The 144,179-nt window shown below is 40.3% G+C and overlaps 7 protein-coding genes and 2 long non-coding RNA genes across 9 annotated transcripts; 3 read left to right on the top strand and 6 right to left on the bottom strand.

The window, feature by feature from the left end:
• Positions 1-3,890: 3,890 nt before the first annotated feature.
• LOC136351888 (uncharacterized) lies at positions 3,891-5,018 on the bottom strand. The gene is made up of 2 exons (XR_010735165.1): positions 4,663-5,018; positions 3,891-4,589 (listed from the first exon to the last, which is right to left on the bottom strand). It is a non-coding gene; the product is annotated as an uncharacterized lncRNA (long non-coding RNA).
• A 17,956-nt stretch (positions 5,019-22,974) lies between these two features.
• LOC136351906 (uncharacterized) lies at positions 22,975-23,598 on the bottom strand. The gene is made up of 2 exons (XR_010735186.1): positions 23,220-23,598; positions 22,975-23,108 (listed from the first exon to the last, which is right to left on the bottom strand). It is a non-coding gene; the product is annotated as an uncharacterized lncRNA (long non-coding RNA).
• A 25,820-nt stretch (positions 23,599-49,418) lies between these two features.
• LOC4346918 (potassium transporter 23-like) lies at positions 49,419-54,201 on the top strand. Its single transcript, NM_001422746.1, has 9 exons — positions 49,419-49,896; positions 50,181-50,409; positions 50,528-50,776; positions 50,886-50,936; positions 51,074-51,334; positions 51,760-51,812; positions 51,935-52,049; positions 52,148-52,402; positions 52,726-54,201. Exons 1-9 carry the CDS (start codon positions 49,522-49,524, stop codon positions 53,769-53,771), a joined length of 2,634 nt encoding a protein of 877 aa, NP_001409675.1. The 5' UTR covers positions 49,419-49,521; the 3' UTR covers positions 53,772-54,201.
• A 12,656-nt stretch (positions 54,202-66,857) lies between these two features.
• On the top strand, positions 66,858-72,715 carry LOC4346917 (probable alpha,alpha-trehalose-phosphate synthase [UDP-forming] 10). The gene is made up of 4 exons (XM_015756411.3): positions 66,858-67,137; positions 69,377-71,372; positions 71,483-71,756; positions 71,873-72,715. Exons 2-4 carry the CDS (start codon positions 69,388-69,390, stop codon positions 72,203-72,205), a joined length of 2,592 nt encoding a protein of 863 aa, XP_015611897.1. The 5' UTR covers positions 66,858-67,137; positions 69,377-69,387; the 3' UTR covers positions 72,206-72,715.
• Positions 72,716-77,507: 4,792 nt separating this feature from the next.
• Positions 77,508-79,313, bottom strand: LOC4346916 (RING-H2 finger protein ATL46). Its single transcript, XM_015755783.3, has one exon. It carries the CDS (start codon positions 79,044-79,046, stop codon positions 77,868-77,870), a length of 1,179 nt encoding a protein of 392 aa, XP_015611269.1. The 5' UTR covers positions 79,047-79,313; the 3' UTR covers positions 77,508-77,867.
• A 7,744-nt stretch (positions 79,314-87,057) lies between these two features.
• On the bottom strand, positions 87,058-89,961 carry LOC112936394 (probable inactive receptor kinase At2g26730). Its single transcript, XM_026020244.2, has 2 exons — positions 88,336-89,961; positions 87,058-87,924 (listed from the first exon to the last, which is right to left on the bottom strand). The coding sequence occupies exons 1-2, from the start codon at positions 89,762-89,764 to the stop codon at positions 87,290-87,292; spliced, it is 2,064 nt and encodes a 687-aa protein (XP_025876029.1). The 5' UTR covers positions 89,765-89,961; the 3' UTR covers positions 87,058-87,289.
• Positions 89,962-113,338: 23,377 nt separating this feature from the next.
• LOC4346914 (uncharacterized) lies at positions 113,339-116,319 on the bottom strand. Its single transcript, XM_015756943.3, has 2 exons — positions 115,000-116,319; positions 113,339-113,927 (listed from the first exon to the last, which is right to left on the bottom strand). The coding sequence occupies exons 1-2, from the start codon at positions 115,496-115,498 to the stop codon at positions 113,908-113,910; spliced, it is 519 nt and encodes a 172-aa protein (XP_015612429.1). The 5' UTR covers positions 115,499-116,319; the 3' UTR covers positions 113,339-113,907.
• Positions 116,320-126,056: 9,737 nt separating this feature from the next.
• On the top strand, positions 126,057-134,885 carry LOC4346913 (CST complex subunit CTC1). Its single transcript, XM_026020487.2, has 17 exons — positions 126,057-127,151; positions 127,247-127,365; positions 127,470-127,544; positions 127,651-127,729; positions 127,854-127,916; positions 128,491-128,568; positions 128,651-128,851; positions 129,222-129,326; positions 130,037-130,294; positions 130,404-130,739; positions 130,856-131,446; positions 131,525-131,616; positions 132,293-132,494; positions 132,653-132,752; positions 132,913-133,235; positions 133,534-133,947; positions 134,088-134,885. The coding sequence occupies exons 1-16, from the start codon at positions 126,087-126,089 to the stop codon at positions 133,699-133,701; spliced, it is 3,855 nt and encodes a 1,284-aa protein (XP_025876272.1). The 5' UTR covers positions 126,057-126,086; the 3' UTR covers positions 133,702-133,947; positions 134,088-134,885.
• LOC4346912 (RING-H2 finger protein ATL48) lies at positions 134,523-136,680 on the bottom strand. Its single transcript, XM_015755163.3, has 2 exons — positions 136,505-136,680; positions 134,523-134,988 (listed from the first exon to the last, which is right to left on the bottom strand). The coding sequence occupies exons 1-2, from the start codon at positions 136,620-136,622 to the stop codon at positions 134,801-134,803; spliced, it is 306 nt and encodes a 101-aa protein (XP_015610649.1). The 5' UTR covers positions 136,623-136,680; the 3' UTR covers positions 134,523-134,800.
• Between the last annotated feature and the right edge of the window lie 7,499 nt (positions 136,681-144,179).

Below are 144,179 nucleotides of genomic sequence, written 5' to 3'. Positions count from 1 at the left end.
GCACGAACTTGTTAAATGCTCATTTTGGTGCATGAACTTGTATGGTGCATGTGGAGAAAGGCGAAAAGAACACTATATGGCTAATCTTATTGATTTAGGGGCTAATTAGAATACTATGTAAACATATATCCGAGAAGGTTTCTATTAGACATACACCTCTTCACTAAAAATAGAATGGATATATAGTGACCGTAGAAAAAGATAAAAAAAACCGAGCAATGATATTAAGGTTTGAAATATATGAAATTTATCATTTCCATGATGAAGGATAGAATAGAGACCAAATTTATAAATATTGCATGTCTTATACATACTCACGTACTATACATCTGCATGTCACATCCTAATCAACATCAACTTCATAAAGTTAGCATTGCCAAGCTATTTTGGTCTCATTCGCACAAACTAGAAAATGCAAGTTCATGTACTAAAACAAGCATTTTATAAATTTATGTACTAAATTACACCCACCTAACAAGTTTGTGTACTCACCAATACAATTTAATTTTTATACCAACATAGGTGCCATATGTGCATGCACCTGTTTGCTGGATTTCTTCAGTTAGATGAAATGCATATCCTATCTTACTATAAAGTTATCCCCCACTATCTCCTTAAACTTAACATGTAAAGATGCCACATCATCATCTACTAACAAGATGCCACATCATCATCCACTAACAATCATCACATTTAAACATCATGCAAATATGCTATATCTTTATAGTTTTTATAATTTAAGAGCTTTTCCATGTTAAATTATCATCCAACATAATTCACATAATGTTTCAATGTATATCTTTATTATGTTTTATGATATCCTATATATTTATATAGTTCATCCTCACTTAGTTAGTGCTTAAAAGATTAATCTATGGTACAAATTATCTTTCTCATTTTTTCCTCTAATTAAGTCATATTGCATCAATTGTTTTTAGCCTTCAGATGATTAATTTACGGTCCAAACTATCTCCCTACTTTTCTTCTTCCATAAAGTCATACCACCTTCCTTTTTGCGTTTGAATCACCATTCTACATACTCTTTAAATTTAAATTATCATAAACCATATTAACTTATTTAATCTAATGTTATCTAGCTATCTTACACGTTATTTTTTTTATTGTTATCATACTAAATTCCCGTAGCAATGCGCGGGGTTTCACCTAGTATTGATATATCTTGCTTTGCTTATGTCGAAGGCACACTGTAATACCACTGTTCCTTTTTCATATGAATGTTTATTAACATCTATATATATATGTGGGCAATGCTAGAAAGTCTTACATTGTGAAATGTAGGGAGCAGCTAGGTTGAGTTTGAAGGTTTTTTTTACTCTCTCCGTTTCATACTATAAGTTAATGTGACTTTTTTCTAGTTAAACTTTTTTAAATTTAATTAAATTTATAAAAATATTATAACAACATTTTCAACATGAAAAAAAAAATCAAAGTATGTTTAATCCTACTTTTAATGAACCTAATTTGATGTTATAAATATTGCTAAATATTTCTATAAATTTGGTTAAACATAAAAATAATTTGACTAAAAAAAAGTCAAAACCACTTATATAAAACGGAGGGAGTAGAGTACGAAAGAGGCTAGCTCTTGGCATGGTTGTGTTGATGGTTGTCATAAATTTATTTATTTTGGTGACAAAAAGTGAAATTGCTTGATCGTACAATGGCAAGAACAAAATTAAGTTTCCTAATCTTGGTGATGATGAGTCACATAGGTTATTTTAGAAAAATAAACAAAAATCTCCCCGTTGAAAAAAAAATGAGGATGAAGAGTGGTCAAGTAATGCACTACAAGATATTTGTAAAACGAAAATTTGAAGCATATAGCAAATAATTTGTTTAATTAATAATCCAGTTAATAATATTCAAAGAATAGTTGAAGGTTTTTTTGGGGGGTTGAGAATTTTCAGGTGGTTGAGGCGTACATCAGACAACTTCTCTTTGAAGAAAAATATCTCCATTGCTTATTAATTTAAACTGATGATGTCTTTTTTTCAAGCACCGCAAATTAAACCTCTCTCAACTATGAAATTCAACTCTGTTTTGAGCAACATAGCCACACAGAGCATGTTTTATTGACTGTTGTGCACATCAATATCAACGGCACAGATATGTTGGCGAGGTTGATGTGATGATGCATGCATATCTACAAGTATCTTGTTCATGCGACCGTGTTTAGGAGGTTTTATATAAAGGTTTACATAAAACATCAAGTACATAAAGATTTATATGTGCGGGTTCACTTAACTGACACTAACAGAGGTTTTATGTTCCCTGTGTGCCATACACGGGTAAAAACTACTACCTCCATCTCAAAATATAAACATTTTATGTCTAGATTTATAGCTAAAAATATTTATATTTTGGGACGGAGGAAGTAGTTTCGCAATTTTAAAATATGTATAGTCTACTATACATAAACTTGATTCTCTCTTTCTCTCCTATCTTTTGTCAGTTAAGTGGACCGGCACATATAAATCTTTTATGTATTTGGTGTTATATGTTCCCAGATCTGTGTGCCATACATATAAATCTTTATGTATTTGGTGTTTTATGGAACAATATGCATTTTCTACCAGTGATGATGCCTAGGTGAGTTGGTAAAGGAAAGCATGCGTGAAGGATAGGTCTTGAGTTTGAATCCTAGCCAATACAAGGTATCAAAAAATAAATAGTTAGCATGATAGATTAATATTTAAACTTTTAATTTGGTACGTAGAACTAATGCCACATATGGAGTGGTGGCAATAATTATTTATTGCAACGATGTAAAGTGTTACAATATGAATTTTTGTCACATCCATTCCGTGGCAGCAACGAAATTCATTACTACTAAATAAAAATCGTTGCAATAACCTATTACTACCCTAATTATTACCACGGCTAGTAACGATTTTTAAAATTGTGGCAACATGTATCTATTATCACAGTTTTAGTATTAATGGCACAATTTTTTCGTGGCGACAAATGATTTTTCTAGTAGTGATCTTTCCCCACCTTTCCCAACTCATCTTTCTCGTGTTCCGCACGTACGCTTTTCAAACTGCTAAACGGTGCTTATTTTACAAAAAATTTCAATATGAAAATTGCTTTTAAAAAATCATATTAATCTATTTTTAAAAAAATTAGTAAATATTTAATTAATCATAAGAAAATACGTGGCTCCGTTTTACATGTGCGGAAGGTGAGTTCCCAATCTCTCCTCCGGAACACAGCCTTAATTAGGGAAAGAGCCATTCTGTTGGCCGTAAAAGGTCAAAAACGTTGTTCTTTTGTGTCGACTAATTAAATTATACCAATATGGAGCTCATCATGCTTATCAACACATCTCCCCAGCGATCACCTCCGTCTATAAATTAGCGGAGGCGTTCTTTCCCATTTCGCATCCCTAGCTCGATCGAGTCTATATCTGGTTATAATAGCTCTAAATTGACAAAAGTTCTGTACCTGATATACATATACTACACCAAATCCAGGTATTGTTGCCAGCCATATGGCTACCAGCTCTGCTACTGCTGCTCGTAAGATGGCCGTCGTGATCTGCATGCTGGCCCTGATCATGGGGCAGCAGCTGACGACGACGGCGGCGGCGGGGCAGCGCGGGCGGCAGCTGCTGGTGGCCGAGGCCAACAATGAGAAGCTGCCGGTGGGCACGACGGCCGCCGGAGCCGGCGGCGGCCGCGGCAACCACTATCACGTGCAGTGCCAGGTCGGCTGCCCAAATGATGAGTGCACTTGCAGATAGGCTAGCTAGCTCGCTTGCTGTTGCTGGCCTCGATGACGATGATGATGGATCAGCCAAATTAAGCATGGAATAATAAGCAAGCGATCAAGTACTGATCGCGATCTCCTCGTGTGTGAGTACTACGTAGTAAGTAACAATAAATTCGTGCTTCTCTTTTGAATCTTGTTGTGGTTCTGATTCACTCGTTGTAGACTTGTACTAGTTCTCAAAAATAAAGAAAAATTCACTTGTTGTGTTCTCTAGTTTATATATAGCTGGTCTGAGGTACTATTTGGGGAGCTTCTGGGAGCTGTTGATTCCTCTATAACCTGCACTTGTCACAAATTCCCCAAACATACACTACTAGAAAAAGTATTTTTGCAGATGGCCAAAAGCAATTTTTGCAGGCGGAGGGGAGAACCGCCTGCAGACCAACGACGGTGAAAATCATCCAATGGCCCGTCGCCTGCGAAAATCTAATAAAAAAAATCGCCTCGCCGCTGCCCTTCCCCGGCCTCCCTCCAGCCGGATCTGGGAGGGGAGCCGCCCACGTCGCCGCCGCCCTCCCACGGTCTCCCTCCGGCCGGATCTAGGGGAGGCCAGGGAGCCGCTGCTGTCGCACCCGGAGGGGAGCCGCCCACGTCGCCGCCGCCGCCGCCGCCCTCCCCCAGCCTCCCTCCGGCCGGATCTGGGAGGGGAGGCCGGGGAGCCACGTCGCCGCCACCGCTGCCGCCCTCCCCCGGCCTCCCTCCAGCCGGATCTGGGAGGGAAGGCCGGGGAGCTGCTGCCGTTGCACTGGGAGAGGGCTGCCGCCGGAGGGGAGCCGCCCACATCGCCGCCGCCGTCGCTGCCCTTCCCCGGCCTCCCTCCGGCCGGATCTGGGAGGGGAGGCCGGGGAACCCCGTCGCCGCCGCCGCCACCGCCCTCTCCCGGCCTCCCTCCGGACGGATCTGGGAGGGGAGGCCGGGGAGCCGACACTGCCGCACCGGGTTGTCGCCGCGTCCGTGCGTGCCGCCGCCGCCGGTGGAGGGGAGGGGAGGGGGAGCTGAGAAGCCGGTGGAGGAGAAATTCGGTAGAGGGGAAGATAAGTTTGGGGAAATGAGTGGTGGGGAGGGATTGGAGGAGTAGATAAGTATTAAAGTTTTTTTTGGTAGGTACGATTTTTGCAGACGGACCACATAAAGTGCGCCTGCGAAAATAGATTTTTGCAGGCGCTGCTTAGGTGGTCCGCCTACGATCATTTTCGCAGGCGCCACTTAATTTTCGCAGACGGACAACGAACTTCATCCTGAGTTATATTTTTGTAGGTGGTCATTTGACTACAAGTGTCATGTCCGCCTGAAAAAAAAAGACTCCCACCTTGGGAAAAATGCTTTTTCTAGTAGTGAGTCTAGTTTTTTTTATTTAGATTTTAAGAAGTTGTAGTTGTAGATAGGTTTAAAAAATGAACTAAAAGTCAAAAGCTGAGCTTCCCAACTTCTCCAAATTCTCACGTTCTAATTTCACACCAGCTGCTTATCTTAAGTTTTTCAAATAGGACCTGAGTATGAAGACCAAGCTAGGATACGATGGACGTACTACTATATATGTAATTGTGTGCGTGTTGGTGTGTGTGGGAGATAATTGTACCAAATTAAAGTTCGTTCTTAGAAGCAGCATTCGTAATAAGTTTATCTGTTTAAGAACAGAACCGGCCGGAGAAGAAAAGGAGAGCGTCAATAAAAGAACAAAATTAAACCCCATAAGGAAAATAGGTTTGTGGAGTGATATTATAGTATCAGCCATGGTTTGTCATGAAGAAATTAAATTTTTCTGGTGAATGTCGGGAAAATACAGTGAGCAAATTATGATTGGAATGGTCTCACTCAAAATTCCAAAAAAAAAAAAGAAAAGGGAAAAGGTTGCGAAGAATGTGAATTGGAGTTTTCATGCATGAAAATCACTTCGGCCCAGGATGGTCCAACTGTCGATCACCTCGGCTCGTTACAAATTAAACCAGCCCACTTACATGCAGTTTTGATAGCCATCTTTGCATCGAGGTTCTACTTGTCTCAAAGGGATTATTTTTTAATTTTACATTCTTTTATTAAAATATTTACAAAAATAGTTTTTCGTTTCGAAAATTTATAAATCTATACGCCTCACGCCCTTAGGTAGACGTTTTTTTTTTTTAAAAAAAATCACCATTCCAAAGTATGTTAAGGGTTCTAAATGTAAAATTTTTATTTGTATACAAACCCTTCCGTCGATTTTAATTGCTTAAGAAAACTAGTAATGCTTATTCAACACTTCAAATGATTTTAACTGAAAAGGTAATAAACTATAAATTTATATCGAGATCTACAACTTTTTTTATAAAGTTTATGTCCATCCAATATCGTTTCAAATGTATATCTGGCATTTTTTTTTGTTAAAACAGATTTAAGATTAATTACTGATGAATATTTGGACATCTAAACAATCTTAAATAAAAAAATTGTTATCTACAAAGTTGTAGATCTTCTCGAGCTCTAGAATTTTGATATAAAGTTTGATTTCATCCGACTTTATATGATATATTTTTAAATTGTAAAATCATAGAGTTAACTAGCTATATATACTAAAAAATTTGCCTTTAGATTGTAAGCCGGATAAGTAATTTGAAAGAAAAAATATTTAAAACTTAACATTAGAAATATTTTCCTTACTAATCCATGCTATGCATAGTGCCACGTGGAAAAGAGATGGCATGTGCTATTTTTTTTAATCTTTTTTAAACTAGTACTCCCTCCGTTTCTAAATATTTGACCCCGTTAACTATTTTAAACATGTTTGACCGTTCGTCTTATTTAAAATTTTTAAGTAATTATTAATTCTTTTCCTATCATTTGATTCATTGTTAAATATATTTTTATGTATACATATAGTTTTACATATTTCACAAAAGTTTTTAATAAGACGAACGGTCAAACATGTGCTAAAAAGTCAACGGTGTTAAATATTTAGAAACGGAGGGAGTAGCTGATTAAGATTAATTAGTGTACAAGCAAGCACTATCTAGTCATGTTCATATATAAGTAGTTATGACGCCTTCAAGCAATTTCCACGGTTTTCTATATGTCAAATTTTGCAAATGTTTTTCTTGACCCTCCACAAACGTCTTAATAAACTGCACCTATAGACGGAAGAGGACGCATCGATGTGTTGTCATTGGTGATAGATTCCATATAATCTATATATGCGTGATGCGCGTCGTATAGTTTCATCTGTCCTGTTCACTCATATCCAAAACAACTCACACACTTAATTGGAGTAATTAACAATTAATGTCTTAAGTCTTAGTTTATAGTAGTATATGCATTATAAGATATAACAATGTGGAACCAGCATCATGTGCGTCTTCTCAATCATCCGCTGTCTTCAAACAGTGGATCGAGATCGCATCGATCACATTAGTTCTTTACATCTCGCATATATGGATCTGATCTCAGTTCCCCACTTGATCTGAGGCTCAGATTTTCTTTTCTCATTTTAGGACCGAAGATGCATGGGTGCACAAGGTTGTTGAAAGCTTTATGGCAATATATTCTCAGGGATAGAATTGAGGAACAGAATTTTCCTTGAGGTTTAGCACAACACAAGTAGCTAAGTACGGACTCACTAATTAAAAGTGTGGGATCATAAAGTTACTTTTTTAAGGGAAAAAAAAAAGGAAAAACAAGGAAAGAATTCCACCGGAAAAAAAAGAGTGAAGGGTGGTTAGGTGAGATGTGTTGAAGGATTTTTTTTTAACAAATAACATCAGTACTGCAAACTTTTAATTGATATAGCATGAAAAAAAAATACAAAAATATAATCTAGAAAGCTATAATCAAGAGAGAAAAAAAGAAACTAAGCCGGCTAGGCAACTACACCACAAGCTGATAATCCACCACACATCCTCAGCAATGAACCCAGCACCGGGCCAGCCATCGCTATACAAGACCGATCACCGCTAGGCCTACAACAGAGACACGATCACCCATCATCGATAATGCTAACGATAGTAGACAACTACACATAATGTATGGGCTCCCAACTGTCATTATAGTTGGGGATTGTAGAAGAGAACAATAGAGAAGAAAGATCTGCTCGTCTTGTACAAGTACAATCCATTACCAACATGACAGCTAGGAGGGATCACAAACGCCCCAAACAATGTTAAATTCAGCAGCCAACTGTTCACCAAAAGTGTGGACTCCCAGACTCCACCACAAATTAACCACAGAGGGAAAGAATGAGAGAGAAGAAATATCCACTCGTTCCTCGCACAAACTCACTGAATATCATGACAAACCAAAGACTCGGTGCCATCACTAACCAGGACAAGCTATTGGAAGGCACAAAGGCAAATACATGCCCCTCCAAAGACGATACCTCCAACAAGGTTGTGTCAAAAATACGCCGCCAGTACCTGCCCAAGAAAACTTGGACAAGGCTATCGATCCCCTTGAGAGTCCCACCAGAGAGAGGGAGGGAGACACCTCGACAAAGCCCCAAGGGGATCACAATACCCGAAGCATCGCTGTTGTCAGCCCGATAAGACATCGGGCTAGGCTTTCACTTGGAACCTACCTACCCACCCATATCGCCGTAACCACCTCGCTTACAAAAGCCATCACCAACTCGCCACCGCCACGCCATCTCTTTGTAAAGATATAGCTGTTCTACCCTTCACTTCTCTTCTATTTTAGCAAAATAACTAGAATATATATTATTATATATTGTTGAAAAACATCTTATCAGTTAATTGTTGTTGCACTAGCACATCATCCTAAGACAAATTAATGAGAATGAAATAATTTTATCAGAAGTTGCAGAAGAATTGTTTTGTAGACATCGAAAATTAACTCAGCTGAATATTGATATCCTCTTGAGACCAGAGGACGGATAGCATGTGTATACATCACCGTCCATAAATAGCGGAGGCTTCTTGCCCATTTCAGAACAAACTCTACCATCTGACAGTCTAGTTCAAAGAAAAGAACCGTCTGATACTACACCAAATCCTTATCGTTGCCATGGCTAACAACGACTCTGCTACTTCTGCTCCAAAGATGGCTGCCGTGATCTGCATGCTGGCCCTAATCATGATGGGGCAGCAGCTGATGACGACGGCCGACGCCGCATCGCCGGCGGAGCAGCACGGCCGGCGGCTGCTCATGGAGCGCGAGCTCGCCGAGGTCACCAAGAAGCTGGCTGTCTCGCCGGCCGTCGGAGATGCCGCCGTCGACAACTCCTATCACCCGATGGACTGCTCCCCTGGCTGCTTTATTGATCCATTGATCGGTGTATGCTTCTGCACGCGCTAGGCTAGCTGATACTTCCTCCATTTCAAAATAAACAAGCAAGATATAAATATTACATGTGACATATTCTGTATTTTTAACTGCTATAAATCTAGACAAATTTTATCAATATCTATTATATACTAAAAGTCCATTAAACTTCCTACAAACGCTCCCAAGCTGCCACATGGCGCTCTAATAAATTAGAGAAATCCTAGAAATTTTGAGAAAAAAACAAAACATCTAACCGTTGATTTTCATTTAAATCAGTGGGCCCACTGTTTCCAACCATTAAAAAAAAAATCCCTAACAGTTGCTCCTCTCTCCCATACGTATGTACCCCTCCCTCCGTCAGGTACGTAAATCCTTCCTTGATCCACCTCTGTCCCTACATATATACCCACCTTTATCACATATATAAATGGCTCTACATCTATTGGTTCTATCATTTTCCTCCTCTTCCTCTTATATTCAATAAAAACATAACCAATAATTATATATATATAGTGCTATTTATTGGAACAAGCAATATTTTCACTTTTAAATTAATTTATTGGAATAATCATTTAATTTATAACTAAACCAATAATATAAGATTAATTTATAATTAAAAATTAGATCATGTGATCTCTATCTAATTAATTTTTATACGATTTTGTCAGTTAAAAAAACAGAGGAGGTGAGGAGCGAGAAGGACAAATAAATACATACTTACATGCACGTCTGACGTACATGTCTCACGTACGTCTCACGCCTTTTTATTTTTTAAGATAATTCTAACTATATAAAATAATGGGTCTCTCATCTTTAAGTTAAAATCGATAGTTAGACTTTTTTTTTAGATTTTTTATAATTTTATCTGATTTATTATACTGTCACGTGATGGTTTAGTAGCGTTTGTAGAATCACACGTGGAATGTATATGCTTGGCGCTCTAATAAATTAGAAAAATCCTAGAAAATCAGAGAAAAAAAACATTCAACCTTCAATTTTTACTAAAATTGGTGGACCGTTATTTTAAACCGTTGGATTACATCTATTAAAACTCCCACATTGCTAATCTCCATCCCCAAAAAGAATAACGTACGTACGTATATAGTTCGTACGATCATCTCACTTTGTGGAAAAAAACTTAATTACCTACGTCATATACTATGGAGAAAAACGATAAATCAAAAAATATATCAATAGTAAAATCAAAGAAATACTAATCAAGAAAAAAACATCATACGGGCCGTCCGGCACTTATGTGTTGTCAATAGCCTTTAAACTACGATTTTGTTAAAAATAATACTACACAGAAATAAGTAGGGGGCAAAAATTATCTATTTTCATCACCTCGTACTCCTTTCTGTCCCTCTCCGTCCTTCAATACAGGGTATAGTATTTACTATGCTATCGTAAATATTGCAAGGGTATACATATGGTTGAGTTAAGGTGGCATCAGTGAAAGGCTACTGTAGGCAATGTATATAAAGGGACATATAACTAATAGAATCATTTGTGGGTGTGCCAATAGTGAATTAAGTGTTAAATGATGCTATAGCCTGGTCTTTGGGGGCACGGCTACGTCGATGTTGGACTGATGTTTCATGGCATTACATAAGAAAGCCTTGGCAGTTATAGTCGACTTTATCTGTTAGAGAGACATTCATGTCTATTTTTAACGGTGCTATTGTATTATTCGATTGAAGTGGTATGTTTAGACTATTTATACATAGATGTGGAAATAAGTGATGAACACCAAGTTAAGCAGTGTAGATGATTTTTAGTGTATTAATAATGTATAATTTATTTTAGTGGCATATGGCGCTCCTACAATTGCTCCTAGACCGCCATGTGGCACAATCTAATCTCACCGTCGATTTTCATTTAAATTGGTGGACCCGTTATTTTATATCATTAAATTAGATCTATGCTGTTGATTTTCATTTAAATTGGTAGACCCGTTATTTTTGTACTAATAAACCAGATCTATATATAATACCTTTCTGCTATATGTAATGTTTGCCGGAAGGAAGAAAACATCCGTACGATAAAGATGAAAACTTCCTCATGTTTAATATACAGGCGCTACTACTGTACGTATGAGTCCATACGTACTATACAAATACTTCCATACGTGCCAACGTACATGATTTTTCCTAATCTTGCTGGAAAAAAAATACTCATGAACTTAAAAAGGATAGAAGAAAGACACATCCATAAAAATTAACGGTCTTTAAAATATAATTTTCGATAAAATATATTAATTCACAAATATAAATATATTTAGTTAAATAAAGATCTATCTATTATATAATAAATATCCAATCAATGTTTTTTAAACCATCTTCTAAATATATCTATTATATATTAAAAGTACATTAAACTTTCTATAAATGCTTTTACACTGCTACGTGACTCTAAAATAAATTAGAGAAATCCTAGAAATCTATTATATACTTAAGAATCTATGAAACTTACTGCAAACGCTCCTACATATTTTCACGTGGCGCTCTAATTTAGAGTAATCCTAGAAATTTAGAGTAAAAAAAGAAAAGCATCCAACCTTCAATTTTCACTTAAATTAGTGGACCCATTATTTTAAACATTGGATTAGAGCTCTTAAAATTCCCATTGCTAATCTCTATCCAAAAAAAAAACAAAATTTAAATACCTACACCATATATGATCGAAAAAAAGATAAAGCCAAAAAAATAAAAAGAAAACATAAACATGTACATTGTAGAATCGGAAAGAAATACTAATAAGGAAAAATCATCGATGCCGGCACAGATTTATTGTCAACAGCCTTTAATTTACGATTTTAAGATTTTCGTCCCCAATCTAATATTATAGTCCCGGTGTAGATAGAAATTCCTTTATGGTCTAATTCTGAGCGGTAGTAAATACCAGGACTTAGTAATATTTGATTGATCACAATTTGGTATATTCCATTTATTATAAAGGTTGCTAAGGAATTCATTATAGGAATGCTTCCATTGGAAATGGTTTTCTTTTGCATATCGAAACAAAAAATTAATCGTGTGGATACGTATAATTCAGAAGAATAGGTGAGTGATTCATACTCAGCATCCCTTTCTTTTATCGAAGGTTCTAGCAATTGATATCGGGATTTTAATAGTTGAGTGATTCATACTCAGCATCCCTTTCCTTTATCGAAGATTCTAGCAATTGATATCGGGATTTTTATTTAAATCTAAGAGACATTCTTATCACAGAAGTAGTATATTAAAATCTACCATCTATTTTACATAAATATATTTCTTTTTTATTGTAGGATAATCTAAATTCCCTTACAGTATATATATACAGTGATGTATGATTCCTTTTAGTATTTTTTTAATAACAAATAAGATGTCCGTGTATCTGTGCGGAATTACTTTCCGATTTATATTTCGGAAATGTTCTCCAATTTATATTCTGTCATTATAGTGTTTGAAAAACAAACTACAATACATACCCACGCATCGCGTGGGCTACCTTCCTAGTTTATAACAAAAGAATATATCATATCTCATATAATATTTGTTTATATTAGGACGGAAGGAAGGAGGAAGCGCTACTATAAAAGCTCTCCTTCCTCCTTTCTCCAGCCGGCCGTCGCTGCCTCGATCAGCGAAGAAAGCAGCCTAATAAATGCTACTCGAATGATTAGCGTTACTCGAGTAATTTCGTCCTGTTGCAGGTCTCTCCGTTCCGACTTGTGATTTCAGTATCGTCGTACCAGTGTACGTACGCGTGTGTACGTGGATGTGATCTGAGTGTGAATTCCTTGCTACGATATGATGGATTGTGTTGTCTACGTTTGCGAAAACTTAATTCCAAGGGTGTTCTATATATTTCTTCTTGTGATTTCAGTGTTTCCCTCTGTACATATCCAAATGCCTTCACTGTACTTCCTTTCCTCTCGAATCCTATCTATTATTGCCTTCGGTATATATATCATCCGGTTGCATTCGTGTGTGTGGCTCGTGGCCTGGTGCTCATCGAGTATTTCGGCAATTGAGATCCTCTGCAGTACTGCATGTGCAGTACTGAGCAGTACTGCACTGCAGAGGACCTGCATCCGTATTTCGGCACTCTCGAAGGGCCCTGGATTAATGACTGCCGGACGGAGAAATTAGTTGTCGACTGATGTGTCTTTCTGCGCGCTCTACTGACTGAATTGAAGCAGCTTCTTCTGCTCGGCAATATGATACTCCCTCAATTCCAAAATACAATGCACAACCACCCTTAGCCCAAAGACCAAGAAATAATTATTATCACCTCATAGTTTAGATTAATCTAATAAATGTAATGCATACACCCAATAAAATTAGAGATCTTGATAGTGGAGAATTTAAATAATAATATTTTAGGGGAGAAAATGTGTTAGTTAATGGCATGCATGCATGTATGTATGACTTATATTGTGGAACAACTTTAAAAAATAGTTGTGCCTTATATTATTGAATAGAGGGAGTACGTCTTTTGCTAAATTGATTGGTTCCATGTGGTTCTTAATTCTAAGTGAGTAGTAATCAGGGTTTACAAAACCGCACGGTTACCATGCATGGTAACTTTTCAGTTTTGAAACCACAGTATGTCTCGCGGTTTACCACGTGGTTTTTGCGGTAACCACGCTAAAAACGGTCAGGGTTCCTTTACATATTGTAAATTCATTGTGTTCAGTGTAAGGTACATTATTGAGATATATATATATATATATATATATATATATATATATGGTTTTCCCTTCTCTTAGAATGTCCGGTTGACTTTTATTTTTAATTGGTAGAACCATGTGTCTTTTTCCTCATGCATATTCAGGTATACGCCACAACTCTGATTCATCGATCTGCAGGCAGCTGATCTCCAAGTCTCCAGCGCTCTGGGTGCTGAGGATCGGAGCTCCCGCTGGCTGCACAGCGTACAATTAATGGCGAGCGTCCGTCCACGTGTTGCCGCGGTTCTTGACCTCCGTCGTCAGCGCCTTCCTCTTTAATTTCTTGAACCTCCTTTCTGGAACAGCTTCCATGATAGACCACCAGGCAGCTTCCCGCTGCTGCCGTTCTATGCCATATATAGCGCCGATGTACGGCGTGGTGAGACGGGGATGACGACTGCGGTTGGGCAGGAGGCGTAGGAAGCGCGACTGGCCGGCGGCCGCCTTCTCATCTCATCTTCCTCTCTGGTTGTGGTCGTCGTCGTCGGTGCTCATGAGCTACCCCACCCGCTTCCTCTCCGCACCGACGGCGGCGAGGGCCTCAAGCTGTCGCTCATCCTCGGTCTCGGACTCCTCGTGATCTAGTCGTCCCAAGGCCATCTCCTCCGCATCCAGGCTCAACGGCTCCGCGCTTACGCGTTGCCGACGCAGACCAGACGCCGCAAGGTCTACGCACGCGCTAATGTTAGTTTCTTTTTATTTTTTCGCTTCTTATTTTTCGAAAGTCGCTCCCTTATTTTCTTCACGCACTCGCGCACTATTTTATAAATTGAATCTTTCACCTCCAATTTGAGTTAAAAGTTTTTAACTTCGAGTTAAAAGTTTCAAATCTTGATTTGAAAATTTTCAAATCCTAGCCGAAAGCTTTCAAATCCAAGTATAAAGTTTCAAATATGAACTTGAAAGTTCTTAAATCTGAATTGAAAAGTTTTTAAATCTTAGTTGAAAGTTTTCAATCTCGAATTAAAAATTTTCAAAATATAAGTTGAAAGATTTTAATCTTGACTTGAAAATTTTCAAATATAAGTTGAAAGTTTTCAAATATAAATTTAAACTATTAAATCCAGACATGAAATTTTTTGAAACTAAGTTGAAAAGAGTTCAAATCTTAAATTAAAAATTTTCAAATCTTGATTAAAAGTAAATTTGTCTAAGTCAACACAAGAAAAAAGGAAAAAAAATACATGTGGTATTTTTCCAGAAAAGAAAAGAAAAGAAAACGAGAAAAAAAAGAAACACGCGATATTTTTTTTCCGTGATACGGTAGAAGAGGTAGAAGAGATGCGTAACATAAAATAGAACCCACCGCGATCTCTGCATCTCGCGCGTGCCATTTCTAGAAACGGCGTGCACATGCCCATATTAGTCACGCCCCAAGGGCTCGATGTAGAGAAAAATCCACCTAGCTCCTCGAGGGCTCGACGTGGATCCACCCCGCTTGTCCTCTTGCACAGCACAACAAAAAAAAAAGTAGGAAAACTACCAATTGTCCGTGATCAGGAGTTAGGCTCTCCAAACCACAGGAAAAAAAGAAAGAAAAACCAGCCATGAAGCCATTTTTGGGGTCAAGATTTTCTGCAATTCACCCGAAAAGTAACTACACCTCTCATGTTCTGGCGGGGGAGAAGCTATAAGACAAAAGGTCAACTAAAAGCCTAAACCAATAAATCTAACCTTAAATAGAGGGTCTTAACAAAAAAAAAGTGACTGAAATAAGTAAAAAAAACTTCAAACTATAAGACATAAAAAATATACTTACTTGAAAAATATGACTGAAATCAGTAAAAAAAAAGAGATAATCCAAGAAATGCTATTGACAAGCGTCCAAATCCCAGAAATGCTATTGACAAGTATGAGTTCTAAGAAATGCTATCGTACAAACGACTTTATCCCAAAAATACCATCGCCGTTAGGGTTCCGTCCATTCCACACCGTTAAGTTCTATAGGATGAACAATATATTTAACGGCGCAAAATGGATGGAACCCTAACGACGATGGCATTTTTGGGACAAAATCGTTTGTACGATGGTATTTCTTGAAACTCACATGTCGATGGCATTTCTAGAACTTGGACGCTTGTCAATGGCATTTCTTGGATTATCTAAAAAAAATATGTGCCGTATTTTTAGCAAAATCTTTTTTTTACGTATGTGGTGAATTTAAAGTTTCAAGCAGGTAATATATGCTCACATCTATTTATGAGATGGATTCAGTAAATAGAAGTTTAAACAAGAGGTGGACGACGGAGAGCTTGAAGTTCGTGGTTCAGATCGACTCGTGGTCTTAATGAATCAGGTCAAGCTAGACTTTCAGCTTTCAGCTCGTAAGCTTAACGAGCTAGATAGCTTGCAAGCTGCTTGTTTAGCTTGTTAATTAGCACAAAAGATTACCATTCATGTACTTAGTACTATTTAACTAATGCTTAGTCACTTAATTACATTCAAACCATTTAATTTAGTGAATTATTTATTAATTAGTTAGTATTTATTATTATGTTTATATATGATACAATAGTAAATTTGAAATCATAAAGCTAGAATTAATACGTTAGTAATCCAGCTCGTGAGCCAAGCCGAGCTGGCTCGTTAAGACACTAAGCTCAAACGAATCAAGCTGGCTTGTTATACATCCCTATTTAAACCCAATGCCGGTGTAACTAATTTTCCTTCAATTAAAATGTACTGTTGATGAATAAAGAAAACACAGGTGTGCAGTGTCCTTCTATATAGTAGGACATGATACCACATGCATATATAAGTCGTTGACTCAGATTTTTTTTCTAAAAAAAAGGAACCCGACGCTGTCATGCCATATTGCCATGTGCACGTGCATGCACATGTTTGCTGGATTCCTTCAGATGCATATATGTATATATATATCTTGCTTATGTGAAAGGCACTGCAATACCATGGTTTCTGAAAGAACACATGTAAAGGCCACGGTTTTCTAACGCCATGGTTTTTTGTTAGATTAGTACCAGAGCATTAATTTAGTCCTCAAGCAAATGCAACAGTTTTTACTACCCTATAGCAGATTTTGTATTTTTGTCTTTAGCCTCCGTGGCTTCATGTGTACTATATATTTATATATTACCATTTACAGTTAGAAGAGGACACATCATTGTATTGTACAGCTCATCTGTCCTCTCCTCTTCACTCATGCAAAAAACTCAACGGGACTTACTTTGGTTCAGAACTTCAATCTTAGTTTCTATATGTTACTATATATAATCATACAGAACCATCGTATGGATAATCTTAATTATCCTGATAGCTAGGGCTTGTCTTAATTAGCTATAGATCGACATCTCGCATATTCTCACTTGTCTTAATTAGGTGCATCGTCCCGGTCCACCACCACTCCACTAGGTTGAAGTTCAGGGTATATTTTTGGACGAATCACTACTAAGAAATCACAAATCACTTAAGTCAAAATGAATTTCATCAAAAGTCTATGAAAATCGTCAATCTTTACAGGTGGGGCTTCAACTGTCTATGAAAATCGATTTTCGTAAATGGCTAGTTGAGACGACCATATGAAAAAATGATTTTCAAGGAAAGAAACATACCCCAAATCCTTGTTTACTCTTGCAATTTCCTAAATCACAAATTCCATAAGAACATGCTGCAGCGGTTGTCACCATCGCCGAGTCAGCACCCTCACCGTAGTCGTTGTCACTATCCTCGAATTGCGGTCATCCTCGCATCCCTGGGACCAATGGCTGCCATCAACCCGCTAGATCTGCCCCAAAGCTCAAGTCATCGACTCCAAGTCAACCAAGAACTGTCACCACCACCAACACTCACCACCGAGGACCTCTATCATCAGATCTGGTGGTCTCGAGGCCCGATGCCACCAAATCTGGTAATGTTCCGCCACACTTTTACTTCTCCTTATCATCAACCCGCCTGCACCTAGCTCTGACTTGTCATCGTCCGACTTCAGCCAACCAGATCCACTAGCCGGGTGGTTCACCAGATTTGACAGTCTCAGCCTCCTCGTTGCCCGATGTGGCAATGGTGGTAGCAACTGCACAGAACGCACGAGGGGAAAGAGGCGATGATAGGGGTGTGCATAAACAATGGTGCCTAGGAGGCTGCACAGAACGCACGAGGGGAAAGAGGCGATGATAGGGGTGTGCATAAACAACGGTGCCTAGGAGGAGAAAAGAGAAGAGGACTTTGGCTTGGGGAGAGAGAAAGAGTGAGGAGGGGATGCAAAGAGCTTGTGGCTAGGAGTGACCAGTCCGGCCTCCAATTTTAAGGATTTTTTTAAGATCTCCTGTAAAAATATACTCATTCCGTCCCAAAATATAAGCATTTTTAGAATAGTGCTAAGTCAAACATTTTCGATTTTGATCATAAATAGAAAAAAATAAAAAATATCAATCATGTAAAATTAATGTTGCTAGATTTATCATTAAACAAACTATCATAATATACAACTCTTTTTATTTAGATCATCTTACTTGTATAGATATTGTTAGTCAAAGTAGCATCTCGTAGAGTGTGTTGAGCTCCTAAAATGCTTATATTTTGGAACGGAGGGAGTACCATATATGAAAACTGATTTTCGCAGATGGGTCTTATCGGGGACCTCTCCCTATAACTTTTCACAAGCGAGACTTCAATTTAGACCACAGTTAATAAATAAGGGTGCTTGAAAAGATGGTTCTATAGTTTTATATATTTTGGTGACTAAGCTAAAACGTCTTGATTGTATAATGGCAAGATTTGAAATTTTGTTGATGAGCTGCTTAGATTTTTTAAGAAAAATCTCCCGTGAAAATTGAGAATAATTAACTTTTTGCCACTTTGGAGAGGTGAGAGATACAAAGATACCTCTTTGTGAGAGGAATTGAATGAAACCGATAATGAATGGCAATCCCCTGAAAGAATGATGATGATGAGTGGCAACACGTGGATGTTTATCAATTTATTCACTAGATTATTAAAATGGATTATTTACTTCATGATCCGAAAAATATATTTTCTAAGAAATACTTTCTTCTACTACATTGGTTTAGACCTAAGTTTTTTATTTATTTCTTTAAATATTTAAGGCCCAATCCTAACTATGAATATAGGTAGGATTTGGTATTTTTATGGGATGTAGGGTGTATTAGAGATGTCTTCTGTTTGTACAAATCTATATTGCCTATCAGTTTAAACCGAAGTTGCCTTTTTTGTAAGCACCTTATAAATAAAACATCTCTCGACTATGAAGTGGTAATAAAAAAAAAGCTATATGAAATTGAGCACTAGTATAAATTTAACTCTGTTTTGAGCAATATATATAAAACATCTTTTTATTAACTGTTGTGCACATGAATATTAACGGGCCGGACAGATTTGTAGGCAACGTACAAGATTGTTCATGCAACTTAACCATGCGTAGGAGGGAGAGGACCGGGGTAGAATAGCGAATGGATAACCACCAAATTTGTAGACGAATTGAAGTGGACTCGGATGATTGATAGATGAGGATGCATGTGTACAGCTCGCACTAACTAGAAGTAATAATATTTTGTGCTATCTCCATATACTATTAATTGAGCTAGCTAGTTTGTCTCTACTGTTTTATAGACGGCGGGGTGTTCTGTGTTGTCTATAAAATAGTGGAGTGCGTTGTTTCACATTTCTCATCCTCTTCTATACTACCTGGTAACACACTTGTAAAAAGAAAGCTCTAGCTAGCTACACCTGCAGATAGTTAGATTGATTTGCCATAGTTGTCAAAAAAAAAAAAGATTGATTTGCCATGGCTACAAACTCTGCTACTGCCGCTCGCAAGATGGCCGTCGTGATCTGCACGCTGGCCCTAATCCTGGCCCAGCAGCAGCTGATGGCCGTCGACGCCTCGCCGGCGGAGCAGCACGGCCGGCGGCTGCTCGGGGACTGCTGGGTCTGGGACTGCCCCTCCGCTGAAGCCGACGGCTGCTGCACAATGTCGGGTTGCACATCTACGTGCGTTGATGGCGTAACTGCGTGCGTTTGCGGCTAGGCTGCGCTTTGCCGCTAGGTCGCTTGCTGTTGCTGGCCCTGCTGCAGCCTGGTCGATCTATCTCGAATATTCATTCTCGATATCTATATATATTCGCTAGCCAAAGCCGGCCGCATGAAAGCAAATCATATTAATTTATTATTAGTACACGCAGTAATAAATATTTCGTGCTGCTCTTTTGATTCCGGTTGTGATTTTGATTCTTCACTCGTTGTGTATCTGTACGTATACGTGGATGTGCGTCTATTCTCTCTAGCTAGCTAGCTTGGTCTCAGTATGAAGGCCTAATCTCTAAAACCGATTGCAGGGCCTAGGATCCGGCTTCCCATTGAGCCACATGGCAACATGTAAATTTGGTTAGACCCCCTCTGAAAATCTGCCATGTGTCCCTCCAAATTTAGGGTATGTTCCTGGTCTCCCACACACAGCCATTATAATTTGATTTAAAATCAACAGTAGAGATGGTGCAAAGGTAAAATTTGCTATTCAGAGAGAGTTTGATGCAAAAGATAGGATCTCTATATTCTAGATAAATCTTCCTCCATCCTGAAACGGATATAGCAGATTGATGTGGGCTGGATATAGCAGAACTACAGATTGGTGTGATTTATTTCTAACTAGATCTTTCTCCCAAGATTTTCAACAAATATTGGTAACCCCAATGTTACATGGGCTGAAAGAAAAGATCCTAAAACAAAATATAATTTTTAAGTAATTGTTAAAAATAATGGGTCTTCGAACACCTAGCTAAATGTTTGTGTTTTGCTATAGATAAAAAAATGTATTAATATGTTAACCATCTTTTTGCTATAGGGAATATTCATCTTAGGCCATGTTCATTTCTTATGCAATCTGAGGATAAAATTTTAAATACTCGTGGCACACTTTTCAAACAGCTAAACAGTGTGTTTCGTGCGAAAACTGTCTATATGAAAGTTGCTCTAAAATATCAGATTAATTCATTTTTCAAATTTGTAATAATTAAAATTTAATTAATCACATGTTATTATCACCTCGTTTTACGTGAAACACTTAATCTTCATCTTCGGGAGATTCAAACACTACCTAATCATTTTTTTATTTGACTATCAATTTAGATTTGATCTTTTAAATATTAAGAAATTTAAGGGGCAACTTACAAAATTTACAATGAGAGTAGGTGTGATGACATATTCACTATATGACATATCTCCGTATTTTTTTTTTTGAAGAAGTATAGATAGACCAATTGACTAGCCGACTAGGTAGATCGGTCGTACTCCCCAAAATGGCACCAACCTAACCTAATGCTATATTAGATTCTGCTATAACTTATAATCAACTAAGGAGTATATTACATCAATAAAAGAAATATCTACCGATAACATTAAGTTAATTGTGACTATCACTGATCGATTAATTAGATGTATTTATGACAACCGCATGCATACGTGTCGAGCAGCAAAGAACTATGTGTTTTAAAAGTGTGTTCACTTTTATGCTACAGTAAAAAAAAATCAGAAAGTCACGAAGTCAAGCAATATATGTTGCCATATTTGATGTTTAACACAAGATTAAATACACAAACATAAAGATAAATGGGACTTAAACAATATGCATAGGAAACAAAACAATATTAGCATTTCATGTTTCTTTTTTCTAAAATACAACGGAAATTCACTGACTCCATATGTTCATATTGTAATTTAAGTTTATCTTTCAGTTAAACTTCTCTAACACCGGTTGGCTTTATAAAAAAAACAAAATCTGTAACACCAAATTAGTTTAATTAGATTCATCATGAAATATGTCTTTATTGCATTTATTTATTATTTTATATATTGGTGCATTTTATTCAAACTCAGACAATTAACTTAGAAAAAAATATTTATAGACCTAGAATTTTTCCCAAATAGAATTCCAGATTTATTTTCCAAATAGAAATATCATAAATATATATATATATATATATATATATATATATATATATATATATATATATATATATATATATATATATATATATATATATATATATATATATATATATATATATATATATATATATATATATCTAATAAATCAAACTAAGTCTAAATAACTCTAAAACATTTATACATCCTAACAAAGGTATAAATATTTACTGGGTACTTTTAGGCTGTATTCTTCCCCCCATTTTCCCAACCCAACTATCTCGTTTTCCACGCGCACGCTTTTCAAACTGCTAAACAGTGTGATTTATATAAAAACTTCCTATATGAAAGTTGTTTAAAAAAATCATATTAATCCATTTTTCAAAATAAAATTAGATAATACTTAATTAATCATGCAATAAAATGAACTTCGTTTTGCATGCCAGGGAGGAGGGGTTCCCAACCCCCTCCTCCGAACATAGCCTTAGTTGGTGCGCCAAAGGCGCACCCATTTTCTAGTTAGCTAGGAAGGATATGATATCGATGGACTATTTTATTTGTCTGCGTGCAGGTGTGGAACATAATTATATTGTAACGTTTGCTTTACTAATTTTTGGGATTTGTTTGTATGTTTCTGCTTCCACCTTTATAATTTTTGTAACGTCGATCTTGTGTTTGCATTATGTTATTCATCATACTTGATTACGTGTCCTTGTGAAGTGAAACAGTGAATGAAAAACTGGTTTTCTGGGATTATTATCAGTCAGTGTTAACGTTGTGATTTGCCCTCCATACATGATTACGATTTTGTATTCTCTATTTTTTCCTTTTTTTTGTTTGGCCGCTGTACACGATTGCGCTCATGCGAGAGGGAGGGGAGGGCGCCGCGCAGTTGGACATTTTTGCGACGATCGGAAAGTTATTTTTTTTAAAAGTAGTTAAGATATATATATTTCACTAGAAAAACTGCCCATACGTTGTAATGGGAAAAAGTGCGGCACGACAAACCATAGCTAGATAGAAAGCCAATTAACTTTTCTCTTAATCTATCAATCACTTTTTAACCAATACTCAATATATAGCTCATTTTTATCCTTTTTTCTTATAACAAAAACTTGCTAAAAGTGTAAATGGTTATTTTTCCTCACGGACAAGGAAGAAAAACATGATATAAATACATCCAAATTCGTTGATGAAGAGCTACACTTTACATTACAAAATTTGCATCTAATATTTGCATGTATCTTTGCAACAATGATCTAAAAATACAACTCCTATTTCCAATTTTAGCATTTTCTCATTGCAGTGTGCACCAGAAAGACCGAGCAAAATTCATAAGTGTTTTGGTCATCAATGGGTAATCGAGCTGCATTGCATAATACATGCGACTAATAACAAACTTAGTTAAATTTGAAGCAGTTTGACTTTCACCAAAGTCAAAACGACTTATAACCTAAAACGGAGGGAGTACAAAATTATTTATTTATTATATATATTATAATAGAAAAATATAGTAAAAAATATATTTTGGAGACCATCAAAATTATGGAATGGAAGGACATACCTGGGTAAGGTGAGAGCGGGCAAAGCGGTGGTAGACATAGAGCTCGACATGTTTCTTGACACCCAACCGACTGTGCCGACGTGCCGTCAACGATGACGACGTCGATGTCCGGCTTGACCACCGGCGACGGAGGCAGCGCACCCATGGTGGCAGTAGGAGGAGGGAGCGCCTTGCTGGCGTCACGTCGTCGTCGTCGTCAATGGATCACCTGACCAGCTGACGCCGCGCGCCGGAGCGCACCTGTATCAGGACCATCTGATCGGAGACGACGACACCGAAGATCAGCTTCATCGTCAGCCTCATTCCGCCGCAGCCGCCGCCGCCATTGCGTTGGGTCCGCGGCCGGGAAGAGTCGTGCTCCGGGATGGTTGATTAATGTTTTGATGGGTGATGTGTTGAATACAATTGATCCGACTCATATCAGATCTGGTCGGCAGCAGCGACGGCTTTGGCTCCATCAAGAGGAGCTCACGATCAGATCAAACCACACCACACGTGGATTCGGCCAGGCTGGTCCATCGATGACAACGATAAGGGCTACGACGAGCCGATCCGATCTGGAGCCGCGGCTCAGCAACGAGGGCTGTGACGAGGAAGGATGTGGCTCTTCGACCCATCGATGAGCACCCTGCATGAGTATTAAATGTAGAAAAAACCAATTATACATATCACGCGTAAATTGCGAGGTGAATATTTTAAGCCTAATTGCGTCATGATTTGACAATGTGGTGCTACAGTAAACATTTGCTAATGGCGGATTAATTAGGCTTAATAAATTCGTCTCGCAGTTTACTGACGGAATCTGTAATTTGTTTTATTATTAGACTACGTTTAATTTTGTGATTTTTTTTCGGAATTTTTTTTTCTTGCATGTGGCTCCCGCATGCGAAAATGCAAATTTAGCCATATGGAAAAATCACTATTTTCGTAGACCTGTCAAGGCATATGGGCGCCCTAACCGCATAGAAAAAATAGATTTTGGCCACATGGAAAAAAATACATTTTCTTGTAGTAGTGCGCAAAACAGGAGGATTAGGAGATCTCTCCCAAACCGGGTAAATCTAGAAGCTTGTGCACTCCCGCCTTTGCCCACATCACATCCTCTTCATTGATTTTTGCGATTATGGTTGCTGGAGTTACAACTATGCTTTGAAAAACTTGTGTATTGCGCTCTCACAAGAGTATGCAGACTACCAGAATCAAGAGGGATTTCAGCGGCTTTGTCAGGTTGTGAGGAGTGGAAAGGATATGCATCCACCATTTCTCAAGAGAGGCGCATGTGTCTCAATGTTGCATTTGCAAGTCAAGCCAGGTCCTTGTTTTTTTTAGATCAAAGGGAGTACACTCGCCCTCCATTTATATTACCAAAAAAATGTAGGAAAACTATCAATTGTCCGTGATCAGGAGTTAGGCTCTCCAAACCACAGCAGCACTAAAAAAAAAAGGAAGACCAGCCATGAAGCCATTTTTTGGTCAAGATCTTCTGCAATTTACCCAAAAAGTAACTACACTACTCATGTTCTGGCAAGGGGAGAAGCTGTAAGGGCACCCGCAATGGTTATCTATAGGCTCTCTACAAGAGATCCATGTCAGCATATTTACCTACTTGGAAGAGATTAAATGAAGAGAGAGAGAGAGCAAAACTATCTACTAACTTGGAGATAGTCTATAGAGAAAAACGAGACAATGGATTAGAGAGCTATAGATACCCATGTAGACATACTATTGAGGCGGTTTACTATTAATCTAGTCTATTGCTGAGATGTACATGTTTTTATGGAGCGCACCTTACTTTACCATTGCGGGTGCTCTAAGACAAAAGGTCGACTAACAGCCTAAACCAATAAATCTAACCTTAAATAAAGTGGGTCCTAAAATAAAAAAGTGACTGAAATAAGGAAAAAATAACCTTTAAACTAGAAGAGATAAAAAGTATACTTACTAAAAAATATGACTGAAATAAGTAAAAGAAATATGCGCCGTATTTTTAGCAAAACCTTTTTTTTTCTTTCGTATGTGGTGAATTTAAAGTTTCATGCAGGTAATATGCTCACGTCTATTTATGAGATGGAAGCGCTTCATGAGATGGATTCAGTAAATAGAAGTTTAAACAAGGGGTGGACGGAGAGCTTAAAGTTCATGGTTCAGATCAGCTCGTAGTCTTAATGAATCAAATCAAGTTAGACTTTCAGCTTGTAAGCATAACGAGCTAGATAGCTTGCGAGCTGCTTGTTTAGCTTGTTAATTAGCACAAAAGATTACCATATGTTCATGTACTTAGTACTATTTAACTAATGCTTAGTCACTTAATTACATTCAAACCATTTATTAATTAGTTAGTGTTTATTATTACGTTTTTCTGTGATACACTAGTAAATTTGAAATCATAAATGTAGAATTAATATGTTAATAAGCCAGCTCGATCGTGAGCCGAGCTGAGCTGGCTCGTTAAGACAGTGAGCTCAAACAAACCGAGCTGGTTTGTTATACATCCCTATTATATTTAAACCCAATGTCGGTGTAACTAATTTTCCTACAATGAAAATGTATTGTTGATGAATAAAGAAAACACAGGTGCAGGTGTACTTCAATATAGTAGGACATGACACCACATGCATATATAAGACGTCGCACTTGTTGTTGTCACTATCATCGAATTGTGGTCATCCTCGCATCCCTGAGACCAATGTCCGCCATCGACCCGCTGGATCTGCAGCTTGTGCTGCAATTAGATCCTCAGGCCGTGCTTGTCGATGAGCTCGCTTCGTTGCCGGTGAAGTTGCTGTTCTTCACCACCCCCCCCCCCCCAAAGCTCATGTCATTGACTCCAAGTCAACCAAGAACTGTCACCACCACCAACACTCACCACCGAGGACCTCTGTCGTCAGATCTGGTGGTCTCGAGGCCCGATGCCACAAGATCTGGTAGTCCCATGTTCTGCCACACTCTTGCTCCTCCTTATCATCGACCCACCCGCACCCATCTCTGACTTGTCATCGTCCGACTTCGGCCAACTAGATCCACTAGTCGGGTGGCTTGCCAGATCTGACAGCCTTCAGCCTCCTCGTTACCCAACATGGCAGTGGTGGCAGCAACTGCACGAAACGCACGTGGGAAAAGAGGCGACGATAGGGGTGCGCATAAACAACGGTGCCTAGGAGGAGAAAAGAGAAGAGGACTTTGGCTCGGGGATAGAGAAAAGAGTGACGAGGGTGGAGAGAGGGGATGCAAAGAGCTTGTGCCTGGGAGTGACCGGTCCAGCCTCCGATTTTAAGGATTTTTTTAAGATCGCCTGTAAAAATATACCACATATGAAAATTGATTTTCATAGATGGGTCTTATCGGGGACCTCCCTATAACTTTTGACAAGCGGGACTTCAATTTAGACTACATGTTAAAATAAATAAGGGTGCTTGGAAAGATGGTTTTATAGTTTTATATATTTTGGTGACTAAGCTAAAACGTCTTGATTGTATAATGGCAAGATTTGAAATCTTGTTGATGAGTTGCTTAGATTATTTAAGAAAAATCTCCCCTGAAAATTGAGAATAATTAACTTTTTGCCACTTTGAAGAGGTGAGTGATAAAAAGATACCACTTTGTGAGAGGAATTGAACGAAACCGATAATGAATGGCAATCCCCCGAAAGAATGAGGATGATAAGTGGCTACACGAGGATATTTATCAGTTTATTCACTAGATTGTTAAAATGGATTATTTACTTCATGATCCGAAAAATATATTTTCTAAGAAATACTTTCTTCTACTACATTAGTTAGACCTAAGTTTTTTGTTTAGGGTGTATTAGAGATGACTTCTGTTTGTAGAAATCTATATTGCTTATCAGTTTAAACCGAAGTTGCCTTTTTCTCAAGCACCTTATAAATAAAACATCTCTCAACTATGAAATGGTAATCGAAAAAAAAAGCTATGATATTGAGCACTAGTATAAGTTTAACTCTGTTTTGAGCAACATACATAGAACATATTTTTATTAACTGTTGTGCACATGAATATTAACGGGCCAGACAGATTTGTAGGCGACGTACAAGATCGATTGTTCATGCAACCATGCGTAGGAGGGATCGCAGAGGGCCAGGGTAGAATAGCGAATGGATATAACCACCAAAATTGTAGACGAAAATTGAAGTGGACTCGGATGATTGATAGATGAGGATGCATGTGTACAGCTCGCACAGTAACTAGAAGTAATAATATTTTGTGCAAGCTCCATATATACATTAATTGTTCAGTCCCTAGCTAGCCAGTTTGTCTCTACTATTTTATAGACGGCCGAGTGTTGTGTGTTGTCTATAAAATAGCGGAGGCGTGTTCTTTCACATTTCTCATCCTTCTATACCTGGTAACACACTTGTAAAAAGAAAGCTCTAGCTAGCTACACCTGCATATAGTTAGATTTGCCGCAATGGCTACAAACTCTGCTACTGCCACTCGCAAGATGGCCGTCGTGATATGCATGCTGGCCCTAATCCTGGGGCACCAGCAGCTGATGGCCGTCGACGCCTCGCCGGCGCCGGAGCAGCACGGCCTGCGGCTGCTCGGGGACTGCTCGTTCTGTCTGTGCACCCAATCTGATGCCGGGGTCTGCTGCGCTGCTGCGGGTTGCGGATGGACGTGCGATGGTGGCGTAGCTGCGTGCGTTTGCGGCTAGGCTGCGCTCTCCCGCTAGCTCTTTTGATTCCGGCTGTGAATTCTGATTCTTCACTCGTTGTGTATCTGTACGTACCTATACGTGGATGTGGGTCTATTCTCTCGAGCTATCTTGGTCTGAGTATGACTATGAAGGCCTTAGCTAGGAAGGATACGATGGACTATTTTATTTGTCTGCGTGGTGTGGAACCTAATTATATTGCAATGTGTGCTTTACTAATTTTTCGGATTTGTTTGTGTGTTTGTGCTTCCACCTTTATTATTTTTGTAGCGTCGATCTTGTGTTTGCATTATATTATTCATCATATTTGATTACGTGTCCTTGAGAAGCGAAACAGTGAATAAAAAACTGATTTTCTGGGATTATCGGTCATTTTGATGTTGTCATTTATCCTCTGTAAACGATTAGGATTTTGTATCCTCTCTGATTTTTCATTTTTTATTTTTTGCTTTGGCTACAGTGCGTGCATTATTATGGGTAATCCTCTCTGATTTTTGCTGTATGACTTTGGCCTTTGCTTAATTAATTTGATTAGACTTTGCTTTGCACTCTTATGGGTAATCATCCATGTAGACCAACTAGAAAATATCATAAAAAATTCTAGAAAAATATTGACATATGCACTCTTAATAGTATTACACATATCACTTTGGCCTTTGCTTTGATTACACATATCACTCTTAATAGCATTATTATGGGTAATCCTCTCTGATTTTTGTTTAGTATGAAGGCCTTAGAGCAAGTTCAATAGTATAGCCAACTACTAGCTCCAATTCATATATAGTCAATCTAATAGCTTATTTATACAATAGTTATATACTACACTATTAATACCTAGTCCCACCTGTCATAGACACACTGCGTCTTGGAGTCCGTGCTACAGCTGGCTACAAATCTGTAGCCCGCTGCTTTTCTCTCTCCTGATTTATCTTCTTAAAATATGTTTGCAGCTAGCTTATAGCCTGCTATTGTACCTGCTCTTATTAGTTGAGTCTAGGAGTGCGTGCATTATTATGGGAGTTGAGTCTAGTGGTAGAACTACCACTTTGTAGATATATGTGAAATACTACTAAGAGTGCATATGTCAATATTTTTTTAGAATTTTTCGTGATATTTGCTAGTTGGTGTATACGGAGTGTGCACAGAAAACTTGTGTGTATAGAATATGTTCCCTTTTAGACAACACTAATAATGATGCCTACGCATATATGCAGACTAACAATCTACTACCTTCATCTCAAAATATAACAACTATGACTAAATTTGACACACCCTAATACTACAAATCTTAAACTCTATTCAGATTCAAAGTACTACTAGGATATATCTCATCCGATTTAAGGTTATTACTACGACCTTCATTTTTTTAATATATGGTATCGTTGACTTTTTTCATAACGGTTAATTATTCGTTGTATTTAATAATTTAGTATAAATATATGAACTATAAGTTAAGATTATAGTTTATTTGATGATAAAACAAATCACAACAAAATAAATAATATTTTTTTAAAAGACGAATGATAAAACATCAACGTAGAAATCAACAGCATCATGTATTTAAGAAGGGGTTGTCACATGAAATTTAGAAAAATTTCAGCCATTTTTTTTGCCGTACGATTAATCGTGGTTCTCATCCGCCCCCTGGCTGCGTACAGCGCTAAACTCCCTCGCGAGCAGCGCGCGTGGCGTACTTTGTTAAGTGGGCCTTGTAAATTTTGTTAGAGATATAAAAGCCTAGAGCCCGCGGGAGAGAAAAAAAAAGCCCACGATGCTTTCTCCCCTCGTGGAAAGTAAATAGTACACAGAAGGTCCCTGAACTTGTCATCAGGATAAAAACATCCTCGAACCATAAAACCAGATATGCGGGGTCCCTTAACTATATAAAACCTACACCGAGATTCTTCGGTGGTTTTGACCACGGTTTTGGTCTACATGGCGGCTCAATCAACGTGGGACCCACGTAGGCCCCACGTATCCGCGTCAACTTCCCCTTTCCCCTCTTCTCTTTCTCTGCTTCCTCCCTCCCTCTCGCTGGGTATGGGGATGCCAGCGCTAGGGCGCCCACGGCGGCGTGCGCGGCCGGGGTCGGCGGCGGCGTTAGCAGCAGCGGGGAACGGGTTGTCATCGTCGTCGTTGTCGTCGAGGAGGCTGAGGAGGTCGTCGGCCGTGGAGATGAGGAGGGAGCGGGAGCGGCGGCGGCGGGCGCGGGAGCAGCAGCCGTGGTGCGGGGAGGTGGCGGGCGGGACGGCGGGACAGCGGCGGAGCCGCATCCGCCGCCGGCGACCCCTCCTTTGTTCTCGACACATCCACCGCCCCCGACAACCCCTCCTCCCAAATCGCCTATGGCCTCACGGTACGCAACACCATGGCGAAGTCGGAGAAGGCGATGGGTTCCCCAGCCGTGTTGGAGCCGATGAAGACGCCGCCTCCTCCTGCAACTGATGGCCCCATCAGTGACCTTATGCAGCGGCAGTATAAGGAGGACGCCGACGCCACCCATGGCACACTTGTCGGCGACGACGCGGACGAGGCGCGCCGCCTCTTCCTCGCGGACGTGGTGGAGCGACTAGACGCGGTGTGCGCTGAAGAGCTCGAGCACGCAGATCCTTCGGAGCAGAGATTGGGAAGACTGGACTCTGCTCGCGGTTGCCAATGGCATCACCGCCCGCCGACGCCACCACCCCAGTGACGAGCAGCTCAGTGAACGAAGGGGTCTGAGCGGAGGAGGACCCGAGCACTAGTTGACCCTGGCTGACAGTATTGTCATGGGTAGATTAAAGAGGCCCAGCTGCATTTGCACGCGATGATTAGTCTCGGTTCTTCAAGTATCGGTTAATTTGTTCTTGTTATCTGGCTCTGGCATGCTATTATCCTGCAAATGGAATGTTTGACACAGGTAGCTGGGAGCTAGAAATGCATGCAGTCACAAGGTCAGATTGATCGATGCAGAGAACATGGGAAGTGTAGGCGACATCAATTGCGAGTAACCAGCCGTGGGCGGCGCAGTTCATTGGCACCATGGGGGAGCTTGCCTGCGGCATCGGCACCATCAAGGTGGAGTCGGTGTGGCATCGCGTCCCTACCAATATGGCGTCCTCGCGGATCCCGCCGTCCCCGCTAGTTCTGGCTGATGGTGGTGCTGCTGCTCCAATGCTCCATACCGTTTGCCTGCAGGTCAAGAGGCTCGAAGCGAGGATCCACGAGGTGTGCGCGGCCGCCGCCGTCGCGGCGGCGCCGTTCAGCCCCGCTCACTGCCTGGCCGTCTACTCCCTACCCGTCGGCTCGGCAAACGACCTCGGATGACCGATTTTGTATAGTTAAGAAACCCCCGCATATCTGGTTTTGCAGTTTAAGGACGTTTTTTATCCCGATGACAAGTTCAGGGACCTTTGGTGTACTTTTTCCTCGTGGAAACAAAGCCCAATGCATTCTCTCACAAAACTGGGAAAGCCGAGAGCGTTTTAATTTGGAAAAAGTATACCGGAGGTCCCTCATCTTGTCACCGAGTTATAAAATCATCCCTGAACTAAAAAACAAGATATGTGACATCTGTCAACTTAGAAAACCGGATCACTCTAAGTCGTTAGGCAGTATTATTCCCGATTTTATCCGACGTGGCAGCTAAGTCAGCGTAGTACCCACGTAAAACCCATGTGGACCTCACATGCCAGCCATTTACTTCCCCTCCTCTCTCTCTCTCCACCTATCTAACTCTCTCCTCCAATCCTCCCATCTTCTTGGCGATGGCGACGAGAAGAAGGGCCGGCGATGGGCGATGGGGGAGAGACATGGCCGGCTACCGACGGCGGGGGAGGGGCGCGGCCGGCGACGAGCGGGGAGAACCAGAGGCGAGCGACGGCTGGCGGTGGCCCTCATTGGTGGCAGCAGCGCTCGCTGGCGATGGGTAGGGAGTAGACCGGCGGAGAGGAGCTGGGCGTTGACGGCGAGGAGACAGGAAGGGGGTGGTGGCCGGCGGCGATGGTGCTCCCTAGGCAGCGGCAAGGTCCCCACAGCGAAGATGGCAGTCGGTCGTCGGGGCGGAGAATAGCGAAGAGCTCGGAGGATGGAGACGGAGCGGAGAAAGGCGGGGAGCTTGGCGGGAAGGCTGCAGTGGTGGCTGGCGGTGGAAAGGCGGTAGCGGCGCTTGCCGACGGCTTCCGCGGCCCGACCTTCTCCTTCCCACTAAGGAACCTCCACGAGCTCGCCTCCATCAACCCCAAGGTATCGACCACCGGCACCGCGAGTTCCTTAAGGCCGCCACCGCTTGCGCGCCTCGACAAGCTCTGGGGCAAGCCCGACGTCTTCCGCTACCGCCGCCTTCTCCGCCCCACCGTCACCACTGCGCCGCTGCTCGGGGTGTGTCGTTGAACGAGGAGGCCGCGACCGCTCCCTCGATGGACACCTCTCCTCGCCAGCCACCACCCCATTGGGAGGGATTCTGTTTCCACCTCCGCCTCTGCCATCGCCAGGGTTCGTCGGGGTCACTTCCCCAACCCTCCGAGGTGATGGGCCTACTGACGCGGATGGCGATACGGCCGTCGTCTCTGCCTGGAGCGTCGCCGCTAGCGACCAAGCACCCCCCCCCCCCCCCCCCCGGTGCACACCGGTGCCGTCGTGCCCCTCCTCTGCCATCTGCTACGCATTGGACTCCGACAGGGCCAATGGTGGGTAGAGAGAGAGAGAGACTTTTTTTTCAATGTGTTATGACACGTGGGTTCTATGCTGACTCAACATGGTTGACCGAAGTCAGCTCGCCACGTCAGCTAAACTGGTGGCAATACTGCCTTAATTAGGACCCAATGTAACACGGTTTTATAAGTTGGGGATGTCATATATCTGCTTTTCGGGTTAAGGGACGATTTTGTAATTCGGTGACAAGATGATGGACCTCTGATGTAATTTTTTCTTTTAATTTAGACAAAATTGGTTATATAACATAAAAAGTTCACATTTTTTATAGCATCAAAAGATAATGGTTCACTTTAATAGCCCCCAAAGTTCACCCGTTACTATTTTTAACTCTTCCGTTAATTCTCGATCGATTTTTGTTAGCCTTGATCGCTATTGACCCAGCCACACACGTGATATAACGTTTGTACCCTTCACAAGTACAAGTAGAATGCATGACAATTAGAGGTAGAAACGTCATATCGTGTGCGTGGCTAAATCAATAGCGATAAAGGCAGACGGAAAACGATCGAGAATTGACGTAAGTGTTAAAAATGGGAACAGGGTAAACTTTGGGTGCTATTAAACTGAATTGGTATCTTTCGGTGTTATAAAAAAACGTGAACTTTCAATGCTATAATACCAATTTTACCTTTAATTTATGACTGAAAACAAAGCCTAGGAAAGAAAAAGAGGTATCCATGAAGACCATGCTCTCCAGCGCACACAAACACCACCGATTGGTCCATCTTTCAACAAAGATTATTGCAAAACTACATATTTAAATCAATATATCATAAAGCTACAAATTTAACAGTGAATTTATAACAAAACTGTAGATTTTAGAATTTAAATCCTTAGTAGTAATATTATGTTAGAGCCTAAAACATTACTTCCTCCGTGCTAAAATGTAAGCATTTTTTAGGTTGTCATGAGTATTAAAAAAGTATGTGGTAATGATTAGAAGTGTGTGATTACTGATTGGTTGAGAAAAAAAAGTAGATGAAAGAGAATAGTTGTGGTTGGTTGAGAGAAGGAGGTAAGTGGAGAAATAGCTTTATTTTGAAACAAAGTACAACGCTAAAAATAGCTATATTTTAGAACGGATGTAGTATAGTTATAGGATAAATCGACACTACATCTATAGTTTTGTGATAAATAAATAAATAAATAAATATATATATATATATAAATATATATATATATATATAAATATATATATATATATATATATATATATATATATATATATATATATATATATATATATATATATATATATATATAGAGAGAGAGAGAGAGAGATACATATATGTAGATTTAAGGACCTGTAGTTTAAACATGTATGTTTTGGTATAGTGTCGTTCTGTGAAGGGAACGTGTCGAGACCGAGCACCTTTTGGTCACCCCTAAGGTGTGCGGTTAGCTCGATCGGAACGCGACCCGGTTGCCAAACGCCAAGTGTCTCGATCGATCGGCCCAAACTCCAAACTGAGACAACACAAAAGCGACGAACTGACGATGACGATGACGATGACAGATATAACAGGCCGTCGACACCCGATCATTTCTTGCACGCGTCATCGTTTTTTTTTTCCTTTTCTCCCGCTCACGGGTATTACTAGTAGTATACGGGGTGAGAATTGTTTCTGTAAGTTACATGGTTTAGAACAAAATTAAGAAAAGATTATTGTTTCACCTTGCCTTTTGAAACACTACGTATGCACGATCTTTCCCACGCCCTTCTTCTCATGCTCGATTTCTTCGGGGTATCTGTTCCCCCTTCCTCCAGTCTCTCCCTAATTAAACACATTAATCATCAGCTTACCCCGAACAGCTCTTTCACTCCCACCAATTCCTCTTTTAATAAGAGACATTAAATTCTTTTTAGCATTCCCTACTAATTTACATTATGAATTTTAGAATTGCATTCTGTATTGGATAAGATGGAGAGAGTACTTTAGGCATTAGCAATGGAGGCCACTTCCAGAAGTGATCACATCCTCTGGAATCCAGATAAGCAAAATATAGATGAAGCTATTATTGCATCCAATGCATGGGGTACGACTAACTGTTGAGATTATAGGCATATAATGATTTAATCTATTCCATAAATAGATCATGACGTTACAGATGAAAACTAGTATGAACGCATCATTAGATCTACACATGTAAACTACACAGTATAACATGAACAGATCAAATATGCGCAACATATTGAACACGTACCGAGGTGGCGGAAAGACCGGCTGCTCGGTCGAAACTTTTCGCAGGCATCTACAAAGGCACGAAGCACGCGAGTAAAGAGGAAGACGAGCCGTCGCAGACGAACAGGGAGCAGTCGCGCAAAGCGCTTCCCAAAAACCTTATTGCCGCCTTCTCCCGGTGCAGGACGTCGAAGGCAGAGGTTCCGGAGACCTGCTCTCCCGATCGCAGGTGCACGCCGGCGAGCGGGATGGTGTAATCTACGAGCGACGGCGCAGCACAGAGTAGGAGGCAAACTCTAGATTGATTTCGCGTGTGTTGTGTGAAGGCGGCGGCTCGGTTTATATAGAGATAGATCGCCTGATCAGGGCGCCCGCGTAAACCGAACCGGATAAGTCGCGCGTAACCTATCCGGACTCCATGCCGTTTTCACGCACCGGATTTTTCGGAATGTTCCCAAAACAAAACAAATTCGAATCCAATCCCGCAGCAAAACAAAACTGCAAAAGGAGGCTGCATCTGCGCAAGGGTGAGGAGCCAATTTTGCGGACCATTCAACGCGTACGTCGTGCACGCGCGCCACCTGCCCTGCCCTGCCCTGCCAGGCCAGGCGAGACGAGCGCGCGCATGTGTTTCCCCTCTTCTCTCCACCACACATGCTTCAAGTGGCTAGGAGGGCATCCTTCCTTTTAAGGAGGTCCCCCTCTCCTAGAATAAGCAAGGTGGTACTAAACTCCACATGCATGCCATCCCATGAGGTGGGCTTTTGTGATTTTCCAAAGAATTAATCTTCGAATGGGCCTTAGCCCATCTATTAATTCCAACAAGCCCCCACCAAATCTCAAAATCCCACTGAGATTTGCCTTTTCCAATGTACTGTTTATATACTAGCGGTTCGATGGAGACTGATTAAGGTTGAACATCCACCTAGAACTCCAAGCTACACTTACTCACAATTTGAACAATGGACTACGCCTTGAATTGCAAGTCTTGTGCAAGCAAGTTTCACTCAGAGTCTTATCTGGTACTAGACCGTCTGTAGACTACCCCTCGGGTGGAGCGTATAACTCATACTCCTAGGTCTTTAGTAAGCTTCCTAGAAGATTCACCCAAAATCTCCATAGACTGCGACCAATAGTCAAGCTTACAAAGGTGAGTTCTTTCAAGACTGCTCTGCAGGACAGCATCTTCGCTAATGAAAGCCAATATAACTCATTAAGGCATAGACAACCTGCCTTGCAGCTCACGAGAGTACATGCATCTTCACTTAGAGAGGGTATAGATTGGTACTCTCCTCTAGTTTACTAATGGTTTGTTCTTCCCAGGTTCTAATTCATGGGATCTCCGATCACATAGACTGGGTTACCACCATAGTATAACTCACATGGGTCTCAAACCCATCTCCTTCGATGCATTGTCTATCACATTTCGTGATAGTCCCTTCGTGAAGGGATCTGCCAGGTTTCTAGCTGTTTGGATGTAATCCAACGTTATAACTCCGGAGTTTCTCAATTTCCTGACAGACTTCAATCGTCTTTTCACATGTCTAGACGATTTCATATTATCCTTAGAACTATTCACTTTGACAATTACCGTTTGATTGTCACAGTTCATAAGGATAGCCGGCACCGGTTTTTTAACAATAGGCAGATCCATTAATAGATCACGTAACCATTCTGCCTCAACAGTAGCAGTATCCAGTGCCGTCAGTTTTGCTTCCATGGTTGACCTCGTCAAAATGGTCTGTTTGCAAGACCTCCACGAAACAGCACCACCACCCAGTGTGAAGACATATCCACTAGTAGCTTTGATCTCATCCACATCAGAGATCCAGTTAGAATCACTATAACCCTCCAGTACCGCACGATACCCAGTATAGTGAAGCCCTAATTCCATAGTACCTTTCAGATAGTGCATTACTCGCTCAAGCGCATGCCAGTGATCATCTCCCGGATTAGAGGTAAACCGGCTCAACTTGCTCACAACAAAGGAGATATCAGGCCTAGTTGCACTAGCCAGGTACATCAGCGAGCCAATGATTTGGGAGTATTCCAGTTGATTCCTAGCAATTATTTTGTTCTTGCGAAGCAACAAGCTAGGATCATAAGGTGTTGGAGAAGGCTTACTATCAATGTAGCCAAAGCGATTCAAGATTTTCTCCACATAATGGGACTGCAAGAGTGTAATCCCATTCTCACCTCTAATTAGCTTAATGTTTAAGATAACATCAGCTACTCCCAAATCCTTCATATCAAAATTTTGAGACAAGAATGATTTAACCTCATTTATCACCTCAAGGTTTGTCCCAATATCAGTATGTCGTCAACATACAAGCACAGAATAACTCCCTCACCCCCACCATGGCGATAGTACACACATTTATCTGCCTCATTGACTGCAAAGCCTGCAGATGTCAATGTTTTGTTAAATTTCTTATACCATTGCTTAGGAGCTTGTTTCAGACCATACAAAGACTTCAACAGTTTGCACACTTTGCCTTGACCTACAACTACAAACCCATTAGGTTGATCCATATAGATCTCCTCATCCAGCTCTCCATTAAGAAAAGCTGTCTTAACGTTCATTTGATGAACGAGAAGACCATGTGAGGCTGCTAGGGAAAGTAGCACACGAATTGTGGTCAATCTAGCAACAGGTGAGTAAGTGTCAAAGAAATCTTCGCCTTCTTTCTGAGTATAGCCCTTAGCAACAAGCCGAGCCTTGTACTTTTCAATAGTACCGTCAGGCCTAAGCTTCTTCTTGAACACCCACTTGCACCCCACAGGTTTACACCCATAGGGTCGCTCTGTCACCTCCCAAGTCCCGTTAGCGATAATGGAATCCATTTCACTACGGACAGCCTCCTTCCAGTAGTCTGCATCAGGAGATGCATATGCTTCTGAAATTGACTTAGGAGTGTCATCCACGAGGTACACAGTGAAATCATCACCAAAGGACTTAGCCGTCCTTTGTCTCTTACTCCTTCGAGGAGCTTCACTGACATCCTCCTCAGAGACATGTTCATGTGTATGTTCAATTTGTTCTGGTGGTGTGATTGAACTGGGAATTATTTCAGAGGGTTGACTCGAACCACTATGTGTATCCTTCATTGGGAAAAAGCTCTCAAAGAAGGTAGCATCACGAGACTTCATAATTGTACCAACATGCATGTCCGGTACCTCGGATTTAACTAGTAAAAATCTATAGGCAATGCTATGATGAGCATATCCCAGAAAGACACAGTCCACAGTCTTAGGTCCAAGTTTGCGCTTCTTCGTTATTGGTACATTGACTTTCGCCAAGCACCCCCATGTGCGCAAATAAGAAAGTGATGGTTTTCTCCCAATCCATATCTCATATGGTGTTTTGTCTTTATTTCTGTTAAGAACTCTGTTTAACACATGATTTGAGGTCAACAATGCCTCCCCCCACCATGCCTTAAGTAGTCCCGCGGTGTCCAACATGGCATTCACCAAGTCAGTCAGTGTGCGGTTCTTCCTTTCAGCAATCCCATTAGACTCGGGAGAATAGGGAGGCGTCCTCTCATGTATGATGCCATGTTCCTCACAAAATAAGTCAAACTCGTTCGAGAAAAACTCTCCACCACGATCAGACCTAAGCCTTTTTATCTTTCTGTCAAGTTGATTTTCAACTTCTGCCTTATAAATTTTAAAATAGTCTAAAGCCTCGTCTTTCGTTTTCAACAAGTACACATAGCAAAATCTAGTAGCATCATCAATCAACGTCATGAAATATCGTTTTCCACCCTTCATCAACACCCCATTCATTTCACAAAGATCTGAATGTAGGAGTTCTAGTGGTGCCAAGTTTCTCTCCTCGGCAGCCTTGTGAGGCTTGCGAGGTTGCTTCGATTGCACACAACTATGGCACTTAGAACCTTTGACAATGGAAAACTTAGGAATTAGACACATGCTGGAAAGTCGAGACATCAAGCCAAAAATAATATGACATAAACGTGAGTGCCAAACATTAGCCTCATCATCCACACTGCCACAAATATGGTTCACAGACTTATTGCAGAAATCAGAAAGGGAAAAGCGGAACAGGCCTCCGCACTCATAACCTTTACCAATAAAATATCCATGTTTAGACACGAAAACTTTATTAGACTCAAAAACCAACTTAAATCCGTCTCTAGTCAAACGGGAGCCACTGACAAGATTCCTGTCGATAGAAGGGACATGCTGCACGTTCTTCAGCTGCACGATCTTTCCCGAAGTAAACTTCAGATCTACCGTGCCAACACCATGAACAGAAGCATGTGACCCATTCCCCATTAGGACGGTGGAACCCCGTGCGACCTGATAAGAAGAAAACAATGAGATGTCAGCACAAACATGTACATTGGCCCCAGTATCAACCCACCAATTAGTAGACTGATTAACTGAAAAAACAGTAGGTAAATTACCATACCCGCTTCCATTTCCAGTGTTGCCAATGGTCACATTAGCAGACTTAGAAGTCTGCCCTGCAGGTGCCTTCATCCCCTTGCGCTGTGGACACTTCCTAGCCAGATGACCAGGTTGCCCACACACAAAGCAAGTCCTCTTATCCTGGTTAGGATTGTTGTTGTTCTTCTTCTGCTTCTTGAAATTGGTGGTCTGTTGAGCTTTGTATTTCCCCTTGCTCTTGTTCTGGGCCTTGTGCACAACATTGGCACTGGACTGCCCACCATCGCCCTTATACGCGGCGTCTTTTTCCCGAGCTTTCTCCTCAACATCAAGAGACGCTATCAACCCCTCAACGGAGTATTCCTGTCTCTTGTATTTGAGTGCAGTACCGAAACTTCTCCATGATGGAGGTAGTTTCGCAATAATGCACCCGGCCACAAATTTATCGGGTAAGACACACTTAAGGAGTTTGAGTTCCTTAGCCATGGTTTATATCTCATGAGCCTGTTTGACTACAGAACGGTTGTCAGCCATCTTGTAGTCATGAAACTGCTCCATGATATACAGATCATTGCTAGCATCAGTAGCACCGAATTTAGTATTTAGTGCATCCCACAACTCCTTAGCGTCGGTCATATGCATATACACCTCGACCAGACGATCGCCAAAAACGCTAAGAATGCATCCCACAAAGAGAGTAGTGGCTTCCTCAAATTGCTTCTGTTGTTCAGCAGTAAGAACTCCTTCAGGTTTGCTAGTACTCACCCAGAAGCATTTCATACCTGTCAGCCACAGAGTGACCCTGATCTGCCATCTCTTAAAATGCACACCGGTGAATTTATCCGGCCTCAGTGCATCGGTAAAACCAGCCATAGTAAAATCACAGTGCCTATAATAAGGTTTTTGGATTGTTGAGATTATAGGCATATAATGATTTAATCTATTCCATAAATAAATCATGACGTTACAGATGAAAACTAGTATGAACGCATCATTAGATCTACACATGTAAACTACACAGTATAACATGAACAGATCAAATATGCGCAACATATTGAATACGTACCGAGGTGGCGGAAAGACCGGCTGCTCGGTCGAAACTTTTCGCAGGCGTCTACGAAGGCACAAAGCACGTGATCGAAGAGGAAGACGAACCGTCGCGGACGAATAGGGAGCAGTCGCGCAAAGCGTTTCCCAAAAACCTTATTGCCGCCTTCTCCCGGTGCAGGACGTCGAAGGCAGAGGTTCCGGAGACCTGCTCTCCCGATCGCAGGTGCACGCTGGCGAGCGGGATGGTGTAATCTACGAGCGACGGCGCAGCACAGAGTAGGAGGCAAACCCTAGATTGATTTCGCGTGTGTTGCGTGAAGGCGGCGGCTCGGTTTATATAGAGATAGATCGCCTGATCAGGGCGCCCGCGTAAACCGAACCGGATAAGTCGCGCGTAACCTATCCGGACTCCATGCCGTTTTCACGCACCGGATTTTTCGGAATGTTTCTAAAACAAAACAAATCCGAATCCAATCCCGCAGCAAAACAAAACTGCAAAAGGAGGCTGCATCTGCGCAAAAGGGTGAGGAGCCAATTTTGCGGACCATTCAACGCGTACGTCGTGCACGCGCGCCGCCTGCCCTGCGAGGCGAGCGAGTGCGCGCATGTGTTTCCCCTCTTCTCTCCACCACACATGCTTCAAGTGGCTAGGAGGGCATCCTCCCTTTTAAGGAGGTCCCTCTCTCCTAGAATAAGCAAGGTGGTATTAAACTCCACATGCATGCCATCACATGAGGTGGGCTTTTGTGATTTTCCAAAGAATTAATCTTCGAATGGGCCTTAGCCCATCTATTAATTCCAACACTAACCCCTCCCCTATATCGTTGCTCCCTCCTCTCCCCCCTTCCTCCTTCCCTTTTTCTCTTCCTACTACATCATAAATATTTAAATTTAAATTCAGAATTGAAACGGTTATGTAAATTTTTGACTTATAAACTTTGGGTCTATAAATTAATATTTGTATTCAAATTCAAATTTGAATCGGGTATGTAAACTTTTGACTTATAAACTTTGGGTCTATAAACTTTAGGTGTATAAACTTTATATGTATAGAAATACTATATATAAAAATATTTGAATTCAAATTTAAATTTGAATCAGATATAATTTAAATTCAAATTCAAATTTAAATTGGGTATGTAAACTTTTGACTTATACACTTTGGGTCTATAAACTTTAGGTGTATAAACTTTAGATGTATCTAAATACTATATATAAAAAATATTTGAATTCAAATTCAAATTTGAATCAAATATATTTCAAATTTAAATTTGAATCAAATATATTTCAAATTCAAATTTGAATCGGGTATATAAACTTTTGATTTATAAACTTTGGGTCTATAAACTTTAGGTGTATAAACTTTAGATGTATAGAAATACTATATATAAAAAATATTTGAATTTAAATTTAAATTTGAATCGGATATATAAACTTTTGATTTATAAACTTTGGGTCTATAAACTTTAGGTGTATAAACTTTAGGTGCATAAATTTACTAAAATAAGAAAGTAGAAAGTAATGCGGTGCCAAAAAAGGAAATGTGGAGGGAAGGAAGGGGGAGGGGTGGCGATCGCTACCCGATCGTGGTAGCGATCGATCGCGCATTAGAGTTTCCGCAACGCATGTGGCTCTAGAATAGGCCCAATTAATTTTTTTATATCAATCCTTGCCTTCAGCCCATAACTTTTTGTCATATTACTGAATCATAACACAAATTAGTCCATGATCCACATGTCAATCATATTTTCTTCCTCCGTTCCCCTCTATCGCGATGCCACCGCCTCCTATTCCCACGTGTTCTTATCATATTCCGGGTCTGTTTAGATTGATGCTAAAATAAACTTTACCAAAATTTGGCAATGCTAAAATTTTATCAAACTGATAACATTGTCAAAATTTTAGTTGGATTGGCTTAATAATGTTATCAAATTCCATACACATGTCAATATTTGATAATAAACTAAATATTACTACATAATTTTTAATTTTACTAAATAATACTAGGGTTAAAAATGTTATCAATCTGAACGTGCCCTCCATCTCATGTTTTTCTTCTTTGTGCGATGGAGCTACCCTCTGCTGGATTGCTCTCATGTCTCATCTCGTCCAGGGCCGTGGTATGTGCGGGTCGTGCATGGGACTGTAGTGCGTTAAAAATTAGGGGCTCCAAATATTAATTACATGAAGTATACTAAGTATACTTAATTAGTGATATAACTAGTGTGTTAAAGCTCAGAAGATCTGGACTAAGGCTTAGAACTAAAAATAGAAGGAAGTAACGGGTCTAGTAGTTAAAGCTAAATTGACTAGAACTAAATATAATCACGCTCTACGAGTCATGGATGATTGTCATTTTTCGGATTTCTGTCATTCTACGAGTCATATTGTGTAGATTGCGATACTAGGTCTGTGAAAATTTAGTTTTCAAAATTTAGAGCCCCATTATGCATTTCGCACTATGGCGAGCTTTGCGTCAAGCATGCAAGGGGTACTTCCTGTTATGTTTATCCCGCTATGTTCATCCTGGCTGATGTCTCTCCTCTCCATCTAGATGTGCTTGTCCCCTTTTCAGTCGCCGCCATCACCTTCTCCTCTCTCCCTCTGGCTGACACTCGTCTTCTTTCCATGGACAACACCGATGCGAGGAAGGATGAGAAATGGGACCTTACGAGTACGAGGCAACACTCTCTCCCATAGCGCAACTCTCACGGTCGTGTCTCCACCACAAAAATCATCTTTAGTACTGGTTCGTAAGAGAACCGAGAGATTTATGAATTTGGTCGATCGAGTAAAGATCGGTTCTTCAGTGGTAGTAGTAGCACTTGTGCCTAGGGGCGGATCCAACGTGGGTGCAGGGGGGACTCAAGTCCCCCCACACCCACAAGACCCATGGATCCTTCTGGAGCACCCCTTCGATTTTTTTCACTATAAATGATAAATTAAAGGTCCCTAAATGGTTGGAGATTGAATAATTAAACTGTGTAGCTGAGCTTCTCAATTTTTTGTTCCTTTATCCGCCTCTGCTCCTGCCCTCGCAGAGGAGGACGTACGACCTCGTGAGGGCACGTGCAACCATCCAAGCTAAACAAGTTAAAAGACCATATAGCACGTATCACGGCACCGTGAATCAATTAATGGCCTTAGTTAGCTGGGCTCATCAACGTGACTTTGGCCAGCGGCCATTCTCGGCCGGCGACTAGACGATAGCTCGATGCTGTCTCCATCGATCATCAGCATCGAAGGCCCAAAGCGAAAACGAGACACAACTGACGGTGACGATGATGATGACAGCAGAACCGGTACATCGACATCGTGCTATCTGTTAGGTGGGCCCTCAAATCATTTCTTGCACACGTCATCCTTTTTCTATCTTTCTTTTTTTTAATTTTCTCTCTCTCACACACACACTTGGAAATACTGAGACGGTCTTTTTTTTTTAACACACCTCCCTATACTTTTTCTTTATCTTCTCATGCGTGTAAAAGGTGTTTGTTTACGTAATGGCGCCATATATGGTTGACCCGCTCTTGGCGGCAGAGTTAGCGCATATGTCAAAATTCACTTGCAGAATTTTTTTTAATTATTGTATCAGTAATAATTCAGTATCACTGATAAGATTGGACGGTTTCTGAACAATGTGTATGCGTACGATGTGTGTTCTTTTTATTAGGGACACATTAAGGACTTATATTGAGATATCAGAGTTCTTTCGAAATTTCCTTCCATTAGTTCCATGCATTTCAAGTCACAAATATGCCACTGTGCTGTTGTTAGGTTACACCGATTATGTCAAGTCAAGGCATGTATGCCATTATCTAGCGCAAAAAAAGCCATTGGAAGATAAAATAATACTGCAGCATACATGTGAGGAATTACTTTTATTTTACTTACATCAGTGATCTGCCAATTATAGAATTTACAAGTGGAAAAATTAAATTGTTTCTCACGATAAAATATTCAGCAAGCATTTTGTTTGACCGGTGGTAAAACCACGTTATCCTTCGGGTTATTTGGATCATATCATTATGGAATGCACTATTAGAAATATACCACTACAGTCTACAAAGGCTAAATTGGAGTGAGTGCCATGAAACTATCGCAAATTTGAACCGTGTCATATTATGTACGTCTCGTGCGCCCTAGGACACGGTATTCTTTATGGACCATATTGTGCTCATTATTTCTCCATCGCCTTCTACATATGCTCCATGGGTCATGGGTGGAGGTGACTCTGACAAGGGCCACTCCCGCACCCAAGATCTGACAAGCCAACTTTTCCCACGTTGACGTTAATTATTTAGCTAGTTGCCTCATGTTCCATAGATCCAGTCGCCTTCTTCACCCTAGACCCCATTGTTCGCCGCCATCACTACATTTGGAGGCTGTCTCCATCAAGCTAGTACATCCTCGCACAATGTCGCCATTGCTGCCTTCCGTCGGTGGTAACGAGGAAGGGGATGGTCCCATTGGGGAAAGGTGGGCGAGCCTTCACCTTTAATCAGCACCGATAGCAGGGAGTGCAGTGTCGAGGCCTAGCGACGGCAAAGTATGCCAGACTTGGCACCACCGTCTTTTTTTCCCATATTGGGCCACCTACTGCCTTCCGTCTGACAAGAGTGCCATCGTTGCGCTCCTCCACGTCAGATCTGGTTGATGGAGGCAAGTAGGAGGGCATGTAGCGGTTAGTGAAGGGGAGCAGGTCTGTCTATTGACCGAAGGTAGTCTTCAGGAGGAACACATGCATCCTCGACACCAGCGATGGACGAACTCTTCAACTGAAGCTTCAAATCCAGTGGCTTGTCGTTGGATCCAAAGGTGGCAATGGCAATCCAGTGCATGGGCTCGAGGTAAGATAACCCCGCCTCTAGGGGGACGGCAGGGAGGCAGAATGGCATGTGGGCAATGTTGGTAACAGAGTACCGAATAAGGAATGAGGCGTACATGGAGACAGGGATCTCATCGGTTGCCCATGAGCTGGAGTAGTCCTTGTAGAGCTCATCGATGGGAAGGGGTGGCCATCTTGCTTGAGCGACGAATAAAGGACGCATGGTCACTTTTGTCGATACGAAAATACCACCAGTAAAATATGATTCTTGTACAATCTTGTCTTGCATGATTATTGATTGGTCCATGAAAACATGTTAGGCTCACATGCAACAGAGATTGGGATACATCATACGCTCATCGCAAGAGATTTTATTATATGTATAGCCGCGTTCCATGTAAAAACTCGATATGAAGATGTACGAATCGTACATAATGACACTATACCGGCCTTGATATTATTATATTTTCAATTTGGTACGTTTACAATGCGATCAAATAGTTTCGATTAACCTTTAGAGTCTCTTTGAATCACATAAATAAAAAAACGAAGGAATAGGAAAAACATAGGTTTCTAGCAAGAATAACTGTAAAATAAAGGATTGCAAAAACATACGAATAACCGTTTGATTGGGCCGCAGTAAAAACACATGAATTTAAGGAGAGATAAAAGACTCAAAGATGCTTTCAATGAGATTTGACCTCATAGTATTCAATTTCCTCCAAAAAAACCTAAAAAAAAAGTTCCTCCAAAACTTACATAGGAAAAGGCATCTCATAGGAATTTCATAGATGCCATAGAATTCATTCTTTTGATTTAAATGGTTATATAGACTCTCTAAAGTTTCTATGAATTTCCTTTGAATCAAAACGACATTATTTCGTAGTAGTACAGTTATGTCCTGATTAAGCATTGATGGAGAGTGACGGTGAACACGATATTTGTCCTCACATCGCCATTGTATTGTACTTGTCCCTTTCTCCAACATTACAAGTGCACAACTGAACACTAAAACGTGATCATCGGATGACATAAACAAATCGCAGAAACCCCCGAAAATCCTAGCCGTACAACGCCCAGAATCACCATGATTGATCCGATTGCCTACTTAAATTACAAATCCACCACCCACACACAGGGGAGACGTGATGCGACGCCAAGCCTCGCTCTCTTCCTCCACGCCATCAAGCTAGTGCATCCTCACACAACATCACCATTGCAGGGAGCCTTCACCTTTAATCAGCACCGATGGCGGGGAGTGCAGTGTTGAGGCCTAGCGACGGCAATGTATGCTAGACCTAGCACCACCATATTTTTCCCCCATATTGTGCCACCTACTGCCTTCCATCTAACAAGAGTGCCATTGTTATGCTCCACGTCAGATCTGGTTGACAGAGGCAAGTAGGAGGGCATGTGGCGGTTAGTGAAGGGGAGCAGGTCTGTTTATTGATTGAAGGTAGTCTTCAGGAGGAACGCATGCATCCTCGACACCAGCGATGGACGAACTCTCCACCCGAAGCTTCAAATCCAGTGGCTTGTCCTTGGATCCAAAGGTGGCAATGGCAATCCAGTGCATGGGCTCGAGGTAAGATAACCCCGCCTCCAGAGGGACGACAGGGAGGCAGAATGGCATGTGGGCAATGTTGGCAACATAGTACAGAATGAGGAATAAAGCGTACATGGAGGCAGGGACCTCATCGGTTGCCCATGAGCTAGGAGGAGTCCTTGTAGAGCTCGTCGATAGGAAGTGGTGGCCATCTCGCTTGAGCGACGAATAAAGGACGCAGGGTCACTTTTGTCGATATGAAAATACCACATGTAAAAGGAAATCGCTATGTGTACGATAAAATTAATATGATTCTCATACAATCTTGTCTTGCATGATTATTGATTGGTCCATGAAAACATGTTAGGTTCACATGCAACAGAGATTGGGATACATCATACGCTCATCGCAAGAGATTTTATCATATGTATAGCCGCGTTCCATGTAAAAACTCGATATGAAGATGTACGAGTCATACATAATGACACTATACCACCCTTGATAGTATTATATTTTCAATTTGGTACGTTTAAAATGCCATGATAAAATAGTTTTGATTAACCTTTAGGGTCTCTTTGAATCACGTAAATAGAAAAAAATGAAGGAATAGGAAAAACACAGGTTTCTAGCAAGAATAAATGTAAAATAAAGGATTGCAAAAACATAGGAATAACCGTTTGATTGGGCCGTAGTAAAAGCACATGAATTTGAGGAGAGATAAAAGACTCAAAGATGCTTTCCATGAGATTCAACCTCATTGTATTAAATTTCCTCCAAAAAACCTAAAAAAAAGTTCCTCCAAAACTTACATAGAAAAAGGCACCTCATAGGAATTTCATAGATGCCATAGAATTCATTCTATTGATTTAAATGGTTATATAGACTCTCTAAAGTTTCTATGAATTTCCTTTGAATCAAAACAATATTATTCCGTAGTAGTACAGTTATGTCCTGATTGAGCATTGATGGAGAGTGACGGTGAACACGATATTTGTCCTCACATCGCCACTGTACTGTACTTGTCCCTTTCTCCAACATTACAAGTGCACAACTGAACACCAAAACGTGATCATCGGATGACATAAACAAATCGCAGAAACCCCCGAAAATCCTAGCCGTACAATGCCCAGAATCGCCATGATTGATCCGATTGCCTACTTAAATTACAAATCCACCACCCACACCCCACACCCACACACAGGGGAGACGCGATGCAACGCCACGCCTCGCTCTCTTCCTCCACGCCATCAAGCTAGTGCATCCTCTCACAATGTCACCATTGCTGCCTTCCGCCAGTGGTAACGGGGAAGGGAATGGTCCCATTAGGGAAAGGCAGGGAGCCTTCACCTTTAATCAGCACCGATGGCGGGGAGTGCAGTGTTGAGGCCTAGCGACGGCAACGTATGCCAGACCTAGCACCACCGTCTTTTTTCCCATATTGTGCCACCTACTGCCTTCCATCTAACAAGAGTGCCATCGTTGTGCTCCTCCACATCAGATCTGGTTGACAGAGGCAAATAGGAGGGCATGTGCGGTTAGTGAAGGGGAGCAAGTCTGTCTATTGACTGAAGGTAGTCTTTAGGAGAAACGCATGCATCCTCGACACCAGCGATGGACGAACTCTCCACCCGAAGCATCCAATCCAGTGGCTTGTCATTGGATCCAAAGGTGGCAATGGCAATCCAATGCATGGGCTTGAGGTAAGATAACCCCGCCTCCAGGGGGACAGCGGGGAGGCAGAATGGCATGTGGGTAATGTCGGCAACATAGTACCGAATGAGGAATGATGCGTACATGGAGGCAGGGACCTCATCGGTTGCCCATGAGCTGGGAGGAGTCCTTGTAGAGCTCATCGATGGGATGTAGTGGCCATCTTGCTTGAGCGATGAATAAAGGACGATGGGTCACTTTCGTCGATATAAAAATACCACATGTAAAAGGAAATCACTATGCGTACGATAAAAGTAATATGATTCTCGTACAATCTTGTATTGCATGATTATTGATTGGTCTATGAAAACAAGTTAGGCTCACATGCAACAGATATTAGGATACATCATACGCTCATCGTAAGAGATTTTATCATATGTATAGTCGTGTTCCATGTAAAAACTCGATATGAAGACGTACGAGTCGTACATAATGGCACTATACCGATCTTGATAGTATTATATTTTCAATTTGGTACGTTTACAATGCCATGATCAAATAGTTCCGATTAACCTTTAGGGTCTCTTTGAATTACAAAAATAGAAAAAACGAAGGAATAGAAAAAACATAGGTTTCTAGCGAGAATAAATGTAAAATAAAGGATTGCAAAAACATTGAAAAAAATATAGGAATAACCATTTGATTAGGCCGCAATAAAAACACATGAATTTAAGAAGAGATAAAAGACTCAAAGATGCTTTCCATGAGATTCTACATTATAGTATTAAATTTCCTCCAAAACACCTTAAAAAAAGTTTCTCCAAAACTTACATAGGAAAAGGCACCTCATAAGAATTTCATAGATGCCATATAATTCATTCTTTTGATTTAAATAGTTATATAGACTCTCTAAAGTTTGTATGAATTTCCTTTGAATCAAAACAAAATTGAGCATTGATAGAGAGTGACGATGAACACGATATTTATCCTCACATCGCACTGTACTGTCCTTGTCCCCTTCTCCAACATCACAAGTACACAAAGTGATCATCTGATGACATAAACAAATCGCAGAAACCCCCAAAAATCCTAGCCATACAACGCCCGAGAATCGCCATGATTGATCTGATTGCCTACTTAAATTACATTTCCGCACCCACACCACACACACACAAACAAACACGGAGACGCGACGCGACGCGACGCCTCGCTCTCTTCCTCCTCCTCTTGTCTGATCCGACGCCGTCGCCGGAGCAGCTGCGGGAGGGATGGACGACGACGACAGCGGGATCCAGGAGGAGCCTGCACCGCCCCCGCCACCCCCGCCTCCCCCGCCGCCGCCGCCGCCGCTGCGGAGGCTCCTGACGGCGACGCGGTCGGGTGGCTCGAGGTGGGTGGACGGCAGCGAGGTCGGCTCGTCCGAGTCCGCGCCGTGGTCGCTCGACGGTGACCGCTCCCTCCGCCTCTCCGTCGACTCCGCCGCCTCCGCCGGTGGCGCCAGCGGAGGCGGAGGCGGAGGCGGGCCGCTCTCGCGTGCGTCCTCCGGCGCGTTCCGGCGGCGCTTCGGGAAGCAGCCGAGGCGGGTCGACTCCCTCGACGTCGAGGCCATGTCCGTCCGCGGCGCGCACGGCCACAGCAGCAAGGTGAATCCCTGGAGGAACCTTGGGGGGGATCATTTCACTGTTGGTGAATACCTTTTCGCAGAGTGATTATATTGACCATTTCTTGATTAGATAGGGAGGATCACGCCTGATGGGATTGATCACCGAATGTTTATTTTGATTAGTAAATGTTTTGATTTCGTTTGGAATCTGGGAAACATTTTGCTATATCTGAATGGTAGTATTGCAAGGATCAATGGGACCTCTGAACCTGATGATGTGATTGACTCACTCCTCTTGATTGGCTGCTGCAACCTGAACCACAGGAGATATCAATGCTGAGCACCGTGGCGATGGCGTTCCAGACCCTCGGAGTCGTCTACGGCGACATGGGCACGAGCCCTCTCTATGTCTTCAGCGATGTGTTCAGCAAGGTGCCCATAAAGTCCGAGGTCGAGATTCTTGGAGCGCTTTCTCTGGTCATGTACACCATCGCGTTGATCCCTTTCGCAAAGTATGTCTTTATAGTTCTGAAAGCTAATGACAACGGAGAAGGTATAGCTCTGTGCCATTTTGACATCAGATATGTAGAGCCAATCATGTGAACTGCCTGTCGGTTTGGTGTTCTCTGAATTTGTTGGCTTACTGATTGTGTTGTTACATGATTTTTCAGGAGGCACTTTCGCGCTGTACTCACTGATCTGCAGGTATGCAAAAGTTAGTCTGCTTCCGAATCAGCAACGTGTGGATGAGGATATTTCTAGCTTTAGGCTTAAGTTGCCTACCCCTGAGCTTGAGCGAGCTCTATCTGTCAAAGAATCCCTTGAAAAGAATCCAGTCTTCAAAAACATTCTTTTGTTCTTGGTTCTGATGGGAACTTCTATGGTAATCGGGGATGGCATTCTCACTCCATCGATGTCAGGTGCTTCACGAACAAAAATGTTTCCTGACTGTAGTAACAGAGATTCTGCTATCTCCACCCACATTTTTCTTAATTGTTGATCCAACCATTCTTTTTTACTTTTGTTCAGTTATGTCTGCTGTCAGTGGTCTGCAAGGTCGAGTTCCTGGATTTGGGACAGGTTTGATGTTCTGTATGCCTTGCTAAATATCACCGATTGAAATTTGCTTATATGATACATCATTAACTCATTACGGAAGCATTTAACTGATGTTTTATATACTTTCTGAGGTTACAAGACGTGTTTTTTCTACGCAGATGCTGTTGTAATCGTTTCGATCCTGTTTCTTGTACTATTGTTCAGCGTACAGAGGTTTGGAACTGGGAAAGTTGGTTTCATGTTTGCTCCTATTTTGGCACTGTGGTTTATTAATTTGGGAACCATTGGAATTTACAACTTGGCTAAATATGATATATCTGTTGTGAGAGCATTCAATCCAGTGTATATCTATTTATTTTTCCAGACGAATGGTATAAAGGCATGGTCAGCTCTTGGTGGTTGTGTCTTGTGCATCACAGGTAAATCCTTACTCAAGCAGCAATATTATCAGTTTAGGTTGTCTTTTCATGTTTAATGACAAAAGTGACAACTGCCAAATTTTACATCCACACTAATTGTTGTCCTCAAGAGTCAGTAGTTTACAACTCAGATACTTAGTAGTACCAAGACTCTACAAAGGAGTATCATGATGGATGAAAATATCCCTTCTGAATTAATGTGCAGCTATCTCTGTTTATGATTTGATTTTGGATGAATGCATCCTGAACCATATTTCCTGTCACTCATTCAATATTTCTGAATCGATCCTGCCAGTTATGTGTAATTACTCCAAAAGTCTGAAATACCATTTTTCTTGAGTGAATCATTGAACACTAACACTGAGTGATTGTGCTGCATTCCAGAAATATTTTATTGCACTCATTTGCCTTTTTTTTAATTGTAGGAGCTGAAGCAATGTTTGCAGATCTGGGGCATTTCTCTGTGAAATCAATACAGGTTAACACATTAACAAGATCAACAATTGAGTCATTTTTTTCTGATACTCTGTGTGTTTTGTGTGATACTTGCCAATCTTTTTTAATCAAGACATAAATTTTGTTATCTTTTGCTTGTTCTAGGTAGCATTCACAGCTGTGGTATTCCCTTGTTTGCTTATCGCTTACATGGGCCAAGCTGCATATTTGATGAAATATCCATTTGCTGTAGAAAGAATATTTTATGATTCTGTACCAGGTAAAAATTCCATCTGGGCTGGTCATTGTTATTATCACTCTTAACAATTGTCTTTTCCTGTTCCATTGTGTAACTCAAGTTTTCTGTCTGCAATGCAGAAATTCTTTTCTGGCCAGTATTTGTGATTGCTACACTTGCTGCTATGATTGCCAGCCAAGCTATGATATCAGCAACTTTCTCTTGCATAAAGCAGGCCATGGCTCTTGGTTGCTTTCCTAGAATTAAAATAATTCATACATCCAAGAAAGTCATGGGCCAGATTTACATTCCTGTTATGAATTGGTTTCTCATGGTCATGTGCATCATCATTGTTGCCACTTTCAGGAGTACCAACGACATTGCCAATGCTTATGGTCAGTAATTTGGTCTCAGGGGATTATTCAATACATATATTTTTTTAATTGAATGCAGTTTATCATAAGCAGTCATCTTGGCAAATGATCCCTCCCAAAATTTCCACCCTCAAACTTGCTATATTATAACATCCATAATCAATTTATAAAAAGTACTGTTGCAATTGTGACCAACCTTTGGAAATGGTTACAATGCACTGATGAACAACTTCCATTCCGTTCTGCAATGTCAAATACTTGTAGTGTGTTGCAATGCTAGCATCTATTATTTTCCTCGGCAACTGTCTCATTATTGCTGATACTGATTTTCAAAATATTTTCAGGTATTGCTGAAGTTGGAGTTATGATGGTTAGCACTGCACTGGTTACGTTGGTGATGCTTCTTATATGGCAAACCAATTTGTTCCTCGTTATGTGCTTCCCTGTTATTTTTGGTTCTGTGGAGTTTGTTTACTTAACAGCCGTTCTGTCAAAGATACAAGAAGGAGGATGGTTACCTCTGGCTTTCTCATCATTGTTCCTCTGCATAATGTACACATGGAACTACGGAAGTGTGTTGAAGTACCAGAGCGAGATGCGTGGGAAGATTTCCCTGGACTTTATCCTTGACCTGGGATCCACGCTTGGCACAGTAAGAGTTCCAGGGATTGGTCTTGTGTACAATGAGCTGGTCCAGGGAATTCCGTCGATCTTTGGCCATCTTTTGGTCACACTCCCAGCAATGCACTCTACGATTGTCTTCGTTTGCATAAAGTATGTTCCTGTCCCATATGTCCCATTTGAAGAAAGGTTCTTGTTCCGAAGGATTGGCCAAAAGGACTACCATATGTTCCGTTGTGTTGCACGGTATGGTTACAAGGATGTCAGGAAAGAGGAACATGGCTTCTTTGAGCAGCTTTTGGTTGAAACCCTGGAGAAATTTTTGAGGAAGGAATCCCAGGAAATGGCACTTGAAGCAAGCGCAATGGCAGTAGAGCGTGACGATGTTTCTGTTGTATCTGATATCCCTTCATCTCCTGTTGAGGCTGGGGATCTACATGTTCCACTGCTTTCTGATCAGAGGCTGGGTGATGGCACCCAAACATTCATCACCGAAGGCAATACACCTGTGCTTCCCACGAGTTCCATCTCAGAAGAAGACCCCAGCTTGGAGTATGAGCTGGAGTCACTGAGAGAAGCCATAGCTTCTGGATTCACATACCTCTTGGCACACGGTGACGTGAGGGCGAGGAAGGAATCGTTCTTCACGAAGAAGTTCATCATCAATTACTTCTACGCGTTCCTCAGGAGGAATTGCAGGGCTGGAACCGCAACCTTGAAGGTCCCTCACTCGAACATTATGCGTGTCGGGATGACATACATGGTGTGATTGGGGCTTTGCAAGATTATGTGTTAGTGCTGCAAGATTGTTCCTTTTTTTTTCTTTCTTTCTTTTTTACCATGTATTGGATGGAATCGTACACCAGCTGCTAGTTTTAGGGGCTGTACTGCAGTGATGAGCAAAATCACTACTGCTGCTGGCCAACTGCTCAGCATTTTAGTCCGCAGAATTGGCCTTATATGTGCTCACTTTTCAGTGAATTTGTGCCAAGTTGTTTATGTGGTATTCATGGAGATTGTATTTGTAGCAAGAGCAATGCAATCTGAGTTGATCTCTGCCACCCTGATAAGTTTTATAACTTCAGTTCTGAATATAAATTAGTGATCTTTACTAAAAAGAACATCTTCTGTATCTGGGAGGTGGCACATGTAGATGAATTTTGATCTGATTTCAGGTAGGAAACTAGATGGAGCATTCAGATATGTTTACTTTTGGTTTAGAGTTCAAGACAAGAATAATGCTGATGCTTGGGCCTACTGAACATGCAAACCTGACATTATGTCAAACCTCTCAATTAGGAACCTGTATTGTCAATCAACCCTCAAAAGCTGCATAGTAACAACTGCTTTTTCTCCCTTGATGAGAGACATCCATCCCCAACATTCCCTCAGATCCACTCATCCATGTGAATATATTATGTCACCTACAGTACATGCCAGAACATATTGCAGCAATCAGAGTTGCAGCATCCTAATTTTACAGGACATCAGAACATTTATCATCTTTGTTTCCAACATGATGCTACTTTGGTTCCAAAATATAAGAATTTCTTGGTTGTTCAGCAAATAGTACTAAGGTTAGGTCAAACAATTCTTTTTTATAGTTACTTGAGTTATCAAATTTTGAATTACTAAGATTCCCTTTGTAACAATCTGATTGGCTTAGGAATCATTACAACGATTAGAACCATAAGAATCAGTTTAGAAATGCTTTACATTGTAGTACAAAATTTGAATTCTAAAAATCCATGTATTTTGGAACGGATGGAGTAGGTGACAGCGAATATATAAAAAGGATAGACTAACCCTAAATATCTAGCAAGACATCTGAAGGCCATGACCAAATGTTTGGCAGCTCTATGTCCCACTGCATTATTTCCTATTTTCCCTGCCCCTTCCAACTCAGACCCTGATCAAACTGAGCACTGAGAGCAGAGCCTGCTACTACTACTGCCTCTCTCTGTCAAAACATTATCCCAAGATTATCCTAGAAAGCACTAAACAACACTATCGGCATCAAAAGAATTGCCCATTATTGATGGCATGGCAGTGGTACTGTCTCTCTTGTGGCCTACTACTCCTCAAACAACACTTCATGTGCCTCCTCCAAATACATCTGCTCTTTTGTTTAGTTTGCCCATGAAGTCAACTCTGCTCCAAATCTCATAGCAAAGGGTTCACAAAACCAAATAGGAGTAACTCACAAAAACCAGACCAAGGCAGTTTTTTCTGATTTTCTTTTCCAAAAATTGCTTGAAAGCCGTTGAATAATTCATGAAATCCAACCAAATGTTATAAAACTTTAAAATCTAGTTTGATTTTTTTTACTTAACCGAAAAATCGAACGGTTTGTGTTCCTGAGCGGCAAGTTGGTTTTAACCAACCGCTTTTCATTGGTTCTGTAAACCCTGGTTCAAAGTGCAACACCTTAGGCCAAAACACTAGACATGGTTTTCATAAACTCCACATCATCAAGAAATTAGTACTAGACACTACTATTCCATACTTAAATTTAATGCTCTTTATCTCACATGATGTCTTAGATGTTGTGTAGAAACCATGTCTCATACAAGACATGGTTCCCTTCTCTTTCCTCATTTATTCACTTGCCACATTATTTTTCATCATAGGTATCACCTTATTTAATGCTATGGACACCATTCTAGTCATTGGGTTGGGAATGGCCTTACCAACATGCTGTGCTATCTGCCTCTGAAGAGCACTATCATAATGTGGATGCAATGAGTAAAAGAAGAGCCTAAAAGAAGTAATTAAACATGGGATAAGATTGTTTAGTTAGTATCACATTATAGCATGAGTGCATGTGGTTAAGAGTTAATGACCTTTGAGGATTTTAGACCCCTAGCATCAGTGGACGAGGCATGGACCTTTGGTTCTCCGAGGAGATATATTCAGAAGGTCAGATTAAGAAATGTGACTACCTATGACTAATCACATGAAGGGAAATAATTCACATTCAACAAATTTTTACAGTATATTTGTACGGATGTGAATAAATAATTAGGAAGTTCTCCCACCGTATATCCGCTTGTGAATATAGAGAACGGCTTTCTATCCATAACTTGAACAATGACGTACTCACTCCGTTTCAGATTATAAGACGTTTTAACTTTGGTTAAGGTTAAATTATTTTAAGTTTGACTAAGTTTATAGACAAATATAGTAATATTTTATAATACTAAATTAGTTTCATCAAATCAATAATTGAATATATTTTCATAATAAATTTGTCTTGGGTTGAAAATGTTACCATTTTTTCCTACAAACTTAATCAAACTTAAGGCAGTTTGACTTTGACCAAAGTCAAAACGTCTTATAACCTGAAACGGATGGAGTATATAAATATAATTTATTTACTTTTATAGCCAAGGAGTTGTAGAAATGATCATGTTTGAAATTCATAAAAAGGTTATTGAGAGTGGGTCACACTGCTTGACCTAGGTTATTAATTAATTAGTAATTACGATGAGATCACATGTACTTATCTTGTGTTTAATGGGTGATAGAGACTTTAAGCAAATAAACAATTTCTTTTTGGAAGGTGAGAATCAGTACAGTTTTTATTTATAACCAAGGGTGACCTGGACTTATCTGGTTGGATGCAATCGACGCCGTGGCGTGCGTGGTCGGGCAGCTGCACGCAGTCGCCGTCACGCGGCGCCAACGCCAAAATTTCCTATTGGGAATCACTGTGGTGAACAGTGTATTTCGTTGATGGCAAATTTTAACCCGTGAAAACTAAATCCCACAATGCACCAAAGGATGTGCCACGTCTTTAAAATAGTATTAACCGTAGGATGCTAACAGTGAAATGACATACGCCGTTGGATAAACATAGATTACAAAATAAAGATGTTGGCAAATCTTCGGGGCTGTTTAAACCTTACCAAATTTTGATAATGCTAAAATTTTGGTAAGTTGACAATGTTACCAAAATTTTGACAGGATTTATTATGTATTTATTAAAGTTTGACAATAAACTAAATACAGCCACTTTTTTGACAACTTTGTAAAAAAAAGGAAAAAAAGGGTAAGGTTGAAAATGACGTCAATCTGAATAGCTATGGAGGCTTCTAAAGTCCAAATCCAAAATAGATAAATAGGTGAGAAGAGAGATATGCAATACTATGGGACTCATCTTTTCGCTTATGCTTATGCTTATCTGCCAAAATTTAAATTTTCAACCTTAAATTTGGAGCTGATTTTAAGTTTTTTCGTCGATGTTTATTTTTCAGCCTTTGCTTTTAGATCGCCAAGAACACATATATAAAAGTTTTATTCACAAATTATTTTTCGTTTGCAAATATGTCGTTTCGAAACGATGGTTCCGTATGAGTATGAGCACATATGGCAATGCAGTTTTGTAATTTGATCCTTCTATAAAATTCATTTTACATATAAGCCCTTAATTTGATATATCTTGATTTCTCAAAATGGTTCCATTGTACTACTATACCTTTCCAATATATAAGAAATTTAGAATTCGACACGGGTATTAAAAAATAGATAAAATTAAATGATAGAAGATTACGATTGATTAAGATGAGTAAGTAGCTTGAGAAATTAACAGGTGGAATGTTGTGATTGGTTATTTACTCAACTTTTTATGAAAAAATGTATAATAGGCGGGTTAGAGTCACGTGAATGTGTGACTTCATGAATGTTGTGATTGGTTATTTACTCAATTTTTTATGAAAAAAACAAGTATAATAGCCAGGGAGCGTGGGCCTATGCCGGTTGATTGAGTTAGCTGACCGACAAATAAACCAAATAGGTTTATGGATGTATATGAGATTTGGTTTTTAAAAGGTCCATAAATAAATATGAGATTTGTTTTTCATATGGTCGATTGATCCCTGTGAAAAGGGCATATTAAACATGCCAATGCTAATCATGAAATTCCCAGATCCCACATTAATTGGACACCACTAAATTTTACATACACATCTCTATTCACGGCTATCATTTGAAAAATACTAGTACTTCTTATTACTCCGCCCATCTACAAATATAAGAAATTTCTAAATGATAGGTGTGGTCTTTTACCAAACAAGTAAACTCTCCGGGGTACCAGAGTAATTCCACCTCAATTTTAAACTCTACTAAATAACCTAGGACCAATTTTATTTGTGGACGGATGGAGTACATAGTTTAGGGCATCATCAATGTATGTTTATCAAGTGGTAGTAAGGTGGGACCCACAGAACTAGGTTATAGTTGTTTCTACCTCTTACCATATGTGGGTAGTAAGATATGACCCACATGTAAAGCAACGATTGGATAGAAGAGAGAGAGAGAGTGAGAGTGAGAGAGAAGAGAGTTTAATGTTTTTTATGTTTATTACCAGGTAGTAGTGCTATTGCTTGGTATAGTTATTACCTGCTTTACTACCCATCTCCACAATGTTAAAGTAGGTAGGGGTCTTACTACCCATTTTCATCCACATTGTAGATGCCCTTACAATATGACATGCGAACAAGCTGCATTACAACTTAAAATGAATGTTATACGAACACCTATTTTAACTACCTAGGTGAAACCCCGCGCGTTGTTGCGAGAGTTTAGTATGATAATAATAAGTAAAAATAATATGTAAGATAGCTAGACAACATAAGATTATATAAGTTAACGTGATTTATGATAATTTAAATTTACATAATATGTATACAATGATGATTCAAATGTAAAAGTAAGGTTATATGAGTTTATGAAATAAGAAAAGTATTGAGATAGTTTGGATCGTAGATTAATCATCTAAAGGTTAAAAATAATTGAGGTGGATTAATAAGAGAAGAAAATAAGAGAAATAATTTAGACCATAGATTAATCGTTTGAGCACTAAAAACAATTAATGTGATATGGCTTAATGAGAGAATAGAGAAATAACATTAACTAAGTGATGATAAACTAAATAGGTATATAGCAAATTATAAAAAATAATGAAGATGCATATTGAAATATTATGTGAATTATGTGGGATGATGATTTAACATGCTTGCATTTTAAAAGCTCTAAAATTTTATAAATTATAATATTATGGATAATATAGTATATTTGCATGATATTTAAATTTAGTGATTGTTAGTGGATGATGAGATGATTTGGTATCATTGCATGTTAAGTTTTAGGTGTTAGTGGATTATAACTTTATAGTAAGCTAGGATTACTATAAATAACATTTAAAATGTTCTACAGAGGAAGATTATGGTCGCACAAATGCACGACTTAATAGGCTAGTATATAACATGATAATTAGTTCAGCGTCAAACTACCCTGCTAGGTTAAATTAGTTTCCACTAATCGAGAACTGAGAAATAACATGACAAACCTGCAAATGACCAGACTACCTAATTAGTGATTATTTGCCATAAGAATTACTGATGGTGTGGTGATAGATTCATAGGTGCATGACTCTCATCATCCAAGTTTAAATCTAGTGATCAAATAATACACAAATATGTAGTTTTAATAAGATTTTAGTAAGGTCGGGGAAATGCCACCGGTCTCCGCTCTTTCGTGTGATAGGGAGCGCACCCTCTAGTGTGCATGCATGTCTCATGTACTCCCTCCATCTACTTTTAATAGTTATATTTTATCTTGGCACAATGACTAAGGATAAGTAATTCTACTTATCATCTATATATTTAAACATGTTACTAGTTATTCCTCGTAAACAAACGATTCATTAATATTTGCATTTCTCGATGCCCATTAAGCCAATCTTGTGTGGAAGAATGGAGGGTTGTATTAAAACCGAGAAAGTCATTAAGAGGATATGTGGTTGGATTAAAATACGTCTATCAAAAGTAATTTTTTTAGATTTAGAAATATGTATATCAAAAATAGATGGAGAGAGTAATAAAAAAGAAAGATCTGTTTTTTTGTTTAAACAAAAAACAAAATTATTAGCTACAACGCTGCATACCTACCTAGTACCAACAAAAAACGGAAGATGTAACTAGTTCCATTATCAAAAGAAATAAAGCATTAATCATATAAAAAGCAATTCTCCCTATGCATGTGAGGTTGATCCCTATAAGTGTTCATGACTGTACATGTATAATTTGGGAAGGTGGATGTTCCAAAAAGCAACTTGTGAGTATTAAGAGTCAAGTAGCTTCTAGTATTAGCTATACAAAGTTAAGAGATCTCAAACAGGATCATAATGTGGTTGTATAAAGTCAATTTAATTGGATTCGTTAGGTCTTGGATTTGGCAGTACCAATATTTAATCACACTGTTTAGGGTATGGCGGTATGCACGTTTGAAGATACTCCCTCCGTTCTTATTTAATTTTCTATAAGTTTCTTCATCAAGATTAAATAAGACTTAACTTTTTTATATTTCGTTTAAGGTAAGTATGTAATGAAAAAAAAATTGCAGACTTTAACTCCCCCGCATGCATGAGAAACGAACAATTAACTACTCCAAAGGCTTGCATATATGCATGCAGATTCAATTTACATGTGTAGATACAATAACGCTACATGTCAAACGAAGGAGTTAGCTAGGGTTTGAGCAAGTTTAAAAATAGAGCTAACCGCTAGCTCTAGATTAACATGTACTCATATTTCTCATATTAGGTTGTGGATTAGCTATGAGGTTATCTTTATATTTCTCATATTTCTTTCTCTCACTTACGTACTTAAGCATTTATTTTAAAAAACGTCTAGAGTTAGCTTTTGCGCATGAAATCTATCCTCCTTAGACTGAGTTCTTATCCCAGGTTTCCCAACTCATCTCCCTCGTTTTTCGCACGCATACTTTTCAAATCTTTAAACGGTGTGTTTTTTAAAAAAGTTTCTATACGAAAGTTGCTTAAAAAAATCATATTTATCCCTTTTAAAAGAAAAATAGTTAATACTTAATTAATCGCGCGCTAATGGACCATTCCGTTTTCCGTGCGCACTGTTTCCGCTAGGAACACGATCTAGCAAACACAGCCTTAATTTTTCCTCTTCTTTATATAAGTTTATAGGTGCTTATACTTTATTATTCTTGCTTTTATGTGATGATTAAGGCCATTCCTAACCCAATGACTAGGATGACGTCCATAGCATTAAATAAGCTGTCACTTAAGATGAAAAATGATGTGGCAAGTGAATAAATGAGGAAAGATGACATGGTTTCTACACAACATCCAAGACATCATGTGAGATAAGTAGTATTAAATTGAAGTATGGAATAGTGGTGTTTGCATTGGAAGAGTAGTGTTTAGTACTAGTTTATTGATAATGTAGACTTTATGGAAACCATATCTAGTGTCATGGGTTAGGAATGGCCTGACCGACTTGGGAACTCTAAAAATTTTAGTTATGTGATGATTAATCAAGAACGAAGGAGATAACACTGTTACTTTTGCGAGTGTCAAAACTGGAAAAGGGTGAAAGTTCCACTGTCGGCCAAAAGTGCGCTCCAGCTGTAATTTGTGGGACCCGACGCATAAATCCTAGTGCCAGCCCACAGTCTCTGACACGTGGCTCCCACTCAACCACATCGATCGGCCACGTGTTAGCACTAGTCCATGTGACAAATTGGGGACGATGAGCTGGTGGAGCTCCACTCGCTGAGGCGTGGGCCCCATTGCTCAACCAGAGTTTATCCATTCATTCATGACGCTTTCGCCATCAGCATTAATTTGGTTTTGTGTAGTACTACTATCCTTCCATTTTAAATTAAAATTATTTGATTTCTAGATTGTTTTTATGATTTATCACAAAACGAGTTAAGGCCATGTTTACATTCAAACTTTCAACTTTTCTATCAGATCAAATATTTGGACACATGCATGTAGCATTAAATGTGAAAAAAAAACAATTGCACAGTTTGCATGTAAATCGCGAGACGAATCTTTGGAGCCTAATTACGCCATGATTTGATAATGTGGTGCTACAGTAAATATTTGCTAATGACGGATTAATTAGGCTTAATAGATTCGTCTCGCAGTTTACAGGCGGAATCTGTAATTTGTTTTGTTACTGGTCTATGTTTAATACTTCAAATGTGTGTCCGTATACTTCAAATAAATTTTGGCACACGAACTAACACACCCTTAGTTTTCGGTACTCTTCTAACCTCAGCTTCATAATCGAGAAGATTCATCACTTCAATAGCTTCTGCCTCACATACTATTATTTGGGGAGCATTTTGATTTCTTTCTTTGCCTTTTTCATTATGAATCAAATAAGTTTTTTAGGAAATAGAGAGCTTTATTGATTTAGGTAAGGAATCAATTTATTTTGGAGGAGATGGAGTAAATATTTATAGGCCAGCTCTTTTATCAAACAATTAAATTATTATTTTTATTTGACAGATATATGCAGCTGTTATTTGATATTTTCACAATTAAATTAGTTTTTTATAATGACAAGTTAATTAGTTTTACAGGTATGTTGATAGCTAATTAAATTATACTACGAAGTACATGGCGTTGTTAACTTTTGACGTAACGTCTGATTATGTATTTTATTAAAAAAATAGTGTAAATATGCATAAATATAAGTCATGCTTAAAGTTTTTTAATGATAAAATAAATCATAAACTCATATAAATTTAAATAATGGTTAAATATGTATGTCGAAAATTTAATACTATCTTCTGCCAAAAAAACACAGGAGGGAGTAGTTCTTTACATGGAGATATGTATGGACACCATCGTTTGGTGGTATATTTGTAAACGAAAAGTAATTTGTGAATAAAACTTTTATACACGTGTTCTTAGTGATCTGAAAGTAAAGGCTGAAAAAAGAATTTTGATGAAAAAACCCAAAATCATCTTTAAAATAAGGTTAAAAATTTAAAATTTGGTTGATAAGTATAAACATGAGCGAAAAGATAATGCCTATAATACACTACTACACTTATAATTAAATTACCTGACGACCAAGCCAAAGATTGCCTACTCAAAACCAAGAGAGAATGTCAACATCGGAGATAACAAATCAAAATCTGAAGATATGCAGATAGGCTGTATCTATGATGCCTTTTTGCTCTGTTGCGTTGATCACAAAATGGATTAAACTATGGCAAGCTGTCATTGTTTTCTTCAATTCTCGTTTGGATAAAGAGATATATATGGCTTGCTGCTTATATTAAAAGCAGGGTAAAACACAAGCTGTCATTGTAGCTTCATCACAGGAAGTCAAGAACTTTTTAACTTTTTTTCACTGAACGCGCGCCGTCATGCACCGAGATATTTATGTTACGATGTAATGAGCAGATGTTAATTTCTAATTAATCATCGCATGAGAAAGCTAGCCTGAAACCTGCAGCTCTTTTTAACGATTTTCTGATGTGCGCTGCTGTTTCTTGATGTCAACGACTAGCTCCGGTTTTTAGCCGTGCAAAATCCTCTTTGAACAATGCTACTTAAAAAAAAGGTACATCCTTCTTAGAACTTGACTTAGCTTTTTATGGTACGCAAAATAATATAAATTATTTGCACATGAATAATTAAATATTATTTATTATAAATTTTAAAATAAGTTTATTTATTTTTTTTGAAAAAAAACTATTATTAAAAAGTTTTTTAAAAAAACATTGAAAAGTGTGTAACGGAAAACGGGTAAGTTGTGATTTGAAACTGAAGAAAAGAACCGAACTTACTCGGAGATAACAAATCAAAATCTGAAGTTATTGTAGAAATCTAATCCGTCTTATTTTCAGAAAGAAACAGAAATTCAATATGTTATCTCTCATGTGAATTGACACCTTTTTGCAATATGTTATGAATGAAGCACATCAATTAATCTCTAGAAATTTCATAGAAATTCCAAGCTAGAGGTAATACCACTCCACTGCATATTTTTTTTCAAAGTTTAGGTCCAGCTTAAGAGAACAAAAATTATCTTTCAAACGGTCATTACGGATGCAAGTGGAACGGGCAAACGGGTTTTTTTAGCCCGCTTATATCACTTCTAGCCTATTTTTTCTTCTAAATTTTGTACTATTATGTGAGAAATAAACTAGCAAGCGAGTTTTTATGCAGGTAGTGGGACTACCCACTTACCCACTTACATCCCTAACGGTCATGGCGTAAGAAGCTAGGATAGTATATATATACTAAACTTCTCATCCATCGATGTTAATTAAAACTACTACATCACAATTAATAAACGAAAGGAGAACTTTCTTGTCTTGTGCATTTCAATAATTAAAGGATAGTAAGAAGCACACAAGAAATTGTGCTCTTGAGACCCCTTGTGGTTTCAGTTCACTGTAAAATCAATGGAAAATGACGTCTCCTGGTTCAGAAGGCACAAACCGTGTGATCCATGGATTCAGGGTTTATTCAGTTAGCATATTCTTAATCATCAGATAGTTAAACACAAGCATGTATGTGTCATCTAGTATGAACAAATCACACAGAAGTAGTAATTACAGAGATGGGGGCAGTGGCCTAATTGGTCTGAACATTCTGCAAAAGAAAGATTAGAAAAGATACATGTCGCTGTTACGTGCTGAATCGATCTAATTGCCCCGGTTGTAGTGTCCAAGTAGATAACCATCTTTGCTAACTAAGGATAAGATAAGTTATTCTTGAGATACATGACAGCTAAATCGCCACGTATCCCATGTCTTTAGACCTAAGACCAGCACAGTAGACAACATTAGCCTTCACCTGAAAATGATCGCCTTTTTATGTCGTTTCTTCTTATCCCATATATATGCACGAAATCCAAAAGATTTTATTTGTGATGGAGGTTGAATTAAGTGAATGAAAATATAACCAAACGACTAATTAAGTTTTTAGAAAACTATGTTTACAGAAATGGAGAAATGTCACCCTTGCTTTGGTCATAAATATTAATATTTAGTCAATCATTTAAAGGTTTGACCATCAATTCGATATTAGAATAAGGCCGAGGCCGAGTTTAGTTCATAATTTTTCCTTCAAATTTTCAACTTTTCTATTACATCGAAACTTTACTACACACATAAACTTCCAGCTTTTTTCTTCAAACTTTTAATTTTAGTTAAACTTTTAATTTTAGTGTGGAACTAAACACAACCTAAGTTTATAAAATCTAATAAGTTTATGACATACAGATGATTTTAAAATTTTGACCAAATTATGTTCTATGTATCATATATTTATAACCGGAAAAAATATTTATTTTATAAAAGCTCATAGGGAATAAAGAGAATAAGTCTATGTAGAATTCGAAAAAAAAAATCCAACTTCTAGTTAAAGATATATTTTTTTAAAGAGAAACTATCGTAAATTTATACGGATGGAGTGGTCAGATAGCTCAATCATATCCAGACTTTATGCTTAGACCTGCTAACTCTAAATGACAAAATGTCTCGAGTTGACCACCCAAGATAATCAAAGGATTAATAGATTAATGGTCTACATCAGTTAGGATGGGGTGAACCTATCATGAACTCGATCATTCTACATTTTTTTAGATCAAATCGTCCTATCACATAAACGGTGACCTGCTCCGTTGCCAAATCCGCGCGTAAACTTCGAAATTGGATACAACGCTATAGTATAAAAATATTCACAGAAACGACGACGGGATTCAAGGTCAAGTCCGCGCGTAGACTACAAACAAAAAAAATAAGATATAAAAAGGATATTTTTAACTTAGAACTGAGATCATTTCTAACGTAAGCTGGGCTTTGATCATATCAAAATAACCACCTATAGTTTTAAGTTCTAAGCTTAATGTTGACTTGTAAAATTTTGAGAGTAATTACACCATCACATCTTTTTTCAAAACACAATAAAACATATGTGTCACAGTAAAACATACTTCCTCCGTTTCATAAGATTTTCTAGCATTGTCCACATTCATTTAGATGTTAATGAATCTAGCCATATGTATGTGTTTAGATTTATTAATATTTATATGTATGTGGGTAATGTTAAAAAACCATATATTGTTAAACGGAGGAAGTATGTCTATAAAACATATGTATCTAAATGTATCTATAAGTAGTATCTAAATGCACACTCATCTATACTACTATTTTTTTTTATGGAAACACATCTATACTATGGTTGCTCACAGTGAATCTGTCATCCTGTCATCCCATTTATTTCTGTTATATTTTTACAAATTACCACTTAAAATTTTCCGTATTAAAAATCAAATCAAATGCTAAGTAACTCATTTCCTGAAAAACATATTTTATTTATTATAATATATTTTTTATTCGTAGCAAAACACGAACATTTAGATACTACTTATAGATACATAAAAAAACCTAACAATTTTCAAACCTGTTTATAATGGTGTATGTATTCGGTTTCTTAAGAAAAATAAGCTGTATGTGCGGACGCGCGAAATAAATTGTGCACCTATGAAACCAGGGTTCGAGAGGGCTAGTAATTAGCCATCCAAAATCTTGTTATTTAATAGTATTAAACGTAGATTACTGATAAAACCTATTACATAACCTCTGGGCTAATTTGTAAGATGAATCTAACTAGATATATTAATTCATATTTAGCGGATGATTACTGTAGCATCATTGTAGCAAACCATAGATTAATTAAGCTCATTAGATTCGTCTCGTAAATTAGCTTAGAGATTATGAAATGGGTTTTATCAGTAATCTAGAAATAACACTACTAAATAGCAAAGATTTCGAAGGGCTAGCCTTTCAGATCCATACAAGGCCCAGAAAATACATTGATCAATCGATTAGTACTAAGTATTATTCATATACTTATCGGGAGAGAAAATAAAAAGAATTAGAAAAAAAGTGAGCAACCTTTATCTGAAGTGGCAGGCACGTGGATTAGCAATACCACAGGGGCAAAATCGTCATTCTCCATCCCCGTTGCAATCCATCAAAAGGAAAAGAAAAAAAAAAAACCTCCGAATCCACGAGTCTTACAAACATTTCTTCTCCTCTCTCTCTCTCTCTCTCTCTCAACTCCACCACATTTGTCTGTGTTCTTGCTGTCTCTTCTTCTCCTACTTCCTCTACTCGATTCGAGGTTTGGCTGCTGCTGCTGTTGCTGCTGATAGTGGTGGTGGTGGGTGGGAGCAGAAGCAGAAGCAGGAGGCAAAGAAAATCTCGAGGAAGGAAGCAGAAGAAGCAGCCAAGAAACGCCGCCATCTCATCTGGATGCGCTGAATCTATCTGCCGCGGTGGAGGTGAGAATCGGTCGCTCTCCTTATTGATCCCCCTCCGTTTCTGCTCTTGACTTGGTTTTCGCCTTGTTTGGAAAAAAAAAGGGTGTTTTTTTTGGGTGTCGAGATGGGGATTAGTGGAGGAAAGGAACGATCTTGGTCCTTTGGGGTTTTAGTTTTGATCGATTTTATGTTCTTCGCCGATTTTTTTTTTGTTCTTTTACGCCATTAGTTTTGCCTGCAGGGGAATTGATGTGGTTTTAGGCGTTGGGTTGGGGGATGAAATGTTGGTGTGCACTGAAAAGGGGGCTTCTTTTTTTTTTCTTTTTTGCTACTGCTTTTTTTTTTTTACCTGAGTGCACTTAGTGCTTATCATTTGCATTTACGTGTAGCAATTGGCAGTTATCTTAACTGCAAGAGGGGGAAAAAAGGTAGCACAAATCTTTTAGCCGTCATGCTATTGCCATGTAGTGGTATGAACTGTTTGTGATTTATATCACCCTTGTTATTTAACCCCAAGAAATGATCTGGATGGTAGACTCATTCCAAAAGAAATTATTCAAGGTGAGATGATATAGGTAGTTCTGGGACAACATCTCTGGGTAGCCCTTAAAGTTCATATCATATCAAGAGCATGAAGTTATAAGAGTAGTTCTTCTCATCTGACTGATGTGTGATATGGTGACGATTGAGTTTTTGCTTGTGGTCTCACAATTATGGGCAATTTTAGGGAAGTAGGCAGGTGATGTTGTCTCCGGGACAATTTAATTTCCCGGATATAATTCATGGCACATTGAATTCAATAATTCAAGTAGTACCTTCTTGTGGTATGACCTTGGTCCAGTTAGGTGTGCTCTCAGGATACAGCTCACAGCCACACCGAATGGTAGTATTTTTTTTTATTTTTTAGATAATGGAAGCTTTATTGAACTCAGTCAATAGTATATCAGGCATAGTTGTTGTCCTGTGAGAGACTGTAATGGAGCATGCAAATAGAATGGACTTTTGGACAAACACTGATCAAGTTAATGATAATGCCAGTTGCATTCAGGACAGTATTTCCGCTGTAGGATGGATGCAATTTGGATAGATTAAGTTTCCTTTGGTCACGTTGCTCGTCTTTGGTCTATGCTAATATGTTTTAGGATAGATTTCACTGGGTAGGTATTGAAGTTTCTATAAGCTGGTTCCATTGACTTAATTGCAAGTTCTGTATGCCAGGTAACACTGGTAGATACATTTTGGTATCAAAGGTAACATTATACTATAGTTATATGCCTATATTTATGATTGGCTAGAACTTAGAAGGGGAAATGATTAGATTGCATGTTGTTTGTGTCATGCTAATGGAAGGTGGTGGTCCTTGAATTCGTACTTTTGTGTTATTTTGGTAGGAGAGTGTGGTTCAATGTTCTTAAATGATGTTTGGAGTGGATATTTGTGGTCCTAAACAAGAAGTAGATGTGCTTCATTTTGGATCTTTGGAGAGCTCATTGTCATGAAAAAAAAAATGAGATGTTTCCATTTACAGTGAAAGAACAGTTTACATGTCGGCACATCTTTTCCCCTGGAGCAAATAAGCCATTTGACACAATAAGTAAATTGTGATTAGCAGTCTCTTTATTCTTTATCACCTATACATCCAGTGGAGAATTTTGTTCCATGTGCTCTCTTGTGGGAACTAATTTTATTTTGGTGTTCAAACATAAATTCCCTGAAAATTGACTAGGCAGTTTTGTGAGCTTCCATGCAACTATTGAGAATGGATAGCAGTTATGTATAAAGTTAGTTTTTCAACTTAGATAAATTGACCTGCACAACTGGCAGTGTGCTCTAGGCTCTAACATACTACATAGATTTTTTTTTGAAAGGATACTACATAGATTTTTTATCCTTCAAAATCCAAAATTCGACTTAAAAATACATCTTAAGAAGCTTTTATGGTTATGTTTGCCTTGTAACACTCAATGGTTCCAGCTTTGTTGTAATTAGGATCCACCATATTGAGGCTTGTTTTTAAAAAGGAATTCTTTTTTGGTCTCTGTTTTGATAGTCTATATCACGTGTCATAGTTTTGTGATATATAATTAATATTTTAGTTAACCAAATAATTTACATAGAAATGAGCTTACTAGTGTTTCTGCGTTCGATAAAATAACTATGGCTTCATCATAATATTTTTGTAATTTAATGCCCCTGCTAGAACATGTATTTATTTCAAAGGACTAAAATGTATTCTTTGATGTTTTCTTTGTTGCAAAAGGTTGTGGAATCATGGTTTCAAAGTCATATACAAATCTTCTAGATATGAGTGGTGAAGATGTGTTTGACTTTCAGCAACCATTTAGATCGCTTCCTCGTTTTGTGACTTCCCCAAGCATCACATCTAATCCTGATTGGGATACAAGTAATGCTGATGATTCAGTTGGTCCTGCATCTTGCTGTGTAAGGAAAATAATCGTCTCCAACTTTCTTCCACTAAACTGTACCAAAGATGAAGCTACTGGACAGTGGTCCTTCTCAATGGATGACAATCAACTTCTTGTTCAACTTAAAGATGGATTTCCAATGGAGAGCGAAGTTGTTTATGTGGGTAGCTTGAACGCTGAAGTTGATCCTGGTGAGCAAGATCAACTTTCACAGAAACTTTTCAGAGAATACAAATGCATACCTACTTTCCTCCCAGCTGACCTCCAGCAGCAGTTCTATCATGGATTCTGTAAACAACAATTATGGCCACTTTTCCATTATATGCTTCCTATTTGCCTCGACAAAGGCGAGCTCTTTGACCGCTCTCTATTTCAAGCCTATGTTCGGGCAAACAAAATATTTGGTGACAAAGTTATGGAGGCCATCAATTCAGATGATGACTGTGTGTGGGTTCATGATTATCACCTCATGCTTCTCCCAACCTTTTTAAGAAAAAAGCTTCATCGCATCAAAATTGGTTTCTTCCTTCACAGTCCATTTCCCTCCTCTGAAATCTATAGGACACTGCCAGTAAGAGATGAAATTTTGAAGTCTCTTCTGAATGCTGATCTCATTGGCTTTCAAACATTTGACTATGCCCGCCACTTCCTTTCATGTTGCAGCAGATTGTTAGGCCTTAATTACGAGTCAAAACGTGGTCACATCGGTATAGAGTACTTTGGCCGTACGGTGAGCCTCAAGATCCTTGCTGTGGGTGTACATGTTGGTCGTCTTGAGTCTGTGTTGAGGCTGCCTGCCACAATTAGCAAGGTTCAAGAAATTGAGCAAAGATATAAGGGTAAGATGGTGATGTTGGGTGTAGATGATATGGATATCTTCAAAGGGATCAGTCTAAAATTGCTTGGCTTGGAATTTCTTTTGGAGAGAACTCCAAAGCTAAGAGGGAAGGTTGTCCTTGTGCAGATTATAAATCCTGCAAGAAGCACTGGAAAAGATGTGGAGGAAGCAATAAATGAAGCCGTCTCTGTAGCTGAAAGGATAAACATTAAGTATGGTTCTGCTGAGTACAAGCCTGTCATCCTTATCGACTACCCCATACCTTCTTATGAGAAGATTGCATACTATGCTGCATCTGATTGCTGTATTGTAAATGCTGTGAGGGATGGGATGAACTTGATACCATATGAGTATACTGTCTGCAGGCAGGGAAATGAGGAGATTGATAAGCTCAGAGGTGTTGATAAGAGCTCACATCACACAAGCACACTAATTGTGTCTGAGTTTGTTGGTTGCTCCCCATCACTTAGTGGTGCTTTCAGGGTAAATCCTTGGAGTATTGAAGATGTAGCTGATGCATTATATAAAGCAATGGATTTGACTCAATCGGAGAGGAAATTGCGTCATGATAAGCATTATCGCTACGTCAAAACTCATGACGTTGCTTACTGGGCGCGCAGTTTTTCCCAAGATCTAGATAGAGCGTGCAAGGATCACTATAGCCGAAGGTGTTGGACCACTGGGTTTGGTTTGAATTTTAGAGTCATTGCTCTTTCTCCTGGATTTAGAAGGCTATCTTTGGAACACTTTGCTTCTTCTTATAAGAAGACTAATAGAAGGCTGATATTTATGGATTATGATGGCACCCTTGTCCCCCAGTCATCAGTCAACAAAGTTCCAAGTGCAGAAGTCATTTCTATCCTTACAAGCTTGTGCAATGATCCAAAGAACTGTGTGTTCATAGTCAGCGGAAGAGATCGTACTACCCTAAGTGAGTGGTTTGCTTCATGTGATAAGCTTGGTATTGCAGCTGAACATGGCTATTTTATCAGGTGCTTAAGATCATAGTATTTTTTTTCATATATATACACCATTATGTAATTTTCCCAGTATTCAGAAGCCCGAACACATGTTGACTGATAAACTGTGCTTGTTCTTACAGGTGGAACAAAGAAGGTGAATGGGAAACAAGCTCCTCAGCTCAAGATTGTGAATGGAAGAACATCGCCGAGCCTATCATGGAAGTATACAAGGAAACAACCGATGGGTCTGCCATAGAGACAAAGGAGAGTGGGCTAGTTTGGCATTATCAGGATGCAGATCATGACTTCGGTTCATGCCAGGCGAAGGAGCTAGTGAGTCATCTTGAGAGGGTGCTGGCAAATGAACCTGTTGTGGTTAAACGTGGTCATCAAATCGTAGAAGTTAAGCCCCAGGTTTGTATCGCTCAGATTTCTTTTCCCGCAACCATTTGACATATTTTATCTTGCACATGCTTGTTGAGACTTGCAGTACCTGAACAAATACATCATTCATTCATTCACTCTTACAGGGTGTTAGCAAGGGGATTGCTGTGGACACAGTCATTCGGACGGTAATCAACAACGAAAACGCACCGGATTTTCTGATGTGCATTGGTAACGATCGATCGGACGAGGACATGTTTGAGAGCATCAATGAAGCCGTCTCACGTTCTGTGTTTCCTACTGCTCCAGATGTCTTTGCCTGCTCTGTTGGCCAGAAGGCTAGCAAAGCGAAGTACTATGTGGATGGGTGCAGTGAGGTGATCAGATTACTCAAGGGTGTAACCGCCATTACACCCCGAAGGGAGGTGATCAGCCAGAGTCAAGTAACATTCAGGGATATACTTGAGGTTGTCAGCTGAACCATGATCTGTTACATTGAATCTATTAGCAGCGAAAACGCGGTCAGCATGATATTGTCAAATCACCAAGGACTACTACTCGTCATCGCGAAAACGATGAAAACTGCCCAGGGTTCGCAATCAGGTAATCAGCCACCATGAAGCATCGCCATCAACGAAACAAAAACTAGTAGTTTTGATGAACTTGCAGGCAATTCTGATTGGGGGTAAAAACAAAAAAAGAAAAGAGAGGCTCCTGCAAGAGCCTTGCAGGAGGAAGGAAAGACATGAATGTACAGCTCTTGGCTTGAATCCAACATTCTCTTTTAAGAGTCTAGTTTAGAACTTTAGATTTGCATCATGTATATGTATGTCTGTTGGAAAAAGTACTTTGGAAATGTGGTGCTCTTCTTCTGCCATGATTCATTGGCGAGGAAAAGGATGTTTTCTTGCATCGGTGACGAAGTGAGGGTCACCGAATTGTTAGCTTTGATCCAAACATTAGCCGTATAAAGTGCATGTTAGTACTGATGGAGTGATGGGGTCATAATAGTGATGCCACAGTGCTCCATTTTTTCATGGCACAAGGCATCATCCGGACAGCCACAGGCTAACCACCAAGGTCCAGAGGGTTTCAGGGAACTGGGCTGTGTAAAACAGCGTTCCAGGGTAAAACAATATAGACGTCTACGGATATATTCTCTAACACTAGAAAAATAATTAACTATAAATATAAGTATCAGTAATGAAGTTTAGGACTTGAAATGTAAACAGGTTTTACTATGAGGAACCTAACTTCGCTAGAAAAGTTTGTTTTGTTCAGACTAGTATGAACTCCCTTGGTTTTACAACTCAAATATTTATATTTGGCTCTTCCCTTGATTCTTTAACTAAGTTTTCCAGAAAACTGTTTGGAAGTGCATATCCTTTGAGATTATTTCCAACAAGAAGACCTTTATGGTAGGACAATACAAGTTTTAAGTTTGGAGGATGAAATTGAACATTTTAGAATGACTTAAAAATTCACCATCCAAGCTGTCTGTCTTTCAGCTACCAACGATTAATGCATATAATTTCCTCGTTGTAAGCAACCATTTATTTTGTTTACCAACGATTAATTTATTTTGTTTGCAAACAGTTTAATTACGACATAAATTAAAATACTCCAAACATATCTTAAACTCTATCATCAATTAAAAAGAAGAAGAAGAGGACTCCGGTTACAACCCTGTTTTTGGAACCGGCCGGTTTATCAGATCTCATTGTGTAAAAACACTAAGAGCCTCTTTGAATCGCAGGAATGAGAAAACATAGGAATAGGAAAAACGCGGGATTTTGATAGGAATGTAAGTGTAAAATAGAGGATTGCAAAACACAGGAAAAACACAGGAATGGTCGTTTGATTGGACCGCAGGAAAAACACAGGAATTAGACGAGAGATAAAGACTCGAAGGAAAATTTCCAAGAGGTTTTACCTCATGTTAGAATTCCTCCAAAACTTGCATAGCATTAGGCAATCCATAGGAATTTCATAGGATTCCATAAGATCCATTCCTTTGATTCAAAGGGCTATATAGGAAAAATTCCTATAGGAATGAAATCCTCTAAGATTCCTATGAATTTCCTTTGAATCAAAGGGGGCCTAAGGCTGCATTTGGAAATATGGGTATATAGAACCTTTCCTTCGCCTAGCACATAAAACAGAGCGACAGATTAGTGCATGATTGATTAAGTATTAGCTTAAAAAACCTTAAAATATATCAATATAATATTTTAAAACAACTTTCCTAAAGATATATTTTTTAAAAAATATATATATCACTTCATCCAAAATGTTGCAATTTAGGATAAGATTTTACTCATAATATGACTCAACATTTTGCAATTGGGATAGTGAAAGTATCGCTTAGTTGTTTGGAAAGCGTGCGCGCGTAGAAAAGAAAAGGAGAGTAAAGTTGGGAAAGAAAGCATGCAACACACCCAGCCCAATTGACTCCAACCAGTAACCACCGTGCGTTGGAGGAGGCTACCGTTAGACGACAAGGACCGCAGCAAGGAAAAAGGCAGTGGACGCTTTCTTGGGGATGGCGCTAGCTAATCTTCCAAACACGACCGATCATCAGTCTTTATATATACTCTAGCTTTCTCTTGCACTTTGCAGAGGCGACAAACCATCCACTGCCTCCTGCCCTCGCCACACTCTCCATATATGCAACTTTCTGCTTACTCACTCATGCAAGTCTTTGGTACTACCTAGCTACCAAACCTTGCTTCAATTTGATCAGGAAGTTCATATGAGCCGTTTAGGATGATATTTCTTGGCAACCTATTGACTCATTATGGCGAATTTAATTTGATCGTCTTGCCATGCGATATTATGATCTATCTTCATCAAATGGCACATGAATTTGCCGGTTTCAGGGTGCGGATTAGACACATGACGCGAATATTAGGGAATAACCTAATATCAAATAAATAAAAAGGGTAAGACTTCGAACTCAGGTCGGCTAGCTCACCACCTTGTGGAGCTAGCCGAAAGATCTCTGCACGTTTCGAATGTCCATGGTTGTTATGTTAGAGTGTTGCACGCTTTGGAATGTAGCTACATTTAGATTATACGTGTCTGCAGTGTGTTGCAAGGTTTAACGGATACGTACTTCATGTGATAGCTTGATGGTTATAATATTATTTACCCTCATTATTAGGATGATTAGTTGGTCACGTGTTCCCATCTTTGCTGACATCTTGGGTGGTAGGATGATCTGATCCATCTTGGGGGTGATTTGAGTTGTAGGATTAGTATAAAGCTTATATAAAAATCATAATAATGTGTTGCACCGTCCATGTCTTCTTGAGTCCTTGACCCAACTAATAAAAGACGCAATTCGCTCTTAGTCCTTTTTTTTTAAAGAAAAAAAACGCAATTTGCTTTTAGTCAAACAAGCATATGCCTATGATCGACGAGCAAGCAGTGATCATCAATGCCTATGATATTTATGTAATATAAGGGTGTTGCACTGTTCGAAATGCAGTGCATCTCTGCATTTAGTTTATTATAAATTGTCAAGAAATCTCTCGCTCGCCTCTCCCTGAATCGCATCTAGCCTGAAGATTGTCGAATTGCTATAGTAACTGATGAAACTGAAGAAAACAAACAGAAAGGGTTGGTGCTGCTTAACTTCATCGCTTTTGTAACTTCTTCTCATCTCATTTTCTCTCCACCTAGGAGGTTGTTACATGCATAACCAACAAAACAGGGCCGGAGCCACCGAGCAGCCACCAGGGTTTAAAAAACCGGCAGTAATCGCACAGTTATCACGCTTATCACCAGGTACGATAAATATAAAACCGCTGTAACCCCAACAAATTTAAATAAATTTTAAAAATAATTTAAATTTTTGATAAATTTTATACGGTTTGCCACGGTTACCGCGCGGTAATCCCGCTAGGGTGCGGTAACCCCACCTCCGACGGTAAGGAAACCCTAGCGGCCACCAAACTCATCGGCAAACACTCCATTAAATTTTAACATTATTGAACAGACCGATGATGAAGTTGAAACTTCTAGAGCACATACTAGGTACGTATTAAATTTGTCACGCTCAAAAATCCTTTTGGCTCTGTCACTGCAACAAAACGTACGATTTCACCAGCGCCCACTACAACCACGCCATCTCACACTCCGGAATATCATTTCAATCTCTATCTAACAAAAACAATGACTATATAGAGCACGTCTGAATTATTCCGGTACACCGGGTATTTTCAGTACCTGGTTACATGCATAAAACTAAAACTTAACGAGACAACAAAGAAAACAAACTTTACGCTTTACGTGCAAGAGTAGTACATCTTCTGCTCTTCATACATGTCAGCAAATTTGCACGGTTTAGGGGGGGGGGGGGGGGCGATTACTTGTGATAGCTCAACTGTTAAGGCTATTTACCCTTATTATGAGAGGATGATCATCAGTTGGTTCATATGTTCCCATCCTTGTTGACATCTTGAGGGTGGTAGGACGATCCTTTTTAATTGCTGACATGCATCTGGGGGGGTTGGTTTGAGTTGAAGGGATTACTATAGCTTATATCAAAATCATAAATTGTGTTGCACGGTCCATGTCTCCTTGAGCTAAACAATTAAAAGATACAGTTTGCCTTTTAAAAGGAGCAGAAGGTGCAATTTGTTTTTTAAAAAAATGCAATTTGTTCTTAAGTCAAACAAGAAGGCATTGGAACAACCAGTGACCGTTAATGGTCATATTAAGGCAGGGAAGTAAACTGTCAGTCTTCCAGTAGTAGCTAAGTAAACAGAAAACAAAATTATAATAGTTCAGGAAGAGTTAATTAGCTCACCATGCCCGAGGTGTGATCCACTGACTGTCACTGCACAATGTACATATAACAAATGCAGATCAGCAGAGAGGATAATATAAAAAGTTCATTTGTTATCACAATTCACAAGTACTATACATGAATCTAGCAATTTAGCAACCTCTCATCAACTATCAATTTAAACCCGTTGAGAGTCTCCATTTCAGCCTGCCATCCACCCTTCACCATAGGCCACAGAAAAGGTTAAATTTTTCGTTTTCGGTGTTTGTATCGGGCGGTGCCGATATGGCGAAATTTTTAGAATTTAGAACAAAATTTAGTTAAATTTAAACAAATATTACCAAAATTCATGAAAAATTTAAAAATTTTGACCGAAATAATATCGTATCGGAGGGGTCTGAAATGATGAACCCTGGCCACAGACCCTTTGTCTCAAGCCTTGGACATGTAACAGAGTGGGTCAAATAATTCTTTTTGTTTAACTGATCTTATTGAGATACGTGCACTAAGCCAGTTTAACCATAATAATTCAATAACAAAGTCAGCGACATCCTCAAACCCAATCGACGGTGAAAAAAAAATTCCTCAACACCGATAATTTTTTTAACAAGGTTCCCAATAATTGATAGGGAAGCACATCAGCGAAGGAGCCCGACCAACCAAGTTTGCTCCAAAAGCTTAAGCTGATGGAAAACTATAGCCAATTTACTTATACTTCAGCAATCAAAATATAACAATCTCAGGGGGCACATATCAGGAGGCTGATCATCACATAAGTTTCAACTGCCTAATTAAAATTATGAAAGTTACAAGTACCAATCCTAGAGTTAAGTGTGAACAGAGACATTGCAATTGCACAAGTGAGAGGACACATGCAACAACAGCAGACACCTGTCACCTTGCCACTGCGTTGCTGGTACTCGGAATGAGACATTAGTGTTAGTGTTAAACAGTAACCTTGGCTTTGGGACTAAGGCCTAGGCCAATGGTACAAAGCAAAGTAATGCAAGTTCATTATGAGATTGATTAAGCACAAGAATATTCAGATAAGAGTACAGAAATTATTGGTTATATATGTAGCAAACTGGATGTCAGTTGTGATGGTGGTATATTGTACAGTGAAAAAGATGAGGAGAGAAAAAAAAAGGATCAAAAGAAATTAGAAAAAAACATGATGAAGAAAAACATGGCTTGATTATACATAGGTGATTTGATTAATTAATTATCAGCAAAACTCTATTATCAAGAAATGCTTATTGCTAACCACTAACAAAAGGCACAAGAAAGCATACATCTTTGTGTGTGTGTGTGTGTGTGTGTGTGTGTGTGTGTGTTGGTAGCTGTATCTATCAGGTGTCGCTTTCTTGCCTCGTTCGCGTGCTCGCCGCCGCCGCCGTCGCCCACGGCAAGCCGTCGTCCGCCGGCGGCGAGGCGTCGGAGTGGAGGACTGGGAGCCTCCTGTCGCCGCCGCGCCACTGCCAGATCTTGGACATCGAGAAGCTGTCGCCTCGGCCGAACACCTTCTTGCCGCCTCCGCCGCCGCCGCCCTGCTTAATGCCAGTGCGCGCCGTGGCGACATTGGCGCCCGCGGCGGCGGCGGCGGTGGCGGCGCTAATGCCATCGCCGGGGCGCCAGTGCACGGAGATCAGCAGGTTGTCGTCGGCGAGCACGTACTGGTACGAGCCCATGGAGTAGCACCGCCGCGCGTCGATGCAGCGGCTGCCGCCGCCGCTCGCGTCGGCGTCGCCGTCGCTGCGCTGCGTGTTCTTGAACCGGCCGAGCCTGACGGAGAGCACGAAGCTGGTCGCGGGCTCGTCGGACGGCGGCGGCGGGTGGTGGTGGTCCAGCTTCTGGTCCTCGACGTCGGGCTGGCGGTGTTGCGCGGCGGCGGGGGTGTCCGCGGCGGCGGCGGCGAGGGCGGCGAGGGCGCGGGCGGAGAGCGCGGCGCGGCAGAGCGGGCAGGTGGAGCTGGAGCGGAGCCAGGTGTCGATGCAGGCGGCGTGGAAGGCGTGGCCGCAGAGCGGGAGGAGGCGGAGGCGGTCGCCGCCGTCGAACTCGCAGAGGCAGACGGCGCAGTCGAACTGCCTCTTCCCGTTCCCGCCGCCGCCATTGGGCGCGGCGGCGCCGGCGAGCAGCTCGGCGTAGGTGAACGCCGGCAGCGCGTCGATGGCGGCCTGATCGAGCCCCGGCCCCGCGCCGCCGGCGCCGTCCTCGTGGAGGCTGAAGAGCTGCTGCAGCTGGCGCTCCACCGCCTCGGCGCTGGCGTTGGCGCGGTGGCTCTTGAGGAACAGCCGCCGCAGCACGTGCAGCAGCCCCGACGCCAGCAGCACCACCGCCAGCACCACCGTGATGAACAGCACCGCCGGCGTCACCCTCGCCGCCGCCGCAGACGTCGCCGGCGCCGACGACCCCGCCGCCGGCGCCACGGCAGGACCATCATCCAACGGGCCATCATCCCCCGTCCTGACGATCTCCCGGCCGCCGAGAAGAAACCTTCCCGCCATGACAATGCAGCAGCTCGATCTCATCCAATAAATCCAAGAACACAAAATGGCGTCGTCAACCAGCTCGATCGGTCTACCTAGAACATCATCGTAGTACTCGTCGTCGCCGTCGTCGTCGTGTTGTAGGGAGTGGATAAATTGGATAATGGAGGGAGGGAGGCGGTTTTCTATTGCGCGGCCGCGGTGGTTGGGGAGGTTTGGCTATCTACGCGCCATGTGAGCCAGCTTCTTCTTCTTTGCTCGGCTCTGGGCATGGCTAGCTAGAGTTGGGGTCACTCGGAGAATACGGAAAGTGCGGGCGAGTTAAAGAGGGGACAGCATGTCAGCGTTTGGGAGGTGGTTGGCGCGCGCGCCTGTACGTACGTGTGTCCCTGCCTCACGTTTTCGCAGCTACTCGATCATAAATGGCTGCGACCGCGACCTGCCGATCGACCGGTAAGAATCGGACATCATATTCTCGTCATATGAAAAAAAAGTTGAAAATTTATGTGAGTAGAAAAGTTTTAAATGTGATGGAAAGTTAGAAGTTTAGAGAAAGTTTGGTGTGAACTAATTACAGGACCTAGATCGGTTATACGATCCACCACGGTACAAGAGCAGGTTACCGTGATTTTGGTGTGTATCAGGTCGTGGGGGCAATGAGATAGAACATGGTTGTGAGCATTGGTCGAATTCGGCGAAATTTCGAGATTGCAAGATTCAGGCCTAACAATAGAGGGGGACCATGTATATACGTATGTATGTGGAGTATGTACTAGTAGTGTGCGTATATGGCTACCATCACTGGCTGTTTTTCTTCCTGCAACCGGGATCATCCCTTCGTGAGGACTTTACTCGTTTACGGTCGAACTATTACCGCGATTTGGTATATCATGGAGCTAGCACTATAATACGCAGGATATGGTTGTGAAATTCGGCGAAATTTCGGGATTGCGATATTTAGAGCTAACAATGGGGGGACCATGAATATGAACAAAGTATGTAGTGCGCATGTGTGTGTACTGGTAATGTGGGGGGTACATGGCTACCATCACTGGGTGTTTTTCTTCCTGCAGAATACGGCACGGTGTCCTTGTGATGGGGCAGGTAGGCACCGGAATGATATGGCAGGGCTGCAGGATCTCGCCATGGGCTCGCGCATGGTACCTTGCTACGCTCTCTGCAGACTGCAGGAGTGAGTAGGACGGTTTCGGTCTGTTTTAGTTCTAAACTTTTTCTTCAAACTTTTAATTTTTCTATCACATGAAAACTTTTTTATACATATAAACTTCTAACCTTTCTATCATATAGTTCTAATTTTAACTAAATTTTTAATTTTGATGTGAACTAAACGCAAACAAAGGTACCGATGTAAGCTCGCCATCGATCAGCTGGGTCAGGTCAGGTCGGCGTTGTGGCTGCTAGTGCTTCAGCTAGTTCGTCCATTTCCTGGGGGCCAGATCACCATGTTTGGAGTCGGGAGTATATACGTAGTACTATTTTGTTGCTGCAAAGTCAAAGCTAATAATCAGGCTAATCTAATCATGCAGAAGCAGCCAACCTAGCTAATGTATCTCTCTCTCTCTCTCTCTCTCTCTCCTTGCATTGCATGGGTCGACGTGTGTTGTTGTTGTCTTAAAGCTGCATTATTGGCAGCTAGTTAGTTAGCCATGCATTGGAGGGGGAGGCTAGCTTCATCACAAATTGGGATTAGTCAACTTGGGTTTGGTAACTCTGGCATGTTGCTGGCTAGATTGGCCTAGCAATGTTGGTGTTTTTTTTTTTTTTTTTGGGGGGGGGGGGGGGGGTTTCTATGTAGTATCATGTTGGTTGGATTGGAGTGGCTTCTCAAGTAGTAGTAGTAGATACTACAACTTGGATGGGTACTTAATATACGTACGTGGGAACCGTTGAACGATTCTACTGTGTTGGACATTTGTATGCTTCTCATTTAGATTTTTCTTTTTTAGAAACACAGTGGTAAACTGCCACTAGTACTAGGACAACTATCTACAAGAAAAGAAAACGATCAAACCACCTACACATATTCCATTGGTTAACTATTCCGGTTCTAATATAGAATCGTAGTGAGGGTATCTAGCATACATCTGTATATTCTAAACTAAGTTCTACTAATTTCTTCTAAGATAGTGGTGTTCTCATTCCCGCTTGCACTAACGAACTGTGATGTTTAAAGATGAGAATAATATTGGCAGCATAAACTAATTGGCAGTAAGTGCTTCGATATGATGTGGTTCTGTATCAATCCTGAGGCCTGTATTAGTATCATAGATGGGTTTCCTTTTTTCTGAAGCTGGAGTACCTATGGAAGAGGCTTTACTTTTCGATAAGGAGATGCGGACTCGTATGCAGAGTTCTTTCAGTTGCGCCCACAACATACGCGCGCACTTAACCTTATGAATACACAAGCACATTCTACCTTATGAGTATTTTCAGAAGATTGAACCAGCATATTTTGAGGTTATTTGTGGCACTTTCTTTTCCCTACTTCATGTGGACTGAATAATGTTGTTCATACAACAAGCACCGTGAAATTATGCGTCGCAAATGGTGGTTATAGTGCTGTGTCACAATTGGAGGATTAGATTAAGTGTTTGTGCAGATAGAAACAGTGATGAGATTCTCTGTGTGGTTTCATTGATCCAATGCATAACTATGCATGGAATATTTCGAACTGGGGATAGCTCATGTTGGCCTGTGAGTTTAGACGACTTGATCAACAATTAGTAGTACTATTATTTAGATTCCATCGTAACCAACGAAAAATTTACCCCTGTTGTTTTTGTAGTTGGTAGTGATGGTGGCTTTTATTACCTGGACATCCTTTTATATATAGATCGATGGACCTATGGGCTCTGGCATACATAATTTAAGAGGTTTCGATTTTTAAGAATAATTTTAGGTGATTTTTTTACTAGTCCCCGTACCCATTATGCAAAGAAAGTTGAACAGCATATATATGTTGAAGAATCCTCATCCTAATAATTTAGTAAAACTCTAAATTAAGATTTCTTCAATTTTTTTGCTGAAGCTCAGCTAATTAAGCACCAACATATAGTTCACAAACTGAAGGATAAATATTTGTGCACATTATATAAATTATGTATGATTACATTGTTTTGTGTTGGTTTAGTGGATTATTAATCTTGTGTGATCATACAGAGAACTTTGATTTTTTTTTCTAATGCAGTATATATGTAGTCTTTTAGTCTGAACGCTGTTATTCCTTCGCTAGATTCCTCTCAAAAAAATAATTTTGCAAATTTTTCAGGGTTCCAAATATTTTATCAGTAGGAATTATTGATCAACATCATTTTCTTAGAAATAAAATAGTTAGTGATAAATGTTGCATTTAAAGACTTCGGTGATGCCCAACACAACATGTCTCCGTGACTGTAGAAAACATTATGTTATTTACCTAATGAATTATAGGGCACCAGCAACCAGATGGCTATTAATTAACTGACATCTGATCACCATCTCTTGGTATAGGAGCCTGTGTGATCTAGCATTAAGTTTTGAAAGCAACCCATAGCTTACACTGGACGACATGCATTTAAGAATTTCCAAAATGTAGGTAGAGTGGGCTCAATATATGATATGGAATGCTTCTTTGTCCATTAAGAATTATTGATTTTGTTTTGTCAATTAGCATAAAAGAGTTCTCCTCATTTTATATGACGACGTAGCTTGGGATGCATGAAATGGACCTTCTCGTTTTTATTCTTGATTTCTTGCCAACAAGTTGCTGGTTGTTGCCAGTTTTTTTGGCTTGATCCGTACATTTTCCATTATCATGACCAGAAAACACATAAATGAAGACCATATGCCAATATGACATGAAGTTCCATCGGTCTTTTAATCTTGGGTCCCAATATACCCTGATGTTCCATATTATATGAGCTTTGAGTTTGTTCTAAGTTAAAAAAAATTAAGTTTGATCAAATTTATCAAAGAATATCATTTTCAACGCAGAACAAGTAAACTAGTAAAATATATTCAGTGATTTTTAATGAAACTAATTAGGTGTTGTAGATGTTATTGATATTTTTCTATATATTCGGTCAAATTTGAGGAAGTTTGACTTAGAATAAGCTCAAAACGTTTTATAATGTGGAATGAAGTGAGTATATTTGAAGTAATTATTCATTGTACACTCTGTACTTTTTACCTAACTAGAAAGGTAGCCCGCGCATTCACGCGTGCATGTAAGATACGCTTTTGTAAAGTGTAATATCGACCGGATGACACACCACGCTTGAAAAAGTACAATTTCTTATAAATTCTCTTCATCTACATTGCTTGAACTATATAGTATTTAATTCACTACTATAAGCAATTATCAGTAATTCTTCATTTTCTAGAAAAAAAGTGTCAATAAATACATAGGAGATATACATATTGTACAACTCGCTTCCCTATTATATATGTGATCTATAGTGTTTTTTCTAAAAACATACCTAGGCAACATGAGTCCTATACTTAAAGTTAATAGTAGCATATAGATAACTTTTTAACCAACTATATGTTTTGTATATGTAATAATACGTTGTAAAACTCATAATGACATGATATAGGATAGATGGAAGGTCATTAACATCTAAGCATTTAAACATGGTTATGGCAATGGAACATACAATGGTTGCTCCAATTTGTGAAAAGTAATAACTATTTTTTACAAATTTATTATATTCTGCCCAATCAATTTAATTCAATCCCTATTGGCATTTTCTATTTTTCTAATTTACTTTACACAACTCTTATTTTATGTTAAAAATGAATAATGGATCATGAATTGTTGTTTTAATTATTTAATAGAGCAACAATTAGATTAGAAATTAGATGTATAGCTTAAAATATGGGTTTTTCAATATTATTCATAGTTTGTCTTTAAATTTGATAGCTAAAAGGTAGGAATAGGGAGGAGTGGAGTGCGAAGAGCCTGAGCTAAAGGGAAGGGGGCGTTCGGTGTTGTGTGCATGTTATGGGGAGGGCGAGGTATTGGAGACTTTATTTTCCTGATTTTTCCTAAATAATTTAAGTAAAACTGATGATCATATGATTCTCCTTGCATGTAGATTTGAATTAGTGTTATATATTTGTCAAGTGATATTTGACACCAAGTTGATCCTTTTATCATGTGAAATTATTTAAAAAAATTTCATGTCATCAATTATTATATGATGGCATTAAGTATCATATGTCAGCACCATGTATTTAGCACTATAATATAACTTTTATATGTGATTAACATTTTATTTAAATAAAGTAATACAATAGATTATAAGTTAGATATATATTTAATAAATAATATAAAATATGAACATTTAAATGTTTTTCATATTTTTTTTATAATTGTTTGAATGTACGCAAAAATGTAAGAATATAAACCAAAATCAAACATATTTATTTCAAAAGTTTGAATATTGTGAATATGCGTCTTTAACTTTAGTTATAAATAATATAACAAAAATAAGTCGATCAGAAATTCACTATATGCTTTGGATGATATTGTTCTCTATTTTTTTAATAATAAATTATGATTTCTAAGTAATGTAATATGAGAATAGGAGGGAAAGAGAGGTATGGTGTGTTTGAGGGTGTGGGCAGTGGGGTGGATGAATGAGTAAGCGCCCACGTACAGGGCCATGGTGGAGGTTGGGATATGGATTCTATTTTTTAAAAGAAAATGATGGATCTAATGGTCATAAATATGTCTTGAGAAACTAATACTTAATCCATAGGTAGGGTTTTATTTTGTCCATGTTACATGTCAACTCAGCTATTATCATCCTTACTTGTTTTAATTATCCTTAAAGCGGGATGCATTTTAAATAAATGGATCTGCATCTATACCACTAAACTAAACCCAATATATTACTAATACATAAAACATTTATATCTATTACAAACATAAATGTTTATGTCAACCCTTGTTTCTAAATCTATGAATAAATATTATATAATTATTGTTCCTAATGGTTAATAAGATAACACTGTAATAAAGCCGACTGTAGTCGCCGAGGCTTTATTTCTCCACTGCCTTTAAACATAGCTCGCGAGTCAACGTAGTCATGCCCCTCAAGGCCAACATGGAGTATGATGTTAATGCCTAGTTCACTATAAACACCTTCATAGATGATCGCATCAGTAAATAGAAAGTTAAGCATTATTGTAAATGGTGGTCCTCTGCTCGGGTAGCCTCAACTCAGCCATATGTGACCCTTGCTATACTCATGGCAACATAGCATGCTTGGTGCTCTTCAAGGAAAAAAAGAGAGAGAATGTACGTGATGAAAGTATTTTTCCAATAACAAATAAACAGTTGTTTTTAAGTTTTGTGTAGACGCAATCATTTATGGTGTTAATCTGTACTGCTTAATTTTTTTATGGTATAGATACAACTATCTCTTTTGAAATGACAAGTTTGATCATTTAAAAATTTATAGCTAAATGGATATCCAACCGTGACAATCTTCGGAGGACCATATCTTTGTTTATAATTTGATAAAGATCTATAGTTTAGCGCATACTTTGTTTTTTTTTCATGTATTGTTCATAATTGCATGAGACATCTTTACTATTCCTAAGAATATATTTATTTTTTCCAAAATTATTTAAAGTAACTAATTCATTGGAGTGCATTTATAATCACTTCAGTGGGGGTGTATGGCATACATCATCAATTATGTCTGACGTATTAGAATTTCTAAACTATAAGAAAATATATGATTAATAATGCATAGGATTGTTGATTTGTTACCAAAACTATTTGGCAAAGAAAAAACATAAATGACCATAATTCACGTGATAGATTAAGGGATTGTATTATAGCAAGATCATTCCCTGGACATTCCAACCAAATAGTTCTGAAAAATTATTAAAAAATTGAGAAAAACCTCGCATATATTAAAATTAAATAAGATCTAAATTGAAAAACCACAATGTTGTTTCACTCTCCATGCATGTAGATTTGAATTAGTCTTATATATATTTATCGAGCGATATTTGACACCAAGTTGATCCTTTTTATCATGTGAAATTATTTTAAAAATTATCATGACATTAATTATTATATGTTGGCTAAATTATTTAAAAATAATTATGACATTAAGTATTATATGACGGCACCATGTATTTAGCATTACAATATAACTATTATATGTGATTGATATTTTATTTAATTGAAGGAATATAACAGATTATAAGTTCTTGTTTAAACCGTGCATATACATGGATATATGCGGAGCAATAAATTTTATTTTATAATATAGAAAATTCTACTTTAAAACCGTCCTTCTATCAGCATACAACGTAGTATGTTTTTTTTCTGGCTTTATAGCTGTACTCCCTCCGTCCCATAAAAAACCAACCTAGTACTGGATATGACACATCCTAGTACTATGAATCTAGACATATTTCTGTCCAGATTCGTTGTAGTGTTATGTGTCACATCCAGTTCTAGATTCGTTTTTTTCTAGACGGAGGGAGTACGTACGTATATTTGTTTGGTTTTTTGAAGTGAACAATACATATGGGTATATCCAATTGTAGTGTACGTCAACTTTTCTCGTGAAAATTTCTCTTGTATATATCGGACATTAAGAAGCAGCTGTGATTAGATAATGGGCCTATCCGGACATTAAGATGAAGTAGGGATTTTTAAATAGATCCAATCTAACGGTTTAAAATACTTGGCCTACCAGTTTAAGTGAAAATCGACAGTTAGATTAGAAAATGCTATGTGGCGGTTTGGGAGCGTTTGTAGGAGTGCCACGTGGCGGCTTATGAGCGTTTATAGGAAGTTTCATGGACTTTTAGTATATAATAGATAGATAGAAGATAGATAGATAGATACTCTTTGTATGAAGCCGATGCGGTTATATTTATTCAACAAAGTAATATCCTCCTCCTCCTCTAAAATTTATGCCTCTTTAAATAAATAATAATATATGAAAGTTCGCATTTTAAGGGAAACGGTTGAAGGTTTTTTTACATAACAGAGTAGCTATAGTTAACAGAAAGAACAGAGTAGAAGTGGACTACAAATTTATACAATCATTTGAGTTAAGTACAATACAATTGTCAAACATGCACTAAAGCAGATTAATATGAGGTAGTAGCAGTAATTAAACAGGATTTTTTAGCACTAAACATGATTAATTATATAGTAGAAACGAGAGGTTTAAAGAGTTTCGAGGGGAATTTTGCATTGCTGCACACACTGGTCAAGTGCTTGGTGTTCGTCCGCGTCAGTGTCACTCATGTCATGCCTCCGAGGAGAGCGACATGTCGTCTTCCTCGCGGATGGCGTTCACCATGCCAGCGACCTCCCTCATGGTGGGCGGCGGCGACGGCGAGGAGGCGTCGTCGATGCATCTCATGGCGACCTGCAGCAGGCGCACCATCCGCTGCTCGCTGGCGACGGTGTCGCCGCCGGCGCCGGCGGAGGAGAGCATCGCGCGGTCGAACACCTCGGCTGTCCACTCCTCCCGGATGACGGCCGTCACCCACCGCGACAGCTCGGCGCCGTCCGCTGCCGTGGCCTTCCCCGTGAGCAGCTCCAGCAGCAGCACGCCGTACGCGCGCACGTCGGCGCGAAGCGCCGCCGCTGGCGCCGACGACGGCGGCGGCGGCGCGGTGACGCCGTACTCGCTGATGCAGGGCTCCATGGTGGCCGTGAAGAGGATGTTGGAGGCCTTGAGGTTGCCGTGAGCGATGGCGCCGCCGGCCTCGTCCTCCTCGTAGGAGGATGAGAACGACAAGTTCGCGTTCGCGCCGTCGCCGTCGCCGTCGCCTCCGCGCAGGGCGCCGTGCATGAACGCCATGCCGTCGGCGACCTTGGAGGCGATGTGGAGGCGCGCCGGCCAGTCCAGGGCGACCTGGCTGCTCTCTATAGAACCTGCAAAAATGAAAAATCACAAATCATTTTTTGACAAAACAATCAAACATAATGACTAATTCCCCATTCCTAAATCGAACATCCAAAGAAAATGCTTTCATAAAAGTTACACATATCTCAAATGCTCTTATAAATTACTATAATTTTCTTTTTAATGCTGAAAAAGATGTTTGAGTTTATTATTCTACATCAGTATGCATAATAGCAAATGGTCTAAATTAAGAAGCAGGTGAGCCAATTAGAGATTTAGAGACAGAACAAAATGGGCCTAAGTAGCATTGTTCATATGGGCCTCGATCCGAGCCCATCCAAGTAAGCAGGCCATGATTTGGATCAAAATCTCAGCCCACCCACATGGATGGGCCGGAATTAAGGCCCATCCATCAAAAGACAAGCAGAGCTTCAGCTTACCATGGAGAAGCTTGGCGAGGCTGCCATGGCCGAGGAACTCGTACACCACCAGCTTCTCCTGCATGGCGCAGTAGAACGCCAGCGGCGGCAGCACGGCCGGGTGCCTCGCCTTCCCGACGCGCTCCATCCGCCGCCGGAACTCCTCCTCCTCCTCCGCCCCCGCCGCGTCCTTCACCCGCTTCACCGCCAGCGCGGCGCCGCCGGGCACCACCACCTTGTACGCGCTCCCGAACCTGCCGCGCCCCAGCAGCTCCGCCGGCGACCTGAGCAGGTCCTCGAACCGCAGCTTCCTCGCCGCCTCCGCCGCCGCTGCCGCCGCAGTGTTCAGTGTCATCACCGTCGACGCCGCCGTGCCCGATCGTTGCAGCACCACCAGCGACGCCGGCGTCGCGCGCGCCACCGCCGCCGCTGCCGCCGCCGTGGCGTTCATCCGCTCCTCCGACATCGGGAGGGAGTATGCCGACTTCCCTGGGGTCACCGACGATGATGTCTCCGTCGTCGCCGCCGTCTTGCCGCCGACGCCGCTTGGTCTCCTCCGCCTCTTGGAGCACATCATGTACAAGACGAAGGCCGCCACGCCGGCGCCGAGGAGGACGTAGCCGAGGCACATGACGATCGTCCGCGCCCTCCTCCTCCTCTTCCCATCGTTCTCGCCGGAGCTCGGCGGGGGCGGGCACGGCGGGAAGTCCGGCCGGCCGCACAGGCCGTCCGAGTTGCCGGAGAAGCTGTCGCGGCCGAAGTCGCCGGCGTCGTCGGGGATCGGGCCGGTGAGGTTGTTGTTCGCGACGCTGAAGTGCTCGAACCTGGACAGCTCGAACTCCGGGATGGCGCCGTTGAAACGGTTGTCGTTGACGCAGAATCTCACGAGGCCGAGCTTGCTGAGCTCGGCGGGGATCTCGCCGGAGAAGCTGTTCCTGGAGACGTTGAGCACGTGGAGGCTGGCGAGCTCGGCGAGCGACGGCGGGAGGCTGCCGGAGAGGCGGTTGTCGCCGACGTAGATGTGCGTCAGCCTGGCGCAGCCGGAGATGGCCGCGGGGAGGTCGCCGCGCAGCGCGTTGCCCTCCAGGCTCAGCACGCGGAGCGCGGGCGCGGCGGCGCAGAGCGACGCCGCGTTGATGGTGCCGTCCAGCCCCTTGCGCTCCAGCACGATGGCTGTGATCCGGCCATCGCCGGCGGGGGCGCCGTTGCAGCCGACGCCGGGCCACACCGTCCGGTTGCCGTCGCACGGTTCGACCGACGCGTCCCACCCGATGCCGCGCGCTCTCTCCTTGTCGCCGCCGGCGAGCTCGGTCAGGAATCCGATGAGCGACTCCCTCACCCTAGCCCCCTCCCCGCCCTGCGCCGCCGCCGCCATGCAGCAGCACGCCAGCAGCAACGCTACTATCGCGAGCACCCGACCGGCAAAGACGACGACCTTACTCTTCTCCATGGCGTCCGGAATGGGTGGCGATCTCGCATGGACGAGCGACGCCGCGACGCGAAGAAGGCGGAGGTTTCGAGGCGGGGTGCGCGGCGAGGGTGTTCGGCTTTATGCGTGCGCGGTGGCGAGGGCATTTCGGTGGGGACAAGCGGGGTGCGGCCACACACGGCTCGCGGCGGCCGGCCGCGGCCGGCCGGCAAGGGGAAGACGACGACATGGTCACGCTGCTGAACTCGTCGTCTCCATGGATTGCTGGATCACTCAAAACTCGAAGTCGACGTCAGGGGCGTCGCTGGTGTTGTCTGAACTGCAGGGAGGTTAGCTGATGCCATGATCGAGCTTTGACTTGGTCAGGAGTTTTAAAGAGTTGAGGCCCACGGGCTACAACTGTAGAGTTGGGTTCCTGGGCCGGCTGTGACCCTAATTCGGTGAGTCAAATAAAGGCCCGTGCATCTTTTTTTTTTGGGGGGAGAACTATGCATCTTGGTTCGAGTCTTCAAGAGCAAACCCTGGGCCGCCATCTTTGGGTCTATAGTTTGGTTAAAAACGAAAAGGAGAAGGGTAATCTTCCGGTTCCAGATAGTAGAAACCTGGTAATAACCAGTACTCCCTTCGTTCACAATGTAAGTCATTCTAGCATTTTCCATATTAATATCATATTAATGTTAATGAATCTAGATAGATATATATGTCTAGATTCATTAACATCAATATGAATATCTAGATTCATTAACATCAATATGAATATCTAGATTCATTAACATCAATATGAATATCTAGATTCATTAACATTAATATGAATGTGGAAAATGCTAGAATGACTTACATTGTGAAAGGGAGGAAGTATATCCCAAGTTCTCCAACGCATGATCATCAGCCTAAGGGCACATTCAAATATAGAGCATGGTATAAAATCTGAAACAATTTAGAAACTATCCTTTTATATCAGTTGAGATGATAAAATACTCTAACAATTATTTATCCCTCTTTTCTTTCTCCATCTTTATATAGTAAAATTTTGCTTTTATAAACGCTAAGAGTTGATGTTAAGCCATTCTCATACATAAGGATCTTTCATGCCAACAAACTTACCTTGTTAACAACTATAAAAACTCACTATTAATTACCATTGTACATACCCTAAAAATAATAAAACATATTTCTAACTTTTTCTGCTATATTATTATGGAACATCGTATTGTGTGGTGTTGTTCGAAAAGGAAAACCGCAAAATTTGGCGTTACACCATGCTTCCAGCTAGCCTTATTTTGTCATAGCTAGCTTGCATTTGTACACAAAATACAGGTAGTCACGCATGACGTGCGCACCTCTATTGTGCATAATCATTAATTCCTCCGTTTCACAAGGTAACACTTTTTATTGTTGCCCACATTCATTTAGATGTTAATGAATCTAGACATATGCATGTGTTTAGATTCATTAACATTAATATCTATATGTATGTGGATAATGCTACACTGGTGGAGAAATGATCTTTATTGGGTCGACCCAAAACCACAATAATCCTGGTTCCAAGAAGAACCGGGACTAAAAATGATCTTTAGTCCCGGTTGAAAACTCCAGAGGCATTTTATGATCTTTAGTCCCGATTGGTGTTACCAACAGGGACTAAAAATCATCTTTAATCCCGGTTCATCCCCTGTCAGATTGATGTCAGGGGGCCGAAGATCTTTAGTCCCGGTTAGTGTTACCAACCGGGACTAAAGATCACCACTTTAATTCCGGTTGCCGATCTCTAGTCCCGGTTGGGAACACCAACCGGAACTAAAATTCGAAGCGTAGTATATAATCCTATCCCTTATCCTCTTCTCCACAGATCGAATCTCTCCCTTCTTTCCCTTCCTCCTCCGCTTCCTCCATCCTCATCCCGATCCATCCCCTCCACCTCCTCCCCTTCCTCATCCGATCCCCTCCCCTCTCCTCCACCTCCTCCTCTCCCCTCTCTTGCCCATCCTCCTCCCCTTCCCATCCGGCGGCCGGCGGGGCCGTGCCCGGCGGCGGGCCAGCGGCCGTGGCAGGCGGCGGCGGACCGGGGCAGCGGGGCCGCGCCGGGTGGCGGGGGGCCGGCGGCCATGGTGGGCGGCGACAACGGCGTTATTTTCTCTTTTTTTTAATTTGTGATTCACATGTATAATTTTGTGATTTATTGGATGGATCTGAGATGACCTATGATGTATTTGATTTGTGTATAATTTTTTAGGATTTGTGATATATTTGATTTGTGTGTATATGTAACTTTAAGATTTGTGATGTGGATTTGGGATGTTACTTTGATTTGGGGATATGCTTCCCACTTGATTTGGGAGAAAATAGATATGCTTCCCGCTTGATTTGGGAGAAAATAAAAAAAAAGAAAAATGGACCGTCTAGAACTGTCGCTATTCTCTCTTTACTCTCGGAGAACACCAATCGAGACTAAAAATCCATCTTTAATCCCGGTAACCGGGACTAAAGATCCATCTTTAATCCCGGTTATTTGAACTGGGACTAAGAATAGAGATCTTTAGTCCCGGATTCGTACCAACCGGGACTACAGGGGGTTACGAACCGGGAGTAAAAAACACTTCTGTACCAGTGAGCTATAAAGTCTTATATTGTAAAACGGAGGGAGTATATTGATGCACGTATAGGGGCAGGTGAACAAAAAGCTCAAAACTCCTGCTTCAGATCGGCTCGTGCATGGATAGCTTGGTTCGGATTAACTTAAACTCGTAATATTTGTGAGTCAAACTAAGCTAGACGTTTAGCTCGTGAGTTTAATTAATGAGCCAGCCCGTGAGCTGCCCACTTAGCTCACCAGTACAACAGATAAACATTTGTTCATACACTTAGTGCGTTTTAACTTTGATTAGTCCTTTAGTAGTTGCACCTAAACTATTTGTATTTAGTGTATTAATTCTTCACCAGTTAGAAATTAGTGTTTATTACTAATAAGTGTATATATATATATATATGTTAAGGTAGTAAACTAAAAATTATAAAAGTAATATAAATGTGTTAATGAGCTTAACGAGTCATCTCGCGAGCCACTTAAGCATGCACCCACTCGGCGGCCGCTAGTCCGCTACGTATATACTACCTCCGTTTTTTTAAATAGATGACGCCTTTGACTTTTTCTTACATGTTTGACTATTCGTCTTATTTAAAAAATTTACGTAATTATAATTTATTTTGTTATGAGTTGTTTTATCACACGTAGTACTTTAAGTATGATTTATATCTTATACATTTGCATAAAATTTTTGAATAAGACGAATGGTCAAACATGTGAGAAAAAGTCAACGGCGTCATCTATTAAAAAACGGAGAGAGTAGCTATGAATAATGTACTTTTTCCGTCTTAAAATTAAATTATTTCTACCATTAAAACTTTATCTAAAATGAAGCTATTTTTTACCTCCTTCATCTTAATCGGCTATAACCATTCTTCATTTAATTTCTTTACCTATTTTCTGTTATCGATGAATCATTTCTATCTATTTCTTTAATACATGTACCATATTTTAGAAAAATGCTTATATTCTACTCCCTCAGTCCCATAATATAAGGGATTTTGACATTTTGCTTGTATTGTTTGACCATTCGTCTTATTCAAAAAATATTAGAATTATTATTTATTTTATTTGTGACTTGCTTTATTATTCACAATACTTTAAGCACAACTTTTTATTTTTATATTTATACAAATTTTTTAAATAAAATGAGTGGTCAAAACATTGTAAGAAAAAGTTAAAATCCTTTATATTATATGACGAATGTAGTAGAAGTAACGGAGTACGTCGTTACAGCCATGCACTGATGCACACAGACAAACTTATCCAGCTGCACTCCACTCGCCACGGCCGCGAATACGTCCGCACGAGCTCGAGACCGATCGATGTGACTCTCCTGCATCATTGGGACTCTGCATGCATGCAGATCGATGGATGCACCAACGATCCATATGAAATGATCCACATTTGTGTGCATCGATCATGATGCGTATCTCGTCGTATATATCATTGCCCCCCATTATCATTCTCAACACACATGCGTGCATATATCACTACTAACAGGGGCGGATCCAGAAACAAAAATTAGAGAGCTCAGTTACACAGTTTCTTCAATCTCTAACCATTTAGGGACCTTTAGTTTATCATTCATAGTGAAAAAATCGAAGAGGATGCTCCGGGGGTATCCATAGGTCTTGTGGGTATAGGGGGGACTCAAGTCCCCCTACACCCACGTTGATTCCGCCGCGGACTACTACATATAAACTTTACCTTAAAGAGATTATCATGCATGCATATATAATTACCTATCTAACATAGTAAAATTATTCTTCTAAGGTTCTTGTTCAATTAATCTTTATAAGACCTATAGTAGACGTGATTCCACACTACAATAGGTGTGACGAACTTATTTCCCTCTAAATTATCCTCAATCCCTGCGTACGTGGGATTAACCGAACAAAGCATGAGGGAGGGATCGGAGAAGGATTAATTCCAAACCTCCATAGCTAGGTGTGAAATTATTTCTCTTCAAATCCTCTAATCCTCTTGTAGGTTGGATTAACCGAACAAGGCTAAATGTGTTGTCAACACATGGATCGAGCTGATGAGGCGGTGAGGCCGATAAAACAAAAGAAAAGAGTAAAGAGGTGGAAGTCGCTGCTCAATCAAGCCTAGAATGGAGAGAAGATCGATATATGCGCGATTAAGAGCAAGGCTAACAATATAGCCGATCTGTTAGCTATAAAGTTCTTTGTGACCTTCTATCAGTCTACCTATATAATAGTCTACCCATATAATAGTGAGCCATTTACAATTAATATAGGGCCCACTTGTCTCTCTCACAGAGTTTCTTAGTTCTTGTGTCCAAACCGGCTGTAAGTTTACATCCCGCTTCTCCTCTCTCTTCTCTCTTCTCTCGTCTCTCCTTCACCTCAGCATTTAGCCGGTTTATAGCCTACTATTATACTTGCTCTGATCACGCTTCGCCGGGCTATCAGGGAGGAGGCCAACACCTCCTTGGCGTGTGGCGACGTGTGTGGATGCATGGGATAGTACAGGAGTAGTCGGATGCGATAGGTGGCGATTGGGTTACACTAAACGTACGAGTGTACGTATACACTTCAACCTAGCTTCACCTATTGACCTAGACCCATTTAACCTTATTCTTTTATGATCAACAATTAATGCGCATCTCTATTAATTTTAGAACGGGTTTGTAGTCCTTAATTCGAGGTCTCACCGCTAAGGGCACCCGCAATGGTTATCTATAGGCTCTCTATAAGAGATCCATGTCAGCATATTTTCCTACTTGGAAGATATTAAATGAAGAGAGAGAGCAAAACTATCTACTAACCTGGAGATAGTCTATAGAGAAAAACGAGGCAATGCATTAGAGAGCTATAGATACCCATATAGACGTACTATTGAAGTGGTTTACTATTAATCTAGTCTATTGCTGAGTTGTATATGTTTTATAGAGAACACCTTACTTTACTATTGCGGGTGCTCTAAGGGCACCCACAATGGTTATCTATAGACTCTCTATAAGAGATCCATGTCAGCATATTTTTCTACTTGAAAGGTATTAAATGAAGAGAGAGAGCAAAACTATATACTAACTTAGAGATAGTCTATAGATAAAAACGAGGCAATGTATGAGAGAGCTATAGATACCAATGTAGACATACTATTAAGGTGGTTTACTATTAATCGAGTCTATTGCTGAGATGTACATGTTTTATAGAGAACACCTTACTTTACCATTGCGGGTGCTCTAAGGCCGTGTTTAGTTGTTTCGGTAAAAAAAAATTTGATGTATATGGACACACACATTTGAATTATTAAACGTAGACTAATAATAAAATAAATTACAGATTCTACCTGTAAACTGCGAGCCGAATCTATTAAGCTTAATTAATCCGTCATTAGCAAATGTTTACTGTAGCACCACATTGTCAAATCATAGTGTAATTAGGCTTAAAAGATTCGTCTCGCAATTTACATGCAAACTGTGCAATTGTTTTTTTTTCGTCCACATTTAATGCTCCATACATGTACCTAAATATTTGATGTGACGAAAAAGTTGGAAGTTTGAAAAGAAATAAACACAGCCTAAGGCATTGTTTTCTCGACGCACACCCTTTTAAATATAAGTCTTTCAAACTAAGATTTTTCACATAGAAGTATATTTAGCAAAAAAAAACAAAGATTGAAAACACAAGTGCACTAAATAACAATTCCAGCATCCCTAATCCCCATCCCCACCGGAAAAAAACTGCAGCCCCCTACGCTTAAACAGCATCAGTCTAATACTACATGCCAAATCAAACGGCGGCGGCCCATACATGCATATATATGTACACGGGCAGGCAAATTAATCAGTCGATCTCCCTACCTAAGCTTCCCGACAACGTATATGATGAAGACGTGGCTAGCTATAAACGTAGGCGTGCGCATACAACCCAGCCACAACACTCTAGAGATGTACTCCTTTTTTTAATTAACTAGTAATATATGATAATATTTGATGTTTAGGAAAAAAACATTCGTTAAATTTTAACCACCAATAACTTTATGATAAATAAATATATATATATATATATAAGGGCACAAATTTGTGTACATTCGGAATATCAAAAGCTTATTAATTTCAAATAAACTGTAATATGAAATTAATCGTCAAGTTTTAAAAGTTTGATAACTCAAAACATGTATATAAATATATATATATTGGAGGGTTTTTAGGGGGTTTTTTTTTGTTTTTTGTTTTTTTTTTGAAAAAAAAATCTATGCACTGCATGGCCAAGTACTAGCCGGCTGGCTAACCAAACCTTGTACAATACATGCATATATACGTCCTCCACTTTATGTAAAGCTAGTTTGTCTTGATTGTATAATTAAGCTTAACAATTTGTCCACACGTACTGTGATCGAGCTGGATTTATATATGGACCATGTATGCGCACATGCACACAAATTAAACACCATGCACACGTTGAGGAAGAAAACAAATTGTCGTTCTACTATATATTATTTGAGTGAGATTTCTCCCCTGTTAATGATCCATTCTTGTTGATTAATTGGATTTAAATCGCAACAAACAACGACTTTTAAGGCCCTTAAATATATTGGCACATGGCGGCCAACATCAGCGACAGTTCCTTGTCCCTTTCTTCGCACTCGCCATGACTGCACTGTTGCCGATTGAGCTCACGTAAAATTAACTTTAATTTCCATTTGCAGATAAATACAGATATAGCATCCATGCATGCAAAAGCATCAACATATATACAGATCTTTTGTGCTTAAATACATTATAAACCTTTTGTGCTTAAATACTTTATAAATCTAAAATACCACAAAAGATTAACTGGCATAAGCATTAACTCATGATTATATGAGATGAGAACTGACCACCTATATGTATTTGTACTTTTGTACGATCGAGAAGATATATGGAACTTCTGTTATGAAAATCTTACAAAATAGCACACACATGTCTATGCATTTATATTTTGCAGCATACAAGATCTTAAGTTCTCAACATTTTTTTATACAGAACCTACCGTAAAGAACTTTGTAAGATACATGTTACGGTTTTACATATCTACTAATTATCCGGTGCAATGTTTAATCCTGCTACTATCCGTTGATCACATATAAACTACTCTCCCCATAGTCCATATGTCTAGATTATGAGAAATTATATTTGTAAAATCCAGAAGTTTCATAGAAGCCGATTATCTTGCTTCTCAGAATTTTAAGCTCCTTAAGCAGGTTTTTTTTTCTTTAGTTATGCACAGACAAAATTGTAGTTAAGATCTTTTAGGGAGAGGAAGTAATTAAGATCAAATAGGTTAATGACACATGCATGTTTTGGATCTAAAACCATTTCGGTTATCTAAAGAAAGCTATAGCTAGCTACATGCATGTTGCAAGACAGGCTGCATCGTATGAGTAGAGAGAATAGTAATATTATCTATGACAGAAAGTGTGTGCCTGAACTGATGTGAAGCTGGCTAATTAAGCTATCACACTGGTAGTGACATAGCCATGGATGCCAGCCAGACAGTACGTGACAGCCCCAGATCAGTCAGGCGTTGTTAGCTTAGGCCGAGTTTAGATCCTAACTTTTTCTTTAAACTTTTAACTTTTTCATCACATCAAAATTTTTCTTCACACACAAACTTCTAACTTTTCCGTCACATCGTTTTAATTTCAACCAAATTTTTAATTTTAGCGCGAACTAAACACATCCTTAGCCTAGCAATAAGCTGGAGTAGTAGCTAGCACGGCCGCCGTGCCATTGGCCCGTTACAGCTTAAAGGGCACGTAGTACGACATATGAAAGGCCCTAGCTAGCTTAGATCTGAGCTGTGATATATCGAAACAATTTCCATCGTACCCTGTTGTTAAAATATATTAGGAGTATATATTTGATACTCCCTCGGTCTACAAACAAAAACAAAAGTATTTTCATATTGTTCAGTAGAAATTAAGGTTTAAAAGAATTATAGTGTCCTTCGTTAAATTAGAGATGGATAGAAAACAAAACGATATGGGATAAGATGAAAAAAGAATATAGGTGGTTGATTGGACCAGTATTAATCTATAATGTTTAAATTTATAGATAAACTTTAAACACCTGAAAATAATGTTTTATATTTGTGAACGGAGAAAATAATATAAATATTATTTTCATGTGTTTAAAGTAATGATCCTAAAATAATGGTCATAAAACCATTCCATATACTAATTAGCCCTTGCTAGTGATTACTACCTCATCCCAAATAAGCTTATTCTTCACTCATCACACACGTACCAATAAAAAAAAAGACTATAATACCTTTAATTTTATTAGATCTCAATACAATTATCCCTACTTCATCTAGTTTTAATGTATTTGTCTTCTAATTTAAGAAATTGAATGTAATATATAATTATTAAAGATGAACTTATTTTGAGATAAATAAGAGAGGAGAGGAAATGATCTTATTTTGTAAGATCAACGTGTGTTTTGATCCTTATTCTGTGATGAACAATTGGCATCTGTGATTATTGGTTTTGATAATTGGAGATTATTATCGAAATGGTTTTGGAGATAATTGATTTTCAGATGATGAACAGGGTTTACTGTTTTGTCGGAACCGGTCAGACCGGGCGGTGGTTGCCGGTCAGACCGGCTCATGTGTAGCGGTCAGACCGGCCGGCCCGCGGTCTGACCGGCCGACGCTGTGTCGGTTTCGGTTTTGGGTTGTTTCTTTGGATATCCGTGATTGTTTCATGGTTATGGCTTCTAGATGGATACTATACGTATGTAATACTGTTGTTTGCTACTAATGAGTCAAGTTGGAGATAGCTTGGTCTCGGAATATGGTTTGTTTGTTTGTTTCATGTGTAGGTGACTCGATGCCTCGGGAGAGTATTTGCGGTGATGGACCGGGAGTCGGCTTGGTGGTAAGACGATGTCCGTGGTATCAGATATCATGTGGGATACTAAGGCTAGAGTTGATGCACGTGGTTGATGGAGATTCCATATGGCATACGATGGAGGTATTGTGTGCGTATGGGATGCGGAGTCGAATTTGGAAGGAGTCCAAATTTGGTACGATTGGTTATGTAAAGTTTCTTTCTTGCACTAGAGGGTTTCCTAAGGTGTTTAGGACTCTTAGTATGAGTTTGGTTCGTGGCTTTAGGCTGCCTACCTTATGTATAAATAGAGGGGGAGCGTGAGTCTTCCCAGTATCGCTTTGTATCGCTTTTGTATAGCTTTTGAGAGCTAGTTTAGTTAGGGTTTCGAGTTTAGTCGAGATTTTTGTAAGGAGTACTGTTGGTGCACTTTGTAAACACAGAGAGAAGCAATAAAGTTGTCATCTACTTTGAGAGTTCTTCGATTTGTGTTTCATTGGGTTTCGGCGGTCTAACCGGCATCTCAGCGGCGGTCAGACCGGCGGCATCGCAGCGGTCCGACCGGCGGCGTAAGGGCGGTCAGACCGGCGGCGGCGACAGTAAGCGGCAGCTGATCAGGCGGTCAGACCGGAGTTCCAATCTCAGTCAGACCGGTGGCTTTCAGATGGTCAGACCGGCACGACTACCTCGGTCAGACCGCGATCCATCGATTTCGAGGGCAACTTTTATTTCCGCTAAAAGTTTTTGGTTTTTAGGTATTTCAACCATTCACCCCCTCCCCCTCTGGTTGGCTTAGTTCTTATGATTCGATCCTACAAGTGGTATCAGAGCCACGTTTGCTTTTTTCGATCTTTACCGATCTTGAGTTTTTGCCATGGCTACTTCTAATAAGTTTACAACTAAGTCTCATGTTTCGATGGAACGGATTTTTCTCATTGGTGTAGTAGGATGCAATCTTACATTATGGCTGAGAATTATGATATTTGGAGAAAAGTTTCTCTTCCTTATGTCATTCCTGAAGCTATTAATACTGCTGCTGAAAAAACTGCTTTTGAACTAAATTGCAAAGCTCGCAATATTCTTTTGAGTGGGATTTCTCATTCGGATTATGATCGTGTTGCTCATCTTCAAACTGCTCATGAGATCTGGGTTGCTTTGAATAATTTTCATCAAGGTACAAATAACATTAAAGAACTTCGTCGTGATCTTTTCAAAAAGGAATACGTTAAATTTGAGATGAAACCTGGAGAAGCTTTGGATGACTATCTTTCTAGGTTTAATAAAATTTTGAGTGATCTTAGATCTGTTGATTCTTCTTATGATGCTAATTATCCACAATCTGAGATTTCTCGTCACTTTTTGAATGGTCTTGACATGTCTATTTGGGAGATGAAAGTTACATCTATTCAAGAGTCTATGAACATGTCTACTTTGACTTTGGATTCGCTTTACACAAAACTAAAAACTCATGAGATGAATATTCTTTCTCGTAAAGGTGATTCTAAGTCTAGTGCTTTGGTTTCGTCTTCAACTTCTTTGGATGTTGGTGCTTCTTCATCGAAGTCTTCTGTTCTTGCTTTATTTAATGCCATGTCCGATGATCAACTCGAACAGTTCGAGGAGGAGGACTTGGTTTTGCTATCTAACAAATTTTCTCGAGCTATGAAAAATGTTAGGAACAGGAAAACAGGAGAACCGAATTGTTGTTTTGAGTGTGGAGCACTTGATCATCTTCGCTCACATTGTCCTAAGCTTTGGGGAGGCAAGAAGGAAGATGATGGAAGAGTCAAAGAGGATGACGTGAACAAGAAGAAGAACATGAAGGAGAAGAAGAAGAAGAAGCATTGCATGCAGTGGTTAATTTAAGAACTCGTAAAAGTTTTTGATGGATCTGAAGATGAAGATGAGGGCAAAGGTAAGCAAGTTGTTGATCTAGCTTTTATTGCTCCTAATGCAAGTTCTGATGTCGATGAATCTGATGATGATAATGAAGAAAAGCTTAGTTATGATCAACTACAATATGCTGTTTACAAATTTGCTAAGAAACTTCAAACATGTTCTATTGTGCTTGATGAGAAGGATCATACTATTGATATTCTAAATGCTGAAATTGCTAGATTAAAATCTTTAATTCCTAATGATGATAATTGTCAATCTTGTGAAGTTTTATTTTCTGAAATTAATGCTTTGCGAGATGTCAATTCTGTTAATTGCAAGAAATTAGAATTTGAGATTGAAAAATCTAAAAAGTTGGAATCTTCTTTTGCTCTTGGATTTGCTTTACATGCTCATGTTGTTGATGAGTTGATTTTGACAAAGAACGTTTTGAAAAAAAATACAAAGTTGCTTTTTGTGCAAGTTCTTTGGTCAATGCTTCATGTGCAAATAAGGCAAAACAAAACAATGATGTTTTGATTTCTCAAGATTGTTCAAAGTATGTTTGAATGAGTTGAAGTTGAAAGATGCTTTAGAGCGTGTTAAACACATGGAAGAAATTGTTAAACAAGATGAGGTGTTTTCTTGCTCAACTTGTAGAAAACAAAAAGGTCTTTTGGATGCTTGCAAAAATTGTGCTATTCTTACTCAGGAGGTTTCTTATTTGAAAAGTTCTTTGCAAAGATTTTCTGATGGTAAAAAGAACCTCAACATGATTCTTGATCAATCTAAAGTTAGCACACACAATCGTGGTTTAGGTTTTGATTCTTATGCTCATCATACTAGACATCCTCCTACTGTTTTGGGTGTTGCTAGGAGAGGTGAAATTTTGATTGAAACTGAGCCTAAGAACACTGTGTTTAAATCTACTGGCATCATGTCTTCTTTGAATGCATCTTCTTCGAAATCAAATGTTTTGAATGCAAAACCTTCTGTTGTTGCAAAACCATCAATTTCAAAACCATCTACTTCACAAACTTGTCGTGAGAAGTACACTTGTTCTTTTTTTGGAAAAGATGGACATTTTGTTGGTTTTTGTTTTAGACTTGCCCATAAACAGAAAAATGAAAGAGAAATTGCTTTTGCAAAACGACGTTGGCAAAAATCGGGTTTTAATTCGAGGACCACTGTTGGACCGACACTAACCAGTCGGTCAGACCGGACAGCGGTCAAACCGTAGATGAACCGGTGGTCAGACCGGTTGCCAGGCCCGATCAGACTGCAGGTACAACGGCGGTCAGACCGGCCTCGAGGCAAATTTGTGCGAAATTCAACTCGGACTTTTGTGAAGCAAAAAGGTAAGTTTTCTGGTAAGTCTGATTCTGATTTTGTAAGTGCGTATGTACCTACTGGTTCTAGTGGTCGTGTGACTCAGTGTTGGATTCTAAAATTTCTTATTTCTAACCCCAACACGGAGGCCTCGACATCTTCTTGTTCGTAGGTATTTTGGCGGTATACTCCCCATGAGTGTTCAATCTTGAGATGATGATTGCTTTGCAAGGTAACATCACTTTATTTTTGGATTGACATAATTTTAGTCTACTCTCTTGTTTATTAGCTTTTTCATGCTAGTATTTGAGGTTGTAGTTTTGGTTAATCCTATTGGATGTATGTCAATTCTTGAGAATTTTGGTGATATCGTTGGCAATTGGATGTCTTTTTCAAAATCTTTGATTTCTTCTTGATTTTTGTTCGGGGAGAATTGGAGGTTATTTTGAGGGGGAGTTAATGCTTATTCGTGAATCCTTTTGGCATGTTTTGAGGGGGAGTTTGTATCTCATGGTTTTATCAAGCAATAATATGACAATGAAAAAAAATTGCAAAAAGAGAGCTTTGTTTTATACATACGGTATTTTCTTGTGCATGCTAGCAATACTTTGAAGGTTTATTTGTCTCTAGCATAACTTGTATATATTTTAGTCTTTTCATGAGTTTTAGATTTTGCTTTTAAGGGAGATGATGCATGACACTTAATTTCTAAACTTGAATTAAGCAAATATACAATGTTGATGCTAGCATATGGTTTGATTTATAAATGCTCTATATATATATGCTTTATTGACTTGTTATTCCTCAAATAGCTTTAATTGCTCATTGTGAAAAGAGAATAAAAATATGAAAAAAATGAATACCGAATCCTTGGAAACAGTCTTGACGACAAGGACATATTCGATGTGAGCAAAATAATGGGTGCCGAATCCCTGGAAACAGTCTTGACAACAGGGACGTACCCGGAATATAAAAAGAGAAAAATATGAGCAAAAAGGCTCAAGAAAAGAAAAGGTTAAAAATTCTCTTTGTTATTTTGTGCTAAAAGTTATTTGAGAAAGAGTGATAAATGCAATAGGTATATGTGTTTAGTGTTTATTCTTCAGCCTATGTGCTTGTTAAGATGTTGCATTATAAATCGTATGAAATCATGAATTTTGATTATTGATTTAAGCTTAATTGTAAAATCTTTGGTTCATGGTTATACTTTAATGCATGCTTGTTATTTTATAGATGGATTCATCTTCTTTTTATTGCAACACATGACATGATATGCTATATGTATGTTAAGCTCTTATACATTAATAAACATAATTCCTATGCTTGATGAAATCATTGTCAAAAGGGGAAGAAGAGATAAGTTTTGGGAAGAAGAGATGAGTTTTTATGAGAAGAGAAGAGCATGTTTTTGGTTTAATTGGGAATTTCTTTCTTTTAAAAAGGGGAAGAAGTTTTCTTTTGGATTTTTTAGCACGATGTGTACGTTTGTACGAAGTGTGCTTTTTACCACTTTTGTTTTTTTTTCCAAACACCAAAACATTTTTAATGGGTTTGCCAATGTGTTCATCAAGGGGGAGATTGTAAGATCAACATGTGTTTTGATCCTTATTCTGTAATGAACAATTGGCATCTGTGATTATTGGTTTTGATAATTGGAGATTATTATCGAAGTGGTTTTGGAGATAATTGTTTTCAGGTGATGAACAGGGTTTACTGTTTTGTCGGAACCGGTCAGACCGGGCGGTGGTTGCCGGTCAGACCGGCTCATGTGTAGCGGTCAGACCGGCCGGCTCGCGGTCTGACCGGCCGACGCTGTGTCGGTTTCGGTTTCGGGTTGTTTCTTTGGATATCCGTGATTGTTTCATGGTTATGGCTTCTAGATGGATACTATACGTATGTAATACTGTTGTTTGCTACTAATGAGTTAAGTTGGAGATAGCTTGGTCTCGGAATATGGTTTCTTTGTTTGTTTCATGTGTAGGTGACCCGATGCCTCGGGAGAGTATTTGCGGTGATGGACCGGGAGTTGGCTTGGTGGTAAGACGATGTCCGTGGTGGTCAGATATCATGCGGGATACTAAGGCTAGAGTTGATGCACATGGTTGATGGAGATTCCATATGGCATACGATGGAGGTATTGTGTGCGTATGGGATGCGGAGTCGAATTTGGAAGGAGTCCAAATTTGGTACGATTGGTTATGTAAAGTTTCTTTCTTGTACTAGAAGGTTTCCTAAGGTGTTTAGAACTCTTAGTATGAGTTTGGTTCGTGGCTTTAGGCTGCCTACCTCATGTATAAATAGAGGGGAGCATGAGTCTTCCCGGTATCGCTTTGTATCGCTTTTGTATAGCTTTTGAGAGCTAGTTTAGTTAGGGTTTCGAGTTTAGTCGAGATTTTTGTAAGGAGTGCTGTTGGTGCACTTTGTAAACACAGAGAGAAGCAATAAAGTTGTCATCTACTTTGAGAGTTCTTCGATTTGTGTTTCATCGGGTTTCGGCGGTCTAACCGGCATCTCAGCGGCGGTCAGACCGGCGGCATCGGGGCGATCCGACCGGCGGCGTAAGGGCGATCAGACCGGTGGCGGCGACAGCAAGCGGCAGCTGATCAGGCGGTTAGACCGGAGTTCCAATCTCGGTCAGACCGGTGGCTTTCAGACGGTCAGACCGGCACGACTACCTCGGTCGGACCGCGATCCATCGATTTCGAGGGTAACTTTTATTTCCGCTAAAAGTTTTTGGTTTTTGGGTATCTCAACCAATCACCTCCCTCTGATTGGCTTAGTTCTTGTGATTCAATCCTACATATTTTAGAACAGATGAAGTAGTTAAGCAGGATATAAAAGAACAAAGAACAAAGCCATCAAATTAAATCGGCCGATCGATATCCATTATATTCGCGTTCAACTCTCAATCATTCGGTCACGCATGGAGTATATGTCGACGGTTGCATGGATACCAAGATTAATTATCCCACACGTACGTAGGATTAATTGATTATAATTGTCTGGTATATATAATTAGATGGATATAATAATGGATCGCAGCTAGCTAGTGTGTGTGTGGAGCTAGCTATAAGCTAGCGTCATGTGCGTCCATGTGCAGCGCCGTCCAGTACGTCACCAAACCGTAACGGCCGCACGACGCGAGGCTAGCCATGTTACGTCCACACCCACAAGTGCCCCCACGCAAGTACGGCCCCCTTTTCCCCTCAGCTTTGTGGACTACTCCCTCCGTCCTAAAATAAGTGCAGTTTTACACTATTTATCTTCAACGTTTTACCATTTGTCTTATGTGAAAAAATTTTATGATTACTATTGTTATTGTTATTAGATGATAAAATATGAATAGTACTTTATGTATGCCTATTTTTTAAAAAAATTCATAATCAAATAAGATGGACGGTCAAACGTTGGACACGGATTTCTACGGCTGCATTTATTTTAGGATGGAGGTAGTACTCTAAAAGATCAATTACTAGAACAATTGGATATATTGTTTAATTTACCTCTACTATCGTAAAAGTGGAGTCGACCACATTTTATACTCTCCTCCCACCGCTCACGCGTGGCACAAGAGAAACAGAGGGACTGGACCGGTAAAAAGAAGATTTCCAACCGAAATTACTAGAACAATTGGATATATTTTTCAATTTATCTCTACTATCGTAGAAGTGGAGTCGACCTCATTTTATACTCTCCTCCCACCGCTCACGGGTGGCACGAGAGAATCGAAATAGAGGGACTGGACCGGTAAAAAGAAGATTTCCGACCGAATTGTCCGCTTCTCCCTACATTGAATTCCGAATTCTCAATCTATCCCAGTCATATGGACCTGGTGAATTGCAACGTATGAACATGTTGTTTTCTTTATCCTTTTTCTCCCCTGTTTTTTTTTCTCTTATTCCTTCCTGTTGGTGTGGAGAAAAGAAAAAAGAAAGAGAGAAGGAAATGTAGAGGGGAAGAAAAAGAAAATTTGAGACCACAATGTTCATATGGCATGTCACTTTAGTGTCCATGTGGCATGCCACGTAAGCGCTATGTAGGATCCAGAGGGGTCGTGTCAATAATTTGGGACTGGAATGATACACTTTAACAAGTTCGGGGAGCTGGATGACATAGACGAATAAATTTAGGGACCGGCAATGCGCTTCACTCTGATTAAAATGTCTGATCTTAATAATTAATTACTTTTTTTTAGAGAAGCTAGGGTATTTTTTTACCCAGCCTCTATATATATCCAATCGGATATATGCAGCCATTTTAAATTAGTAACTTAGCCTATCGAACAGAGAACTTAGCTCTCAAATAACCCAATCTGAAATTCGCTCCTATGAAGATTTGAACTCAGGATCTTGGGGTGCTACTCAGGTCACTGCAACCACTAGGCTATATGTCCTTTCACAATAATTAATTATACTTAGTACCGGAATCTTGCCTTGCTCAAATGTGGACTCCAGCACGTACAAAATAACCTGAAAAAACTAGATATCCTTGACATCTCTACATTGGCGAGGATCGTCGGCTATATATGACGTCCTTAATTTCTTCCCTAAAACTGTAGATGCGCCTCTAATTTCGTCTTAACAGTAAGAACTATTATCTCCTAGACTCCTTGCCAACACAACATCGCGACAATTTATGACTTGTTAATGTTTTATGGATAAACCAATATATGATATGATATAGAAACAATATAATTAATAGAGTGATAGTTTAACTGACTAAGTTGAAACTGCATACTACCTCCTTCTCAAAATAAGTTAATTTTTCACCCATCAAACATATACCAATAAAAAAATTAGAATACTCTTATTTTACTAAGGGGGTGTTTAGATCCAAAGGTGTAAAGTTTTGGCGTGTCACATCGGGTATTATATAGGGTGTTTGGCACTAATAAAAAAACTAATTATAGAATCCGTCAATAAATCGCAAGATGAATTTATTAAGCCTAATTATCCGTCATTAGCAAATATTTACTGTAGCACCACATTGTCAAATCATGGAGCAATCAGGCTTAAAAAATTCATCTCGCAAAATTAATCGCAATCTGTGCAATTAATTATTTTTTAGTCTATATTTAATATTTCATGCATGTGTTTAAATGTTCGATGTGACAGGGTGAAAAATTATAGGGTGAGATCTAAACAGGGCCTAAATCTCAATGCAATTATTCATCACTTTATCTATCCTAAATACAATTATTATTCTAGAAATAAATTTGTTTTTGGGACAAATGAAAGGGTTTAAAAATTAACTTAATATAGGATGGAGGAAGTATACGGGAGGAACATATAAAAGGTAACTGCAGGATAGCTTCCCCTGTTGATCGATCGTCTGCATGTTGGAACAGACGACGTGCGTTTCGCATTCGCCGCGCATGTGAGGCTATAGCGATTCGCTGTGGACATAGAGCTATGTGGTCCCTTTGTTGCTTTCTCGCTAGCGTATTGCATTAGCTTATTATCTAGCAGTTAGTAGTATATTGGCAGTACTGGAGTTCAACACTTACTTGTACACCTCCGTCTGCAGCTCCATCAAAAATATTCGAGGGTTTATCGGGCTTTACAAGAGTAACAATTGAAGGAATAAATAAAATTAAATAAGTGCGGCAGTGGTAGTGATTGGTTGATATAAGAAAATATTCATGAAAACTAAATGATAGACGGTCGTGAATTATGATTGGTTGAGGTGAGTAGAGACACGGAGAAGTTGCCATATTCTAGTATAAATTTTAAACGCTAGGAGTTTGTACATCTTTTCTATTTTCTTACAACATGCAGGAGTTCTCCTCAAATGTTAGATAAAATCAGTGGCGCGGAGGTAGAAAGATTTTTAGTCCGGATAAACTTAAAATAACTATTATTTGCTATAGAAATTTCACCATCAATTATTCAACATTACTAAAATTTAATGGAGTTTTCTGATGAGTCTATGCGGCTGCCCAGGTTAGCCGGGCGGTGACTCCACCCCTAAATAAAATGAATAAACAAGATTATTAACACTTTTTTTAATACAAATGGGACATGTGCACACTTACATTGGATGCATTACGTGAGCTTGTGCACATGTTCCACTTATATTTAACCTGACAACATGAATTTTGTTGTAATAACATGGTACTACCAACTTAGTAACAAGGTTCTCCCTCTGTTACTATATAATTATCACTATATATTGACCAATATTATTGTAAACTTTGACCACTAATAAAGTTTAAACTATTAGATTATTGTGAATGAAAGTTTAATAGGAGTATCTATATTTAGCATATATTACACTCCGATAAGAGATGACATCTATTTAAGTATTATTTAGAATCTTTTTTTAAGCAAAGATGACGAATGGTCAAAGTATTTATCACAAATGGGACTACTTTCATGGCATTAAATTCTAATTAAGCTGTACCGGATTAAAAAAAATTAGAATACGATGAAAGGGGTTGCATTGAAAAATACTACTACCTCCAATGTATGACGCCGTTGATTTTTTTTTCAATGTTTGACCATTCGTCTTATTAAAAAAAATTATATAATTATTATTTATTTTATTGTGACTTGATTCATCATCAAATGTTCCTTAAGCATGATATAAATATTTTCATATTTACAAAAAAAAATTGAATAAAATGAATGGTCAAATATTTATAAAAAAAAGTTAACTGTATTATACATTAAAATACGGAGGGAGTATACTATATGGTTGATACATGCCAATAAGATCAGATTGAAAAGAGTTGACATCACAGCGACAACAGCAAAAGAAAAGAAGAGGCGAGTGGAAGGAAGGAAGAAGGAGAAGAAGAAATGGACGGTAGATGATGTGATCAGCATGCATGCGTGTCAGAGCTTCGTGGAGCTGTCAAGTCAGGCACGTGTGCACGAGACACGACGCCCCGCCTCCACGCAAGTCTATTTATAAAATAAGTTTTTCATAAAGGACCAAAACGTAAAATATCCACCACGCTCGCCACCCCCTCCCGCTATTTATCTCCCACACCACTCACCTCGCCATAGAGCTCACCCTCACCTCCTCCTGTCGATCGCTAGCTTAGCTCACCTCGTCGGCGCCGCCGCGCCTCGCCGCGCCAGCCACGAGGGAGAGCGCGCGCGCCTCGGTTAATTATGAAGGCGGCGGCGGCGACGACGACGACGACGAGGAGGCGGAGGCGGAGGTCGTCGTCGACGATGAGGCGGCTGCGGGCGGCGGCGGTGGCGCGGAGGGTGCGGGAGCTGCGGCGGCTGGTGCCCGGCGGGGAGGCGGTGCCGGCCGGCCGCCTGCTGCTCCGCGCCGCCGGCTACGTCGCGGAGCTCCGCGCCAGGGTGGAGCTCCTCAGGGCGCTCGCCGCCCTGCTGACGGCCTCATGCGCCGCCGCCGACGACGACGGCGGTGCGTGTACATGACGAGACGGCGGCGCCATGGCCGGCGGCCGGCGACGACGGTGAACAACGACGATCGATCGACTCCTCCCGATCCTACGAATACGTAGAGAGATTCGGCGTATAATTAAGAGTATAAATATTCAGAGAAATTAATATATGTATATGTACGTACATGTCGTCATGCATATATAGGCTGAGGAATTTCGGGGGTTAATTTTTGTCTCAAATACTCCTTAATATTTAAGTGTTCGGCCGATTCGTATTCTTTGTAATGTTTATGTGTATACATGTTATGATATTTTTGAGCGCTTGATTTTTTTTTAAATGTACCTACTAATTAAATTTCTGTCGATAGATTAAAAATCAGGAAAAGACATGTGATTTTCTGACTATCGGATGCACTTTGAGATGTGTCGAGATGGGTTCAAACCCATTACCCATGACATGCCGAGCACTTATGCATGGGGAAAACTATTCCAAACTAGTAAACTGTTGCGGGACATCCTCTAGTTGTTTGCCATCTAAATGATTATAAAAAATAAAAATATTAATTCAACAGGATAGCTTAGATTAATATATGATAAATCACTCTATAAACATGTAAAGCCAAATTTAACTTATACAAGTTACAACGAAAAAAATTAAACTATGGCTAGTTAACGTATATTCACAATCAAATTTGTTTTTTTTGGCAACTTAGAGAAGTTGAATTTTAGCTTGTATGTTTGTTGAGTGATTTATCACATACTATTCTATATTGTTGAATTTTTTTTATTTTTTTTATAACCATTTGGATGACATACGAATAACGAGAGGATATTCCTTCAAGAGTTTAGAATCCACTCCCAATATATCAACCATTGAGCTAAGTGACTTTTTCTTAAGTTACAATCTGATTACATCTAACTTATATTATAATCTATATATTACTTACGTACGAGTTACAATATAATTAAACTACACTACTAGTAATAGTATATGTTTAATCTGAAAGTTTTGTTGGAAAATCATATAGCGGTAGTCCATTTTTAAAAGGAGACAATCCAACAGAGACCCAACACTCTCACCACAACACAGGCACACATATCAAATTAAACTCCTAAAACAGATACTGTACACACTAGCGTGAAATTAATCTTCGATTCAAACTGAGTGCATATATAACTGCACCACCTAGCCATATTTCTAGCTACTATAGTGTTTTGGCTTATAGATAGATGCATGGGAAGCAGCTGAGATCAATGATTGATGCATGTTTATATATAGGACAAGTTTCTCCTTTATCATAGTATATAAATTTGAAGATTTGGTCTCTGTGATAAGAAATATCTATAGTTAAATCTAGAATTCGTTTTTTTTTGTGGAAAATCCGGTGCTTTAATTAGTACTGAAAAATCTAGATTGATATCTTTACGTACCAATTGTGAGATATTATGCACTATCCAGATCACTGAGGTCATACATGTATAAATATACGACATTTCCCAAAACAATTCCGCAATTTTGTCCTTTACTACCAACACAACTGTGTTTGTTTAAATTTCATATATAAGTATATATGATCATGGTGCATGCTAATTAATCAATCTTGCTGGCCCTCCTTTTGGCCTGTTTGTGACTTTCTGCTTCTAAAAGTCGATGGTTGCAATATGAGCATGCTGGCTATGAGCTGGAAGTTTGGCTAGCTAGCTAGCTAGCTAAGCCGTGCCCACACAATGAGACTAATTAATTAATTTGCTAACGTGGTCTTAATTGAAATTTAAGTCATAACTGATTATATATTAAATTTTGCATAGTGCTCTGGATTAATTGTGTTGTTAATTAGGAATATTGTGAAATGAGCAGTAATTAATATGCATGTTTTGTGGTCAGCCACATATATATACCCCTAAAAGTTAAAAACTATGCATGGAAGGTTTGCTCCAAACTAATTAGAAGTGGCAACAAGACTAGTGCACATAGTAATCAGATTTGTGAAATACTTTATATATTAGTTACTAGAGAGTACTCCGTCCATCTAAAAAAAATATTGTTTTAACTAGTTAAAAGACAAATTAAGCAAAAGATTAAAAGACTATTATACCTTTTTTGTGTAGAGAAAGCGAGAAGAACAAGATTAAATAGGTCCAGTTGATCCCACTCTAAAAGTATAGTCTTTGTGGGATAAATCTTAAAGGTAAAAAACAATCCTTTAGGGAGATGAGGAGTAATTGTTAGTTCGATTAGGGTTCTTCACATGATAATCACATATAGATATTGTGTCTTGAGACAGAAATTGAAAGGTATAAGAAATGAGAAGTAATTTAAAAGAGGAAAAAAATGGACATATATTTTGACTGGTATATAAATGGTGACATGGTGTGAGAAGCATGGCATGGGCTAAGTGGGTGTGTGTGTGTGTGTGTGTGTGTGTGTGTGTGTGTGTGTGAGAGAGAGAGAGAGAGAGAGAGAGAGAGAGAGAGAGAGGAGACAAGAAACTGAAATTTACAATGAGACAAGAAATAATTAATAGAGTGTTATAAAAAAGTAAAGAAAAATTTTGTTAGAAGGAGACAGTAATACAAAAATGCAAAGAGAGGAAGGAAAAAAATATGGTTCAGATATTAACATAGAAATCGAAATTTTGGTGGAATAATACCTGGGAATTTCATAAAAACATGTTTGGAATTTTCACACAGCAGTTTTAATGTTTTATGGTCCTTGATATGCATGCATGCACAATGTTTGGGAAGAAAATAGTAGTTATAAATATGGCATGCATATATTTTTCTTATACTAAGAAATATATATATACACTATAATCACCATCAACATGCGTCAAGATCGATGCAAACTAAAAAAAAATAAAACCAACAAAGACATTTTCTCACTGTTATACAGATCTTTTTTATTGACATGGAACTGTTATTCAGATCTTCATGCAACTTCAAAAGGGAAAAAAAAGATTATGACGCATTGTCAAAGAGATAGATCGTCGTGGACCGATAAAATCGTCTTGTCATTTGAAAGCTACTGGCCCATTCACTGGCTAAAGGCCTAGTATTGGCCCATGAAAAATCTACTACAACAGTTTCAAGTTCTCGGCCCATACATCTATTTTATGATTTTAATACACACGCTCATACTTTGTCACTGGCAAAAATCCTCTGATTAATTTCTTCAAGGCGAATTGCATGTGAATATTCTGCCAGTGTACTAATCATTAGTTTAGTCATCTTCAAGTTTCACAGTCTATAAGCCACGGATTCAAATTCTCTTCGAAAACCAAAGAAAATCTACTCAAATAGGCGCGAAAATCAAAGAAAATCCACCCAAATAAACCACCCGAAGCTGGCACCAACTGAACTCTTTTTCTCATCCTGACAAACAAAATTCACAAAAATCCACAGGTTCTGTTGCTCCAAGTCTCACAAAACCACAATTCTTACAGAACCACAGGTTCTGTAGCTCCAGTGATCAATCAGGCAGATAGATATAAACCATCAGCATAGCATTCTTTCAGTTCAAGAAACCTGAATGATACAACTGACAAAACTAATATGTAGCAGAGCATCTGAAATGGGCAGCAAAAACCAGTTCCACTTGGGCAAAAAAAAAAAGTTTATATACAGCAAAATTTACAAGGATCGATTCTGTTCCAATGTACAGAAATACACACACACACACGTACACACGCTGAAGAATTGTGCATTTGCAGTTTTTGCAGAGAATATTTACAGACTGCAATGCCCGGTACTAGCAGGAGCCGAGGTCCAATAATCCAAAAGCAAGTGGGACAAATTAACAATGGAATAGCAATTCATCTCTACATGTTATCATAGGTTAGCACATTATCAAGAAGGGAATAGGTTTCCTCTATGACGCGCGCGATTCGTGTTGATCAGCATTATGCCTTGCTTTGCAAAGGTACAATAGCCTTGAAACCTCAGGAAGGACATACCCACATTCAGCGCTGCTTCAAAATCCCACTGCTACTCTCTCTCTTTTTTTTGTTGCTGTTTTCTTTTTATACATCTTTTTTTGGGTTTCCATGTCTTCCTTCATCGATATAGTTCTGCGTCTTCAAAAAACGTAGTAGAACAAAACGGGACAATACTAATATTATACAGCGTAGCTAGGAGATCTGAGTTCTGACGAGAAGAAAACCACGGTTACACAAAATTCCTCCCATCTGCAAAAACAGCACAAGAGTTTAGAGTATTAGAATACACAAAGAAACTGTGATGATGAAAAAAAGAACACTCAACACCGTGCAAAACAAGACTTCCACACAATCAAATTCTCTGGTCCATTGATTCCTCATGGGACAATGTTCAGGTATGTGCCATCTGGGAATTAGGACAAGATAGTTCACCCCCACACTGGGGGTAAATTGCCATTGAAACAACTAATGTGTTGCTGTTCAATCAACTAATGATGAAGCCTCCATCAGGAAGCACTATGGCAGAAGCCAGCAGCCAAGTAAATTTATTTCAAAACAAGTAATAGACCACAAATTAAGTGATTGAAGAGCTGTAACACACAAAACTGTACCTCCAAGTGAGAAACAAAGAAATGGTTTGCAGAGCCATGCCTCGAAAAAAAATAATTGATGCACTCAAGTTCTCAATAATGTAACCAAACCATTAGAATATCCACTAGACTACTGCTGAGCAGTGAGTATAATAGTCCGACTAATTTTATAAGCTATAAATCGAAGTTTCAAATCCATAGTATAAAGTAAACCAACTAACCCACCAATCATAAAGAACAACCAAACGTATAGAGCAGTTGCCTGCCACAGCACAGGACAAATAAATCAGATATTCCCAAGTTGATTAACATAATTCTTATACCGAAAAGGGAAAATAAGCCCATCGTGGCATACATTTGGTACGTCAATTTCTCATCCTACTGTATTTAGCTCATATTGTACCAGCTTATAACAAGCTAAATTCATCGCCGGAACAGCACGGATGGTTGAATGGGTCAGATTTTGTGAATTGTGTGAGCTTCTGAAACTGAAATAATTTCCTGAAGCCGACGTATCAACGGGGACTTAATTACTCGTACCCAAACCATTTTCAAGAATCATTTACCACACACATATGATTCCTTCCTAATTCTGGATTGGATAAACCAAAGCATATTGGTATCAAGCCGCAGTATCAATTATTAACCGCACAACCCAAATACACTAAATGACACTAAAATTGTTTCATAAATGAACTGAACAACGACATGGCTGCTCCTCGATTACTCACCGGAGAGGCCGCCGCCGTTGGCGAGGGAGGCGGCGGTGGCGAGGAAGTGGGCGCCGCCGTCGGGCCTCCCCGCCGGCTCGGGCTGGCCGTGGCGGTAGCACCGGACGAGGACGGCGAAGCAGCCGTCGGGGTCGCCGTCGGTCTGCAGCTCCGGCGAGAGCTTCTCCTGCCACCCGATGGCCCAGTCGGAGTCGTCCGACTCCGACCCGGACAGCCACCCGCCGCCGCCGCCGTCGTCCGACGCCACGATCACCATGTCGAACTCCCTGTCCACTCTGTCCTCCTCGCGGCGGCTGCGGCGGCCGCCGCGGCGGCGCGTGGTCGCCGCGAACGTGACGGTGTCCGGCTCCCGGAACCCGGAAGGGAAGTCCGGGAAGGAGGCGCTCGTCAGGCCGGCGGCGGTGGTGGGGAGCTCGTGCGTCGTCGCCGCCGCCGCCGCCGCGCGCGCCGTGCTCGCCGGCCACAGCCATTGGGTGAATCGGTTCAGCCCCATGGCCATGGCGCCCGCACACAGCAAGAAATTCCCTTCTCTTCTCTTTTTCTTGGATCAAAAAATTCTTTGGATTCTCTCGGATCAGATCAGATTAAAAAAGTAAAAAATCCGCGGCAAAATCAAGCAAAATTTCGGTGTTTCTTGGATCTGCCAAGTGAAAGAGAGAGGAAAGAAATAAACACTAGAGGCAAACAAAACCACCTCGAAAAAAAAATCCTCAAAATCTTCTCACAAATTGGATCATCAAAACGAAGATTACTTTTTTTTTATCTTTGGCACAATCACTAGACTAGAGGAGCAAAGTAAAGGCGTCGCCTTTTCAAAGGCAGCTCTACGGCCACAAAATCCGGCTCCAATTAGGAAAGTTCACTCAAACTGACCAAAAGCCCTCACAAAAACACTCCCTTTCCGCCCAAATTCGTCCAAAAATTTCCAAAATCCGATTCAAAACCAACCAATCGAACAGCCGAACCGTCAGATGCGAAACAGGAAATCCAAAAACTTAAAAAACTCCACCCGCAAAAATCACCTAAGCTCGGTTCGACCGTCAAAATCCACACCCCACTAAAATCCCATACAAACAAAAGATATATCAAGATAACATTTCAGTGGCTGAAGAACAACCCATTCTTGGCAACAATCCCCCAACACAAAATTCTCCCCAAATTTCTCGACCGAATTCTTGCCTTCTCAAGTCAAAATCGAGGCCACAAAATCGAAATCCACTCTCCTTCCTTCCTTCCCCTAATCAATCGCTCGATCTCACTCCCTCATGATTGGATCGCCCAACTCCTTCTCCTCCCCCCAAATCGAACTGATGCAAATGCGAAGGCAATTGACCACCACCACGGGCTCATATATAATCCTCTCCCCATCCCATCGGACGGCCCGCATCGCGCGGCGTGATCGGAAGGCGAGATCTGGCCGTCCGTTTCGCGTGGGCCCCACGATGGCAGACGATACCCCCGGTGCGTGCGACGCAAGGCTGCGATTTCGTGAGGCCCCAGGACACTCGCCGAGCGACTAATTTTTTATTAGCAGTATGTAGATTTTTGATTGGATCCAAGCTAGCACTGTGAATCTGGACACGAAGCAGATTCGTAGTGTATACGTAACATGTCCAGATTTATAGTATTAGAATGGTTATGTTTGGCTGCACTTCTTTTTACTGTGCTGCAGCCTACCTAAAAAGTATTATGTGCCAATACGTCCCATCCACCTAAAATACTTTATATTTTGGGACCGAGGGAGTATAATTTAATTTTTGTTTTTATGTGTGCTTCATTATTCGAAATTTATTTTTGTTTTTGTTTTTATTTGTGTGTGGTTTCGTTTCGCGTCTACAGTACGTACGTGAGACCCATCTGAGGGCCATTGAATCTGGATGGGTTTCAGGTCGCCGTCGGGGAAAGTTCGGGTGAATTTTGTGCGCGTACTAGGAAGTTATTACTACGAGTTACGACGGCGTGGTGAAAATCAATTGGTCGATTTTGATTTTTTTTTTCCTTTTTTGAACGGAGGTCTCATGAATGTTGAGTTTGATTTGATTTCCATCGTGGATCACGTTTTGTGAATACGTAGGTTGAAGTAATTCTTTTATAGGGGTGATAATACGGAGAAGGTAAACTTGATTAGTGCTTGTTAAAATTGCCTGTCAAAATTGGGAGTTGGTAAGAACGGGTCAGATAAACTAAATTGCGTAGAGAAGTGAGCATGACTTCTTTGGATATTTGATACGTGCATGCATACGTAGGAAACTAAAGTATTAAGTATATATGATATGATTGATGTTGCTTTCTCTATATATAAAACTATACAAATTCTTCAAATGGATTGTCTGATTAATTGTGGCCAGCACAAGGTTTTGTGTTGGATTTTACAGATTTTGATCCTTGTGGCAGAAGTGACCCCTGAGATAAGTAGAGGGAATTAATGAGAGGTGTTGATTTAATTGGCACATATAAAATTGCTTTATGATCCATCAAAACAAGCTACGCATTATTAATTGTTTAATGACAATTGTGCTGACTAGAAACACAAGGTGTTCCAATCATACTTGAAATTTTAGCAACAGTGGAGACTAAAGAAAACATCAACATCACAAAGATGGCATACATGGCTACATCTACTTGGCGGGTACACGTGTCACACTCCGCGTATATCCAATTGTTTCATGTAAGATAATTAAGAGGCATCCCTATCATATATGAACCACCTCACATGCCCAATCGTTGGAGTTTTGCAGAATTAGACCTCCACGTCACATATATCGTCCAATTCCAGTTGTCACGCACTCTCACCCCATGCACGAGTAATTATTTAATTAGCCAGATGAAGATAAAATTATAGTACTATACATATTTATCGCACGTTATCCACCATAAACTATAAAAAATAAGAGAAATTAAATTTAGAAAAGAATGGGAGAAAAGGTATTTGGCTCCTATATATAGGAGTATACGTCAAGAATAAAATACATACTCTGATTGTAACGAGGTATGCTGAAGATGAAATGGAGTTGGATTTTTCTCAAGCACCCCTTCACATGTGTCAACTGCCAATAGCTTGCAATTAGCCCATTAATGCTTCTCGGTGAAAAAAAAATGCTTTCCACGTGGTGAATTTGATGACCAGTCTTCTTGTTTGTTTTTTTAATCTCTCTCTATAGTTCTTCTTTGATCTCTACATGCATATTTGTTGCGATATAATTCGTTCTGGTGGTAGATATGGATATGGCCCAAGCGACCAATTCAGCTGGAGGATGAAAAAAAAAAAGGTAACCATGCATGTATGCCATGTTAATTAATTTAATTATAAGTTCATAGGTACTCAAGTCATCAATCACAATTCACAAAGGTACAAATTAATGCAACGTGGCATGCATCCACTTCTATGGTGGCAGCTGGTACGGTGGTAAGTAAAAATTGTCGGTCTTAGCCAGTTCTATTAAAGCAAAATGTTACACAATGCCAAGTGTCTTGTGCCATCCCTCCTATGTCACATCAATCGTCTTCTTTTGTCAAAATGCTAGTACATCCTTTGATGATAGAAGGGTATATATGTGCGAGGATAGACAAGTGGCATATTGGTTGTTATCCTAAAAAAACTCACCTAATAATCATACAAAAGTTTGGATATAATTTCTAACTTTGTTTGGTTGGTTTTATGTAATATTGCTCGGTTAATGCGGTAACTTTCTCGGTTTTTAGTAGTAACCTCTCAATTTTCATCATAAATAACTACGTTGGTACCACGATAACCGTGTAACACCGAGCGAAGGTAACCCCTCTCATAGTGGTGATGCAAACCGCCATAAGATCGGTCCTGATAATTTGGTGGCCATATTTACTAAGACTTACTTAGTAAAGCATCTTTACTAAGCTAGATATACATGCCGCATGGGGCCCCTTGGTGCTGGGGTCCCAAAGCAGCCGCATACTGCTCGTCCTACCCCAGGCCGGCACTGGCAAACCATTGGTTGATACGAGAGAGACGAGAGATGCAATAGGACATAATGAGAAGGGCTAGAGGAATTGTTGCGCAATAATTATGGAAAGTTTACTCTCTGAAACATACAGTAAAAATATAATATACAGATTAATAAACATGCATGGTTCTCCCACACACGTAGCCAAATTACATTTATATAGGAAATAGTTATACAATTGGAAAAACTTAAAATGTAAGATCACTCATCATGGAGGAAAAAAATATCAGAGATTCCAAGTTCCCGACCATCCACACATGGCATGAACGATCGACATAGTTTTGGGTCATTTTCTCAAAAAAGAAAATCGTTCCACTAGCCCTCCCAATATCTTCTGTGCATGTGTGTACATTGGTTGTGGGAATCTTGGATACCCACTTGATCCTTTTTTTTCCCAAAGAAACTCTTTCATTCATTCAAGAAGGACAAGCTTACAATGGCACCATGCTAGTATGTTTTTGCATGTTATTCATCTTACCAAATATACATGCTTACAACCAACCAATAATTCTTCCAAAAAAAAAAAACTACTCCAACGTACTTCGACCAATAATTCTTCGTAACAATTTCAATAAATTATAACAACCTACAATATTACGATAGTATACTTTTGGAGATGCAATTCTGATTTTGGTGTATATTATCTAATTATTCAAATTTCATCGAAAACAAAGTTAGAAGTGCTTGTGCCCAAAATAAGTGTTAGAATTTCTGTCGAATATATATATACATCATAGCTAGTTGGTTACAATTTAGAATTTAAAGTCGTGATAGGTGTAGGATAGAGTTAGAGTTAGGATAGAGTTAGAGTCAGACTCTGTCTTAGGCTTTCTTTTAAATAGTGAGCCACCACTGGTTGTCTTAGGCTTTCTTTTAAATAGTGAGCCGAGTATACATTATATTATGATATATCAGGAAAGAATGTCTGTAATCAATACAGTGGGAATATATGTTTTGACTGAACCTGATTAATAAACATCGTGCCTTGGTTTCCAAGGTTTATACTGGAGCCAATTTTATAACAATAAGAACTGCTGATTAATTAGAAAAGGGCTATAAACAAACTAGTAACCAAATCACAGCAATTAATCTAAAGAGAGACGCCCCTATCCTATCAACTTAGGGCCATTTCCATTCCACGCGATGAGCATCACTGACCGCCGCATATTCTCCCTCGACATAACACATGGTCCTGGGTTTTCAGGCCTATCTTCATATCGATTCCATCGGACTGCTCCTTTCAAAGATTTTCTTTCACAGGAAAAAAGTAAAGCACTCAGATTCCCAGCACAAACATGCACCAGCCACTAGCTTGTTAGCTTAATTATTCTTTCATATTTTTTTTTCTTAGGGCTTGGCTCTTCATGCTTGTCAACAGCAGCAGCCATGAGAGTGAGACAGTGAGACAGTGAGATAGATAGAGAGAGAGAGAGAGAGAGAGAGAGAGAGAGAGAGAGTTATGCCCAATTAATCAACAAGTTGCTCTGCCTTTCTTTTTGTCTTGTGTCTGATAGATGCATGCCCCCAAGCTTGATTAGTCTTGTCCATGAATGATTAAACCGTCATCAGCCATACAAAAAAAAACAATGTTTGTTGTTACTATTATTATTATGGCTGTTTGTGCGATGACCACTCAGCGATTCCTATCCGTTTATTGCAGGGAGCAGTTCTTTACGTGTCATGCAGGGTAAACTGGCTGGCTCAAATTGGAGATGATCGGATGAGGATCGATCGCTACCTTAGCTTGCCACTTCAGTTACTTGTAGTAATTACCTTCTTAATTACTACCAGCTTGTGTGTGTTAATCTCTGAACATATCTGAATTTGGAGTGCTCTGAATGTTTGTTTGAAGGCTGATGACATAGACAGATAGTCGATCTCTACTCTCTAGTTTAACCACATGATAGCTTGTTATTATTCAACCTGTTGGTACTAGTAATAGTAATATTAATAGTTAATTGAAGCTATCACCAGTGCTAGGAATTGATTACGAGCAGATATTTTGCATCCCAGAGTCACAGAGCCAAAGACAAGGAGCAGAGAAGCCCATGGTTTTGGTAGCTGACAGAGAACCATCTATTGTCAGGAATATTCAGATGATCATGAAGGAAAGCAAAAGGTATCAGCTTGGTGCAGATCGGAATATTACATGTCTCTCAGAAGGATCAACTAGATGATTCTTGCCAATTGTGCATTAATTAATCAGTACTTAATTAGTATTATACCTTAGTACCCTCTAGACAATGTTTAAGAGTTTGAGGGAAAGAAAATGCTGCTGTAAGCAGCAATGGCATGCATGATTGCTTGCTTCACCTTGCGTTTCAACTGGAAATGAATCCATGCTCTGCATGCAGTGGTTTTGCCATGGACAAGTAGTTGATAAATGCAGGGGTATATTTAGTATTTCCTCCCTTGAAATATATAAGATGTATTTTGTTTTGTTAGGACAAAACTTTGACTAACAATTACTCTATCAGAATATAATTTTCTTAGCACAAAATTGATTTTGTTATGTTCGTACTCGAAAATACTACTTATGATGCTTTTATATCACATAAATGATATATTAGGGCTTGTTTAATTTGTTGCCACTTTCAACCATACCAAATTTTATCATTACCAAATTTTGGTAAGACAACAAACTAAATACATCTTTGCTACCTTACCAATTTTTGATAATTCTAGAAGTTTCCACTCTTAAAAGTCTTATCAAATTTTGGTAGGGTTAAAACTGGCCACAAACTGAACAAGTCCTATTCAATCATAAGATCTTTTTAAGTAAAGTAATTATAAGTTAAACCTTATCATGACAAAATAAAATACGAATGGAGTAAGAGTTCACACTGTCAAGGTTTTGCTCAAGGAGTAGATGATTCTCGAAGCAGTGTGGTTGCATAGTCTGAAAAACAGAGACCATGGGCTCTGGAGAAGGTAGTTAATTAATTAATTAATTAATTAATTAATTACACTGACGTCCATAACTATCATTTCCCAACCAAAGTTTTTTTTCTCCTCCAAGCATCACAATTAAGGACTCAACAAGGTCAAGAGGGAGAAAAGAAAAGGAATGGAAAGGCTAGGATAATTCTTTTCCACTACCTAAAAGAAATTATTCTTGGAGTGCCGCGGAGGCAAGTAATTGTACCGATCGAGTTCCATGATTATCGATTCGGAAGTCATATATTCTCTCACCCAAATTAAGATGTTTTTTTCTCCCTTTGCCAAGCATCCCAATTAATAAGGACTAGCCTTTAGGTCAAGAATAATAATGGGACCAATAATACAACCGCACGTAGGGGTCTCCAATAATAATCAATACTCTATCTGTTTTATACTATATAAGTCGTTTTATTTTTTTAGTCAAACTTTAAACAAGTTAAAAAAAGGGTCGTTTTATATTTCTAACCTAAAACAAATATATTATCAAAATATGTTCAATACAAAATTTAATAAAACTAATTTAGTTATAAACGTTACAAACTTTTATTTTATGAAAACGATTTATAATATAAAATGGAGCGAGCAGTGGCGTGGCTGTTGTCGCCATCGGCGATGGACAAGAGGTAGCGACGCGCGAGCCAATTGGAGCCCCTCGTTCGGTGGCGTCGTCATTAGGATAGCGATCAATCTGCCTTTGAATGTACTTGTTGTGTTTAATTTACTGTGGTAATTAACTGGGTCAGTGTTTTAATCGGCGATCGAGTGGATTAGTACGTGAGGTGTAGGTGATTGTTGTGTGTGTGGTCGGAGGAAGCAGCGGTAGCACGGAAGCTGGGGACACTTGGCTGGCTAGCTTGCTCTTGACAAGGTTCAGTTACCGTACAAGCTTTCTTCAGTAATCTTGGTGTTGATCGATCGGGACAGATTTGATGTGGCTGTGCTGCAGCTGCAGCAGCATGCAGCAAAATTAACACACACAATTTCTGCTATTTCTACTGCTTGTGCCCCTAGTGTACAAACCTAAGGCCCATTGTTTGGCTATTTAGAATGGTTTATTAGGTAATAAAAATAAATTTATAGGTAAATTTTTTTTATATTTTTTTTACTTAAAAGTCAATGCTGAAAAAAAACTATGTTAAAAAAATCTAAAAATTAAGTTAAAAATTTTAAAATTTGGCTTTTTCTTTAACTAATTAGGCTATTCGTTGGGAGCCCTATCTGATGCATGCCTGCCAGTGCCAGGTAGGATTAGAACTGCACATTGTGACTAATCATATTCCGTTAGAAGCTAATTAGAATGCGATGTGCATATGTGAGGGGGCATTATTGAGGCATACTATATGTACAAATGGCCTCTTCTTGGTGCTTATTTGGTCATTCACTGTTTAATAATTAAATCTGCTGTACGTGTCCTTTCCTCTAAATTCTATACATCTTCCTCTATTTATATAAATAGCGTGCCCTCTTAATTATATGTTCTTTTCGGGGTTAATTACATGTTTAATGAGCAGCGAGCACATGTATGTCTATATATAGCAGACATATACGACTACGTGTTATCCTAATCAATGTTAAACTCACTGAGATCAACCATGACATATTATTTTTCTCTTGGAATAAGTTCACTTGAGTTCACTTAACTTGTCAACGAATCCGATTTTCGTCCTTCGATCAGAAAACCAGATATACCAGGTCCCTTAACTATCAGAACCGGTGCAAAACAGGTCCCTCAGCGGTTTCGATGGTGGTTTTGGCTGATGTGGCACCGACGTGGCCAGTTTGAGTTGGTCCTCGTCTTACGTGGCGATGATGTGGCACTAGAAGCAAAATATAAAACTTAAAAATAAAAACAAAAACATGGGGCCTACAAGTCAGTCGAACAAAAGTAAAAATAGTGGTACCCACATCCTTTCCATCCACGGCGCCTTCTTCTCTCTCCCTCCCGGCCATCCTTCCTCGCCGGCCGGCGAGCGCGCACGGAGAAGGAAAAAGGCGCCGGCCGGTGAGCACGCACGGAGAAGGAAAGAGGCGCCGGCCGGCGAGGGGGGCGGAGAGGAGTTGCGGGAGGCCGTGATGCTCGTGGCGTGCGCCGGGAACCCCGCCATCGTGAGGCTCCGCGAGATGATTTGCCACCCGGAGACCAGCAAGCTCCACCTCGTCATGGACTACGTCGGCGTGAAGCAGATGCTCGCCGGCGTGAAGCAACTGCACGCGCGGGGGCCAGGGGGTCATCCACGGCGACATCAAGCCGGGCAACGTCCTCGTCGGCGGCGTCGATGGCTGCGTTAGGATCTGCGACTTGGGCCTCAGCAAGTCGGCCGCGGCGCCGCCGCCGCGGACGCAGCTGGTCGGCACGCTCTGGTACATGTCGCCAGAGCAGTACGCCAGTACCTCAGCAGAAAATTTTAGCACGAAATCAAGCGAAAAATGCAGCCGCTGCAAAAGATTGAAAGCCCGTTTCTTCCCCGCGGTCGCATGCCACACCGGGGCGGCTTCCCTCATGGAGGAGCGCACATGAACAAAGAACACTGGACATGCACGGCCGGCTGCCAGGCGGACTCGTCGTAGCACATGCTCTGCGTCCTCTTCCACTCTACATCTGGCCGCCGGCTCGAGCTCACCAATCGAGGAGCACCATCGCCTCATCGAGCTGTGGCGAGACGATGGCCAGCTTGGCCTCGTGGGCTTGGTGCTGCTCTGGCCGGATCTCGACAAGAATGTTAGACGGAGCTGTAACGCCGCGAGGAGGGTGAGATCGAGCATTGAGGCCGGTGGCGTCGCGGAAGAGGAGGAGCTCGCGCTCGCGGGCTCCCACCTCTCCTTCATGCGCGGGCAGCCACATCGGCTGCCGTCTTCTCGCAGCTCACGCTATCGACTCCACATCGCATGGGGGCCAGCCTTCGAGACTCCGCTTCCGCTGCCGACGCCTAGTTCCTCTCCACCGGTCGCTGCAGCTAGGTCCACCTCCCGCCGCCCCTACCTCTTCCGTCCACAACTGCCGGAGCCGAGCCTCCATCGTCACGCGCGTCGCGAGAGAGGAGAGTGGAGAGAGTTGAAGAAAGAGGGAGATGGGGAGAGGAGGAAGAAGAGGAGGGCTGAGAATGACAGGTGGGGCCCACGTGGGCCCCACCTTTTTTATTAATTTATGTGTGAAACTGACATGTGGGTCCCACGAGATTTATTATTTTTCCAGCTCACATTGCCACGTAAGCGCCATGTCAATGCCACATCAAATAAAGACCAAGTCAAATTAGCCACGTTAGTCAAAACCACCGTCCAAACCGCTGAGGGACCTCATCTGCACTGGTTTTGACAGTTGAGGGACAAGTTATAACTGGTTTTTTGGTTGAAGGACGAAAATCGGATTCGTTGACAAATTAAGGGACCTTAGATGAACTTATTCCTTTTCTTTTCTCGTGAGGCCTAGCAACGTGTAGAGAGGCCGCCTAATGGGCTCACCTGATTGGGCCCACACTGCAACGGAGAGCCCATCACACAACCATTGGCCCGCTGGGAAAATTGTGCCTTCAAACACGGATTTGGTCACAATATCATCATGTATTTTAGCTTTGCTATATAAAATCGTCACCTTTAAACTTCTCTTCCCCTCCCTCTAGCACGCGTGAAGGTGTTTGTCGACAACCACCAAACGCCATGACCACCATCCCATCTTATAAACGCCGCTTTGTGCTTCAATGCCACCAACTCAATCCAGTACCGCGGTGGCCTTTGCCATCACGTCGATATAGGAGGAGCGAGGAAAATATAAGAGCCGACCTGTCAGCTAGGCAGCGCCTAGCTCGACGACGGGGTGCTAGCAATGGGCTGACTAGGTACGATCTATCATGTACCCATCCGTGCCCCTCTCTAACAGCACACGGCAACGATGATCTAAACCAGTGAGGTGAGGCCATCGGAGTTAAAAGTGAAAGAGATGACGAGGAGCATTTTACGGTAATTTAGTGAAACCAAAATGCAGGACGACATTACGAAACCGTATTCGAAGATGGCACAATATCAATTTTCTCGCTAAGACATTGACCAGTCAACCCACTCACCCACTTCCAGGTGGGCCCGACGTCCCGCGGGGACGCGACTCCTCGTTTCCCGCGCAACTCCCTCCCACGATTTTGCCTTGCCTTCGCCTTTTCCTCCAAATCCCTAGCGATGCCGCTGCCGCCGGCGGAGCGCCGCCTCACCGTCGCCGACCTCCTCCGCATACGCCGCCCCACCACCGGCGCCGCCTCCCTCGTCTCCTCCTCCCCCTCCACCTCGACCGCCCCGCCTCCCCGCAAGAAGCCCAGGCTCCCCGCCGCCGCACTGACCCCGACCCCTCGTAGCACGGCGCCCTTCGCGCCCATCCCCCACCGCGTCCTCCTCGCCGGCGTGCTCTCGCTCCCCGCGTCCGGCTCCCCCGTCGCGTGCCGCAGCCACTGCCTCTCGCTCTCCGACTCCCCTCCTCCCGCCTCCTCCGCCTCCGTCTGCTGCTACCTCCTCGACTTCGACCCCGACGCCGTCGACCGCGAGATCCACGTCCTCGCCTGGAACTACCTCCCGTCCCTCCACCACGGCGGCGCCGGCGTGCTCGAGGTGGTCCGCTGGCGCCTGGCGGAGGAGGGCACGCCCGCACCTGGCTCTGGCTTCCTGAAGACGATTCCGCTCGATTGCGTCGATGCGGAGCCTGATTCGGGCACCCATGGCCATGTGTTTGGGGTGGTGAGGTCGGTGAGCGTGGTGTTCAGCGTGCCGCGTGCTGGGCAGAAGAGTAATGCAGGTGGAGGTGACAATTCGGTCGGGTTTATCGCGGAGATGATGTGCTGCGCGTGCCGTCGATGCAGGGTGTTACCTCCAGAATCTGACCAGGATCACAAGTTTGAGCTCGAGAAGTTTGTGTACTTTGTGGATTCCGCAAGCTGGTGGCGGCCGGTGCTGGCGCGGATGGTCGGGAGGCCTGTGTCTGTCTCGGGGTTGAAGAAAAGGTTGGTTTCCATTGACAGGAAGGGCTCGTACACCATGTTGGTGTCGACGAGGAAAACAATGCTCAGATGGTGCCCGTCCTATCCAGCTGTTCTGAAATTGGATGGGTCACCAGGTGATTGCGGCGGTGTGTATACCGGCGTCGTCACCGGAATTTACATGCAACGCATGTTGATTGAGCTGGATAAGATCGTATGGTTGCTGATTGATGATCAGCATCTTGCTCCATCACATTCTCTCCGAGTTGGTGCTGTTGTATGTATAGATCTGTATTTTGGTTCCCAAATTGATCTTTTATTTAATGTCATGTCTTCAAGTTAATATAACTGTTCCATTTTTCTGTTTTGTAGATTTCTGTGAAGAATGGTCGAGCAATTTGTCTAAAACTTGCTTGGACAAGGACTCTTCTACTTGGAACATGCATTAAAACTAGCATCACTATAAATTCTTTCTCCCTGGTGGACTCCAAGTATGAAGGAACTATTTTTAGCATGCCAGTATGATAAATTGCAGATGTCACTGAATTGTTTTTTAGAAGGTTATGTCACTGAATTGTTTCTGCTGTTGATGCAGATCTTATATAAAGGCAGAGGACAAGGGTCTGTTAGGGAAGTTTGTTGACTCTTTTGAGCTGCCTGCTAGATTTTGGTATGAATTTTTAATAATTCTACCTGTACTTTATGTACATACCATGAATAACAGGACAAACATTTTTTCTTCTCACGGTATGCTTATTTGTTCTTTCAATTTCCAGGATGTTAATTCTGATACCATGCTTTAAACAGAAATTCACCAAGTTATTTTCTGAGAAAGAGATTTTGGGCTCTAAAAATGTAAGTTGCTAATTTTGTATTACATTGTCAGAACACTTAACATACTTGAGTACTTAATATGCTACTCGTTTCACTGTCTGCTGATTTACTTGACTGGGACTCTTGAACTGCAAGGTATCAACAGACGCACGGATTGGTCCACACTTATGCTTCTAAAGTTCTCTCTTCAATGGGTTCCAAACCTCAGGCAAGTTCGTGAGTAGTATATGTGTTTTCATGAATGTATGAATATGATTTCCTAGTACATTTTGCATCGTTTCCTTACATACTTGATGGATTGAACTTAGTGATGTTCACTTGTTCAGAGCTGAATGTAATTAACAGCTTGTATGCTAACAGCGTAAGGAAAAAGCTTAGCTTCCATACTGCCTATCAAAACTAGCACAATATATGTTTGTTCTACTTACTTGTCATACTTTTTTACCCTAAATTGTGGCCATCTTGCAGCAAACACATTAGAGGGATTACATAGTATATTTGTTGATGATTAATTTTGCACAAGACAGAAATAATCATAAATAGTTCTTTGATAGATAAATTTTAGGTTTAGTCATTTGACTCATTTCTACCATAGGATGTGGATGAAACATTTTTTATGGTAGTAGAACAGCATGTAATCACTCATAATGTCTTCATACCATTAGTGATTTTTCTACTAATTTGGTACTTTACATGGTGTTTAATCATGGTGCTCATTACATTAATCCTTTTTAATGTTCGTAATTTTTTTCCTTGAACTTTACTTGACTTTTGTTGCACAGCATGATTTCTTTATGAAATTCTCCAATCATAACTGCGGCAGTCCTCGAGCTGAATTAAACTTGGAAACTTTTAAATTGGTAATATCCTTGTATGCTTGTAACTTAATTTGTCTCTCTTTTTTTTTCCTTCTGCTTATCCTTAACAATTGACTTTGATTAGGTCATCCCCTTTGCTAATTTTATATGCAAATGTGAATCATTGTGGATATTAACAATGCTCAAAATTTGGAATGGCACTGAAGAAATGGACAAGAACCAGGGGGCCCACCAATATCTGTGTGATGGGATTTCCTATCCTGGTACTGCAAAAAAGTTAATTTCAAGCAGCGATCTGAGTTCTGTTTTAGTGGGAAGAATCAAGGTAACATTGAAATTTTGTGACTTGCTTGAAAATTTATGATATTTGTTTTTCTTTCTCCATATTCAACCCCTGTATTATACATATGATGCTTGGGGTGTTAACTTGTAAGATTCTTCAGACGCTCACTTGGAGATGAAAACGATAACCACTAATTGGTTTATTGGATTAGGGTAGGCATGTGTGTATTGCATTTTTTTTTTCAAAACCTGGATGCTACATATTGGTGGAAGTGAATTTTGTTTTTTTATGTTTGATTTATAGTTGTCTTGTAGCATTTTACAAGCTTGATATATACGTGTTGTCTATTATGATTTGTTCGTGATTTGACTTTGCAGGCTAATAATTCTAATTGTGACTTTATTGCATACAGAGATCTTCGGTGTCAGGAACACTGCAGTTGGTTGATGCAACAGGATGTATAGATGTTGTTATACCAGATCTGCCACCAAATGTTTGTATGGACAGCATCTACGAGGTTATGCTCACAGTTTAGTGCATATATATACTGCATGTGGTTCATCTTATAGATGTTTTGTTGGCAGTACGGTGACCTTCATGATTTACTCAATTGATATAATTAATACCTTATCATTCATTTTCATGAATTATGGGACGTGGAACTTTATATTTTAAAGCATGAACAGTTTTTTTAGTGATATTACCAAAACTGATACTGCAAGTACTGATGCAATGTATTGGACTATTGGTAGTGTTCATATGCTTTATTAGTTTTTCAAAGTAGTTCCTGTAAGATAACCTGAGACATCTATCAGCTATCATTTTGATTGGAATGCTCAAATTTCAAGATTATAAAACTATAGAAATCAAAAGTTTTATGTAGGATATTAGTAAGACAGTAATTTGTAGTAAGTTTCTCAGCACGAACATTCCTACTGTATGTTTTAGTGCTTTCTGCAATGATTTTTTGCACCAGTAAGATGTATCTGATGCTGGTGGGTATTTCATCTCTTTCTATTGTACTACTCTGGTGCCAAATTTGCAGTCGCCTATCACTCAAATGAAAATACATACTCATGTATGAAAAGTGCCCAGCGGTCTCCAGCCTATGCATCATCCTCAACAAGTTCTTTTTTGTTTATAGAATTTTATTATGTCAGTTGACCCCATTGTTTTTCAGCAATGTATATCCAACACTGCTTTCTGATTATTCCATTTGTTATTCAGATAAATGATTACAAAGTAGTTCTTGAAGGTCCCATGGCTTACCTTGATCCTTATGATGTTACTGATCCATTGTCCTGCAAGGCTATTTGTGAACATCTATCTTTCCGAAAAAGACTAAATCACCTCAAGATCTATGTTATAATCAACTGGAGTGAATTGAATCGAATTGGTCCTTCATCAATTCCTTTGCAAATCAATGCTTGTGCCAAAATGTTTCACCTGCTCAAATTAACACATATATTTCCAGCAAATAAGACTGTGAGTACCTTTACTCTTAAACTATCTATCTTGAGGTTTTTGGAATTATCAATTTATCATGCCAATTAGTGTTTGACTATGTTCTCATTTAGTCATTTTGCTATTTCAGTTTCAGCATCAAAACTTGTCAGGGCCCAGCTTGTATGCTGAGGCTGTGATACTGCCATATGATTTGAAGTTTACTGAGCTAGATGAATGCTCTGAGCATGCTGAGAGCTTTAGAATCTCATGCATTCCTTCACTTGGTAACTCCAAAGTGTATACGGCAAAACCGTGTAATATTCTATGCACACTAAGCTTTGGAACTACCAATCTTTGTGGTTCTCTAGTGTCTATCTACTCTTGTGGATCAGTCAGTACTATTGTAAACGATACTGTTTGTGGCGAAAGAGATCACACTTTTAGGATTTTATTGGAATTTAAGGATGGAAGGTTTAAATATCAGGTATGTTTTTTAGGATCAATTATTGAAGCTTATTTTCTTATTCTGCATTGCTTCATATTTGCATGTTTAGCCTTGATATTGAGATAGTATTACTAACCTATATGATCAAATAACAGTCACTGCGGATCGGCGGCTACTATCTTCTTGAATGTTCCACTGAAAGTATGAATTATTCCATGAAAGGCTGTGGATGTTTACAAATTAGTAAAGTTTCACTAGGTTATCAGAGTAGATTTTGGAGTCTTGCTATTACATTTAATGGTACTATAAATATAAAGCAGACCATTGGGGATCAATCTATTGGAGTTTCTTCAGTGAAGATGGATGAGCCATTTTCCAGAAAAGCTGTCAATAATGAGATAAAGCTAGTGCATACTTGGAATGATTTCCATCAATATTGTGACTTCCATTTGAAATTTCACTGTGATGAAAAGATGGACGAATACAACTCTTTTTGCAATGTATTCAATGAATTGTGCTCTTACTCAAATGAAGTTCTAAGTATCTCATCGTTCATTAAGACTAGGGTGCCAAAAATGCCTTCTGGATCTTCTAACTTGCAAAGGGATAAACTGGTTCAAGGGGATTTGATATCATTACAAGGAAAAGTAGAAAATATCCATCCATATGGCTGTAAGAAGGAAAAATTCATGGTTGGTAATGAGAAGTCCAGTATATGTATCCATGTTACTGACGATAACCATAGGGTAAATGCCAATCTTATTATTTTCAATTTAACAGGTATTTGTTTGCTTGGAATTCCATTTCATGGCATTATTTTGCAGGTGCGGCTCTTTGGTTACCTAAGTAAATATGGTTATCCTGTTGGATTAGGACCAGGGGCATCTGCGACGTTCCACCGTGTCCTTTTGACACAGTATGTCATGTTCCTTTTAGCTCTTACTAAAGTGTTGTGTAAACCTGCATGTCGTACTAGATGGTAGGTGGAATGTGTACTGAATACTGTGGGTTCACTCTGGTACGAATGTAAAACATGTATTGTCCATTTAGATTAGACAGCATACCTGAGAATAGTCAAAGTTAAATGATAGCTCTACATTCCTTTGTTTGTAGAGTATTGATTTGATACGGCAACACTTTCCATCTTTAATCCTTACCTGGGATGAGATAGAAAATCCTGAGTTTTTCTGGACGTATGAGAACAAACAATGGATCGAACTAATAGCACAAAAGGCATTGCACAATGCACACTACCACATCTGTTTTCTTGCTTGATTGTAGTACTGTATATGAAATAAACGATCTCTGTTGAATGGCAGTTCTGTGTGCATAATCATTTACATTCACCTATTTTTTAGTCCGACTTGTGTTTCATACTAAAATTATTTATTCTCAAATACTAAAATAAACTGATATGTTATTTAGTCCAAACTTCTGGTGGACTAAATGTTCTTAATCCTTGTTGGAATAGGTATTTGGTGCATATGCTAAATTAGAACTCAAATCACTGCAAATGCCTGCAACATATTTTGTGCTCTGCAAATTTGATGATACGTTTTTTGATATCTATAATTTTTTCTGTTTTCTGGCAGCAAGCATGAGCTATTCGTCACCCCACTAACATATATTGAAGTGAGCTCCATCAGTCTTGCTGACCTGAATGAAGAATGTGTTGTTACACCACCCATTTCTGATTGCTTTAAGGATGGTTCACTTGGCAGAGTTTCCTCGTGTTTGCTCTTCTTAAGTCATAAACATTTAGCAGAAAATAGAGCCATTCAATTCCAATGCCGGGTAATCTGTTTTGTGCTTGTATTCAATTCATGGATAGGTTTCACTTCACTGCTTTTTAATACTTGTTTGTTGTATTTACACCTAAATCTTATAGTTAAGTTCTGCCTGTGAATGATCTCAAGCTCAACCATTTGACATTTTTATCGTTGTTAATACAGGTTGTAACAATCCATGTGTTGGTTTTGGACGGCCTCCAACCCTCAAAATCAAGATGTGAAACAATAAATGTAAAAGTCAGACTAGCCGGATTTATTGTTGGTAAGAGATCAGTCTCACAACAATTTCTTTTTGCTGCATCCACCATCTACAGTACTAGATGAAATAACTTCCATTTCTTTGAAAGGGTGTTTTGCCTTTTCTGGTTTACATGGATCACTGGGTATTTAATTTATTCTATCCAACTTAATGCTTTTAACAGATGATGGATCCTCTTTGTGCTGTTGCTGGGCTGATGATGCAAGGGCTGAGTTGTTGCTCGGGCTGCAAGAGGTTGCAGTTATGAATTCTTCTGTCACTTCGAGGTTTTCAAAAGATGGAGTAAACATCCAACAGACTGTTGGTTCTTTTCTAGAAAGTTTGTTAAAGAAGCACAAAAGTATCATTGCAAGAAACTGTGGGATTCCTCCCGACATCTCTTGTCGTGACTTGGAGTTGTCTTCTGTTCTCAATAAAGTCTTAAGTTGCTCAGAAGAGAAACTTTTGAAATCTATCATACTGAATGCTTGTTGGAAGGGAACTTTGGTGAGTTCATTTTATGCATTAGTTGATTACTACGAATTATTTGGTTGCTAAAAATTATATGTGCTCCTAAATATGCTTCATATCATATCAGCAGTATTTCATAACATTGTTTTACCAGTCTATCAATAATAGTCTATCTATATCCGTCAACCAGAAAGAAAAAGTGTTGGTTGTGTAATCCATTAGAGAATTTTGAATTTGCAATTGATCACTACATTTCAATCATATCTGATGCTTTCTTGTATGTGTATAATAGTTTTCTCAGTGTCGCTATTTGACGAGTTTTGCACTTTTGCAGAATGTTATTGCATCAGCTTTAAATGCGAACACGCTAAATGGATTTAATTTAGAGCTTCCTAATTTACATCCAGTACGGAACATGCCGAATTATTGGGTTAATCAAGCCTTTCACATAGATCCTTTGGAAGAGGCCCGAAAAATGTTTGACAAATTGGAAAGCACCTAATGTTATTTGGACCAGAAAATGCATCAAGTTCCTTATTATTTATTTTGAAGTATGTGGGAGCAGTACACTGGTCAGGGTGTACTCATATCCCCAGACCAATACTCTTCGGGTTGGCCATTTTCCTGACAAGTTATCTCTGTCGGTCTGGCCAACTCTTGGAGAGCGCCTGGTCCAACTTATCTAAGGTCTGCTGGGACTGAACATTTATTCTCCAGATGCTTCGATGCACTGCTGAACGTGTGAGCGGTAAGTATGCAGGCTGGCTATTTAATGCTAATTTATCCCAACCATTCCCATGCTGCAGTAATGTTAACACTTTGTTTCAACGCAAGTCATGATATGGATTTGTCATGTGTGATGTGATGCTAATTGATTGTGTTCTTCAGGCGTGTTCGCTGCGTTGTGGGTGGCAAGATGGAATTAGAAACCATGTTGGACCGGCTTTTGGTGGCAGTATAATAGTATATATATAGTTTTGTATAGTAAGTGCAGAAACTAACAAATCACTATGCCTTTACGAGGAATGGCTCTTGTTGTATAATGATGTATTTACTTGTGCACTTTCGTTAGCCGGGGTTTGCATCTGTAATATTGTAAACCAAGTTCCTCTTTTAGTCTTATATGAAATGAAATTGGGCGTCAAGGGCTATAGTTCTTACAATGTTAAAAACAGACTTCCCTAATTGATTATGAGAAGCTGGGTGGTGATCCAAACTATTGGAGTTGTCCATACAACCAAGAACAAGCAATTCTTCTCATTTTTTTTTCATGATTTTTTCATCACATATGCATAGACATAGGAGTAGGTGACACGATGCAGCTTTCAAGCCACAGGTCTGCACTGTGTATGTATTTTACCCATTCGCTCGATTAACAGTGCTGTGTTCCAATACAATGCATAACTTGGTGTCAAGTCGACGAAAGAAAAGCTTTTTATTCAAAGCCTAGTAATTGCGCAAATCCAAATCTGATCTTGTTTTTGTTAGCTACCACGTGCCAGGCGAAAACAACATGGTTAAACCCCAATGGCTGGAGGAACAATGAACAGCGTAATCTTGCCCAAAACTAAGTATAGATATGAAGATTCCTGTACTTGTCTTCAAGGGCTTGACCCTTTCTTGAACAGCTTGATTTGATCACCGTAGTAGTAGGCACTGCCGATCATCAGAGCAACCGTCGCTCCTTGAGCGACCACACGAGCCCTCATCAGTTTCTGACCCAGTTTAGAGTTGCCATATCGGAAGCTGATCAGGCCGGCCGTCAGAACACCAGCAGTGACCAATGCACCTGAAATTATTACATTTCTAATTAGGCAACTGAGAAATGTTTGTGTGGAAAGGCATAAAATTTCCCAGATACTATATCAACATCAAGATAGCATCCATGTTTTGATTTGCTATGCCTACTTCATCACAGATAAAGTTCAGCAGTTAACACCTAACAGGCAAGGGGAAGCGTGAACCATGTTTTGGTTCTAACTCATTTGGAAAATTATACTACGTACCAACATGATTGCACCATCCATAACAATGCAGCGCAGCAAGAATTGAACTTTATAAATTGATTAAGTGACAATTGAGCAACACGAGACATGACTGAATTGGAAGTATCCTGGAAACTCATAGCCCTGGCTACGGATCATATGCACCAGAACTAATAGGCCTAGATGATTATTCATAACTTGAAGCTGTGGTAGATATCTAAAAAGTAAACTTTCAAAAAAAAGAAAAAGAAAAAAAAACTGCTAAGTTGTCTAAGAACATATCCTCTTAAGTTCTAGAATATCCACATTTTGAATAAGCTTCACACACATGTGAGAAGAGGAAAAAAATATTGTCCACTAAAGATATATTAGAAGATAAGAGTAAGTTACTTGAGGAGACAATTTTATGAGTTTAAGTGACTTCACATTAGAAACTACAACTCCATGCATAGCTATATGAAACAAATCAGAAGTTTCAGGGAATGCGCCTTTAAGCTAGTTAACTCATTCACATCTAACAAATCAGAAGTTTGTGAACACAATGCACATCTAGATTCATAGAGGGCCTCGCAGTTCTCTGCTACATCCGTACACAACTATAACACTGCATACCCAAATCCAACTATCCATAAATGCTTTGAGTGTGTGCAGCTTGAGATAGTAGAAATCCCAAAGATCAACTGATCAACAGAATGTTGCCCACCGAGTTTCCATCAAAGCTGAATTACATCTACTGTATAGTTCAGCCAAAAATTCATGCCAACAAAATCCGGCGGAGGGGCAGGAGAAAAACTGGTTCTGTCAGCTTAGCTTATGAATCAAAATATTCAAGTATAATCTGCTTGAAAGAAGGTCACAAAATAGACATCTCCTAATCACCTCAACTTGAAGGGACATTCTCACTTTCTTCACCAATTCATAATATGTGCACTGCACCGACACTGCTACTAGTCTCAATGTTATTCCTAACATGTAAGTGAAAGAAAAAAAGAACCACTACAAGCAATGATACTCACATTTTTTTTCCAGACTTAGCATTATTTTGCTGAAGTACATAAGCATACCAAGCTCATCCTTAATCCTGTAAAACTACTGCCTTAGATTCCCCCCTCCCATGAACTGCCATCCAACGAATCCCACAAAACCCATTCAATACGCTGATTCTCAAAACCATCAACAACCGACCCGACCACAGGAAAACCGATCCTACCCGCTCCCCCCCCCCCCCCCACACACACACACACAAAGAAACCAAGAAACCACAGCTAGGGCGCCACCGCGCGCGAGCTCGCGCGGGCAGAGATCGAGAGGGCCGCGTACCGATGGGGACGAAGGGGTTCTTGACGGGCTTCTTCCCCTCGAGCGCGAACTCGTCCGTGTACATCGGCGGCGGCGGCGTGCTGCTCCTCCCTCCCGCGGCGGTGCTGCTCTTCTCCATTCGCTTCGAGAATTTTCTTTTTTTTTTCTCTCTCTTCTTTGCTTTGGAAGAGCGACACGTGAGCGGCGGCGCGGTGTGGAGGAGGAGAAGGCCCGGAGGCGGGGGTGTTTGGGCCGTTGGATTGAGATCCAAGGGTGGTGGCTTGTTGTGGTTGATTGGAAAGCTGTGTGCTGTTGGGATGTGGTGTCAAACTTGCCAACGGGAGGGCCTTGAACAAGAGGGATCTTGGTGATCTTGACGTCGCAGAGATATAGAATCTTCTAGAATGCGACTTTGTTTATATACCCATCTACTCCCTCCGTCTCACTATATAGTAAGTTTTAGGATTTGACACAGTTATTAAGAGATTAGGTAGAAGTGAGTGGCGGAGGGTTGTGATTGGATGAGTAGTGAATGTAGGTGGAAAAAATGAATGATAGTGGGTTGTGATTGGTTGGGAATCATCGTTTGGCTTTTCTCGTAATAAGCCAAAACGGCTTATTAGAGAATAAAAATGAATTTGTAGGTAAAACTTTTATATATGTGTTCTCGGTGACTTAAAGGCCAATGCTGAAAAAGAAACTACGTTGAAAATATCTCAAAATCAATGTCAAAATTAAGTTTGAAAATTTAAATTTTGGCTTTTTCTTTGGCTGAATAGGCCATCCGATGGGAGCCTAGAATGTTGGTGGAAAAGTTGTAATATTTTGGGACAAATCCTGAGACTAAAAATTGTTATATTTTGGGACGGAATTAGTAAAATACTACCTCTGTCCCAAAATAAGTGGTCGTGGGAATCCGTGTTCAACGTTTGACTGTCCGTTTTATTTGAAAAATTTATGAGAAAATTTAAAAAAGTTAGTCGCACGTAAAGTACTATTCATGTTTTATCATCTAATAACAATAAAAATATTAATCGTAAAAAGTTTTCAAATAAGATAAACGGTCAAACGTCGTCAGACATAAAAGCTTCACTTATTTTAGAACGGAGGGAGGGGAGTATATGAAATACTTTTATCATGTTGATGTCGAAAATGGTGTCTAAGATTACGTCATTAGGAAACAATAATATACTCCCTCCGTATTTTAATGTATGACGCTGTTGACTTTTTAACCAACGTTTGACCATTCGTTTTATTCAAATTTTTTGTGCAAATATGAAAATATTTATGTCATGCTTAAAGAACATTTGATGATAAATCAAGTCACAATAAAATAAATGATAATTACATAAATTTTTGAATAAGACAAATATTTAAACGTTACATAAAAAGTCAATGGCGTTATACATTAAAATATGGAGGTAGTATAATATATAGACGGAGTATGTGCACGCGAGTAGTGAGGTTCAGAGTCGGGGAGTACATATAATTTTGTGCGCTGTAGTGTATCCGGTGAGTTATTGAAAGAGAGGAGAAGATAAGTCTGAATTCCCTCCTTGGTGTCGCTTCTTTTCTGACTCCCATCCATTTCTCCTAACTCGACGATGAACTAACCTCATCGGCGATAAGGAATATACTAACTCTGTTTCAAAATACAAAGAATTCTATTATTTCGAGAAATAAAAAAAATAAAGTTTAAAAGTGTGACGCGCCTAGTTAAACGAGGGGGTGGTGGTTAAGGTAAAGTTGGTGGAAAGCTAAAGCCAAGTTCTGAAGTGCTTTTGAAACTGACAAAGCGATAATTTTCTCGTTCAAAGCCTAACTACTAAACGTTAAGTTTTCTATAACATATTTTCTATGTATAAGTTTCTCAAAAAACAAATAAATCTATTCTCTAAATTTGTAATAATTACTATTCAATAATCATGTGCTAATAGCTCGTGTAGTTTCGCGTGAGGTTGAAACATCCGAGTGCACTAGCTAAAACGAGAATTATTATTATTTTTAAACTTTTCATTTTATTTTAAAAATAAACCGTTTTAAAAATTTATTTCTAAAATCTGAACATTTTAGCCACACCAGCTCACCTGGCATGGTAACATAACACTGTCACATCACCTCTAACAAGCGTGATAATTTTATCATGCCACGTTAGCCTGGGTGGCATAGCCAAATGACGCTGCCACGTTAGCTAGATCAGCGTGGCTAAATAAATATTGTTGCACCATTTAAATTAGTGTGACATTATTATTTTGCCATGCCTGTCTGGCTGAAGTGGCCTAAAGGTTCAGATTTTAAAAATACGTTATGAAAATAAGGTTAAGATTGTGGTTTAAAATTTCGCTGAAATTCCTCAAGCTTATTTGTAAATTTTAAAATGAATTCAAATTGTTCAGGTCAGTCTTTCCTTTTTTGACTCAAAAATTCACCTTGGATATATGTAAATTGTTGAGAATTCAAATATTAAATTTAAATGCAAAGCTTCCTCGAAATCCCTCTCTTTTCCCTTTCATAACTCCCTACGTACAAATTTATTCAAACTAGTTAGCATGTAAGTGCAAGACACATTTGGCATATTTAACTGGTGTAAATACTTTTATATTGTTTTATGCTAATAATAAAAAAGGTGAGTGTGAGCATAAAAAATTGCAGTGAATTCTCTTTTAGTTATCCGGCCTACATCGATCTCAGCGATAACCACCTCTCCGGTGAGATCCTGACGACGCCTTCGTCAACCTCCGTCCCGAAATGTTCATCATCCTTAAACTCGACTCTAACTACCTCACCGGCTGGCTTCCCCTGTGGCTGGCCAACTACATGCTTCTTCACACATGGATGGTGAGGAAAAATACGCTCGTAGTCGTTGGTGAGCTTGGTGTGTCTTAAAAAAAATGTTTGATTTCTTTAACAAGAGAGTCAAATTTATTAGATAATCTTTATGGTGCTATCTGGTGGTAGCAGAATCAATACAGATCTTTACATTTTCTAATCCAATATATTATATATATTTCATTACCATCTGAATTACATCTGGCCTAATTGATGATAATGCAAAGTACATATCGGCTCAATCCTTCTCTCATCTTCTCAATCGACTTACCGAAATAGAATCGGAACAAATATCAGGAGGAACGACATAACATAAAATAGGCAATACATGCAAGTACCAAAGATACGCTAATAGATACAATATTATCTATTACACCTCCAGAGTTATTCCAATTAACGTTTACGTTATCATGATCAAATAAAAAAAACACCTAGTAGTACTCCTCTATTACTACTACTCTATTTTTCAATAGATGATGGCATTGTTGACTTTTTTATGATATTGCATCATCGTCTTATTTAAAAGTTTAGTGTATATATGCAAAAAAAAAAAGTCATGCTTAAATTCCTTTAATAACAAAATAAACAATACTCACGAAATTTTTTGAATAAGATGAATGCTCAAACGTTGTGCCCAAAGTCAACAATGTCATCTTTTAAATAATGGAGGGAGCACAAATTTAGTGACAACGAAGTTACTACTAGAGAAGGTTGTATTTCATGATTAAACTTACAATATAGCTAGGATGTTTTCTTGGTACTTATGTTTGATTAATGTGACTTAACCACTTGATAGTTTGAGAGAATAGTATTGTTGTTCTTCTCAGGAAAGAAAAGTCTAAAGTATCGAGGTTGGTTTAAGTATGAAATCGGGTATTCTAATTCTACACCCTAAATTATTGAAATGCCGGTTCAAATAACCCCCTAAAATAACACTACAAGGAATTCGGTATGACAACCCATTCTTATCAGAAATATGCAAAAATTCATAATAGAACAGAGTTTTTTGCTGACCTCGTGATGAAATGGCTTCATCACAGGAGATGCGTCTAGGATCACCTTGTGTGATGAAGAAGGGGTGTTTGTCACAAGTTATGATGATATGCCATTCTTCATAGCGTTTGTAACGACCCAAAACATCATATACCAATTGCTATTGTACCATCGCGTGGACATCGTGATGACATGGATCCTATGTGGTAGAATGTTGTGATGTGGAATGTGCTGATATGGCAAATCTTTTGTGATGATTTACATTATCATAAACTACTGGAGGCCCATTTTATGGCCTAACGCATTGAGTAATGGGAGTATCTAAAAAATTGTCGTAAGTTTTTTTTTTGGGTCAAAAGCTTTTAGATGCAACTATAGTATAACTAAAATACAATTACATTGTAACTGTACTAACTACGATATAGCTTATTAAAACTTGCATTCAACGATGGTTTGGTTAGATAGCCCTGGGATCTTACGCATGGCATGTGTGAAAATTTCTTTATCTAGCAATTTTTTTCTCTTCATGCACAAATCTCGAAACGATTCGATGGTTACAAATCTGAAAGTTTTGGGGGCAAAAAAAATTGTGGAAGTTTTCTAGGAAATCCGTTGGGTAAACATTCCGATTTCTTCCCATTTCCATTCCGGGATCTGAAGGGGCTAGAGCAGTCCAGCGGGTCGCTGATGTTCTGCTTTGACTCGTTGACAAACATCGCAGAGTGCGACGAATTCGGCTATTTCTCTTCTCATGCTGGCCCACCAGAATTTCTCTTTGAGGTCCTGGTACATTTTGGTAGTGCCGGGATGAATTGAATACTGAGTTTGATGAGCTTCGGTGAGTATCAGATCCTTCAGTTTTTTGTCGTCGGGTACACACGCCTAGAAATTTAGCCCAAATTTCCAGACTATTTTGTGCATTAAATCCCTGTCCAAGACCAGCCAGGGTACACAAAACGACAAGTAATATACAGTTCCAAACATAAATAAAAGCGTAAATACTTACAGAAGAGGCACTTAGTCCTCACACCGAAAGAAAACGGCAGCAGCGGAAAAAGGCAATCCTAGCGGGGCTTCAGCTCCACTCCACAGGCAAAACTTAACTGGGGTCTGAGCCTTGGTCTTCTAACTCTGTCTTCAGCTCAGAAGCACTACACTTCTGAAAAGGGGGAATAATAGTAAGACTAAGTACAACTACCGTACTCAGCAAGCCACACCAACGATGCAGACGTGCAAGGGGAACACAAGGACGGTTTGTGGCTATTTGCATAAAGGCGGTTGTAAAACATTTTATTGAGCAAAGCAGTAAAACTGTTGAGTAATTAAAGTAACATTAAATCTCCACTGATCAACGCTACACCACGTTGAACAGGCCCAACCAACCCACCTGAACTACAGTGCATTGAGTCGATTTATTAAGGTGGGACTAATCACGGTGAATCTGGTCGACCGCCCATAACCGCGGGCACGGCTATTCGAATAGTTTTACTCTGAGCAGAGATGTACAACTGTACCCACAAGACACAGCCCCACGACACGTTTCCGTGCGCCGACATGTCACCACGACATACCGGAAAGAGGCCGTGACAGGACCCTTCGCATAACCCCCTCTAACCGATCGCACCACACCTTAGGGTTCGCCCCCGCCCCCAGCAGGCAACGGGTAGCCCCCCTTTCGTGCCGCGGTGAATCCGGAAGCCGATCAACCAGACACCCCGGCCGACCCAACTCCATCACGCCCACCCTCGCCTGGGTACGTCGGCTAGAGGAAAGCTATACTACAAGCCCAGCCGTTGCCCACGCTGGCTTGTGGTAAGTACGATAAATTCTTCCAGGGCATCCCGTGAACCGGTCCTTAATTGTCATGGGTGCGACTAGCAAAACCATGCACCCACAACCCACCAATCAGTCGCATTTTAGTTGGGTAATTACGACAATGAAGCATGGCCAGATGTCTCGAGCACGCAGCTCATTTTGATACTAAAAAAATATCTAATACTGTAATTATCCCATCAACTGAGCTAGTGGTAATTAAGCATGGCTAAGCATATAGTTCTAGCTATGTCACATAAGTAACATGAGCTAGTCGATTTATTACCCAATATTGACAAAGGACAGATATCAAGTAAACATGGCACAAGCGAGCAGATAGGTAAACCCTGATCCCATGTAATTAGCAAGACATGCATGTTTATTTGCAAACGGTAAAACATTTATAAATTGGGATCAACATGCTCAAGGGGAATGTGTGACTTGCCTTGCTTCTTCACTTTGATCTTCCGAACTCTTTTCCTCGCGACCGCGGACTTCCGAAACGACGAGAACTACACGCTGGCACGCAAAACGAAGAAAAACTCTAATAAAAACCAAGAAAACAATACATAAAAAGTAAACAAACATGTAGAGCTCAATTTTAGATAAATTTTACAAGTTGAATGGCCCAATTCGGAGTTCGAATGAATTAGATATGAATTTTAGAAGTTTTGAGCCATTTAAATGAATTTCTAGAATTATTAACGAATTATTGCGCAATTATTAATTAATTTTACAAAGGAAAAGCAATCGCTGACGTCAGCAAAAGGGGAGGCCGGCGCCGACACGTGGGCCCCACACGTCAGCGGGTTCAAGGGGAGGGCACACGGTGGACCAAGTCCACCGTGGATGAGGCGGCACCGTGGACCGAGACCACGGGTGGTCCACGGGCGGCGACACAGGAAGGCAAGAAGCCGGCTCGCCAGCCGACCCGACAAGGCGGCGGCGGCACACGGCCGGACGACGACCACCGGCGACGGCACCGGCGGTGAGCGGCGGCGCGCGGAGCAGCGTAAGGGATGGGAGAGAGAGGGGAAGGGAGTGCTCACCGAGGGCACGGCAATGGTTGGAGGCAGCCGGCGAAGCTCGGGCGGAGAGAGGCGGCGGCGCTCCGGCGACGGGCGGTGCCAACAGAGGGGCGGCCAAGGGGCGCCGTGACCTGAGGAAGGTGATGGGTGGGTTAGGCGAGCGCGGGGTGGCTGGGAATAGCGAGGAGAGGTGGTCGGAGGCGACAAGGGGGGGGCGGAAGCTCACCTCGCGCGGGGAGAACGGAGTCTCGGCAGCGGATGGCGAGGGCGGAGTGGCGGCCGGGCATCCTCACGGCCTTGCGAAGCTGAAGGTGGAGACGAGCCGGCCCGACGTGGCGTCCATTGCCCGCCGCGAGCGGCTGAAGGTGACAATGGCAAAAGTGGCTCGGGGTCACGGTGGGGAGGTGGTTCTGGTGGCGGAACGGGAGAACGGAGTGGAGGCCGGGGTAGAGCAAGGCGTGGCGATGCTAGCGGCGGTGGCTAGGGCGGAGAGGAGCGACGGCCGGACCTCGCCGGAAAGCGGCGGCGCACGGGCTCGTGGTGCGGGCGCGATTTGTGGCACGGGAGAGCTCGGGGGAATTGGGGAAAAGAGAGAAGGGAGCCCGTGGATGCTTTTTATAGACCGAGGGAGCGACGGCGAAGCCGGGGAGTGGCGGATTGGGGCGGCAACTGCCGGCGGCGTGGGCGGCATCATGGGCGAAGTGGAGCTCGATCCCGGCCCGATTTTTGGGGGAAACGTGGGGAAAGTGTAGATGAGGTGGAGGGGAACCGATTTCATGCGGTTTGGGCGCGAGGGCGCGAGCGGGAGGGGTTAGGATCGGCGGCGACGTGGGTGGATTTGGCGACGTGGGGAGGAAACGGCGGTTTCGGCTAGGGAGCTGGAGGTTGGGGGAGGAACTGACAGGTGGGGCCTCGGGTCCACCTGTCGGCGAGGGGAGGAGAGAGGAGGCTGGGGATTATGTGGACTTGGAGGAGGGGGAGCCGAGCTGGGCCGGCCCACGCGAAGAAAGGAGGGAAGGAGGGAAGGAGGGAGG

Source organism: Oryza sativa, chromosome 9, assembly GCF_034140825.1.
Source record: "Oryza sativa Japonica Group chromosome 9, ASM3414082v1".
Classification (NCBI taxonomy): Eukaryota; Viridiplantae; Streptophyta; class Magnoliopsida; order Poales; family Poaceae; genus Oryza; species Oryza sativa.
This window is presented reverse-complemented; position numbering and strand designations above follow the sequence as displayed.

Coding starts and splice junctions, on each gene's coding strand:
- LOC4346916 (XM_015755783.3), bottom strand. CDS start 79,046: ATGAGATCGAGCTGCTGCATTGTCATGGCGGGAAGGTTTCTTCTCGGC.
- LOC4346912 (XM_015755163.3), bottom strand. CDS start 136,622: ATGGAGAAGAGCAGCACCGCCGCGGGAGGGAGGAGCAGCACGCCGCCG. Junction 134,989..136,504: donor GAACCCCTTCGTCCCCATCG/GTACGCGGCCCT, acceptor TAATAATTTCAG/GTGCATTGGTCACTGCTGGT.
- LOC4346917 (XM_015756411.3), top strand. CDS start 69,388: ATGGTTTCAAAGTCATATACAAATCTTCTAGATATGAGTGGTGAAGAT. Junction 71,373..71,482: donor GAACATGGCTATTTTATCAG/GTGCTTAAGATC, acceptor TTGTTCTTACAG/GTGGAACAAAGAAGGTGAAT. Junction 71,757..71,872: donor TCGTAGAAGTTAAGCCCCAG/GTTTGTATCGCT, acceptor TCACTCTTACAG/GGTGTTAGCAAGGGGATTGC.
- LOC4346918 (NM_001422746.1), top strand. CDS start 49,522: ATGGACGACGACGACAGCGGGATCCAGGAGGAGCCTGCACCGCCCCCG. Junction 49,897..50,180: donor CGCACGGCCACAGCAGCAAG/GTGAATCCCTGG, acceptor CCTGAACCACAG/GAGATATCAATGCTGAGCAC. Junction 52,403..52,725: donor CGACATTGCCAATGCTTATG/GTCAGTAATTTG, acceptor AAATATTTTCAG/GTATTGCTGAAGTTGGAGTT.
- LOC112936394 (XM_026020244.2), bottom strand. CDS start 89,764: ATGGAGAAGAGTAAGGTCGTCGTCTTTGCCGGTCGGGTGCTCGCGATA. Junction 87,925..88,335: donor CCTCGCCAAGCTTCTCCATG/GTAAGCTGAAGC, acceptor TCATTTTTGCAG/GTTCTATAGAGAGCAGCCAG.
- LOC4346913 (XM_026020487.2), top strand. CDS start 126,087: ATGCCGCTGCCGCCGGCGGAGCGCCGCCTCACCGTCGCCGACCTCCTC. Junction 127,545..127,650: donor GAGCTGCCTGCTAGATTTTG/GTATGAATTTTT, acceptor TTCAATTTCCAG/GATGTTAATTCTGATACCAT. Junction 130,295..130,403: donor TATTTCCAGCAAATAAGACT/GTGAGTACCTTT, acceptor TTGCTATTTCAG/TTTCAGCATCAAAACTTGTC.
- LOC4346914 (XM_015756943.3), bottom strand. CDS start 115,498: ATGGCCATGGGGCTGAACCGATTCACCCAATGGCTGTGGCCGGCGAGC. Junction 113,928..114,999: donor CAACGGCGGCGGCCTCTCCG/GTGAGTAATCGA, acceptor CTGTTTTTGCAG/ATGGGAGGAATTTTGTGTAA.